At 34.9% G+C, this 132,054-nt stretch overlaps 3 protein-coding genes across 7 annotated transcripts in view; 2 read left to right on the top strand and 1 right to left on the bottom strand.

The window, feature by feature from the left end:
* Nucleotides 1-22,219: 22,219 nt before the first annotated feature.
* On the top strand, nucleotides 22,220-77,049 carry CLEC2B (C-type lectin domain family 2 member B). 5 transcript variants are annotated; one of them, XM_038576756.1, is made up of 8 exons: nucleotides 22,220-22,357; nucleotides 23,946-24,049; nucleotides 54,356-54,446; nucleotides 61,943-62,032; nucleotides 71,591-71,754; nucleotides 74,586-74,689; nucleotides 75,689-75,824; nucleotides 75,957-77,049. In XM_038576756.1, exons 2-7 carry the CDS (start codon nucleotides 24,020-24,022, stop codon nucleotides 75,795-75,797), a joined length of 588 nt encoding a protein of 195 aa, XP_038432684.1. In that variant the 5' UTR covers nucleotides 22,220-22,357; nucleotides 23,946-24,019; the 3' UTR covers nucleotides 75,798-75,824; nucleotides 75,957-77,049. The 5 variants fall into 5 exon arrangements, with proteins under 5 accessions (XP_038432684.1, XP_038432685.1, XP_038432686.1 ...); XM_038576757.1 differs by having other exon boundaries at nucleotides 75,689-75,839; XM_038576758.1 differs by lacking the exons at nucleotides 22,220-22,357; nucleotides 23,946-24,049 and adding an exon at nucleotides 53,565-53,710.
* A 6,284-nt stretch (nucleotides 77,050-83,333) lies between these two features.
* On the bottom strand, nucleotides 83,334-91,229 carry KLRF1 (killer cell lectin like receptor F1). The gene is made up of 6 exons (XM_038576123.1): nucleotides 91,017-91,229; nucleotides 89,347-89,445; nucleotides 88,326-88,481; nucleotides 85,526-85,665; nucleotides 84,452-84,564; nucleotides 83,334-83,932 (listed from the first exon to the last, which is right to left on the bottom strand). Exons 1-6 carry the CDS (start codon nucleotides 91,099-91,101, stop codon nucleotides 83,812-83,814), a joined length of 714 nt encoding a protein of 237 aa, XP_038432051.1. The 5' UTR covers nucleotides 91,102-91,229; the 3' UTR covers nucleotides 83,334-83,811.
* Nucleotides 91,230-127,303: 36,074 nt separating this feature from the next.
* CD69 (CD69 molecule) overlaps nucleotides 127,304-132,054 on the top strand; it is a 7,839-nt gene continuing 3,088 nt past the window's right edge. Inside the window, exons 1-2 of the mRNA XM_038576755.1 lie at nucleotides 127,304-127,467; nucleotides 131,390-131,512. Coding sequence (XP_038432683.1) covers nucleotides 127,401-127,467; nucleotides 131,390-131,512 — 190 coding nt within the window. The 5' untranslated portion in view covers nucleotides 127,304-127,400. The remainder of the gene's footprint in view (nucleotides 127,468-131,389; nucleotides 131,513-132,054) is intronic.

The following is a 132,054-nucleotide window of genomic DNA, read 5'->3' as shown; positions in this document are numbered from 1 at the left end:
GGTATGTAGCTCATTTAGAACTCAGAAAGAAGGCCATGGGAGAAGTAATCAGAGATTAATTAGGATTTCTTACTTTGCATCACCGTCAGAGACCAAATCCCCTGAAAATAAATTTATACAATTTTTTACGGTTTCCTAGATTTTTATTCAAGCCACTGAGCTGAAGAATTGTATTACATGGATTTGTTCTTGCTGAAACCACTGAAGGAATTGGGTTTTGGGATATGTCATGGTGAGCAAAACATGAATATTTAGAGAGTAGAATGTGAGGAAAAAGCCCTGGAGACTTGAAGAAATCATGGAGATTTCTCTGGTCTTTCACAGATCAGGAATCTAAGGGACCAAAAGTGAAGATCGACATCTAGTTTTCATTAAAAATTTGTGCACATTTTAATATTTAAATGTATATTTTCTTTTACATTTGTAAGCATAACAGGTAATTATGTTTTGAGAATATTTCATATCAATTTTTCTTAAATAATAAGCAAATGAAAGATTATTTTAGGCTTTGCTAAACTACTTGATTGCCTCTGTCAGGCTTGGGAGGAAAGAGTAATTGCAATACAAAATGTGAGGTGCTTTAATATATGTGTATGCATAATTGTAAGAGAGCATGTAAGGGGAGAAAAGTTCAAGGTCACTGGATGCTTCCCAGCCCTTTCTGTGCCCAGCATACTTTGTCATTAATAGCCTTCCAAAGAAAATGAGGAATTTATGTGTTCCTACAAGACCAATAAAGAATATCCAATGAAGAGAGTTCATGTAACTTTCCAGAAGTCCAAGAAGCAAATTCGGGACCCAAGATTAGAATCAGGTCTTTCTGATTCCAAAAGTAGCTCTTTCCAAATGTCCGCATGGATCAACTATCCTAATATGATTAAGTAAAACTTAGTGGATGTTCAGTAGTGTCTGTATATAAGCTTCTCAATTTTGCAGAAATAAACAGGGAGCTGACTCTGCACAGAACACTGAGACATGCACAGAATTTGATTGTCATAAATTTGTATAACAAATCCATAGAGAAATGCTGATTCTTACCATTAAGGTGGATCAGTAATCTAACCAATGAATGACTTAAAATGATTTAAAAATAACTGAAAATGATTTAAAAGCATAATACATCTTCATACACAGAATCTTCAAAGAATATACAGTTCTATTTTAGTTTGCATGTATGCTATAAAATCCATAAGTAGATTTTAAAGTGATAGATGTATCAGAATATGTGTGTATGTGTATGTGTGGGCATGTGTGGGTGTGAGTGGGCAGATGGATCGATAGATAATAGAAGATAGAGACTTGACATAAATGCCAGGTGTCATCATTCTAAGTATTCTCCATGTAGTACTTCATTCAATCATTGTAACATTCCTACGGGTAAGTATACTTTTGTTCTCAATTTTGTAGAAGAAAGAACTGAGCAACAGAGTTTAAGCAGCTTTCTCAAGGTCACATTAATAACGAACTGTCTTTGAACCTATATAGACTGAATAATGTGTGTGTGTAATTACTAGGAAATATTTGATTTTCTATAAAAATAAGGAATGAGATAAAGGAGTGCCATAATAAAATAAATATGATTTTCCATGTGTCTTACTAAATATGCTACATGGAATATTTTTATTTTTTGAGGACAAAAATATTTTGTCAATTTCATGATACTTTTATGTGTATACACTTAAGGATGAGTCAATTTTCCATTTTTATCTTAATGAGCCTGTTTACTTTTATCTCTCATCTGAACTGGTGTGACTGTTTACTCACACTGCTTCTCCTTGGATTAAATGAGTAAGTTGATTGCCAACTGTTTCACTATTGTTAGACATAGAAACCTTCTCGTGATAGATGTATACAAGTCACCTTCTAGTTCTCTCATGTTGATCTCGTCAATCACCACACTTGCTATGATCACTCCAGAGCGGCATGTTGCATGGCATGATAACTAGATATACAGGACAAGTAAGTTTCCTTGAGTGAGGGAGAATGAAGGGAAAAGAAAAAACCCAAGATACAGGACAGCCTAAAAATGCTGACCCCTTATAGAGGAAAACTACTAAAGTTTATGAGGCAGAGGAAGCATTTCTGTAAAGTAATGCAAAATTTGGGAGAACGTATGGAATTTTATCTCTCTGAGAGAAAGCTTGCAAATATGAAGATATCTGGGGTGAATTTTATAGTGTGTGTATTATATCACAATACAAAGGTTTTTTTAAATGTACTTTTACAACAAAGAGAAGTTACTTACCACAGTTTTGCCCAATCCTGTAAACAAGATTGCTTTCCCTGTCTCGGCCTGCACAGACCAAGGATAGACAGAAATAGCTAATGTCTTGCTACGATGAGTGAAGATGTTTCCAAAAGTTTGTACTTGGGTCAGCTTGACTTTCAGAATCATTAGGTATCCTTTGTCTTTTGCTGATATTATAGGAAATCATCATCTTAATATTATAGAAAATAGAAAATCTGGAAAGTGGCTTGAAGATATGTAATGAGGCTGAAGAGGGCATTTGAAGAAGTGTAAAGATTAACTGAGTGTAGCAGAAATTTCTATACCAGAATATTCTTAGTGATAATATCTCTGTTTTACAAAGCACTCCATTTTAATTTTGAGAAATTTTGATTAGAAAGATCTTTATTTAATAAATATATGTAATCCCACTGATTATTTACTTAAAAGTGGTTCAAATGCTAAATTATATTTTCTACCACAATAAAATAAATTCAGTCTTTCTTTTCAGCATAGCTTTTGAATACTCATCACATATACTCAGGAGGGCTGAGTGGTTTTTTGGCTCTAGAACATGTAATAATTGTCCAAAGACCAGATGCAAGAAAGCAAAAACAAAAAGCAAAAACTGTCCCCAAATGCATTTTCTTTTTTGTATCCTTGCACTGCTTTATCTCCCAAATGCAAATCTTGAGCCTTACCACTCACCGTTTATGCACACTTATGCACACACACTCACACTTGCATGCACATAGAGTAGCCTTAGAACTCCAAAGGAGTTTCTAGCAGTCCTTTGCATTAATTTCTCAAATCTATGTGCTTTTTCCTCACTTCTGTACTTTTCTCTGGGGTTTTTGTTTTTAAGGGTGGAAGCAGATATCTGTGGAATGCTGTTTTCTCATACACCTAGACACGTTCAAGTATGAATTGTTATCTAATTTTTCATATCAGATAGAATTTGTATCCTCATGCCACTGAATAGGTCTCTTTGGTATCATTGAAAAATAACAAAACAATAAATTTGTGTGTTTAAAAAGTTCAGAACTATGGTATATAAAGGAGCCCCAGAAAGTGTAAGAAGTGTAAGAGTATGTGAAGTGTAAGAGGATGGACATACTCTTAGCAGTAGCAGAAGAAAAAAATACATAACTGAAGAAAAATATGAGCCTAAAATTTGAAAAAGCATATGCAGTGCTGAGCAAAAATGATTAAAAGGATTTTTTATAATTTAATAATAGATACTAAATTTCAAAACATCAATAATAAAGGGAAAGTCTTGAAGCCCTCAAAGAGTAGGAAAACACACAAATCAAATGAACTCCAAGATAATGAAAATCTTTCTCTGGATGGTAGATCTCTCATCAGCAGCTGCATAAAGAGGATAGAGAAACTCTTTCACATTCATAAAAGAGAAAATGTTTAAATTCAGTTTTTAAATTTAGTCTATCAGTTGTTGGATAAAATTTTCAGATGTAAAACTTTAAAATAATTGCTACTCATAGACCCTCTCTAAATGTATTCACAGAAAATAGAATCAAAAATACAGAAAGAAGTAAGCCAGTCGGAGAAGGACAAACATTATATGTTCTCATTCATTTGGGGAATATAAATAATAGTGAAAGGGAATATAAGGGAAGGGGGAAGAAATGTGTGGGAAATATCAGAAAGGGAGACAGAACGTAAAGACTGCTAACTCTGGGAAACGAACTAGGGGTGGTGGAAGGGGAGGAGGGCGGGAGGTGGGAGTGAATGGGTGACGGGCACTGGGGGTTATTCTGTATGTTAGTAAATTGAACACCAATAAAAAATAAATTAAAAAAAATACAGAAAGAAGCGGTATACAAGAACACACAGAAGGCAAAAGGACAAAAAAGTACTAAGTACAAAAGTGGTTTTTATAAGATTGCAATGACCTCAGATGGAAATATTAATCTCTCTGAACATAATTTCTGCATTTATAAAATGAAGATAATCAGTCCTGTCTTATAAATGTTGTTATGAGACAGATATTTTGTGAAGAATGTTGAGTTCATTGACAGATGAGTATTAAGTGCTTAGTAAAGAGTAATTATGCATATATATACACACACTGATGCATATTTGGGTGTGCATAAAGATGGACAAAGCAGTAAGTCAAAATCCTAGGCACTCTGCCCTACTCTCTTCAGGTCCTTAATTTCTAGTTCATGATCTTTAACATTGATTTTGCACATAATAGAAGGATGCTTTCCCAAGTGGCTTGTGAGGCTAGCCAAAGGACTCTTAATATGTGATTGGATAGACTCTGGATTCAGAGAAAACATATATTAAAATCACAAAATACCAACTGAATTAACAGCTGAAGGTTTTGTTTTCCTTCATTCCTGCATGATATATCTGCAGTCTAGTGTTCGCATGGTCTTCCAGTAAGCTCATCAGAATCCTTCATATCTGGGATGCCTGGGTGGCTCAGGGGTTGAGCACCTACCTTCGGCCCAGGGCATGATCCTGAAGTCCCAGGATTGAGTCCCACATTGGGCTCCCTGCATGGAGGCTGCTTCTCCCTCTGCCTATGTCTCAGTCTCTCTTGTGTACCTCTCATGAATAAATAAAATAGTAAAAAAAAAAAAAAAAAAAAAAAAAGATTCTTTCATATCTTATCTCTTTCCATTGTGCAAGGATGGGAATTTTCTTCATCTTTATGCTCTTTGAACAGTTGGATCTGTTAATGTATGAGCCTGATTGATTTACTTGGCCAAAGGTATTTTATTCCTTTTTAAAACACTAATGACCAACTATCTAAAATTCAGAATAATTTTTTAAAATTCTGTCAGTGTTTGCTTCCTATATCTTGGATATCTTAAATTTGGTGTGAATACATTTATAATTGTTTAGAAAGGCTGAATTTTAAAATATATCCCTGCAGGCTGGCCAGGCAGCTCATTACATTAATTCCTACACTTGCTCTCTTCACGGACCGTATGGATTTTGATTGTCACCAAAAAAGATTGCCTTTCCTAGTGTTGTTTTTTCATAGGTTTTAAGGTTGAATTCTTGACCAGAGAAACTTTTCTGTGAGGCAGAAACAGAAAGGCATTGCCAATAGTAGTCTGTTCTGCTTATAACTCACAAGACATGATGTCTCCTTAAATTAAAAACTTGGCCTTCGAGAAACCTGGGTGGCTCAGTGGTTGAGCGGATGCCTTTGGCTCAGGACATGGTCTCAGTCCCAGAAGGAGTCCCACATCAGGCTCCCTGTGGGGAGCCTGCTTCTCTCTCTGCCTGTGTTTCTGCCTCTCTCTGTGTATCTCTCATGAATAAATAAATAAAATCTTAAAAAAAAAAAACTTGGCCTTGAGTCATAACACTATGTGAGAGGGCCACAATGCCTGGAGAACATGTAAAATAGCTGGGTACCTAAGTAATTACTCTAAAATACAAGAATTCCCAAATAAATAAAATATAATAATTCCCAGGATATTCCAGGAAGCCAAATCTTTCAATGAGTTATTCTGAGAATTCAAACATAACAAAAAAATGCCTAACAAAATTAGGAAAACCAAGTGGATATGTTAAGGAAATATATTTGAAATAAAGGACATTTTGTAGAGTTAATTAGTAAGACAGATGCTATTATGAATGAATTAGTCTAAAACCCAGTAGAAAAGCAAACAAGATGGAAAATAAAAAGAAAAGCTGAGAGATAGGAAAAAATGTAGGCAGAAATGCCAAATTCTGGAAATAAGAATTTGAGATAGAGATGGAGAGATAATATGACACATACATACATACATACATACATACACACACACATGTATGTTCAATAGAGTGAAATAAAAAAATGAAAAATGTAGATAATGGAAGAAGTGAATGAAAAAAAGAGAAGAGTAACGAAATCAAACTGTAGTTAGAAAAGATTAAATAACTAGATTTTTTTTAAAAAAGATTTTATTTATTTATTCATGAAAGATACAGAGAGAGAGAGAGAGAGAGAGAGGCAGAGACACAGGCAGAGGGAGAAGCAGGCCCCATGAAGGGAGCCTGATGTGGGACTCCATCCCGGGACTCCAGGATCATGCCCTGGGCCAAAGGCAGGCACTAAACCACTGAGCCACCCAGGGATCCCTAAATAACTAGATGTATTAAGGTTTGTAAAAGAGAAGCTACCAAAAAAGAAAATATCAAAGTACAAATATTTACATAAAATATAAATATTTAAATTTAATGAAATACTTTGAAAATGATTTATCAATTGTTACAGATTAAATTTGGTCTCCCCCAAATTCATGTGTTGAAGTCCAAACCTCCAGTATCTCAGAACATGACCTTATTTGGAGATAAGGTTTTTAATGAGTTAAAATGAAGTTAGTGGGCTGGGCCCCAATCCAACGTGACTGGTGTCCTTACTAAAATGGAAATTTTGGAGAAAGACTCATGTACAAGGGAATGCCTCATCAACATAATGATAACCATCTACAAGATGAAAAGAAAGACCTGGAACAGATCCTTTCCTTACAGCCCCTACAAGGAACCAACCCTGCCAACAGCTTAATTCCAGAGTTCTAACCTCCAGAAATGTGACACAGTAAATATTTGTTGTTTTAGCTATCCAGTCTGTGGTATCTTATTACAGCAGTCCTAGTAAACTAAAATACCAATGCATTTATCAACTTAGATAACAGAAAATAGAATTTCAGAAAGTAAAAAATGCCAAAATGTAATGAGAAAAAAGAAATAAAATAAATAAGGAAACTGGGAAATGATAATTAAAATATAGTAAATCTACCAATCTTTAAAGGAACAGCTAATTCTTTTACAACTTTCTCCAGAAAATAGAAAAAAAAAAAAAAAGACATCTAGCCAATTCCTTTCTAATAGGTCATTGAAAATTTGCTTTCAATACAAGCTAAGAACAAGACAAAAATAAATAGATTCTCTTATGAAATTAGAGGTAGAGATTCAAAAACAAATTAGAGAATGCCTGGGTGGCTAAGGGGTTAAGCCTCTGCCTTTGGGGGGTGTCCTGGGATTGAGTCCCACATGCGGCTCCCCATAGGGAGCCTGCTTCTCCCTCTGCCTATGTCTCTGCTTCTCTCTGTGTCTCTCATGAATAAATAAAATCTTTAAAAAAAATAATTAGCTACAACCATGTAGTCAAAAATTTATATTCACCTGGACTTACCTTTGGAATACTTAGATATCAGGAAAGCAACCAGTATAGGCTACCTCATTAACAGACTTAAAAGGTAAAATTCACATGACTATTCATAACAATTTAGTACATGTGCTGCTGAAATGAGCACTCATTATTCAGTAAAAGCATATAAAGCATTTGATAATATTCAACATCTATCTGAGATAAACTCTTAGGAAATAGGGAATAGGAGACTGCTTCCTTAAATTGCTAATGTCATGCTAAATTTATACAGCATTTTTATGATGCTTAATCAAATTTTATACATTCTTTTCAAGATGAAGAACAAGCAAAAGATGCTCACTCATGTACTGTTTAGCATAGTATAGCTCTAGTGGTTATAACCAGAGATACATGAAAAGCAAACAAAATGAAAGCTGATTCTGTTGGTATTTCTTTTTGTAGAATCAAATTGTCTGAAAATATTGCAGATATATCTCTTCTGTTAGAATCCTTTCCCTTTCTATAGTGATTGTGAAACTGAAGGAAATTAGAATTTGTGCCCCAAAGCATGCTTTTTTTAACATAAAAAATATTCTGAACTGAAGACGTCAGGATGCAGTAAACACAGAGAAAGCTGAGGTAGCAATGTTGGGGTTCAGAGCAAACAGTCAAGAAAAAATTCTCGTGAAGTCTTCAGTGCAAAAAAAAAGTCATTTTATTAAAGCACTGGGACAGGACCTGTGAGTTGCTCTGGGGTTATGAGGGGTGGTGATTTTATACTTTCAGGTTGAGAAGGAGTTAGGGATAGTGTATGTCTCCAAGGAATTTTGGAAACAAGGTTTCCAGGAGGGGGCTAACCGTTGTTAGGCAAAGTTCATTGATGACTGTCTAATAAAGCCTGAGTCATGAGACCCTTCCGATGTATATCAGTGGCCATGTGCTAACATATACCTCGGGGTCGGGGTGAGGACGTTGGGAAGGGTAGAATCAAGGAAGTTTCCAAAGCGATTTTTCATATGTTAAAGACAATTTACAGGATCCTGGAGGTCAGGATCCTGGAGGCCGGGATAATGTTAAGCTAAGATTGCCTTTTGCTTACCAAAGTATTAACAACATGGTAGTTGAGTTTCTGGAGGAAAGTCACTCTGCTTGTCTCAAGGACTTGTCATGGGCTGTAAGTTGTAAGGAAATTTAATTTTTTTCTTTTTCCCTTGTTCCACATATCAAAACCCATTTTACCCTCCCCCTTTTCTACCTAAAGACAAGAGATAAATTCTCCTTTTACTATACCAACTCTTATCAGCCCCTAGGCAGTAAACCTTACTCCATTCGTTTCCTCACTAGTATTTGCCTCCCACAGAGTGCCACCTTTGGAAGACTAACACTGCTTTTCTTTCTGTTGTTACTTCTCTCCAAAGCATCATTCTCTGTTGAAGATGCTAAGGAGGCTTGAATACCTCTTCCTTTAGGTTTCTCCCCCGTGATACGTTAATAGCTTGTTTTTATCTAATAAATCTGTCTTTTTGTTGAAAAGCCTAGCAGAAAACCTAAATGGCTGATGGTGAAGTTTTAACTCTCCTTTAAAAGTTAACAACTTTTTTTAGTTTTTATTACCCAGGTCTATACTGCAGTTCTGAACAGAGACAGAGAAGAGGGAGGAAAACTTTTTTTTCTTCAAATTCTTTTTTCTTTCCTTTTTTTTTTTTTTTTTGGTTTTAATTTAAATTCCAGTTAGCTAACATACGGTATAATATTAGTTTTAGGTGTACAATATGATGATTCAACACTTCCATAAATCACCCAGTGCTCATCACAAGTACCTTCCTTCATCCCATCACCTATTTTACACATCCCCCCACTCCCCTACCCCCTAGTAATCATCAGTTTGTTCTCCATAATTACGAATCTGTTTATTGGTTTCCCCCTCTCTCTCTTTTCCCCCTTTGCTTATTTGTTTTGTTTCTTAAATTCCACATATGAGTGGAATCATATGGCATTTGTTTTTCTCTGACTGACTTACTTTGCTTAGCATTATATTCTCTAGCTCCATCCATGTCATTGCAAATGGCAAGACTTCATTCCTTTTTTATGGCTGGGTAATATTCTATTGTATACATACCACATTTTTTTTTATCCATTCATCTGCTGATAGACACTTGGGCTGTTTGCATAATTTGACTCTTATAGATAATGCTACTATATATGTCAGAGCAAATGTAATCCATTGAATTAGTATTTTTATATTCTTTGGGCAAACACCTAGTAGTGCAATTGTTGGATCATGAGGTAGTTATACTTTTACTTTTAGAGGAAATTCCACACTGATTTTCAGAGTGGTTGCACCTGTTTTCATCCTCAGCAACACTGTAAGAGGGTTTTTTTCTCTATTTCCTTACCAACACCTGTTATTTCTGGTGTTGTTGATTTTAGCCATTCTGACACAGTGAGGCGATAACTCATTGTAGTTTCAAATTGTATTTCTCTGTTGATCAATGATGTTGAGCCTCTTTTCATGTGTCTGTTGGTCATTTACATAATGTTTAGAAACATGTCTATTCATATCTTCTTCCCGTTTTTAATTGGATTATTTGGTTTGGGGTTATATAAGATTTTTAGATATTGTGAATACTAACCCTTTATCAGATATGTCATTTGCAAATATCTTCTGCCATTTCATACATTGCCTTTTAGTTTTATTGTTTGCTTCACTGTGTAGAAGATTTTTATTTTGATGAAGCCACAAGAGTTCATTTTTGCTTTTGTTTCCCTTGCCTCAGGAGACACATCTAGAAGGAAGCTGCTAAAATTGTATCAAAGATGTTACTGCCTGTGTTCTCCTTTAGGTTTTTTTATGGTTTTTATCCCACATTTAGGTTTTTGGATTTATTTTTTGTATATGGTGTAAGAAAATTGTCCAGTTTCATTCTTTTGCATGTAGCTGACCGATTTTCCCAACACCACTTATTGAAGAGACTGCCTTTTTCCCATTGGATATTCTTTCCTGCTTTGCCAAAGATCAATAGACCATATAGCTGTGAGTCAATTTCTGGGTTTTCTATTTTGTTCTTGATCTATGTGTTTATTTCTGTGCCAGTATCATACTGTTTTGGTCATGATAGCTTTGTAATATAACTTGAAATCCACAATTGCGATACCTCCAGCTTTGCTTTTCTTTTTCTAGAATGCTTTAGCTATTTGGTGTCTTTTGTGGTTCCATATAAATTTTCGGATTGTTCTAGTTCTGTGAGAAATGCTGGTGGTATTTTGATAGGAATTGCATTAAATGTATAGATTGCTTTGGTAAGTATAGACATTTTACCGATATTTCTTCTTCTAATCCATGGGTATAGAATGTCTTTCCATTTCTCTATGTCATCTTCAATTTCTTTCGTCAGTGTTTTATACTTTTCACTGTACAGGTCTATTATCTCTTTGATTAAGGCTTATTCCTAAGGCTATGGGTTTTGGTGCAATTGTAAATTGGATTGATTCCTTAATTTCCCTTTCTACTGCTTCATTTTGGTGTATAGAAATGCAACAGATTTCTGTAAATTGATTTTGTATCCTGCAACTTTACTGAATTTGTGTATCAGTTCTAACAGCTTTTTGGTGGAGTCTTTCAGATTTTCTGTATAGAGTATCATATCATCTGCAAAGAATGAAAGTTTATCTTCTTCCTTACCAATTTGAAACCCTTTTATTTCTTCTTCTTGTCTGATTGCTTTGGCTAGGACTTCCAGTGCTATGTTAGATAACACTGGACATCCCTGTCCCGTTTCTGACATAGAGGAAAGGCTCTCAGTTTTCCCCACTAAGGATGATATTAGCTGTGGGTTTTTCATAGATGGCCTTTATTATATTGAAATCCTCTAACCCTACTTTATTGAGGATTTTTATCATGAGTGGATGTTGTACTTCATCAAATGCTTTTTCTTCATCTATTGAAATGATCATATGATTCTTATCCTTTCTTTTATTAATGTGATGTGTCACATTGATTGATTTGCAAATATTAAAACACCCTTGCAACCCAAGAATAAATCCCATTTGATTGTGCTAAATTATTTTTTTTAATGTATTGCTGGATTCGGTTTGCTAGTATTTTATTGAGAATTTTTGTATTCATGTTCATCAGGAATATTGGCCTGTGATTCTTTTTAAATCTTATTTATTTAGTTTTTTGGTGGCATCTTTATCTGATTTTAGTATCAGGGTTATGCTGGCCTCATAGAATGAATTTGAGTTTTCCTTCCTTTTCAATTTTTAGAATAGTTTGAGAACAATAGATATTAATTCTTTTTTAGATATTTGGTAGAATTCATCTGTGAAGCCAGTTGGAATTCTGTTTGTTGGGAGTTTTATGATTAATGTTTCAAGTTCTTTGCTAGTGCTTGGTCTGTTCAGATTTTCTATTTCTTCCTGTTTCACTTTTGGTAGTGCATATGTTTTTAGGAATGTATCCATTTTCTTCCAAGTTCTCCAATTTTTGGCATATAGTCTTTCATAATATTGTAGTTGTTTGTATTTCTGTGGTGTTAGTTGTTATTTCTCTTCTCTCATTTGTGAGATTTGAGTCTTTTCTTTTTGGTGAATCTAGCTAGAGATTTATCAATTTTATTAATTTTTTTTTCAAAGAACTTGCTCTTGGCTTCATTGGCTTCATTCATTAATCTTTATTATTTCCTTCCATCTGCTGGCTTTTAGCTTTGCTTATTGTTCTTTTGCTAGCTACTATAGATGTAAGGTTAGGTTGTTTATTTGAGATTTTTCTTGATTCTTAAGGTAGGCCTATATTGCTCTATACTTCCCTCTTGTGAACACTTTGGCTGCTTCAAAGGTTTTGGACCATATGTTTTCATTTTAATTTGCTTCCAAGTATTTGTTTTTAAATCTCCTGGTTTAATCACTCATTGTTTTGTAGCATGTTGTTTAACCTCCATGTATGTGTGATTTTTCCAGATTTTTTTTTTTTGTAGTTGGTTTCTTGTTCCATAGTGTTGTGCTTAGAAAAGGTGCATGGTATGATTGAACTCTTATGTGGAATTTAGGAAACAAGTCAAATGAACATGGGGAGAAAAAGAGGAAAACCAAGAAAAAGGCTGTTTTTTTATAAATTAATTTTTTACTGGTGTTCAATTTGCCAACATATAGCATAACACCCAGTGCTCATCCCAAGTGTCCCCCTCAGTGCCTGTCACCTAGTCACCCCCACCCCCCACCCACCTCCCTTTCCACCACCCCTAGGTCCTTTCCCAGAGTTAGGAGTCTCTCATGTTCTGTCTTGCTTTCTGATATTTCTCACTCATTTTTTCTCCTTTCCCCTTTATTCCCTTTCACAACTTCTTATATTCCCCAAATGAATGAGACCATATAATAAGTCTTATATATATAAGTCATATATATATGAGACCATATAATAAGTCCTTCTCCAATTGACTTATTTCACTCAGCATAATACCCTCCAATTCCATCCATGTCGAAGCAAATGGTGGGTATTTGTTGTTTCCAATGGCTGAGTAATATTCCATTGTATACATAGACCACATCTTCTTTATCCATTCATCCTTCGATGGGCACCGAGGCTCCTTCCACAGTTTGGCTATTGTGGACATTGCTGCTATAAACATCGGGGTGCAGGTATCCTGGTGTTTCACTGCATCTTTTTTAACTCTTTTATCTCTGTGTTAAGTGTCTCTCTAATGTCTTCCATGCTTTTCTCAAGCCCAGTGACTATTCTTATGATTGTTGCTTTAAGTTCCTTATCAGGCATGTTATTTATATCTGTTTCACTCAGATCTCTGGCAGTGGCCTAATCTTGTTCTTTTGTTTGGGATGAATTCCTCCATCTTGGCATATTGTCAGTCATATCTTCTGCTCCTAAGAGTAGTGACTTTATGAAGAAGAAGTCATGTAGTGTCCAGTTCCTGGTGCTTCAGGGAGGGTCTGCAGTGTGCTGCCTGCATTCTGCTGTTGTATTTTAACTGCTGTATCATTCAGGCCAGTCATCTGCAGAGGCTCTCTTTGTTTGCTTTGGGCAGTGTTTGGTCCCTGACCTCCATGCAGTGAGTTTTAATTAGATGTGCTCTGGTCTGCTTGTGAAATGAGACCTGACACCAACTCCATCGGAACTGAGGTCCTGCAGAACTCTCTGGTTAGGAGACATGATGTGATCTGGGGTTTGCACTGGTCTTCTGGGGGAGGGGCCCACTGCACTGGGACTGAGGAAAGTGTGACTGAAAAAGGCAATTCCACCAGAGTGGAGGGGTGTGGAGCTTAGTGTAAGAAAATTAGGCAACCAGTTGGCATTGCATTGCTTCTTGCAGGTGGCTCTGTGTTTATGCTAGGGTATAGGGGAGGGAAATGGCACCAGCCAACTTCTTTCTTCCCAGAGATGCATCTCCATGAATGTTGCCTCTCATGGATGAGTTCCAAAAAGTATGAATAGCCTCCCATAGGGGAATTCTTGACATGCTATCAAGTTTCCATGCTGTCTGCCCCCAGATTGTTTGCCTACCTTCTCTCCAGGAGCAGCACAATGCCCTGGGGTGTATTCTAGCCAAGTCTGCTGACCTTTAAAACTCTAGGCTTTAAACCCCACTTGTTACCAGAACTCATGAAATTAAGGCTGTCATTTTTCAAGTCAATGTCTTTGGGGAAATGTTCTACTTATGCATTCCTTTGTGTGCTCCCTTCTCTCCTGCCCTTCTCCACAACCATGGCTCTCTCCCCTTTGTAGCACCAATGATCTATTTATCCCCTAAAACACATCTCTTATCTTCTTCCTACCCTCTTCGATGTGGTATCATCTCTCCCTGTATGGGGAGTTATGGAATTTTGTCATGAGGATGCTATGAAGGTGCACACATGAGTTGTGTCTTTCTACAATGTCATCTTTGTTCAATCATAAAGCAAAGTTAATCACAATTATAATAAAGTAGGGTCAGGATTCTAGACTCAATGACATTTTACTGTGTGATTAAAGTTGTCTTCTTACACAGCATAAAGAGCAGAACATAAGACAAACCACACAACAAACAAGATAACAGAAGGGTGTAGGAAGTTAATGAATTGAACACTAAGACAGTCTACGGGCACACAGTTGAGATAAGCTTCATCTGGTCTGGGTCAGCTCAAAGCACTTACTGCTTATTATGTTCAAGCAGTGAAGGATCTCACTTCTGTTCAAAAATCAGTTGGGCAGAGCCTTCAGTGGTAGTTGCCATTTTTTACGTGATCAGACACAGAGAGGTCATGTCTGAGGAGTCAGACAGTTTGCTGCAAAAATCCTCTCCTTTTTAAAGGGACTTAATTGGTCTTAAGCCCCTAGAGACCTCCTTCCGTACTGCTTATTATCAGTTCTGAGGTGTCAGCTGATGCTGGTCCCAGCAATAACTCATAACTGCAGTCCTTTAAGTACCGTGTCATTGCTTGACACAAGCCCCTGCTTGACAGGATCCTGATTAACATGGAAGACTCCATTTTGCTCTCTACAAATTTGTTCTGTTAGTCTTCAGGTTGACTTATAGGGTATTTAAGATAATTTGATAATTCTCTAGTTGTGTTCATGGAACATGAGGATCCTAGGATCCTCCTACTCAGCCATCTTCCTGACTCCCCAAATCCTTTCTTCTGACATTTAAACACGTGTATGGAAAATATTCTTTCTACATCTGCTAATAATATGTCAGGCAAGATGATCTTAATCACCATTACAATTATTACTATTATTTTCTTAATCTCTTAAAATTTCCATGAGTGCCAAATCCCTTAATTCATTCTGTTCACCAAAATTACTGCTTTTATCTTGACATTTCCTTGCTTAAATGCGTTAAATTTTCCCCTATTGCTTAGAGAATAAAGAAAATGACTTATTTTATATTTTTCTTCTGTTATATGACCTTATGACTTTCCTATCTCTCCTATCTTTGATTTTGTTGATATATGTATCTTTTATAGCCATTTGTATGATCATAGCCCTTTTTAAATTATTTTTTAATTGGAGTTCAATTTGCCAACATATAGCATAACACCCAGTGCTCACCTCACCAAGTGTCCCCCTCAGTGCCCATCACCCAGTCACCCCAATGCCCCACCCACTTCCCCTTCCCCTACCCCTTGTTCATTTCCCAGAGTTAGGTGCCTCTCATGTTTTGTCACCCTCATTGATATTTTCATCATTTTCTCTCCTTTCTCTTTATTTCCTTTCACTAATTTTTATATTCCCCAAAAGAAAGAGACCATATAATGTTTGTCCTTTTCCTATTGACCTACTTCACTCAGCATAATACCCTCCAGGTCCATCTACCTCGAAGCAAATGGTGGGTATTTGTTGTTTCTAATGGCTGAGTAATATTCCATTGTATACATAGACCACAGCTTCTTTATCCATTCCTCTTTCTATGGCCACTAAGGCTCCTTCCACAGTTTGGCTCTTGTGGACATTGCTGCTAGAAACATCAGGGTGCAGTTGTCCTGGTGTTTCACTGCATCTGTATCTTTGGGGTAAATCCCCAGCAGGGCAATTGCTGGGTCTTAGGGCAGATCTATTTTTAACTCTTTGAGGAACCTCCACAGAGTTTCCAGAGTAGCTGTACCAGATCACATTCCCACCAACATTGCAAGAGGGATCCCCTTTCTGCACATTCTTTCCAACATTTGTTGTTTTCTGTCTTGTTAATTTTCATCATTCTCACTGGTCTGAGGTGGTATCTCATTGTGGTTTTGATTAGTATTTCCCTGATGCACGTGATGCAGAGCATTTTCACATGTGCTTGTTGGCCATGTCTATGTCTTCCTCTGTGAGATTTCTGTTCATGTCTTTTGCCCATTTCATGATTGGATTGTTTGTTTCTTTGGTGTTGAGTTTAATAAGTTCTTTATAGATCTTGGATACTAGCCCTTTATCTGAGAGGTCATTTGCAAATATCTTCTCCCATTCTGTAGGTTGTCTTTTAGTTTTGTTGACTGTGTCCTTTGCTGTGCAAAAGCTTCTTATCTTGATGAAGTCCCAATAGTTCATTTTTGCTTTTGTTTCTCTTGCCTTCATGGATGTATCTTGCAAGAAGTTGCTGTGGCCAAGTTCAAAAAGGGTGTTGCCTGTGTTCTCCTCTAGGATTTTGATGGAATCTTGTCTCACATTTAGATCTTTCATCCATTTTGAGTTTATCTTTGTGTATGGTGAAAGAGAGTGGTCTAATTTCATTCTTCTGCATGTGGATGTCCAATTTTCTCAGCACCATTTATTGAAGAGACTGTCTTTTTTCCAGTGGATAGTCTTTCCTGCTTTGTCAAATATTAGTTGACGATAAAGTTGAGGGTCCACTTCTGGATTCTCTGTTCCATTGTTCTATGTGTCTGTTTTTGTGCCAGTACCACACTGTCTTGATGACCACAGCTTTGTAGTACAACCTGAAATCTAGCATTGTGATGCCACAGCTATGATTTTCTTTCTTAATATTCCCCTGGCTATTTGGGGTCTTTTCTGATTCCACAAAAATCTTAAGATGATTTGTTCCAACTCTCTGACAAAAGTCCATGGTATTTTGATAAGGATTGCACTAAACGTGTAAATTGCCCTGGGTAACATTGACATTTTCACAATATTAATTCTTCCAATCCATGAGCATGGAATATTTTTCCATCTCTTTGTGTCTTCCTCAATTTCTTTCAGAAGTGTTCTGTAGTTTTTAGGGTATAGATCCTTTTACCTCTTTGGTTAGATTTATTCCTAGGTACCTTATGCTTTTGGGTGCAATTGTAAATGAGATTGACGCCTTCATTTCTCTTTCTTCAGTCTCATTGTTAGTGTATAGAAATGTCACTGACTTCTGGGCATTGATTTTGTATCCTGCCACACTGCCAAATTGCTGTATGAGTTCTAGCAATCTTGGGGTGGAGTCTTTTGGATCTTCTTTTTTTTCTTTTCTTTTGGATTTTCTATGTACATTATCGTGTCATCTGTGAAGAGGGAGAGTTTGACTTTTTCTTTGCCAATCTGAATGCCTTTTATTTCTTTTTGTTGCCTGATTGCTGAGGCTAGGACTTCTAGTACTATGTTGAATAGCAGTGGTGAGAGTGGACATCCCTGTCTGGTTCCTGATCTTAGGGGAAAGGCTCTCAGTTTTTCCCCATTGAGAATGATATTTGCTGAGATGCTGGGGAATGTTCCCTCTATCCCTACACTCTGAAGAGTTTTGATCAGGGATGGATGCTGTAATTTTGTCAAAAGCTTTCTCTGCATCAATTGAGAGGATCATATGGTTCTTATTTTTTCTCTAGCTGATATGATCGATCACATTGATTGCTTTATGAGTGTTGAACCAGCCTTACATCCTGGGGATAAATCCCACTTGGTCATGGTGAATAATCTTCTTAATGTATTGTTGGATCCGCTTGGCTAGTATCTTGTTGAGAATTTTTGCATCTGTGTTCATCAGGGATATTGTCTATAATTCTCCTTTTTGGTGGGGTCTTTGTCTGGTTTTGGAATTAAGGTGATGCTGGCCTCATAGAATGAGTTTGGAAGTACTCCATCTCTTTCTATCTTTTGGAACAGCTTTAGTAGAATAGGTATGGTTTCTTCTTTAAACGTGTGATAGAATTCCCCTGAGAAGCCGTCTGGCCCTGGAATTTGTGTCTTGGGAGGTTTTTGCTGACTGCTTCAATTTCCTTCCTGGTTATTGGCCTGTTCAGGTTTTCTATTTCTTCCTGTTCCAGTTTTGGTAGTTCATGGTTTTCCAGAAATGTGTCCATTTCTTCTAGATTGCCTAATTTATTGTCGTATAGCTGCTCATATGTTTTTCAAATCGTTTTTATTTCCTTGATATTGGTGGTGATGTCTCCTTTTTCATTTGTGATTTTATTAATTTGTGTCTTTTTTGTTTTTAATAAAGCTGGCTAATGGTTTATCTATCTTATTCTTTCAAAGAACCAACTCCTGTTTTTGTTGATCTGTTCCACAGTTCATCTGGTCTCTATTTCATTGAGTTCTGCTCGAATCTTTATTAACTCTCTTCTTTTGCTGGGTTAAGGTTTTATTTGCTGTTCTTTCTCCAGCTCCTTTAGGTGCAAGGTTAGCTTTTGTATTTGAGTTATTTCCAGTTTTTTGAGGGATGCTTGTATTGCGATGTATTTACCCCTTAGGACTGCTTTTGCTGTATCCCAAAGATTTAAATGGTTGTATCTTCATTCTCATTAGTTTCCATGAATCTTTTTAATTCTTCTCAATTTCCTGGTTGACCCTTTCATCTTTTAGCAGGATGGTCCTTAATCTCCACGTGTTTGAATTTCTTCCAAATTTCTTCTTGTGATTTAGTTCTAGTTTCAAAGCATTATGGTCTGAAAATATGCAAAGGACAATTCCAATCTTTCAGTATTGGTTAAGACCTGATTTATGACCCAGTATGTGGTCTATTCTGGAGAAAGTTCCATGTGCACTTGAGAAGAATGTGTATTCAGTTGCATTTGGAAGTAAAGTTCTGTAAATATCTGTGAAATCCATCTGGTCCAGTGTATCATTTAAAGCTCTTATTTAAAAAAAAAAAATTAAAGCTCTTATTTCTTTGGTGATGTTGTGCTTAGATCTGTCAATTGTAGAAAGTGCTATATTCAAGTACCAAGTATGAGTGTATTATTATCTAACTATATCTTAACTTTGGTTATCAATTGATTGGTATACTTGGCAGCTCCCACATTCAGGGCATAAATATTCATGATTCTTAGGTCCTCTTGTAGGATACATCCTTTAAGTATGATATAGTGTCCCTCTTCATCTCTTACTACAGTCTTCGGGATAAACTAGTGTCCCTCTTCATCTCTTACTACAGTCTTCAGGATAAACTTTAATTTGTCTGATATAAAGATGGCTACCCCTGCTTTCTTTTGAGGACTATTTGAATGGTACATGGTTCTCCAACCTTTTATTTTCAGGCTGTAGGTGTCTTTCTGTCTAAAATGAGTCTCTTGTAGACAGCAAATTGATGGGTCTTGCTTTTGATCCAGTCTGAAACCCTGCACCATTTGATAGGGTCATTAAGCCCATTCACATTCAGAATTACTATTGAAAGATATGAATTTTGTGTCATCATGATACCTATTCAGTCCCTGTTTTTGTGGATTGTTTCCTTGGACTTCCTCTTTCTTTTACAGAGTCCTCCTTAATATTTCTTGCAGAGCTGGTTTCATGGTCACATGTTCTTTCAGTTTCTGCCTATCTTGGAAGCTCTTTATCTCTCCTTCTATTCTGAATGAGAGCCTTGCTGGATAAAGTATTCTTGGCTGCAGGTTCTTCTCATTTAGGACCCTAAATATATCTTGCCAGCCCTTTCTGGCCTGCCAGGTCTGTGAAGAGGTCTGTTGTTATCCTAATGCTTTCTTCATAAAGGTTATGGATTTCTTGTAAGTGAATAAAGAAGATGTGGTATACAAACATAATGGAATATTAATCAACCATTAAAAGAATGAAATCTTGCCATTGTGACAACATGGTTGGATCTAGAGGGTATTATGCAAAGTGAAATAAGACAAAAACAAGTACCATATTATTTCGCTTATATATAGAATCTAAAAAATAAAATAAACAAACAAAACCAGACACAGACTGAAAAGTACAGTGAAGAACCTAGTAGTTGCCAGAAGGAAGGGTGTGGGGAGGATGAGCAAAATACATGAAGGGCATTAATATTTACAATTTCTAGTTATGAAATAAATAAATCATAGAGATTAAAAGTACAGCATAGGGAATATAGTCAGAATATCATAATAACTTTTTAAGATGACAGTAATTACATTTATCATAGCAAGCATTTTGTACTGTAGAAATTGGCAAATCACTGTGTTTCACACCTGAACCTAATATATCACTATGTTTCAACTTAAAAATTAAATGAAAAAATCTAAATACTCTAGAAACACTGGCTGGCCCAGTCAGTAGAGTATGTGACTCTTGATCTCCAGGTTATGAATTCTAACCCCACATTGGGTGTAGAGATTTCGTAACAACAACAACAACAACAACAAAAAAAAAACCCAATAACTAAATACTTTAAATCTCACAATATAGTTATCTTCTTGAATTTATTTAAGTTATTAATCTTTGAGTAAAATAATAAGTTCTCAAATAACCACCAGATAACAGCAATAACTGTGTTTTTTAATCAAGAGTACTTTGTGTGAGTTAAACAACCAATAGTAAATACACTATATATTTAATTTTCACAAGACCATGAAACAAGTATAATTATGAAATCCATTTACAGGTAAAGAAATAGAAGCCAGAGTGAATATGTTGCCTCTCACAAATAACAAATTGCAAAGCCAAATTCGAGATTCTTTTCTGTCTGACTCTAATTCCTGAAATTTTAACCACCATGTAATATTGCCTATATAACTGCAGTATTTCTTTGCTTTTATTTCTTCTGGATCAAGATTATGTTATATTACTAATAGATGTTCTATGAAATATTTACTATATTAAAAGCAAAAAAAAATGAAATAATGGCACAAGTGATTTTTTGTGAGATTTTCCCTGTTGGAATAGATTTGTAAAAATGAAAATATCTATTTTCTTCTGGACATTACTGGTTCATTTTGTGAAAATAATTAAAAGTAGTTTTTTAAGTTCCTGAACCATGACTTAATAGTCTCATAATTTGATTTTCCATATGCATACTTCGCTTAATATAGCACTGAAGTTAGCACTTTCATTAAAGTAACACTTAGCACTCTTTTTTTTTTTAACACTTAGCACTCTTGATTTTGTTTTCTTTGTCATTCAGAGTACTGATATTTTCTTGTACATACTCTTTCTGTCATCACAGTCTCCTGGGAACTCAATGTTATTGATATTTAAATATCTGGCAGTTAAATATTTATATTATTATTATTATTATTATTATTATTATTATTATTATTATTTTAGTAACCTCTACATCCAATGTGGGGCTTGAACTCATGACTCCAAAATCAAGAGTCACAAGCTCTTTCTGACCGAGTCAGCCAGTTGCACTGGCAGTTAAATATTTAGAGAAGTGTTTCTGCAAGAAGTCTTTACATTCATTCATTAATCGATTAATTTAAAAAATTGAAACACAATATATTTCATTACCTATGTATGGTAGCCTAGATCTGCTTTCAAGCATTACAAAATATACATATATATATATCATAGCAAAATGAAGAGAGAAAGCTTTGGAGTTGGCCTGATATTTGAAGGTTTACTTGGTTCTTTGCTAGTTGCATTATCTTACTTAAACATTTGGTGAGTAGGCATTTTATCTTATTCTGATTACTGAGCACTTACTAAAACACTGTACAGAGAAATAAATTCATCATTTATTAAAAATGCCAGCTTCTTGGGCACTGAATATTGGTGAAGTAGAACAAATGTTTTACTAAGTCATATATCAATGATTTGTTGTCAGGTATGTTGAGTTTTACTTCCCTATCTTGGGTGTCCTTTCTTGTATATGACCATTTCATTTCTGCAAGGTAAATGTAAGCCTACCTTTCTTACCCTAGTCTGTGAGGCCTAAATTGTATTCATGTCTCTGGCTCTCTGTCAATTGCTGAATTTTACACATTGTTTTAGGGAGGATGTCAATATAGAATAGCTAGCAGTTCCATCCTTAAAAGTAGAAGACAAGGAAATTGGATAAATTATGGACTGCTTGACCATTAAGTGGTTTTCCTTATAGATAGCAGAATTTAATTCATCCATCATCCCATAAGTGAAGTTAATTTTATAGACAGCAAACCATGAGAGTAAAAGAAACTGTTTAATCAGAATGAGTTGAAACACTCTTCAACTTATGTTTTCATTTGATTATTTTCTTCTTTTTTCAGTATTTGCAAAACTTTCAAAATGTACCCAAACTATGGAATGCTCAGGCAAATGGATTGGAGTAGGAAAGAAGTGTTTCTATTTTTCTGGTGACACCAAAAATTGGACAGCCAGTAAAAGATTTTTCAGTTCACAGGGATCAAAACTTGCTCATATTGACACACAGGAGGATATGGTAAGAAAAGGGGAAAGTTCTTAATTATTTCAGGACTTAATTTTGTAAAAAGAGAGAATGAAAATGATAAAAGTGATATTCTATTATAATATATGTCAATGTTCTAAGCGCTATAACTATAAAAACTCATGTACTCTACAGCCAGTGCCTATGAAGTAAATATATAAATACTTTCATTTTAAAGAGGAAGACAGTGAGGCACAGAAATATTATGTAACATAGCCATTGTCACACAGTCAGGACTTGTTGAACTGAGATTTGAATGTAGGCAAATTAGCTAGTGATGCTATATCGTTAATCACAGTGCATGCTATTTATATAGCTAAATGTCTTTATTTGATGTTCTAAGATTATTAAATTATTTTAATATCTTTACATTTTTATTTTGCAAGAATAGCCTGGAAAAATTAAAACTGAAAAACAGACAGGGCTCTCAGAATTTAGGATGAGGGTCTGAGGGATGAGGGTCTGAGCACAGTTTGAAGAAAATGAGATCATAAACAGCAGTGAAAAAGGGCAAAGGATGAGGGATCTGGACTATAGGAGCACCAGGTGAGGGTGAGGAAAGAGGTTTGTTTGTAAGGAAAACTAATAGGTTTGTGGTCCAAACCTATACATAACAAAGAGCTAAGAAAAGAGAAACTAAGTCCATCACTCAGTATGTTTTATTGCAATAAATCACATTATCCAGAAGTTAGTTTGATTTCTGATTATATGAGAAGACATACAATAGCAGTAACATTCTTATTTTGGTATCTAATCAAAGAACAGTTGACCCTTGAACAATACAGATTTGAACTGTACAGGTCTACACACATGCAGATTGTTTTCAGCTGCATATAATATATATAGCAGCTGTTTATATTAGCAGTAAGGCTTTCTGTCAATATTGAACTATTAGTTGTTGAATTTGGGGAGAATCAAGAGTTATGCTTGGATTTTCAACTGCATGGCAGCATTGTTAAAAGATCAATGTAGTTTATGATTTAATTTTCCCATTTTAAGAGTACTTATATTTTCTATTAAACCCTTTCCCCCTGAAATCTCTCCTCTGTGATTTTTGAAAGGTTCTGTGTAGAAAACAAAATAGAAGCATTAGTTCTCTGTTACCCTTACAGAACTTTCTGTACCAGTTCCTACAGAAAATGCTCAGCCCCCAATTTTGTCATCCAAACACTCATAACAACATATTAGTTTATAGTCTTTGTCATTCACTGTGACTAAAACATACTAATGGTCTATGCAGTTGAACTTGAAGAAAATGAATTCAAATATGTTTTCCTCATCATTTTCTCATTTGAGAAATAGGAATTACTCCTAAAAATAACTTGAGAGAGTGTAGCTCAGAGAATTGCCGTGACTTGAGGAAAGTCACTCTATGGCTTACAGACATTTAAAAAGTAAAAGAGCAAAGTAAAAATCTTTCTGATTAAACTGACCTAAATATCCCTACCTATTGCTATAAAAGCAGTTGGCCATGCAGATTGGGATGTAAATCATAAAACATGGGAAAGTTGAGGTGAGAAACATGTTCAGCAATGTATCCTAAAATATTAAGTAATGGATAATGCCCTGACTTTTGTGAAAGGAATTTTTGAGGAGGCATGCAGGAACTTTTATGCACTGGATTGGATTGAACAGAAAACAAGGAGAGTCTTGGAAATGGACAAATGGCACCACACTCAATCCTTGGTGAGTTTCAAATGTAGTAGGAAAGGTTTTATTCTAGTGTTGTAAAAACTTTTTAAATAATTTTAAGTTGTATTATTATAAATAATTATTTCCATTTTCTCTGTGCAATTACTTTTCTTAATCTTCACCCTGTGACATGTGCCCTTACACAATGAAACATACCTTAGAGCAACCTGTCTTCCTTCTACCAAGTGACACACAGTGAAATTTTTCTTTTTGTTTATTTTATTTTAGTACCAAAGTCTTTTCTAGTATACACTTCTTTTGCTAATTCAAATTCAACTTTTTTTTCAAATTCCAAGCCAAACCACATGTATTTACTTCTACGTTTTTAAAAAATTAATTATATTTACACAAGTTCCCTTTGTTTTAAAGAATAAATGACCACATAGTTGTTTTTAACTTTACATGTGTCCATTATAAACAACATTATTTATTTACGTAACTGTTACCAGGTGAATGTTTTCTCACTTAAGTACTATTGCACCTGGAAATAAGGACTGTGTGACTTTTCTTTTGTATCCGTGTACTCCTGCCTTAAATTTGATTAAGTGCTAGATAAACAGTGGGAACAAATTAAATATTAAACTATGTAAAATAAGACGAATTACACTTACTACAAAAGAAGGAGGGACACCTGGGTGGCTCAGTGGCTGAACGTCTGCCTTTGGCTCAGGGAGTGATCCCGGAGTCCTGGGATGGAGTCCCGCAGGCTCCCTGCATGGAGCCTGCTTCTCTCTCTGCCTGTGTCTCTACCTCTCTCTGTATCTCTCATGAATAAATAAAATCTTTTAAAAAAGAAGGAAAAATTTGATCATCAACAGAGAGAATTAAAAAAACAATATTGCAATTAGTCTCTTTGGTTTCTACCTCAATATGTTTCAAAAGCATCAAATGAAAATAAATCTTATGCTTTACTTTCAAAACGGAACGTTAGCTAAAAATGTGCTAGGAAACTGCTTTAAAAAAACTCCAAAGATCTTTCAATTGAGCAAAGACGGTCTCTCCTGATGGATGGAAATAGATGTAGATAGATATAGATAGATACTGATTTATATCTATATTCATGGCTTATCCATGTCCATCTATACTATAGCTGCCTTGCTACTTATTGTTTGAAATAAAGTTACAAATTATACTAATAACTAAATACCTACATTCAGCTATTCTATTCCTTTGATGTACCAAATATTTTTAGGTAGCATATAGTGATGAGTGAGTATGGAGCTCAGTGTTTTGTGTAGAATGTTTCAGATCACTCAAATCTTAATTTTATTTTTTATTATAGTTTTAAGTGGTTCCCAAACTAATTTTAGTGGTTTCTTTTTAGGTTCGGAATTAGTGTGAATTGATCTTTTGCTTTTCTGAATGCTGATGGAGTCCATAGTTCTAGGGGATTTATTGATATCAAGTGGATTTGCAGCAAACCTAAATTTTAATAGAGTAAAAAACTGAAAATAACTATCACCCTTCAGAAAGGAAGGAAAGGTCTCAATAGGCAATAGTTCTCACTTGTTATGCTACTACAGAATTTTGCAAATTTTAAACAAAGGAGCTAAAAACTATTAAATGAATTAACTTCATCAATTCAAGACATAAATTTTTTTAAAGATTTTTATTTATTTATTCATGAGAGACATAGAGAGAGAGGCAGAGAGACAGACATAGGGAGAAGCAGGCTCCATGCAGGGAGCCTGACATGGGACTCAATTCCGGGTCTCCAAGATCATGCCCTGGGCTGAAGGCAGCGCTAAACCACTGAGCCACCATGGCTTTCCTCAAGACACAAATTTAAAGATATCTATATTGATAGGCCAGCCAGCGTTTACTTAGCTTAAAAGTTAGAGAAACATAAGTGCTTTTTATGTGTAAATATTACAAAATACTAACAATAATAACTTTGACTTAAAGAAATGTTACAAGAGAATTACCTATGAAAAAGCATATACTTCAATAGTATCCTAAAAACAGGGAAAAATCCACCAATAAAGATCCTAACTCTGTCAATAATCATCACTGATCAATAATGGAATTATACATTAAATTATAAAGCTTACTCAGCAATCTACAGATTCAATGCAGTCTTCATCAAAATATCAATGGCATTTTTCACAGAATTAGGACCAAGAATCTTAAAATTTGTATGGAGCCATAAAAGATTCCGAACAGCCAAAGCAATCTTGAGAAAGAAGAACAAAGCTGGAGGGATGCCTGGGTGGCTCAGCAGTTGAGAGTCTGCCTTCAGCTCAGGGCATGATCCTGGAGTCTAGGGAGTCCCACAACAGGCTCCCAGCAATAGGCCTGCTTCTCCCTGTTCCTATATCTCTGCCTCTTCTCTCTCTCTCTCTCTCTCTGTGTGTGTGTGTGTGTGTGTCTCATGAATAAATAAATAAAATCTTAAAAAGGAAAAAGAAAAGAACAAAGCTGGAGGCATCACACTTTGTGATTTCAAACCATGCTACCAAGCTATAGTAATCAGACATGGTACTGACACAAAAACACACACATCAATCAAAGGAATAGAAGAGAGCCCAGAAATAAAACCCACATGTATATAGTCAATTAATCTGGACCACTATCTTATACCATATACAAAAATAAATTCAAAATGGATTGAATACTTAACTATAAGACTTGAAGCCATAAAACTCTTAGAAGAAAATATAGTCAGTTAGCTCTTTGACGTCAGAATATTATTTTTGGACCAGTCTCCTCAGGCAAGGGCAAAAAAAAGCTAAAATAAATAAATGATATGGAACTTTCTCCAGAACAGACCACATACTGGGTCATAAATCAGGTCTTAACCAATACTGAAAGATTGGAATTGTCCTTTGCATATTTTCAGACCATAATGCTTTGAAACTAGAACTAAATCACAAGAAGAAATTTGAATGAAATTCAAACACTTGGAGATTAAGGACCATCCTGCTAAAAGATGAAAGGGTCAACCAGGAAATTGAGAAGAATTAAAAAGATTCATGGAAACTAATGAGAATGAAGATACAACCATTCAAATCTTTGGGATACAGCAAAAGCAGTCCTTAGGGGGAAATACATCGCAATACAAGCATCCCTCAAAAAACTGGAAATAACTCAAATACAAAAGCTAACCTTGCACCTAAAGGAGCTGGAGAAAGAATAGCAAATAAAACCTTAACCCAGCAAAAGAAGAGAGTTAATAAAGATTCGAGCAGAACTCAATGAAATAGAGACCAGATGAACTGTGGAACAGATCAACAAAAACAGGAGTTGGTTCTTTGAAAGAATAAGATAGATAAACCATTAGCCAGCTTTATTAAAAACAAAAAAGACTCAAATTAATAAAATCACAAATGAAAAAGGAGACATCACCACCAATACCAAGGAAATAAAAACGATTTGAAAAACATATGAGCAGCTATACGACAATAAATTAGGCAATCTAGAAGAAATGGACACATTTCTGGAAAACCACGAACTACCAAAACTGGAACAGGAAGAAATAGAAAACCTGAACAGGCCAATAACCAGAAAGGAAATTGAAGCAGTCAGCAAAAACCTCCCAAGACACAAAAGTCCAGGGCCAGACGGCTTCTCAGGGGAATTCTATCACACGTTTAAAGAAGAAACCATACCTATTCTACTAAAGCTGTTCCAAAAGATAGAAAGAGATGGAGTACTTCCAAACTCATTCTATGAGGCCAGCATCACCTTAATTCCAAAACCAGACAAAGACCCCACCAAAAAGGAGAATTTTTATAGACAATATCCCTGATGAACACAGATGCAAAAATTCTCAACAAGATACTAGCCAATAGGATCCAACAGTACATTAAGAAGATTATTCACCATGACCAAGTGGGATTTATCCCCAGGATGTAAGGCTGGTTCAACACTCATAAAGCAATCAATGTGATCGATCATATCAGCTAGAGAAAAAATAAGAACCATATGATCCTCTCAATAGATGCAGAGAAAGCATTTGAGATTACTCAAACTAAAGGGTTTGTAGCACAGTGAAGAAAAATCCATCAACAGAATGAAAAGATAACTTGAAATTTTTAAAAATAAGTGATTAAAAATGGCAGAGGACTTAGTAGACATTAAAAAATGGGCAGAGGACTTGAATGGACATTTTTCCAAGGATAGATGGCCAAGTGGTATATGAAAAGATGCTCAATATCATTAGGGAATTGCAAATTGAAACCACAATGAGATCATTTCATCTCTGCCAGATTGATTATTATCAAAGATAAAAAATAAAGCAAGAATAATGTTGGTTAAGATGCAGAGAAAAAATAATCCTTGTATACTGTTGATGAGAAGATAACTTGGTATAGCCACTATGGGACACAGTATGAGGTCTCCCCCAAAATTAAAAATAGAGTACCACAAGACTCAGCAATTCTACTTTGGGGTACTTACCTGAAAAAAATAAACATAATTCAAAGATATATCCATACCCCTATATTCATTGCAGTATTTATGGTAGCCAAGATATGGAAAGAACCTGTGTCCATCAATGGATGAATAAAGATGTGATATATATATATACATGCACAAGGGAGTATTACTCATCCATATAAAGGAATGAAATTTTGCCATTTGTGATGATATAGATGAACCAGAAGGGTATTATGCTAAGTGGAAAAAAATCAGAGAAAGACAACACATGATTTCACTTATATATGGAACCAAAAAAAATAGAAAAAAAATGAGTAAACAAAACAAAACAGAAACACCCTTATAGATACAGGAAATAAAGTATTGGCTGACAAACGAGGGAAATATCAGGGGGCAGGTGAGATAGGTGAAGGAGTTTAAGAGGTATAAACTTCCAGTGATAAAATAATAAGTTATGGGAATGTAGTGTACAGAATAGGGAATACAGAAAATAATATTGTAATAACCTTGGGTTTTTTTGTTTTTTTGTTTAATTTTATTTAAATTCAATTTGCCAATATATAGTATAACACCCAGCGCTCATCTCATTGTGTGCTCTCCTTAATGCCCATCACCTAGTTACCCTATCCCCCTGACCACCTCTCCTTCTGCAACCCTTTGTGTTTTTCCCAGAGTTAGGAGTCTCTCGTGGTTTGTCTTCCTCTCTAATTTTTCTCCAGTCAGTTTTATAATAACTTTGTATGGTGAGAGATGGTAACTAGACTCATGGGGATTGTTTTGTAATGTACAAAAATATGAAATCACTATGATTTCACCTGAAACTAATGGGATATTGTATGTCTATTATATTTTAATTAAAAAAATTACAAAGCTTAGATAATAGAATATAAACTAGAATAATAATATCAAAAGTGGCCAAACAATAGATTATTGAAAAAAATCAATGTCCTAGGTAAGGAAAAGAAAATAGGATGGGCTTATGACATATCCCTGGGTGCAGTCATAAAGCGAAAATTCTGCAGGACATTCCAAAAACTATATCAAAACCACCTATGTTACATTAGCTTGAGTTTAAATTCTTGCCTAGGTAATTATGAATTTTTATGGGTAACTAGATAACTATAAATTACTCATAATCTATGAATGCAGGAAAGAATGTGAGTATAGGCAAAAGAGGAAGAGTAGGGTAGAGAAGCTGGGAGAAAAAGAGAATGTCTACATTACAAACACATAGGAACATACAAATAAGCCCTTTCTGCATGTCTTTAACGGAGATTTACTTCCTTAATTAGATACAGTTGAAACTTTCTGATAAAAGGAGATTCTTGCCTGCCTACTAGTCAATGTTTACCCTGGCACTGTATGGGAATGCAAATGATTTGGCCAGTGTCAACATGTAATCAAGTATGAGCATTTATATCTGTGTATGATATTATCACCCAGAAAACTTGAAAAAATTAATTTTTTGGATTCCATTGTGTATTACAGTTGGATTAATAAATTCTGGCTTAGTCTAAGTTCAAGTTTTATTTGATTCATAATATAGATTTTATTTGTAAAGTTGGTTCATGGTTACAAATTAATTTTGTAAACTTTAGTAATTTAGAGTAATACATCCTCTTTTTTTCTTTGATTTGCAGTTACTAGGGTATAAATTCCTGATGGCTTACAATTTACTATTGTCAACTTGGAGAAATTAAGTAATGACCTTACTTATATAATAATAGACAGGAACTACTGCATCTATTTTGAAACACAAATGTGTTTTAAATACATGAGAGGAAAATAAGAAACTTCACTTTGTGTAGAATTTTAGTTAGAAAACTAAGGGAATGGGGTCATTCTTAATATAACAATTTTAAATATAAATCATATATAAATTTGATTAAAGGGAAATAAGCTGTGGAATCACACTAAAAACAAGATTGTATATTACCTTAAATAGACATCTCATGCTTACAACATCTGAGTATTTAATACCAGTTGAAAGTCTGATTTCTTTTTGATAAAAATTGAAGACAATTACCTTGGGGGAAAAGCCTACCTTGAAGAAAAAAATGTTATATCTATGTGCTTAGTCTATTGCTTCACCAAATGCTCAGGAGTTAGAACCTAAGAAATAGGACACAAATAGGGTATCAGACAAGATTAGAAGATCAAATTTAATTATTTTTTAAACATTGAAATAATAGGAAACCATGTTTTCTTGTTTAAAAATAAGTTATATTTCATCATTTTGAAGTATTATTTCTATATGGACTATTTGAAAATGTTATATTTGTAATATCAAAAAAGAGACAACAGGCCCAAAATAGTAAGCCCAAGTTACCAAACCAAAACTTAATATCTAATCTGCAGTTTTCATCTCCCCAGGAATATAATCTTAACTAGTCGGTTGAGAATTTTCTGGTTAACACTAGTGAGGTAATTCCACCTGATAGCCCCCTGTAGTGCCCCAAAGAAAGGTGACCTTGCCCCAAATAATCTCTTATTGTTGTTTATTACTACCTTTTTTTCACCCTTCTCTGCCTTTAAAACCTTCCTTTTTCTGTAGCTCATTAGAGCTCCTTTTTACTTGTTAGATGGGATGCTTCCCAGTTCATGAATCATTGAATAAAGCCAATTAGATCTTTAAATTTACTCAGTTGAATTTTGTTTTAATAACATAGAAAAGAAATAAACTTGCATTCCACAAAAAAAAAAAAGGATAGGCACCATTAACTTCCACATGCATTTATTCCAAATCTTTATTTAAACGCAGATTTGCTTTTGATGTTCAGAAAGCATCTCTTTGGCAAATGCCATTAAATTTGGAGTTACAGTCTTCAGAATATACCTGATTTCCTGTTATGAGAGCACAGCGCTTGTGATCTGTTGGTCCAATTATGAGAAAACTAGGAGATAAAGCATAGACATTTGAGCACTTATTTTAAAATAATGGTTATGTTTCTTAAACTCTTATTCAGCCAAACATGTATAGGTAATTCTTCAGCAGCCAAAATGTGGCAGAGGTTTTAGAATAGATTCTTCTTTTATTTTCAGTGATTGTATTCATGCACTCTTGATTTGCTTTCCCTTCACACTCTTTCTCCTGGGATGTCTCTCTTATCTGAAGAATATTACTGTAGAAGTTCTAGCCTGAAGAGTAAAAAGCATCCCTGTCACTTCCTTCCCTCTCAACCCTTGAATTGCATGTAATCATCAAGTTTTACCTCCAGACCAGTCCCTATATCCATTCACTCCTGGGCCAGGCTGCTACTGTCTTTCCCTTATCTCTGATCATAGTCTTTTGACTGAACTTCAATTTCAGTTTCACTTTCCATCTATTCATTCCCCACACAGCAAAATAATTTTCTATAAAATGTAATTAGATATTAAAAGTTTTTCTCTCTTTTTAAAAATTTTTTGGAGAGGGAGAGTAGAGGGACAGGGAAGAGGTAGAAAGGCAATCTTAAGCAGGCTCCATATCCAGCGCAGAGGGCCACACTAGATCATTACCTGAGCTGAAACCAAGAGTTGGACACTCAATTGACTGAGCCACCCAGGCACCCCTAAAATGTAAGTTTTTGGTAAAGACTGTGTGGTAATAGGTATCACGGGAGCTGCAAAGCAGTAACTTCATGGGGACTTTTTTTTTTAAGTTAAAGAATGAAGTTTAAGTTAAAGAATGAAGTTATATTCTTCATTGACTTTAATTCTATGATAAGGAAAATACGTGAAGGTGCTCTAGTGATGTGTAAAGAAAACAAGGCCATAGAGGAGAATATATAAATTGTATGTGACACTAAAGAATTTTAAAGCACTCTTACATACATTATCTCATGTTGTTCACCCAAGAACATTGTGAGGGAAGCTTCATCATTCTTTTCATACAGATAAAGAAATTTATATCAATAAGTTTAGGAAAATATTCTTCTTTTTAAAAGATTTATTTATTTATTTTAAAGAGAGAGAGCAGTGAGAGGAGCAGAGAGTGAAGAGAGACTCTCAGACTCCCTGCTGAGCAGGGAGCCCAACACAGAGCTCCAGCTCATGACTCCAAGCTCATGACTTGAGGCAAAATCAAGAGTCTGATGCTTAGAGCAGCCCAGGTGGCTCAGCGGTTTAGTGCCACATTCAGCTCAGGGTGTGATCCTAGAGTCCTGGGATCAAGTCCCACGTCAGGCTCCCTGCATGGAGCCTGCTTCTCCCACTGCCTGTGTCTCTGCCTCTCTCTCTCTCTCTCTCTCTCTCTGTCTCTCATGAGTAAATAAATTAAAAAATCTTTAAAAAAAAGAGTGTGAAAAAAAAAAGGTGTGATGCTTAACTGACAGAGCCACCCTGGTACTCCAAGTTTAGAATATTCTAGGGGCAAAATTTCAAACTCCTGCTTTCTGATTCCTGCTTGGGAGATGTTTTTATACATTCCAAATGCTTTTATTTATAGGGGAATTTTACCTTGCATTTATTATACAGTAGATAGTTGCTGAAATTATTTTAAATGAGGTCTAATGGGCTTAAAAATTATAGTCATTATCATTTCTTAGCTATTAAAATTTCCAGGTATCATAGTGAGCACTCTCTATCCTACTTCTCATTATTAGTACATGTTAAAAAAAGAGAGAGGAAGCAAAGAAAGGGATAAAGTTATAAAAAAGAAAAGAAGGGAAAAGGAGGGAGAGAAGGAAGAGAAGAAGGAGGAGGAAAGATTTAAAAAATAGCCTGGACATCATGGAAGCTTATTAAAAATACTTTTCTATCAATAAAACAATATCACTGCTGCCATTCTTCCCTCTCAAATAATTACTTACTCATTTTTTTTCCACAAAAGGGTATTGATTTATCCACATCCATTTTCCTGGGGATGTAACATATAGTCCAATCCAACCAGGACTTCCAGGTTTTAAAGTCCTCTGTATGAACTCCTTAAAAGGAAATAGTATATTCATTTATTAATTTATTGAAAAAAATTTCAGTGCTCTCTATAGAATATGGCACTATGCCAGACATCGATGGAATGGTATATAATCATTTTTTTAAGATTTATTTATTTATTTATGAGAGAGAGAGAGAGAGAGAGAGGCAGAGACACAGGAGGAGGGAGAAGCAGTCTCCATGCCAGGAGCCTGACTAGGGACTCGATCGCAGGACTCCAGGATCGTGCCCTGGGCCAAAGGCAGGCGTCAAACCACTGAGCCACCCAGGGATACCCTATAATCATTTCTTTAATAAAGAATAGTTTTTTTAAAAAAAAAAATAAACAATAGTAATTATATAATGACTAATGAATGTTCAAAACAATGACTAAATCACCCATGCTTCTTAGAATTGCACCTAGCAATTCTTCCTTGGGTACTTAGATTCTGTTTTTGATCCCTTACCAGCTCTTTAAAAGTTTAGATCACTGGTAAATGTGCTTGTAGATTTGCACAATCATGTTGACTCTCGGAGGAGGGGGCAAGATGGCAGAAGGGTAGGGTCCCCAAGTCACCTGTCCCCAACAAGTTACCTAGATAACTTTCAAATCATCCTGAAAACCTACGAATTCGGTCTGAGATTTAAAGAGAAAACAGCTGGAATGCTACAGTGAGAAGAGTTCACGCTTCTATCAAGTACAACTTGTTTTTGGCCACTCTGCACTGAGCAAAATGACTAGAAGGAAAAACTCACCTCAAAAGAAAGAATCAGAAACAATCCTCTCTCCCACAGAGTTACAAATTTGGATTGCAATTCAATGTCAGAAAGCCAATTCAGAAGCACAATTATAAAGCTACTGGTGGTTCTAAGAAAAATAATGTTGACTCTCATTCCAAGTTTTAGAAGAAATTGAAAACATGTAGCATTTCTCTTGGTTCAGCAGCCAGTCTTTTGAGCACAAATAATTATTTCCTAAAGGAAAACATAGAAAGAAAATTAGACTTTACAGTCAAAAAAGTGTGAATAGTACCATATGTGATTAAAGGGCAGCTCTATTAGCAGAAGAAGAATGAGATTAATTCATTAATCTGTATATTTCTGGAATAGAAGCAGGATTTGGGGTCAGGGGTTGGGGAGAAAGAAGAATGTGACTTCTGACCCCCATAATTAGAAGTAACAAATATTTAATATTTTTGATTATTTATAACTAACATAAGTGAGAATTTATTGCTTAATCTCTACTATTTCATCTAATTCCTTTTCTTGAGGTTGTCCTTACAACCTGAACTTCATTTTCACGAGATTGCTTACCATCAGCATTACTTACATTATTGCCCTGGATATTTTGATCCACTTTCCTGTGCTTTTCATTCACAGTGTCTCCTTGAACTTGAATAGACCCTCCTTAGACTTCCCTTCCTTCTTCATCTAAATTAAACTTAAATTGTGCGGTTTAATTGTACTTCCATGTCAAAAACAAAGTCCTTGACCTAGTTGTTTGTGAACATCTCCTTGTCTTCTACCTGACTGGAGAGTTGTCAAGATGACTGTCATATTCATCTTTGAATTTCCTATCATATAGCCCTTTTATTATAGTATTTAATTGTTGAATGATTGAATTAAAGAGCATGTCATATTTTTCATTGCTAATATTTTAGTTTGTCATATATGAGCTTAAATTTTTATAAAAATTTATTTTAGGAAATTGAATTAATATGTGTAACTAAGATGGGAAATAAAAGTAACATCAGTACAGATGAGGAAGACTATCAAGGAATAATTTTGAATATATAAAACGTCATATATATTCTTAACCATTGATATATTTTGTACCAGGGCAAGCACTGCCAATCTTGAATAATTATAACTTTATAAAATATTTGTAGACTCAGGATAATTCAAATCTATTGTCAATTATACCAGTACATAGGCTGTGCATTAAAAAGTGTAAGATGACTTCAACTATTCCTCTCAGTTTATGACTTGAAAGAGACTATTTACTATTATTATCAAGAAGAGGTCATTTGGACTAAGTAATTGCATTATGTGACTATTGATAGAGTGGTCAATAAAGTATAGTTGTAGAGCTGCAAAACACACTAAAATGTTCTAAATGTTTAGTGTAATATATTAAAATGTAAAAAAAAAAAAAAGGATACAAAATGTGGATACCAATTGTCCAAAAGAATTATTACAGTGAACTCAGGTTCAAGTGTTATCTTTTAAAATAAGAAGAAATATCCTGGGGATGAGGATGGAATAAAATATTTATTGAGCAACACTCTGTACCAATTCCTGTCTCAGATGCTTTACATAATAATAACAACAAACACATAGAGCCACTATAGCGGGCCAGGTGGGTTTCCTAACATATTTAGTTTTTAAAACTATATGATAGAGGAACATGTTAAATGACACCATGGACATATGAGCAGAAAAATCCAGAATATGAAAAATTATACATAACCATGATCCATTCTTCTTTTTCTGACAAATAAATGGCAAAGAGAAAATAGAAGTAGGTAAAGAGGATCTACAGATTAAGAGACACAAGAGACATTTTAACCACATGCCAGTTGTGGTCTTTGTTCTGATTCTGATCCTAACAAATCAAATGAAAGAAACAAAAAAGACATTTTAACGCTGACTGGATAGTAAACGATCTTAAGCATTATTGATGATTTTGTTTTAGGAATTGTGGTGGATAGGATTAAAAAATTCTTAGGGAAGTTTTAAAATCTCTCAAGACTCCTGCCCTCTAGTGTATCCTCTGTATGAAATTCCCTTTCTTTTGGAGTCAGAACTGTGAATATGATAGAATATCATTCCCATGATTAAGTTATATAGTTTGGCAAGATGAGAAGATTTTAAAGACTACAGAAAGGTTCCCAGTCCGTTGATTTTGAGTAAATGAAGAGATTATCCCAGGTGGGCCTGACTTAATCAGATGTGAGATCTTAAGAACAGGACTGAGTCTTTTCTAAAGAGAAAGGTAATTTCTATTTTAGGAATTGGGTTTTCATGTTTTGAGAGACCAGAGTGACACATGGCAAAGAAATGAAGGGATTATATATGAGATTACAGTTGCCCTGGATGACAGCCAGCAAGAAAGAAGTGAATTCAGTCTTACAAATAGGAGTAACTGAATTGTACTAAAAGCCACATGAGCTTGCAAGAGGAACCTCAGCTAGAGAAAGATGTGTGATCTTGTTAACACCTAAACTATATCTTATGAGACCCTGAATAGAAGATTGAGCTACATTGTGCCCAGACTCCCAACCCATGGAAAATGTGAGGTAATAAATAATTATTGTCTTAAACTGCTAAGTATGTGGTAATTTGTTACATATCCAGAGAAAAGTAACACAGGATGTATAATGGTATTGTGTTTGTGTAAAGCAACAGGAGCCCTTAACTGTAAGAATTACATACTGATATATTTAAATATTAAATTCTAACAGGTATCAAGCTGATCATTGCTTTAATGTAATCTGGTTTGGGGAGTGATGATGGGGAAGACATAATTAATACTGATTAGATACTGACATGTTGATCCTGTTTGAAAGGTACATGGAGATTTATTATACAAGTCTTTACTTTTATTTTTCATAATCCAAATCTCAAAATATAATATCTTATGAAGTAGACTTTATTATTTTATGTGCATTATGGGCTGGCAAGCTGGAGACCCAGGGAAGAGGTGATATTGAAGCTCCTATACAAAAGCAGTCTGGAGGGCCAATTCCCTTTTCCATTGGGGAGCCTTAGTATTTTTTTTCTCTCTCTTAAGGCTTTTGATTGGTTGAATGAGACCCAGGCATAGTATAGAAGGTAATCTGCTTTACTCAAAATCTACTAATTTAAATGCCAATCTTATTAAAAAGTAATTTCACCGCAACATCTAGACCAGTTTTGGTCAAATATCTGAGTACTGTGTGTGGCCCAGCCAAGTCAACACTAAAATTAACCATCAACTTTGGTTTAATATTTAATATTAATACACTAAATATTCTATGATGTAGGTATTATATCCCACTTGAAAGTTTAGAAAATTCCTGTATAATCTGCCTAAATTCATGTGACCAGTTGGAATCTCTTCATTCAGACATAGAGCAGACAAAAAGGAACATTACCTGCTAGAAGGCTGATAATTACTTTCTGGGAGAAATCCATTCTTTTGTCTGTACTCAGTGCAAAGAAAAAAATATAGTGAGAAACATTTGAAAATGAATAGCAACCTACGTATGTGAGAATAAAAAGAACAAAACAAGGACAGTCAATTAAAATTCAAAGTCCCTTTCTTCTACTATTTTTACTCTTCTCTTTCCTGAGAAGTAGCCTTTTTTTTTTTTTTACCATATCTACTCCTACTCTTTAGGTGCTGATAACAATTCTAAATATTATGTGCATTCTTAAACTCCATATCTATTACTTTTTGTATATTATTTTCTTTTTCCTGCTGAACTTTTAAATTAATGTTATTTCTTCTTGGTCTAGACCAAAAAAACAAACAAACAAACTCCTTTTACCATATCAATTTCCTTTAGCATCTTGTAGCATTTTTGTAGATTGTTTTCATACAGCCTGAATTCATTGTTTTCCAGGAACACAGAACAGCTGATACGTGAAATGTCTTTTCATTACATTTTTTTAAAGATTTCATTTATTTATTCATGAAAGACACACAGAGAGAGAGAGAGAGAGAGAGAGAGAGAGGCAGAGACACAGGCAGAGGGAGAAGCAGGCTCCATGCTGGGAGCCCAACATGGGACTCGATCCCGGGACCCCAGGATCATGCCCTGGGCCGAAAGCAGGCGTTTAAACCGCTGAGCCACCCAGGCTGCCCTTTTCATTACATTCATGCACTAGTTTTACTTTAAAATCAGCACACACACACACACACACACACACACCTCTCCCTTCTTTATTTGTTCCAAATGTATGCATGAAAAAATTATTTTGCTTGATTATTCTTGTTTTAAACTTAAGTTAAAATCAAATTTATTCATAATTTGAAGGCATTACTACAATGGTGCCCTTTTATGTACATTTAAAAATCTGATGCCAGTTTCTCTTTGGGAGAAACTAATTCTTTATGTAAACTTTTAGGATCATGTCTTTATCCATGATGTCCTGAAATATGAAGTGGATAGATCAATTATCTATCTATCTATCTATCTATCTATTATCTATCTATCCACCTGTATCTATCTACCTATATCTATCTATCCATCCATTTATCATCTATCTATATCTATTTGCATATCCTATTCTGAATTTGGTAGGCTCCTATAAGCTGGAAACTCATGGTTTGGGGCTTTGTTTTTTTTCTCCTGAAAAAAAATTATAATATATAAATATGTAAATATACAAATATATAAATATACATATTTATTTTATTATTTCATGTCTATTTTTCCCCCTATTCTTTTAGAGAGACATCTTGTCTGGATGGACAATATTTTGTGTCTTTGTCTCAGATTTTTTTATACTTCTTGATATTTATTGATTTTTTTCTGGACACTTTTCTCTATACTCTGGGATATTTCATTAGCTACCACGAATTTTTAGATAGAAAGAACACAGGAAACAGTCAAGCTATGCAGTAAACCACTACACTACTCTCTTTTTCCACTCCAGAACCATAATAAGGGGACACATGCCTTTTGTACCAGCCACCACTCCACAAGTAAGGAGACCTCGTTTGTTCTAGTTATGTATCTCATTTGTTTTTGTTTTTTGATTTTGGTATGATATAGTGGCAAATGCTACTATGTGAGTGCAGTAAAAGGTTGTCAAGACAACAATCTAAAAGAGCATTCCTTAGAAAGTGTTCCAGCTAATTACTTTTCTTTAGACTTCTCTTTACATTTTGTACTCTCCTTTCTGAAAAAGAGCCCTGCCAGGGTTTTGCCATAAGAAATAGTTTCATCTGCATAGGGTTGTTTGCTGTACTTTCTTTACACTGTGATTCTCTCCATTGATTAATCCAATAGCACTATCCCCACTGCCTCTCATTTCCTTTCCAATGTTCTACCCTTTTCATACCCCGTGCTCTTATTAATTTATTCTAGTTTGATACATTTTGCTGGTCTAATCCAGAAACTTGGGAGAGAGTAGATGTAAATATTTATAGTCAATACTTTGTTTTGAACCTGGAAAATATTTTTAAACTGGTCAAATGTAAGCACAAATTTAATAGAAACAAATATTGAAATTGCTATTAATTTGTTAGAATAATATCACTAGGAAAAAATATTGTCCCTACTAATATTTTATCAGTGTGTCAAATTTCATTGATTTCTTCTCAATAACATCTTTCTCTAAAGCAATGATTATTGCACCAGTTATATATTTTATCACTTACATATTACAGAAAAGAGAAGTGAGTCTCAGCAGGTCAATGGTAGCCTGTAAATACCATATTTAGTGCCTAAAAGAGACCATATGTCCTGAATTTTGAAGGCTTAAAAAAAATCTAATAATTATTAAATGTACAACTAGAATTGCTGGTTAGCAGATACTAATGCTTACTTAGATGGACTCATGAAAACTAATATCAGTCATCTAATGTTGACTGTTATCTAGGTAGAGAATTTCATATTCTTAGAATTTGATTTCAAGTAAAAGTTGAACATATTTGAGGAATATTATTGGTTGACAACTTCCCAGTAAAAATGCTGTATAAAGTACAGAAAAAATACATTAAATAGAATATTTAGTTGGTCTTTAAAATATCTGATATTTTCCCTGTTGTATTAGGAAAAATACAAAAACAAATCTAATCACTCAAAACAAAAACAGATCCTTTACTTCTTTGTCTTCTTCAGTGAAGTTGCCTTGAGACTCACTCATATTCAAACATCTCATCTCAAAGGCCACTAGAGTTTATGTTTCCATGTCAATATTACATATAAAATAGAACCCATGTTAGCCCTACATTTTTAGGAATGACTGTTTCAAGAGAAAAAGAGAAAATTATAGAAATTCATGAATTGGAATTGGTCTAGTTGTTTCAAAAAGAACAACTATAGATTATGCTCATTAAATATCACTTTAGGGTAAAAAAGTCACAGAAGTACATTTAAAATGATTTTTAAATGGATCATTTGTCTTTTTAAACCATCACATTGGTACATTTAAATCATAATCTCTGAAAATAGTACCAATGAACACATACTCTTTTTGTCAAGATACATCACCAATGTTTGATAAAATGAGTCAACTTTTTAGTGGAGGCTCTTCATAAGAAAAGATGTTGAATAAATGTTAATTTTGTATTTGACTTTCTTAGTTTTTCTTACATTTAAAGTAATTTTGAATATTACCAATTTATTGCTACAATGTGGAGTTGATCTTGATATTAAGAGAATTAAAAATTGGGGTACCTGGGTGACTCACTTGGTTAAGTGTCCAACTTGATTTTTGGCTCAGGTTGTGATATCAGAATTATGAGATCAAGCCTCCCTATCAGGATCCCTCCCTGCCCCCAGTGGGCAGTCTGCTTGAGATTCTCTTTCTCCCTCTTCCTCTGACCCTCCCCCCCACTTGTGCACACATGTTCTCTTTCTTTCTTCTCTGAAATAATTTTTTTTTAAAATTAAAATATAAGTTCCCAAAGTGCAAAAGTAAATAAAAACTCCATACTCACCCCAAAAGTTCAGGCAAATCAGTGTGATCATAAAAATAAGGATCCCAATGCAGCTGCAAACTAGCATAAAACAATAATATTGTAGATACAGGGAGAAACCTAAAATATTGAGTTTTTTTGGTGAAGATTAGAGCTTATTTGATTATTCACTTTATAAAAATGTTCCTGTTTATTTTTATTACAAGATAATCCATGCTTATTATAGAAGTGACACTAAAATTTATGATTAATTGAAAATGAAAAATATTTATAGTCCAAATCCAAAGAGATGTTACTGTTATTTAACATGTTGGGTTGTATTGTCATTGTCTTGTTTTGTTAATTATTTGGTGATGGTCTTGATGACTTAAAATGATTTATTAAATTCTATTAACAAATTCACTTATTTGTTAATGAATTTATGTAAATAATATACATAATTTATAGTTAATGTAGTGTTATATATGTATTTATGTTAATATATAAAATATAAAAGAAAATGTATATTTTATATTGTCTACATAGAATACAATATATTAAATAATATAAATGTATTATATCTAGAATAATTCTAGATATAATATATATAAAGTTATTATAAATGGAATTATTTTTCTTAATTTTATTTTGGATTATTCCTTGCCATGTGCATATGTACTACATGTATTATTTATTTTGACAACTCATTGTTAGAAATAAAAGAAAGAAAGCATTTATTGAACTTCTATTATATACCAATCACAATACTAGTAATATTCATGCTATTTCACCTTTATACATGATATATTGTATTCTCCTGGATGATTTTTTGGACAGAAATCGGTGTCAGTCTAAGCATCATAGATCTCTGATTAATGGCACTTATATAGAATTCATGCCACAGTACTCCCTTGGGTCACAGTTGGCAGGAATGATCCCTTCACAAAGGAGGAAACAGGGAGCATCTAAAAACATTGAGTAGTAATATATATACATATATATATACATATACACATATATATACACACACAAGATATATATAAATATATATATTTTTTAGATTTAAAAGCTTTTAATGACATAGCATATATTTAACAGGGCAAAAGTTGAGAGGTATAGGTCAGACGATTGAACACTAGGCCAAGCGACCACCTCTCTGCTCAGGCCCGGCCTCTGGAGTTCATTCCTATCAATACCATTTTGATTGTGCAGTAAGATGAAAATTTTGTCATTACAATCGTTACAGTGACAAAGAAATGCAAGGTAATGAAGCTAATTATGACGCAGTGTGGCAACACACGAGCGAGTAACCATTAGAGTAACATGACTTTGTCCAGTAAATGCTTCAGTTCCACTTGTACACTTACCAATGATTTAAAGGGTTTATTATACATCTAGTATTCAATATATATAGTTATTCTCTTTCAGTTTTATGTATTTTCTATCACATCTGAGCACTTTTGAACAAGTTGGATATATATACTCTCCACAAACAAGGTGAACACAGATATCCTTTTGCATGCAGATATCGTAGAAAATTGTCTCAATCTAGCCATGCTAGTCAATTTGTCATCCTGGCCAAAGAGCAAGTCAAATAATCTGATATTCAGATGATTATTCCTCAGTTTTTGTTAGTTTATAAAAAAGCAAGGACTTAATACCAAACCTTGGTTGTACATTTCACAATTTAACTTTTGAGTTATAATAAAAAGTGCTGTTTCTCAAATCTGAGTACTATGTGTATGTTTTACTTTCATTTTTAAGGACTTAATGCATCTGATTATGTATAGTACACACTTCTAGAATGTCCTGTATGGAGTAAAACTTTTGAAATTTACTGATCAATTGTCTGTATTACAGAATAAATCCAAAAAAGTTTTTTTTTTCTTGCTTTTACTTCTGCTTTAGCAAAAGTAAAAAGGCCTCTACTTGGCTGAAAATCCTCAAAATACATTTCTGTGGTTTTATGATACCAATCCTGGCATAGAGATCTGCAGTTAACTGGTTCCAAATTTTGCTAGAAAGAGAAATTTTAAGCTCGTTCCCAATAAGATTATAGCTATAAATTAAAAATTATTTTTATACATATAAGCCAAAATATACATACTACATAAATCCAGATAAAGAGAGAGTTAAGTACCTAAAGTGCATTACCATAGCCCATTCTGGAATTCTTAACTGGCCATTGGCCAATATCTGGAGTAATATTAAGAAATCATTCTGCGAAATCTGTTATCACTCCTGCAAGAGCACTATTGTGTTATCTATATCTGCTTTATAATCAGAAATTTTTCTTTCTGGATTTAGTACCAGGATTAATCACATTTGTCTTAAGCATAGGTGTGACTATGATGCAAGCTGAATAATTAATAATGCTTCACTTACTCATCAAAACAAAGAAGTTTAGAAACAAATTTATAATGAGCACAAACATGCTGACATTACACACATTTTGCTAATTGCAGTCCTAATTTATTTTTCTTGCCTTATCCTTCTTTCGCTCACAATGTAAATAGATGTTTATTTCATATTTTATGTACCTATACTCAGATTTTATACATTTTTATTCACTTTATTATAAGGTGGCTTAGAAATTAAAGAAAAAGTAGTCAATAATTTAGTTTAACATCCACATAAACTACCATAAGAGAGGTTGGCTTTATTTTAAGTAAGAATTATGAGATTTAAAAAGAAAAAGATCTCCCACAAGGCCACACATTTACTCTGTGGGGCTTAGGATCCAATTTAGTCGATTTGATTCCAATGGTCCTATTTTTTTACTACATCAGAGTAGGTCACTAGTGAAAAAGGACGTGTTTGCTTCCTGATATTTAGAAACAAATAGCACATGAAGATGTTCAACAAGAGTCCAGAGGGTAGAGCTGTGGTTGTCAACAACAATTTCAGATTCCTGGCCCTTGTCCCAGCCTACATCATGGCTATTTCAACAGGATTGCTTTACAAATTCATTATAGACAGACTTAATTTAGATATCAATACATTGTTTATTAAACATATCTATAGAATCTGGGACAGATCTAAAAGCAAGCAAACACAGAAACAAACTTTGACCCAAATATAACAGCCCTAAGTACCGAAAGTTCGTTTTATTTTGCCCTTCTCTCATTTCCAATGGATTATTCTGCCAATCTTATGGATCTTTTGTGAAGATTAAAAAATACAATATGTATACATAAAAATGCTTTTTATGCTATAAAACACTATAGAATCCCTGCTACTCCCATCATTAGTACTAGATTTTTACTTTCCCAGGATGGTAGGTATCTTCATATATATATCCTACCCATATAATTGCATCCAAGAATCTTATATTTTGTAAGATGAATAATTTCTGTAAAAATGCTATTTTTGACCTTTTACTTGAAAATTATACTTTTTACTTATGCTATAACATTGAGGGGATTATACATCATTGTATTAGTATCTGTCTTTGTGGCTTGCAAAAATACTGCATTTTTCATGTTTGCACAAATCTAAACAATGTATCATAGACAATTTATGATCTTTTTTAAGTCCCAGAATATAATTAATTTTAATTCTTTAAAATATTCAAAGATATTAATCTTTTTAAGAGAGTAATGCAATTTTAAGCCGGAATTGGAATGAGGGAAGACAATATTCCTACCTTTATATTTCTGCCTGAATTTGAAACGATTCTTGTAATTCAATACCATATAGCCATCTGCATTCTCCATATTTTAATGTTATATTACCCAGAAAATAGTATAAAAGAAATGGAAAATACTTTTAGCCTTAGATATTTCTCCTAGGCACAATATACAAAAACTGAAAGGAAGCCCAAAAATACTCAAAATTTACTCAGGCATGGCTGTTTAAAACCACACAGGATGTGTTGATAAAATACAAATGAATAGCCAAGTTAATTTCTGGTTAAACTTCTGTATCTTCAAGGTAAAAGTGGCTATACTGTTCCATTTTTCAACAGATATTTATTGTGCATTTACCATGTACCAGCCAGTTGTCTGCAGTGTATTAGGAACATAATAGTGAACAGGATAAAAATGCCTGCTATCCTCATGCCTTTTATATTCTAGTAAAAGGAAAAAAATGAAACACACGAAATAAATATCAAACAAATGAGAGAACAGTGTCTAGCTAGTTCAGAATAAAATTTTAAATTATAAGAAAAATTATTAAAATTTTTTAAATTAAAAATAAAATAAATAAATAAAAGAAAAGAAAAATTAAACTATCCATCTTGCTAGTTGGGGGCACATCTGACCAATAGTCTAGAGAAAAATGCTTGTATGAGGCAAAACAAAAAATAATAGATCAGTAAGTCTCAAATTGCTGGGAACAAGAGTCATTATGAATAGAGTAACTTTTAAAAAATGTTTTTTTCAGAAAAATTCCTGGCAGAGAGATTTTTTTCCCTTAAGTGTGGACATTACTTTTATATCTCAACTTGCCTGGGCTACAGGGTGCCCAAATATTTGGTCAAACTTTCTGAGTGTTTTTGTCGAGATGGTTTTGGATGAGGTTCATATTTAAAGCAGTAGACTTTGAGGAAAGTACATTGCTCTCCATGATGTAGGTGGAACTCCTCCAATCAGTTGAAGGCCTGACTAGAACAGAAAGACTGGCCTCTTAAGAGGCTCTTAACTCTAGGAAACAAGCTGAGAGTTTCTGGAGAGGAAGTGGGTGGGAGATGTGGTAACTGGGTGACAGGTATTAAGGAGACATGATGTAATGAGCACTGGATGTTACATACAACGGATGAATCACTGAACTCATGCAAGACCCAGAATATGCAAATTTTCATCCAAGCTGCCTTAGAAACACTCCAGATTACATATCATTCATTCAATTTTTAGCCAGTGATCTGGATCTTTCATTTTCTTTTTCTAAGTTTTCTATTAGCCAGCCCTCACCACAAGGCCTATGATTACCTCCATACCAACCAAGGACCACACCATCATATACCCAAACCCTTCTACATTCCATTGTACTCATAGAAATTGATCCCAAATGAATATCTTAATATTTTGACAACCCATGTACCAAGGATCATCACCGCTCTATCTGCTTCTAGTCATTGAGTCCCCATTGTCCTCAGCCTAACTGACAAAATCCCATTCAAAAAATCTACTTCTTGAAGCCACTCAGTTACCAGTTTTTCTAGGAAGTGTGGTCCCTAGAAAACAAAGCCTGAGTGAAATACATCTAACTTTTTTTGCAGAAGTGCAACACAGGGAAACAGGAATGAGTGGTAGGGGGATGAGATAGGAAAAAAGAAAAAATAAAAAGTATAAGTTGAGCACTACTCAATATCAAGGATAATTTTTTTACCTCATAGGATCATCTTTAGAAAAGTCAGTTAAACTACTTTGTCTCAGGAGCAGAAGCAGAACAAGGGAGGAAAACTTATCCATTGCTCTAGTCCTTACTTTGGTAAAAAGTTTGCTCTACATGGCACTACCTTTATCACACTTGTGCATTATACACGTGTTCAAACAGAGGAAAATATCTTTCAGTGGCAACTGGTAGGTCATAGGTTGGGTGTTTCAGGATCACATAATGACAGCATCAGAAAAGATAATATTGGGCTTGCTTTGAATCAGTTGTCATAACAATTAGTCTAAATGGTTGTCCAAAATCCCTGAAAGAGTTATGACTACAACTGTCTGAGGTGGTTCTCAGGAGATGATCGATACAGAAACAATAGTAAAGTGAATATAAGGGAAATGGATACAGCATACCATAATTCTTTGTGTTTGCAGATGATGGCACTGCAAAAGATTTGTGGATACCAAGGTAAATTCATTTTGGAGTATGAGTCTACATTACAAGACATAGTGTTGCCCCATTCAATATGATAAAGTGTCAATGTAATCAATCTCCCACCAGGCTACCCAGCTGTCCTTCCCTGAATTGGTATCTTATATGAGACTTAGATTTAGCCTCTGTATTTGGCATGTTAGAAATTCATTAATTCCAAGTCATTGTTGGGTAGTAGAAAACCACATTGTTGATTCCATGAATGGTCTCCAGTTTGGCTGCCACGCTACTTTATAGTTGTCCATTGACCCAACATAGGTGTTTCTGGAGAGACTTCCAGATGTCCCCAACACATATCATTTTATCTACCTGATTACTGAGAGTCTCCTCTTCAGTTGTGGATATTACTTATTGGTATTTACACAAGGATGAATATCTTTACAGTTTGTGTCCATTCTGAATAATCCTTACATATACTTTTCCCCTAGATTTCTCTGTCATTGATTTTCCAATTTTGTTTTTTTGGAGTTCTTGACCAGCCATCTAACCCAACAATCTCTGACCATGAGCCAGTTTAGATTTATTTTTAAAAATATTTTATTAAAAATATTTTATTTATTTATTTATTTGAAAGAGAGAGAGCACAAGTGGGGTGGAGAGGTAGGAGAGGAAGAGAAGCAGACTTCCCACTGAACAAGGAACACAATGCAGGGTTCTATCCCAGGACCGCAAGATCATAACCTGAGCTGAAGGCAGATGCTTAACCAACTGAGCCACCCAGGTGCCCTTCCAGTTTAGATTTATATCTCTGGGTATTCATCTTTCCTGCCAGATGGACAACCAGATACATCACCCAAATTTCTATTTAATGTGAAGACTCACTTCTGTCTCTCAAAGTCACTCCCCCACCCAAAATTGGATTGTAGTGTGGCATCTATTTCTAGCTGGAATATATCTTATTTCCACTGATAAAACTTTTCGTTTTACATCTCCCCTATATGACCATATGGAATCTTTTCCAAAACCACCTCCCCACCCTACTCCAAGGCCCTATACATGGTTGAGGTGAAGAGAGAGAATTAATAAAAGATGCACCATGGAAATATGAGCCATCTGTTCATGTAGTTTATTGTGCTTTTTTGGAACTCTTCAGGCCTGGCCTCCAATATACTTATTTTGGATTTATGATAGAAAACTGTTGTGCATTTCTAAATTTAGGGTCCATGGGGTCAAACTAGTCAAATTAGATCAGATTCTTGCTGGTGAACATATACTGTAGTAGAGTCATAGGATGTTTACTGCTTATTTTGTTCACCAATTACAATTAGCATAATGTCATCAAAGTAATAAATTTATTTTAGCAATAAATTCTGAGCTATGTCCTGTTCTGAAATATAGCAAGATAATCTAGTATCCTCTGGGATATAGTATGGCAGAAATCAGTACAGCTAATAAATACCTGGGCTAGACACTTAAAGAAATGCTTATGGTATTTATGCTTGTAAATAAAAGCTAGTATTCCATTTTTGCAGAATGCAGTCATCCAAGAAAACAACTGGAAGCTTTCTGGGTTAGGTTTGTGAGAAGAAATGCCATAATGATATCTGTGGCCATGTTTCAATGTCCTTCAACAAGGGGGTCCAATCTTTCCTTTCCCCAAATGAGGGATTCCTGATCTGGGAAGAGCTTCAGCTAGTAACTATACTTAAGTTGAGGACTGGATAAGGGACAGTGAGCCACCTCCCTGAAAATTTGAGTTAAGATTCTTGTCAGGGGCCTCTGTGTGGGTCAGTGGTTGAGCCTCTGCCTTTGGCTCAGGTCATGATTCTGGAGTCCTGGGATCAAGTCCCACATCGGGCTCCCTGCAGGGAGCCTGCCTCACCCTCTGCCTGTGTCTCTGCCTCTTTCTCTGTGTCTCTCATGAATAAATAAATAAAATCTTAAAAAAGAAGATTCTGCTCAACATTCTTAGAATCTTCTGAGTGTATCAAGTAGCTCTTGAGTTCCCTTCACCCCCTCTCTAGGAAGCAAGTTCAAAATCAACTACCCCTTGTCACAGATCTCTGTGAATCAAAACTCTGATTACCAGTAAGTCTTTCTGGCTTATTGCAGAAATTGAATCCACTTAACCTTCAAATCAAATAATTACTAGTGGTATCAGAAATCTGATTCCACTGTAGCAATTTCCACCACATTTCTTTTCTTTTTTTTTTTAAGATTTTATTTATTTATTCATGAGAGACAATGAGAGAGAGACAGAGACACAGGCAGAGGGAGAAGCAGGCTCCATGCAAGGAGCCTGATGTGGGACTCAATCCCGAATCCCGGGATCACGCCCTGAGCCGAAGGCAGACGCTCAACCGCTGAGCTACCCAGGTACCCTCCACTACGTTTCTACAGATAACAATCACAATAGACCCTCGCCAATTGACTTTGACAATGCATTCTTAAGGTTTTGCTGCAAAACATGCCCTCTAGGTCCTCTGGGGGAATATAATTAAAATGGGGTTGTGTAGGTTGCACAGATTAGATTCATTTCAGCATAATCATTTTTCTGAGCCCTAAGATTCTATACTGTAGTTTGTGCTATGGAATTTCCAATATTTAAACATTGTTAACTATATCCAGGTTTTGGTAGCCAACCTAGCTAATCATTGATTTACCTCCTAGTGAAGCAAACATTAAATCCTAATTCAGTATCAAAAAATTCACCTTTGTCAATTCACCTATTTTATCCCATTGCAACAACATTCTTAGAATTCACTCCAATGTATGGTCTCAGGTTCTTATTAATACACATTAACTAGACATGTGATCCTACCTCTTAAAAAAAAGAAATTCCTCTATCCATTCTGTCCAAGATATTTGAATCTAGTTCTCTAACTATGAGTCTGATTGTAATAAGTGTTCATGGGATTGAATACTGAGATAGCTCAAAGATATCCAATTGAGAAATATCTCGATTTGAACATGTCTAAAGTTTATACCATAATTTTACATAATTTTCCCCACGTCCTCGCCAAATTTCAATTTGATTTTATGGCACATTTTTAGTCTGATAAGCTGTTTTATTATGCTATTTTACATTTCTTGGATTTCCCTTGACACCTTTGTTCTTGAGAAAACACCAGAAGTATGACTGGACAGTCACTCCATAAAGAGTGACTTATGGAGTCACTCATGCTCATCAGCCATATCATCAGAAGCCAGAAATAGAGAGAGGAATGCAGCAGCAGAGACACTGTAAATCTGAACTAAAGATGAACGAGGCAGGCTGAAATTAAATGTTTTCAGACTGTTGGGGTTCTATAAACTTTATCCTTCAAAAAGAAAGAGGGATAACCTAAAGATTATTTTTACAGTGGGGCTGTCACTCCCACCACAAGCCCAGAACATACGCCAAGAGGAGAAAGTGGGGAATGGAGAGGGACAAGGCTGTTTCCTCCTCAATTTCAGAGTGTGGAGCAACTTCCTCAGTTTCAGATAGTCCCTACTCAGGGCCTCAGGGACAAGGCTGCCACTCAACTGAGAAACACAGGGCCCTGGGGATTACATTGCTCATCAGTGGGCCCACAGAGGAGGGTGTTCAGCCAGAGGATTGATTACTCTTGAGCCCTACTCAAGTGGGAAATTTCCTATGTTTTGGACTTGCTTGGAGCCTGTCACTCCTCTATTCTTTCCAAGTTCTCCCTTTTGGAATAAGAATAAGCCAACCCCACTATTGTATCTTATAAGTACATGTCTTGCCTGTTTTCAGTTTCACAACTAAAGAGGAATTTTGCCTCAAGATGAATCACACTTGGAAGTTCACCAAACATAATTTAGATAAGACGTTGTACTTGGAATTGATGCTGGATAGGTTAAGACTGAGGCTACTGGGATGGAGTGAATGTATTTAACATGAAGAAGGATATGTTATTTGAAAGGCCAGAGGATGGAATATGATAAACTTTTGTCTCTCCAGATTCATCTTATTGAAGCTCTAACCTTCATTGTACTGTATTTGGAGATAGGGCCTTTCAGGAGATAATTAAGGGTAAATGAGGACATACGGTTGAGGCTTAATCTGAAATGACTGATGTCCTTATAAGAATGGATGAGATACCAGTAAGCACTCTGTCAGTCCATGCCTGCAGAAAATGAGTAATATGAGGAAATGGTGAAAAGATAGCCATCTGCAAGCGTGGTTTCACCAGACATCAATTCTCTGGTACTTTGATCCTGGGCTTCCAGACTCCAAAACTGTGAGAAAATTAATTTCTGTTATTTAAGTCACCCAGCCAGTTATAGTTTGAAATGGCAGTCTGAGAAGACTAATATAAGTCCCTTTAGGATTGGATTGAGTGAATCATTATGATTTATGCTAGCCATGGTATTGAACGGGATCTTCTTTCTGAGGATCTGTCTTTTCCTTTAATAATTGGGCCCTGAGTCAGAAAACCAGCTCAGGAGGAGTAGAATTCTAGGAGTAGAATGAAGTAATAGTTTATAACTTTGAGGTTATGGTTTCCCTTAGCCTAGTGATCATCCATTTTTGGTTTATTTATTTCTATTGCAGGGGTTGAGCAAAACCCAGTGGTATGCTTGCAAGGTCTGACTATTAAATTTTCAGGACTTTGTGAGACAATCATTAAATATAGTTATAATTAAAAGTTACATTATCTAAAGCTAAAATTAAATAAACTGTATTAAAAACAAAGATAAATACTTAGCATCACTCATTTCTGGTTATTGAGCTGTGCCATTTGCCTTCTCTACTCCAAGATCCTATCAGTTTCAATGCTATCCATAAATCCAATTCTGTGAAAACATCTCCTATTGCAATCCTTGGTCTAGAGAATAAAGCTGCAGAATGTTTCTCAGTGATGTGTATGTTCTTCTGCCAGTGTATATCTTATTGCTTTGTTAATAGGCTGCCCAACATACCATCCCATACTACGCTTGGTGGATTTTCTGTCCAGAGTATGTCCATTACGGAATGCCAACTGGTGTAAGGATTTTTGTATGTTTATCTTCTCTTTTACTATCTCCCATAGCTATTCTGGCATTTTACTCTGCTTAGGATGGGCTATTACTTTCTTCAATCTTCTTGGAGATAACAGTTTATCAGCACCATCACATTTTGCCAATTTATTAAATCTTATTTCTTAAGAGTACTCCATTGTTGATAAAATCTCTCTCATCCAGCTTTGTGTTTCTCTCTTTATCTATAACCCTTGGAATCCAATCACATTGTGGGTGCTCTAGATTGTCATTGCATATTGGTGAGGTCTTAAATTTCTCCTGAGTATCAAGGCTAACAGTTAATCTTAGTTATTGTCCTTATGATCAGGAGGGGAAGGAAGAGATGATTGTAAGGAGGATGTGCACTTTCTTTGATGGCAGAAGACTCAGTATCATCTTTAAGCAAGGATAAACTTTAGACTTTAACAATGGAGATTATGCCACTTTCAGGTTTATTAGATTTAGAGAGTTCTAGATTTTTAAGACAAATATAAGATATATATCTTACAACTCATTAAAAAGACAAATCATCCTATAAAAATTGGCAAAATATCTGAGTAGAGAGCTCACAAAAAAGATATATTAATTGCCATAAGCACATGAGAAAATGTTCAGCAGATTATCAGAGATAAGCAGCTTAAAACTTAAAACTACATTTGGATACCATCACATACCTACTGGAATGGTGAAAATTAAAAAGATATATCAGATGTTGCTGTTGATCTGGAAGAAAGAACTGCAACTGTTCTACATTAATGGAGGGAATGGTACAAACCCTTTAGAAGATATTTTGTGTTTATAAAATTAAACACATATTTTTGTTTTTAAAAACAGCTTTACTGAAGTATAATTAATATGCAAAAATGCACATATTTAATGAGTACAATTGGTGAGTTTGGACATATGCAAACACCCATGGTACCATTATCACAATCAAGATAATAGACATATCCATCACCTCTCAGATCACATGTTGAGTATTCTTGTCACAAAAAATACAAACATATTTTTTATATGACCTAGCAAATGCACTACTAGGTATTTCCTCAAAAGATTAGAAAAGAAATGTTCACAGAAAGACTAACAGAAATACTGATGCTGGTTTTATTTATGAGAGTCAAAAAGTGCAAACAACCAAATAGAGTCATGGATAAGCAAATTATTATACATTCACACAATTAGATTCTACTCCGTAATGAAAAGGAACTGCTGGTCTATGCCACAATCTGGATGAAACTCAAAAACATTTTACTGTGCAAAAGATAACAGACTCACAAGGGTGCATGCATACCATTCTATTTATATAAAATTCTAAAACCAGCAAAATTCATCTCTGTTAATAGCTTAGTGGCTGCCTGGTTTGTGGGATGAACTGTAAAGGTACATTAGGAAACACTTTGAGGTGATGGAAATGTTTTATATTTTGAGTGAAATTTCATACCTTAATTGCTTTTCCTTAGGAACAAAACTAAATTTCACTCAGCCATGATAGTGCAATCCCTATATTCTCCTATATGTGAATTTCTAATAGTCCTCTGGATAGAATATTTTGGTGATGACATACGTAGAAATGTTCATTCCTCCCCAATTTTGTAGTCTTTTTTTCTGTCTCAAAATGGAAGGAACGATCTTGTTATCTGCATTTTTATCATGAATAATTTTGAGTGATGATAGAAGTGACCAGAGCTGTATATTTAAGGCCATCTGGAAGAGTTTAATCCTGTATAAAATGGGATTATTCTTTTCACATTTTTTTCTTTTCATTTACTTTTTGTCTACTCTCCTCTCCATTCTCATTTCCTTTTCCCTTCAGTGTCCCTGTCAGAACAAATGTGGTGTTAATCCTGAAGCAGCTTGTATGACATCACCTGCCTCTGTAGATTTTTTTAATGTATTTATTGAAAGGATATGAAACATTTGAAAATTCTTATGAGGACAGATTTGAAAAGGAACCTATTTCCTGACAACCTAACACTAGCCTGATAGCACTACTGTCTTGAATATTGATGGTAATGTTCTGAGTATCTTTTATTTTCCTTTTTGTCTTTTTTTTTCCTGTTTGTGTAGAGGTGTGTGGGTGTGCATGCAGCCATGATTGTGTCTGAGAAAGAGAGAAAATTGTTTTTGTTCTTGCTTCAGTAGCCAGCTTGAAGCATAGCTTTCTTCTCTTTGATTTCGTCACCTTTAAGATTGTCTTTCTAAACATATGATTATTGTGTCTGAGCAAATGTCTAAACACAAGTCTTAAATCATGCCTTTTAATTAATTAGTATCCTTATCTCCTACGGCCCTGGAAGTGCCCCGGTTATGTTCTTGAAACAATTGAAAAAATAGCCTCTTGAATATATTTTTGTTCAATAAGGATCTTCTGCTGAAAAAAATAGGAAAATATGAGCCTGTTAGTTCTTTACTTTTAAGTAACTTCTTCCGTCTTTAGTAAATGGTGTTTGTTTTGTGTGTGTGGTTTCCTTTTTTTTTTTTTTTTTCATTTTACAGAAGAAATTGTGGTTAGGTAATAGCGAGACTCAATCAGACACATTTTTACTTTCATTTTAAGAAATATTGCTTAAAATTGTTTTGCTTTTCTAAAATAGAGTAACGAGTTTGGAGCTGCTATAAAAAAGACTAATAACATTTTTGCATTATATTTAAAGCTTTGCAGAGAGGTTTTGGAAAGGATGACAGGAAGCCTGGTAGTTTCCCTCATTGATAACAGCAATCAAGGAACCGATGCAAAGAAGCAAGGTAAGACATTTAAAGTTGTTCAGAATGAATGTTATTGATGGAAATTATCACACGTAATGCACATGTCAAAAGCTTTCCAAGGTATGGAACAGATTTTGTTATTTTTTTTTTCCATTGAGGACGAAAAATCCTTTTTTGAGTTAATATCTCCATAAAATGAAATTTGTAACAATAAAATTCAGATTTGTAATTGGCTATTTTGTCTTTTTTTTTTTTTTTGCTATTTTGTCTTATAAATGGAGATTCACTGTATCTTATTTTAACTGGTAGTGGAGAGGGATTAACTACAGCTCAAAACTGTTCAAGATTTAATTTCATTTTTACTAAGTATTTAATAAAACCAATACTGGAGAAAATGTTAAATTTGATACACATACTCATTCAAGGCCCAGAATGCAGACACAATATGAAAACTTTGGCCAAGATTTCTAATGTTGTAAAAGATTGTTTATGGATAGTGAGTTGAGTCAAGCTAAACCAGGCTTTAGGGTTTCTTAATAGCAGAAAGATGATCTCCCTATCGGGCTCTTATATATAATCACTAGTATTCTGATATCCTTGAAGTTGTCTCTGGCAATCTTAAGAAAGATAAGCAAAGAAAATGCACTTTACAACTAGAAAGGAGAAAACAATTTGGTAGCTTTGGACATACTAACTAGCAAGTTCAGAATATGTACGATCTAAACTCTAAATCTAGCAGAAACAATCTTTCAAAGTTATTTTAACAGCAGTATTTCTAGTCAAAATATGGTGAAGAAGAGAGGTAATAAAGCTAAAATGCATTAAATCAATTTAGAGGCTCTGATGGGTTCTAAATATTTGCTGTTTAATTTATTTTCAAATACCAGGACATGCAACCAGCAAGAGTTACTGTTACTGCAGTTCATATAGGATGTATAAATACTTATTCTTCATTTTTTTGACAATTTAATAATTTTGTTTAAGATTAGATCAAAGAGGGCTGGGGACAATGGGATTAAATATTAGACGATAACATGAAAATATTGGAATCAAAAGTTTTGAGAATGCTCTTTAGTCACTCATAAAATCTGTTAGTCTCTATCTCAGAGATCAATCAACAATATGAATTTATATATTTCAGGTATAAGTAAATGATATATAGTATATAAATATAGTCTGTAGTTTACTAAATAATATTATGTATATGTATAATATTATACATAGCATTTATAGATATATAATTTGAACTTAAACACCATTGTAATAGTTAATGATTTTTATAGTAACTTATAATTTATTTTTTAATATTTTATTTTCTTAATATTTTCTTTTATATTCGGTTATATTTCTTTTATATTCTTAATATTTTCTTTTATAATGTTCTTTCTGCTTCTTGGTAACTTATGATTTTTTTTTCCATAGCTGTCAGCTAGGAAAAAGTGTATTTTTTTAGTTTTAAATTCATTGGTCACCCTGGAATTTACCTCTTAACCTCTCCTTGGAAACGATCATTGTCAATTTTAGTACATATGCTGCCAAAGCCGGAGCACAGGAGATCAGAGTCAGAAATGAAAAGAAATGACTTGAGTCTGATGCTTTTCCATGGGGAAAGTAACTGGAATCCTTAGTTGTTTAGATTATGTTTAGATTATGATAGGGATGAGTTTAGAACTATTTTAGTTACATTGTTAATTAAATAGGCTTTTATTGTTATCTATTTTTTACATCCCTTGTTAACACATTGTGAGGGTGAGCAACTTGTTTGAAATTCATCTCTCACTACTAAATTCATAGTGGGAAACCAGTACTTTCTGTTCTTCTTGGTTTTTGGATAATTTGTGCAGTGTACAGGTATTGATCACTGAGCCTAAGGGTATAGAGAAGGAGCTTATAAAATAAAAGCTATTTATGCTGAATGTAGAAAAGTAGATTTCAGGGCTCCGGAAGTGGACAGATTAAATAGAGAACAAACATGTAGCGTGTTTGTTTAAATATGTACCTGCATATTAGGAAGTGCAATAAATGTTCAGTTCATCAGTGTCCTAAATCAAACTAAAGGTCACTCCAAATTGGCACCCTCCTGAGAGTGTTATATGATATTTTTTAGCTTTTATGTGGCATCAAAGTACCGAGAGAGTCTTCAGTCATCTCTTTTCTCTTATTATTTATGAGAAGATATATGCCAACATCAATTAGCCTTTTGGTTCTAGTCCCACTGTTTCTGTGCTACACTTATAACAAAGGCCACACTGTTTCTTTGCTACGTTCATGGCATGTGCATCTTATTGAGCCTGGTGTCATCTACATGCAGGATCTAGCATTCTCACCGCACCACAAAATTATATGATCTGATATCTTGCCAACTTCGCCATGGAAAGGACTCTTACTGTTTTTGTAATGCAAATTAGCATTTCTCATACTAATAGAAAGTGTGTACTCATCTTTCTTCTTTCTTTTTTTTTATAAATTTATTTTTTATTGGTGTTCAATTTGCCAACATATAGAATAACACCCAGTGCTCATCCCGTCAAGTGCCCACCTCAGTGCCCGTCACCCAGTCACCCCCACCCCCCCACCCACCTCCCCTTCCACCACCCCTAGTTCGTTTCCCAGAGTTAGGAGTCTTTCATGTTCTGTTTCCCTTTCTGATATTTCCCACTCATTTTTTCTTCTTTCCCCTTTATCCCCTTTCACTATTTTTATATTCCCCAAATGAAAGAGACCATATAATGTTTGTCCTTCTCTGGTTGACTTATTTCACTCAGTATAATACCCTCCAGTTCCATACACGTGGAAGCAAATGGTGGGTATTTGTCATTTCTAATGGCTGAGTAATATACAATGGAATATTACCCTTCTTTCTTCTTGTTGACTTCAGAGGCATTTCTTCTTTTAAAATCCCTCCTTAGTTTTTAGAATCATCCTTTTAATAAGATATATATGAATGTGTGTGTGTGTATACATTTTAAATGAAGGATCGTTGATTGGAGCAGTTTTGGGTTTTCTTTCAGCAATAATTCTGGAGGAAAGTATTCCAAAGAGCCTGACTACCTACTTAAAATAATAAATAAATAAATATATAAATACATTCAAAAAATTCCACCTGATATTACAGTAATCTTCACTTCCCCCCCCCACAGACACACACATACACAATAATTAAAATATGGAAAATTGGAGAGCTATAACAGAAGAAAAAATATGGAAAGATTAAATTAAAATATGGAAAGATGGAAGAGCTATAACAGAAGAAAAAATAATACAGCTTCCTTTTATTTAATTACTATTATAAGCCAGACCTTCTGAAAACATAGCATATATGTATTCTCTAATTTAAAAAAAGAGAGAGAGAAGGGAAGGGCACCTGGGTGGCCAGTAAAGTGTCTAACTCTACCTCAGGTCATGATCTTGGGGTCTGGGATGAGCTCTGAGTCAGACTTCACACTCAGCGAGGAGTCAGCTTGAGATTCTCTCCCTCTTGTCCCTCCCCTTGCTTGCATACTCCCTCTTTCTCTCTCTCTCTCTCAAAAAAAAATAAAATACAAAAAATTAAAAATAGATAGTATTATTTAATGGATGAAGAGATAATAGGATTATAAGAGGTAAGAAAATAAAGCTATACACTCTAAAATTTTAATCAAGATTTTGAACCTGTAATATTTATAACAATAATACTCCTTCATCCACTCTGCCAATTCATGGGCAAATAAAATGTCATAAGGACAAACTGACTTGACTCATAACATAGAAAAAGGAGAAAGGTACTTGTTTTCTTGATACTTGATACTTATAGAAAGCTAATAGGAATTAGAGAGATTAATAAGGTGACACTTGAAAGGTGATTAAAATCCCATTAGAGGGATCCCTGGGTGGCGCAGTGGTTTAGCGCCTGCCTTTGGCCCAGGGCGCGATCCTGGAGACCCGGGATCGAATCCCACGTCGGGCTCCCGGTGCATGGAGCCTGCTTCTCCGTCTGCCTATGTCTCTGCCTCTCTCTCTCTCTCTCTGTGTGTGACTATCATAAATAAATAAAAATTAAAAAAAAAAAATCCCATTAGAAAGAGCCTGGACTAAAGTTTGGAACCGAGGCATACAGAGAACCACAAAGGCTGAAAAGACAGGTTGTATGTTTTGTTTCTCCTCTTTTTGACTTTTATGACTTTGGAGGGAGGCTCTTTTCTCTTACCTAGGAATACTCCTTCCATTTGTACTTCAGACTGCAACCCCTGTAGCCTGTGCAGGGATTCTTCTTCTTAATCTAGTTATTCCTTCCCTCTCTCTCTCTTGCCTACACCAACAATCTATCCCTTCCATATTAAATCATCCCTAAATACACAGAAAAAACATTATGTGTTATATCCTTTTTTAAAAACCCCTATAATAACCATTCATCTCATTCTAACTACCTCTTTGCTTGTTCTCCTTCACATGGCACAGGCTCTCTGAGTTTACTTTCTATTTTCACTTCCTTACTTGCAGCAATCTGTTATTCTGTATGACTCTGAAACCATTTTATCAAGGATACCAGTGGCCTCCAAGTGCTCCATTTGATTTGTTTTTTTTTTTTTTTTTTTTTGGGTCTCCACTGCTACCACCCTGGTTTAGCTCCCTAAATAGTCTCTCCACTCACTAGGCAGAGAGAACTTTTTTTAAAAAAGATTTTACTTATTTATGAGAGACAGAGAGAGAGAGAGAGAGAGGCAGAGACACAGGCAGAGGGAGAAGCAGGCTCCATGCAGGGAGCCCTATGGGGAATCAATCCCAGGTCTCCAGGATCACGCCCTGAGCTGAAGGCGGCACTAAACTGCTGAGCCACCTAGGCTGCCCCAGAGAGCACTTTGAAAAGCACAAATTTGGCAATGCCAAACACCCACCTAAAACAATTCAGTGGCTCCTCATTATACTTTGAAGAAAGCCAAGTCACTTTCCCAGGGCCTTCGAAGTTGAGCATCATTTTGCTCCTAACTAGTCACTATTCTGGGCTATTCTGACCCTATCAAAGGTGTTCTGCTTTGCCACATTCTTTTCAATTCTTTCCTGATTCAAGACACTTGCACTTGCTGTTCTTGTCTTGATTTTAATGTCACTTCCACAGAATGTCCACCACTCTTTTCTGCTCATTTTCCCTTTATCAATCAGAGCACCCTCATAGTGCTTTCCAGAACCTGTTGCAATCTGTAATTTTAAAGTTGTTTTTTTTTTTTTCAGTTGACTGTGTCTTTTCCACCAATCTGATTGAGAATAGATTATGTCTTTTTTTGTTTAGGGTTAAATTTGTAGAAACTAGCACTGAGTAGGTGATTAGTAAATATTTGTAAAGAATGAACAAACAGGGCAGCCCGGGGGGCTCAGCGGTTTGGTGCTGCCTTCAGCCCAGGGTGTAATCCTGGAGACCTGAGATCGAGTCCCATGATGGGCTCCCTGCATGGGGCCTGCTTCTCCCTATGCCTGTGTCTCTGACTCTCTCTCTCTCAAGAATAAATAAATAAAATCTTTTTTAAAAAAAGAATGAACAAACAAACACAATGCTGGTTCACAAGTGAAGCATTGCAGTTCATGTTCATTGTGTAGCTTTGAAATTCCAGATGGTCAGAAGAAATGCTCAACTAATGACAGGACTTTTCACAAATTTGATAGAAAAACATAGGTCAAACATAGTTCTTAATTCTGTTTCTCACATAGTTGAAATAACAGTTTGGTGGCTAAGAAACAATGCTAGTTTTCACTTTGTGGCATTCCCTCTCCCTTCTTTTGGTACTTCTAAAAATTACTTTATTATGAATTTTTATTTTCATACATTATGCTTGATAGTATAGATTGCCACCATACTTTTAGAAGAACATCCAATCAATATATGCCAATTTGTTTCTTTTTGAAATTTTTTTCTTAAGAGTATAATTAGGGAACCATGCAAGATATTTAAACTATACTCATTCTAATTTTAGTTCAAAGTAAAATGGCTAGAACAGCCTATAAATAAATAATAAATAATATAATATAATAAATACCCATCAGAAGAGGACTTTTTAAAAATCAGTATGGCTACCTAAAAGTATTATCATTCATTAAAATTATGTCAAATTATTCTTTTACATGATGCATAAGTTCAGCAGTTGCTCTGAATGAACAACCATTCCTAAATTTTAGTGACTTAAAATACCAATGGTTGTATTTTGCTTTTGCTTTGCATTGCTTGTGGTTTTACAGTATAAGGATAAGGTGAGATTCAGTAGGAATGGCTCATGTCTCCTGACAGTGTAAGTAGGAATTACAAGGTGTCTTAAGGCTTGGCTATAAAGTTTCAGGGTCACTTCTACCACAGTCTGTTGGTTAAAGCAAGGCACAAGGTGATGCGTATTCAAGTGTTGGGGAATTCAACAATTCATCATATTGTTGGAGAAATAGCAGGATCATGTGTCAAAGGGTTGGTGGACACAGAGGGGTATGATTCATTGGAGGCCATTCTTAAGAACCACACATGAGAAGAAAAATTGCTAACTGATATCATCAGAATATAAAAGAGTGGGTATCTGATGACTGTACTCATTTAAAATCATGCGTCTTTGTGAGAGAAGGTTAGATGTGTGAAAATAGGATTAGGGAGATATATGGATGAAAGGATGTTGACCCAAATGGTAAGGCTGGTTATGTCCATGTAGTATAAATTTAGATGTGTTTTAAATTTAATATCTTCTCATACATCCACAAAGGAAAAAATTTCATCCAACAAAAGAATAGCTCTTCACTAGGGAAAAGATAGGAGTGATAAATGCCCTCAATCAGTGTACCATCCATCTTAAAGTAACTGCTGCAACTTTTAAAATTTCATAATATATTACAATAAAGGTGAATACTTTAGAATCATATAAATAATAAGTGTTTTATTTCGAAAATCTTATGAACCATTTTCCCCAAAATAGACACCAATAAAAAAAATTCCTCATCAAAAACTTATTCTATTCTGCCTCAGACATGCTCTTTTCTCATCTTTTCTACTGACTTTGCAGATGAGAAAATACCAGCCCCACCCCCAAATCTCATTCAAGTTCCCTTTGTTTGTTTGTAGCATAAAGCTCAATTCCAAATCTTTGGATTGATTATTCATGAACTTCTAAAAATGCTATACTATCTTTCCTTTAAAGTAAACTTTTCATTAGTTAGAAAGTAGATTTTCTTAGAAATATTCAAGGAGTGTTAGGATGTGCTGATATGGTACCAGAGGAGAAGGATATTGAAGGCCTGGGGGTGGCTCCAGGTGTTAAGAAATTCTATCCTAAAGAATTATACATATTCGATTCCTTGCGCTATGGCAATAAAATCCATGGTAACACTTAGATTGAATGTAAGGATGTCCTGAGAAATTTCAAAAAAGCAGGTTTGTTGTTGTTGTTGCTTTTTTCCATATAACAAACAGAAACAGTATGTTTGTATCATCTTGTGAAATATGAATAAATTTCCTGAATTTTGTTGGTTATGGTTATAAATGTAAACTTAGTCTCTCTTTCACTTGTTTATAAATGTAAATTTTTTTTCAGATGTTAAGGACAAGAGTAAGATGACAATTTTAGTGCGTGTTTTATGTGTAATATTCTTCATTTTAAATATTCTTCTAATTATTGTCCTAGGTGAGTAAATTACATTTATATTTTTTACTTATTGTTTTCTGGGACTTCTTATCAAATGATCATTTTCTTTTCTGCCTCAAACATGATCTTTTTTCATTATTCACACTCTCTTCTCATTATTTGCACTCTTTTCTCATTATTCATGGGTATCCATGGGTATTCATTTCTCATTTAATGGGTATCAATGAATGAATAGTTATGAATTTCTTGACCTGTATAAAGCATGAGGAGATGCAAAAATGAGTAAGACAAAATCGTTCACCCTGATAATCTCACATTCTACCAACATTCCCATCACTATTTTGATATCTGTTGCATAGGTTAGTTTTGCCCATTTAAAAAATTTTTCAGGGCAGCCCGGGTGGCTCAGCAGTTTAGCACCGCCTTGGGCCCAGGGTATGGTCCTGGAGACCAGGATCCAGTCCCACGTCAGGCTCCCTGCAGCCTGTGCTCCCCCTGCCTGTGTCTCTGCCTCTCTCTGTGTCTCTCATGAATAAATAAATAAAATCTTAAAAAATAAAAATATTTCCATAAATAAGATCATACAATTTTTTGTATTCTTTGCATCTTATTTTCTTTTCACATCATGTTTGTATGATTCTTCCATACATAACATGTAGCAAAAGTTCATTGATTCATTGTTGAAGGGGGTTGGAATAATTTTTATGCAAAGAGAAAGATAGTAAATAAATTTGGCTTTGTTAGCCATACAATCTGTGTTACAATGTTCCATTCTGTATTGTAGTGCAAAACAGCCACATATGATATGTAAACAGTTGAGCTTGTCTGCATTTCACTAAAATTAAACATGGAAATTTGAATATTGTATACTTTCCATGGTCACAAAATATTATTCTTCTTATAACTATTTTGTTTTTCTATTTATTATTGTGTTGATTATTTTTAAAATGTGAAAACACTTTTAGCTCTGATTTTGGCCTCAGGTTGTAGTTTTCAGATCTTCACTATAGAGTATTTCACACTATTTATTAATTTATTAATCATTCTAGTTTTGATGGACATTCAGGTAGTGCCACATTTTGACTACTGCAAATTACGGTGCTTTTAACATCCTTATACTTTTAGACTTTTAGTGAGTAGCGGATATTGTTTGGGATATACTTATGAGAAAAAATTTTAAACCATGGAGTATGTATAGGTCAGCATTAGCAAATGAGTCCATAGATTGTAGATAATCCAACCAAAAGTGCATGACATACTGGTTGTTTAGCATACTGGTCAACACTTTGTTGTCAGTTTTACCCATTTTTGTCATTCTGATGAGTGTTAATACTTCATTGTGATTTTAACTGACATTTTCCTGATGACCAATACTGTTAAGTTCCTTGTCATATTTATTGCTCAGTTAGTCATAGTATTTTGTGCTGGGTGTATTTTAATACTTGATCTATATTTTTATTGAGTTAGCTCCTTGTTTTTTGGTTGATTCACAGATGTTCTTTAACATAATAGATAAAAGTATTTTGTATTTCTATTGTAAATATCTACCTTGTAAATTTGTAAGTATTGTAAAAATCTTCTTTATGATGCTTAAATTTCTTTTCTGTATGATGTCTTTCAGTGAAGAGAAGTTCTTAATTTTTAGGTATTTTTAATTTTTTAAAATTTTCTCTACCATTACTTTTACATCCTCTTTCTGAAATTTACTGTACTCCAAATGCATGAGAATATTACTCTAGAATTTCCATTGTAACATTTATTATATTTTTTTAATTAATTTCAGATCCAAAACTATAATGCTTTTAAAATTGATTGTTATTAGTGTTTGGGTATCATGTCAAAATGTATTTTCCTTCATTCACTTAGTCTTCTGATCTGGAGCAATTTATTAAAATCGATAGTTTACAATTCAGTCCTGATATTGTGAATCCTGAATTAGGAAAATTGTATAATGGCATGTATCCTTCATTATGGTATTCTACAGAGCATCTTCAGTGCCCCCAAATCTTCTTTGCCCCATGTATTCCTCTCTCCTCAAACCACAACCACTGACAATCACTAACCTTTTTACTGTCTCCATTGTTTGGCCATTTCCAGAATGTCGTACAATTGGAATACAGTATGTAGTCTTTTCAGACTGGCTTTTTTTCACTCAGTAATATGTACCTAAGGATCCCCTGTGTCTTTTCATGGTTTGAGAGGTTTTGTTTTATTTTTTTGTTTGTTTCAACTGAATAATATTCCTTTGTCTGGTGCATCACAGTTTATTGATCTGTTCACTTACCAAAGAGCATCTCGGTTGCTTCCAAGTTTTGGCAATCCTGAATGAAGCTGCGTTACCAAAGAAATGTATGGTTTTCATGTGAACATAAGTTTTCAACTCTTTAGGGTAAATACCAAAAAGTGCAATTGCTGAATTGTATGATAAGAGTTTTTAATTTCATGAAAAATCTCCAAACTGTATTTTAAAATGCCTATACCATTCATTGTGCATTCTCACTGACAATGAATGGAAGTTCCTGTTGCTCCATATCCTCACCAGCACTTGGTGTGGTCAGTGTCCTGGATTTCAGCTGTTCTAAGTATGTAGTATCTCATTGAGGTTTACATTTGCCTTTTCCTCATGGCACATGATGTGGAGCATATTTTCTTCTTTTTATTTGCCATCTATCTATCTTCTTTGCTGAGGTGCCTGTTTAGGCTTTTTGACCATGTATTAATTAGGTTGTTTCTTTTCTCATGGTTGAGATTGAAGTGTTCTTTATATATTTGGATAATAGTCCTTCATCAGACAGGTCTTTTGTAAATATTTTCTCCCAGCCTGTGGTTCTTCTTCTCATTCTCTTGACATTGTTTTTCACAGAGAAAAAGTGGTTAATTTTAATGAAGTCCAAGTCCAGCTTATCCATTATTGATTTCATACGCTGTGCCTTTGGTGTTTATCTAAAAAACCATCACCATGTCCATGGTCATTAAGGCTTGCCCCTATGAAATCTTCTAGAAGCTTTTCAGTTTTGTATTTACATTTAGGTCTTTGATATGTTCTGAGTTCAGTTTTGTGAAGGATGTAAGGTCTATGTTTAGATTCATTTTTTTGCATGTGAATGTCCAGTTGTTCCTGCAACTTAGTTGAAAAGACTATCTTAGCTCAATTATATTGCTTTTGCTCCTTAGTCCAAGTTCAGGTGACTACATTTATGTGAGTCTATTTCTGGTCTTTCTACTCTGTTCCATTGCTTTGTCTATTCTTTCATCGATACTACACTGTCTTAGGGATTACTGTAGCTTTATAGCAAGTCTCGATGTTGGTAGTATCAGTCCTCTCCAATTTTTATCTTCTCCCAAATTGAGTTGGATATTCTGTACGTTTTGCTTTTCAATAAAAACCTTAAAATTAGTTTGTTGGTATTCATAAAATAACCTGCCTAGCTTTTAATTGGGATTTCATCAAATCTATAGGTCAAGTGGGTAAAGAACTAACATGTTGACAAGATTGCATCTTCCTAATTATTAGCATAGAATGTCTCTCTTAAAACTGTTTAGTTCTTCTTTGATTTTGTTCATCAAAGTTTTGTAGTTTTCCTCATATAGATAATATAGTACATATTTTATTAGACATACTTAAATATTTAATTTTGGAGGGTTCTCGTGTAAATAATATTTTGTTTTTAATTTCAAGTTACACTTCTTTATTGCTGGTATGTGGGAAAACAATTGACTTTTGCATGTCAACTTGTATACTCCAACCTTTCCATGATTACTTATTAGTTTTCAGTTTTTAGTTCTTTCAGATTTTCTATAGAATGATCATGTCATCTCTGAACAAAGACAGTTTATTTTTTCCTTTTCAATGTGTAGACCTATGATTTTCTTTTCTTGCGTTATCATATTACACAGAACTTTTAGTATGATTATTGAAAAGTAATGGTGAGAAGGGAAAGCTTATTCCAGTGGGAAAGCCACCAGTTTCTCACCATTAAGTATTACATTAACCGTAGGTTTTTTTTCTTTTTTTCTTTTTAATAAATAGTCTTTATTGAGTTGAGGAAGTTCCCTTCTATTCCTAGATTACTGAGAGTTTGTGTCATAAGCGTTATATTTTTGTCATATATTTTATTCATATGTGATAGATTTTATTCATTTGATCATGAATCATGTGATTTTTCCTTCTGAGCTGTTGATATGATGGATTACACTAATTGTTTTTCAAATGCTCAACCAGCCTTGCAGATCTGAGATAAATCCCATTTTGTATAAAATTATTTTTAAATATTTTTGGATTCTAAATAAATAAATAAGTAAATAAATGAATAAATAAATATTGTTGGATTCAATTTGCTAATATTCTGTGAGGATTTTTGCATCTACGTTCATGAGTGATATTGGTCTGTAGTTTCCTTTTCTTGTAATATCTTTGGTTTTGATATTAGGGCAATGCTTGCCTCATAGATTGAGTTGAGAAGTATCTCATCTGCTTCTATCCTCTGAAAGAGATTGTACAGAATTTGTATAATTTCTTCTTTAATTTTTTGGTAGCATTCACCAGTGAAATCATCTGGGCCTAGTCCTTTCTGTTTGAGGACATTACTAATTAGTCATTCAATTTCTTTAATAGATACAGGACTATTCAGATTGCCTGTTTTTTCTCATTTGAGTTTTGGAAGATTGTGTTATTCGAGAAATTGGTCCATTTTGTCTAGGTTATCAAATTTTGGGTCATTGAGTTATTCATAGTATTCTTTTATTATCCTTCAAATTTCCATAAGACCTGTAGTGATGTCCCCTCTTTCATTTTTCATAGTTAGCCTGGGTAGAAGCTGGCAGGTCCTATTGTTCTTTGCAAAAAACAAGCTTGTGATTTTGTTGATTTTTCTCTGTTAATTTCCTTTCAATTTCATAGATTTTTACTATAATTATTATTTCTTTCCCTGTTTACTTATGTTTACTTTTCTCTTCTTTTATTAATTTTTTAAGATGAAAAGTTAGATGATTGATTTTAGATACTTCTTTTTTAAAGTATGCTTTCAATACTATGTATTTTCCTTTAAGCATTGCCTTCGCTGCTTCCCAGAAGTTTTGATAAGTTGTGTTTTTATTTTTCTTTAGTTCAAAACATTTTGAAATTTCTCTTGAGATTTCTTCTTTGGTCCATGTGCCATTTAGAGTAGTGTTGTTTCATCTATATGTTTTGGGGAATTTTTCAGCTTTCTGTTATTGACTTCTAGTCTAATTCCATTGTGATCTGAAGGCAGATATCATGATTTCCTTCCTTCTAAATTTGTTAATGTGTGTTTTATGTTTAATCATTAATTTAAGCAACTTATCTTAATCTTCATTTGGAAGTTTATGTAAGCATTCAGATTATTTGCAAATAGAAATGCTTTTATTTAATATGTTGAAATCTTTATACCTTTTAGTATATTGCCTTGGTTTATTGGCTTGAAATTCCAGTACAAGGTTAACGAGAAGTAGTTAGGGTTGCATCCTTATCTCATTCTTAATTCCATGAGAAAGTTTTTAAAATATTTCTCCATTAAGAATGGTTACTTGTAGAGGCACTTGGGTGGCTCAGTCAATTGAACAGCCAAATCTTCGTTTCAACTCAGGCTGTAATCTCAGGTCATGAGTATGGAGTCTGCTTCTTTTTCTTCCTCCCCTCCCACCCCTCCCTCAGCTGAGGAACACACACATTCTCTCTCTCAAATAAATAAATAAATAAATAAATAAATAAATAAATAAATAAAATCTTTTTAAAAAAAAAAGATTACTTGTAGATATTTTTATTCAAATTAAAGGAGTTCTCAGGTCATGAGCATGGAGTCTGCTTCTTTTTCTTCCTCCCCCCCACCCCTCCCTCAGCTGAGGAACACACACATTCTCTCTCATAAATAAATAAATAAATAAATAAATAAATAAATAAATAAATAAATAAAATCTTTTTTTAAAAAAAAAGGTTACTTGTAGATATTTTTATTCAAATTTAAAAATTTTTTTTAAATTTATTTATGATAGGCACGCAGTGAGAGAGAGAGAGGCAGAGATACAGGCAGAGGGAGAAGCAGGCTCCATGCACCGGGAGCCCAACGTGGGATTCGATCCCGGGTCTCCAGGATCGCACCCTGGGCCAAAGGCAGGCACCAAACTGCTGCGCCACCCAGGGATCCCCTATTTTTATTCAAATTAAAGGAGTTCCCTTTAACTCTTAGCTATCAAAGAGGTTTTACTCTGAAAGAGTATGAAGTGTTATCAAATATTTTATTTCCATCTTCTATGGTACATAGTTTGTCTTTTTTCTGTTACTGTGTTGCATTATATAGAATTTTTTAAGTGTTAAACTTACTACATTTTAGGAATAAATTCAATTTGATCATACGATAATAACCTTTTAACACTCTTGAATTAAACTGGCTAATATTTTGGGATGCCTGGATGGCTCAGTGCTTGAGCATCTGCCTTCAGCTCAGGGTATGATCCTGGGTCTGGGGATTGAGTCCCACATCTGGCTCCCAGCAAGGAGCCTGCTTCTCCTTCTGCCTATCTCTCTGCCTCTCTGTGTGTCTCTCATGAATAAATAAAAATCTTTTTAAAAATTGGCTAATATTTTTGTTTATATATGTACATGTGTTCATGAAAGACTGAATTGTAATTTCCCTTTCCTATAATACTGTTGTTAGATGTTCAAATTAAAATAATGCTGGCTTCTAAAAATTGAGTTGAATAGTATTTCTTCCTATTACATCTTCTGAAGGAGGTTGTGCAATATTGTTGTTATATCTTCCCAAATGATCAGACGTGTTCATAATTGAAGCCATCTGGACTGGGATATTTCTTTCTGTAGAATTTTTTGTATAATTTTTAAACTTAAATATTTAATTTTTACTAGAGAGTTTTCATATTTGTTACTTTTCCTTGGTCAGTTGTGCTAAGTTGTATTTTTTTAAAAATTATCTAATTCCTGGTTTTACTAACATGTTTCTTTATGTCTCTCTTTTAATTTTTTTTACCAGTTTATCTTGTGTTCCATCCTCTTTCAGATTATTTAAGAAGCCAAATTATGAGTTTGTTGACTTTTTAAATTTTACATTAATTGTCTATCCAATTGATTTATGCTCTAATTTTTTAATATGTGTCTTTCTTTCTGCGTTGTTTTTAATTCACCACTCCCTTTGATTCATGCACTATTTAGCATGATAGTATAGTATCCAATAGGTAGTATCCAATCAATAGGTAGTATCCAAAATATATAAAGAACTTATAAATCTCAATACCTAATAAAGCAAATGATTCAATTAAAAATGAGCAGAAGACATGAACAGATATTTCTTCAAAAAAGATATACAGATGGCCAACACACATATGAAAAGATGCTCATTATCACTTATTAAGGAAATACAAATCAAAACATCAAAACTACAATGAGTTATTCCTTCACACCTTTCAGAATGGCTAAAATCCACAACACAAGAAACAATAGGTGTTGGTGAGGATGTGGAGAAAAATGAATATTCATGCACTTTGGGTTTGGAAAACAATAGGGAGTTTCCTCAAAAAGTTAAAAATAGAGCTACCTTGTGCTCCAGCAATCACAATCCTGGGTATTTACCCAAAGAATACAAGAACATTAATTCAAAAGAATAGACGTACCCGCATGTTTATAGAAGCATTATTTGCAGTAGCCAAGGTAAAGAAGCAGCCCATGTGTCCATCAATAGCTGAATGGATAAAGGAGATGTGATATATGCACAGAATGGAATATAATTCTGCCATGAAAAAGAATGAAGTCTTGCTATTTGCAATGACATGGATGGAGCTAGAGAGTATAATGCTAAGTGAAATAAATTAGAGAAGAAAGATACCATATGATTTCACTTATATGTGGAATTTAAGAAACAAAACAAAGAAGCAAAGGGGGGAAAAATAAGAGAGAGAGACAACCAAGAAACAAATTATTGGGGCTCCTGGGTAGCTCAGTTGGTTAAGTGTCTGCCTTCAGCTTAGGCTCAGGTCATGATCCTGGGGTACTGGGCTTGGGCCTCATGGTGGGCTCTCTGCTTGATGGGGAGCTTTCTTCTCCCTCTCCCTCTGCAGCTCCCCCTGCTTGTGCTCTCTCACTTGCTCTTATAATCCCTTGCTCAAATAAATAAATAATTTTTTTTTTAAAAAAAGAAACAACCTCTTAATTATACAGAACAAGCTGATAATTATCAGAAGGGAGGCAGGTAGGGGATGGTTGAAATAGGGATGAGGATTAAGGTGTACACTTGTGATGAACACAGGGAGATGTATGGAAGTGTTGAATCACTATATTGTACATTTGAAACTAATGTAACACTGAATGTTAACTAACTGGAATTTAAAAAAGAAAAAGGTGTAAAAGTTTTACATTCTATAGGTACTTGGCATCATGTGACTATAGGTGATAATTTAACTGTTTTACCTTCACATACTATAGATCACCAGCATCTCATTTATGGTTGGTGTTTGAATCAATGCCTTCAAAGTGAATCACGTGGACAACCAATACCATAGCTCATCATTAAGGTTTTGTGCCTTTATTTTTTTTAAAGATTTTATTTCTTTATTCATGAGAGACACAGAGAGAGAGACAGAGAGATAGAGAAAGAGAGAGAGAGGCAGAGACACAGGCAGAGGGAGAAGCAGGCTCCATGCGGGGAGCCCAACGTGGGATTTGATCCTGTGTCTCCAGGATCACACCGTGGGCTGAAGGTGGCGCCAAACCTCTGAGCCACTGGGCTGCCGGTTTTGTGCCCTTAGATTCACTTTTGGTACCCAAAAGAAAAAAGACACTGAAAAAGTTACAAAAATAGGACTTTAGCATGGGAATTAGGAATAGCATGACTGTGGAAGGAGTTGAGGAGCAACGGTCTGGAAAGCTGGAGGAGAAATAGTCACTAGTGATTTTGGCTGAAAGCACTAGTGAGTTTGGAGAACCTAGAGATTAGAGGAAGATCTAAGAATACATCTGGATGCTGAGACCACTAAAGGCAAATTCCTTAAAAGGCCTGCGAAGTTCATTTTACCTAATTCTCCAAGGATAAAGGTTCTGTTTTACCTCCACCTTCAAAATCTCATCTGGGTTCTTTTCAGTGGTTAACTCAGAGCCATACAGTGATGGTCGTTCTAGTGGACAATAAGCAATCAAACACACATACTCTTAATTACATATTCTATTTTATTATTTTCATTGCTTTCTTATACATTAAAACATATGCCCTAGAGTATGACAGTCTAACATAAATTAGTATTTTTATTACCCCCAGATAATGCTAGGATTTCATTATATTTCACTTACCCAAAAGTGGTAAAGGTGATTTAACACAAGTAAAATATCATGAAACGGATGTTGTATCACTGGGGTTGGAGTTGAAAGGAACATCAGTGTCCTGTCAAATCCTGAACTGTTGTCATTTAATCTAACATGAAATTTGTCTTTCAGCTTGTTATGTGATATGCAATTCTGGTCATAATCATAATTTTTTACAACATAATCTTGTCTTTCCCCATTGATCTCAAAATACTGTAGCACATTATTTCATCTGGCCCTTAATATATGTGTTTGTCTCATCTCATTTCTAGTTTTAGAACATAGGAGTACTCAGTATTCCTGCCCAGATGATTGGATTGGTTTCCAGAACAATTGCTATTATTTTTCTAAAGAAGAAGGGGATTGGACTTCAAGTAGACACAACTGTACAAGTCAACAGGCTGACCTAACTATGATTGATACCATGGAAGAAATGGTAATTAATACACAATTCTTACATTTCTTAAATAGGGACTTTGGAAATATTCAAATGGTATTACGATTTCTAAAATTTTTCACATATGCCTGTCTATGCAGAAGATTTTTAGAACATGCCACGTGAGATACAACTGAAAAACCTGGTGATGTTTGGTTTGAATAGTGTAAGACTTGTATCAAGTAGTACACTGGATAGCTATCTTTGTATTTTAAGGAGTATAAAAAGAAGAACTTGAAAATATTTGGAATCCTTTTTAAAGGACTTTTAAAAGTCAGTACACCAGTCCAGGGACTTTTAAAAGTTAGTACACCACGAAGACAGAATTGTTTCAGGAAGGATGGGATTCTTAAGTCTACATCCTTTGAGAAAAGTACCTCTGACTTCTCAGTCTTCCTTTGCTTTCTCCAAGGTCCCATATCAACTTCCATCAGAGCACTAACTACCAGTAATAGAATAGATATGTAACTGAAAGTCTTTTTAGACTGAAGTATGAGCTAAAAGGCCTGTAAACACACACTATGTTTTATTTGAAATTGCCGCATTTCTATACCATAAAGGCAGGTACAAATTAAAAGCTTAATGGACATTTTTTAAATAAATGTTGATTACATACAAAAATTCTATGAGTAAAGGAAATCTAGAAATTTAACAAAGGTTTGTGAAGCTAAATACTTCTGGACTTGGACTAAAAATACTAATAAATACTTCCTTGAGTCATTTATGTGCTAAGCATATATATTTACTCTTGGTTAGTCTTTTTAAAAGTTAAAGTCAAAATATAATTTCACTCATGTGTGAGATATAATAAAAAACAAATGAATAAATAAACAAATTCTTGAATTGTCCTTTACAGTTCCTCTTGGGAGAAAATCCCTAAACTAGCAGCAAGATGGAAAAATGATGAGTACTAATAACATTTTGAGAGATAAAGAAATAACAAGGCAAAATATTTTTAAAATCTTCATTTATAGGAATCTTGTCAGCAAAGGCTAACAAAAATAGTGCATATCATGGAACACAAAGATATAAGCACACCAAAATAATTAGTTTTGAACTTGAGACATCATTAAATATATCAGTTAATAATGACTATACCCTTGGGATCAAGAAAAGAGACTTTGATCCTACAATTTCCTAATATAGCTTGAAGGTCATCTACCTATATGTACTACTACATAACTTGGGCCAAATTTAAGTGAGTGACAAAATAATGTAAAGCTATCTGTAAAGGAGTGATAAAAATAATATATAGAAAAATTTTAAAGGACTGTTTATTTAAAACAACTTAATTAAATGTTACATATGTTTACTTAGATTACAAAATCTTTTCCTTAGTTAAAATGAGATATAGCTTCTGTCATGAAATATTTTTCATATATATTTCCCCTTACATAAAGTTATCTTATATCTTTAACAAGAAGCCACGAGTGTTTTTTTAGTGAGCAAATAATAGTTAATATTTTTTGAAGAACAGGCTTTAGGAAGCTCACCTCCTGGTTCCCTGATACTAAGACCACAACTACTTAAACTAATCCAATTTTCTTAGTTATCCAATAACATATAGAGTGTTGATGGCCAATACATTTATCCTTTCTCATATTTTTTTTCTGTCTTCAAGCAAGCTCTTTCTAAAGTCTAAAATTTGAATTGCCCTCTTCTTCCTTCTTCTTTGTCCTCTTTATTTACCATGGAATATTCTACTCCTCCTTTCCAGATATACCTCTTGGAGCACATCCAATAAGCAAGTGCCCTATAAAGATTCAGATATTTCTTTCTTGTAAACTAAAATTTCACTTTGTATTTATTTAATTCATAATCTTCTATTCGTCCAGAAGGATATTTTCTAACTCTATGTTTACATAAATTTCTTCACTATAAATGAAGCCCTGTAAATCCAGGGAAAGTGTTTGATTAATGTGTTCTTTTATAAACTCAAAACTTAGTTCAATAAGTTAAATATTTTTTTCAAATACATTTATGAAATGATGGAGAAAATAGTATATTAAAATGCCAAAGGTTATTAGTGTCACTGTTAATAAAAATGGACCGTAGTGTTGTGAACTGTATCCCTTATATCTATCATAAAATTGAAACATGGAGTGGTACAATGTCAAACTTGTGGTTTACCAGGTATTTAGTGGCATAATAGACTCAATGACTTTCTGTGTCTAATTCTATGGCTAAAAAGGCTCCAAGGCAACAAGAAATTTCCACGTTGAATGAAAAGGGTGAACTATGAGGATAAAATCGTATTTTTCTCCTGAATGATCTCTTTAGAAATAGAAATTTGGGGCAGAAAAACAAAATTTGAGAATTAAATTCTAAAGGAATTGGATAGATGAAGGGTGTCTGTGTGCATGTGGGCGCATCAATGCACCTCCATGTGGATAAGCAATCTTATTGGGAGAGTATCTGAAGTATAAAACATAATATTAAAAATCAATATACTAGTATTTACTGGGAAGTGAGAAAGCATTATAGTACATATCTGATGATTAGAAAGGCTGTGCAAGAAGTCAATTGCAAACTCTGGCTTTCCAGGAGTTTACAGTGTTAAGATCCTGGAGGAATAGATTTCCATATTGAAATTTTATCAATTTGGAATCAAAAAGTATCTTAAGGAAAACTTATCTCACATATTTGCTTACAAGTAGGAAAACTAAGGGTCAGAGGATAAAATATTTTTTTCAAAATCCTATAGCTATTTTCTGGTGAAGCAGCAGTTGAACATTTGTTGCCTTGCTTTTCACAACCTCCAAAGCAAGGGAGACACAATAGGTTGTAGTAAAAGCTAAAAAAATAAAACAAAATTTATGTTGTCTCTAAAGAATTTTCTTAGGCGATACAAATGCACTTCTGATCACTGGATTGGACTGGAAATGACAGAAAATAAATCAGGACGATGGGTAAATGGAACCATATTTAAGAAATGGTGAGTTTCTTTCTTTTGGAGATTATTAAAAATTTGGATAACATAACCTTCTCCAGAACCTTTGGGTGTATGTTGGAAAAAGTGAGGGAGGGAAAACTGTATTATGTATTGAGATTAGTTCCAAGAAATCAACCAGGGACTTTGGAAATCAGGAGATAAGAGGGAGATCTTAGTTCAGTATTTTGAAAACAAAGATCTGAGATTTATAAACACAAACCAAAAAAAAAGAAAATCCAAAAAACATTTGCCTGATTTTTAACCTGTCTTCTCAAATTTATATCTATTCTTCAAAGTTCATGCTGCCTTTTTGCTGACATCTTTTACAGTTCAAGTTAAACTTAACTGTTGATTTTAACCTGATTTTATTTGAGCTTCATATCTTCCATTTTATACTTCCATTATATCTTCCACATATGATCTTAGCATAACTACCCCAATGGTGACTGCCAGCCACTTACTATTTAGTTTATATTAGAATTCCTCAACAGCAACACAACTGACATTTTGGACTGAATAATTCTTTGTTGTGGAGAAGGGGTGCTGTTTCATGCATTTTTGGATGTTAGCAATATCTCTGGCTTTTTCTATTAGGCAATCCCTCTACCTGCTTTGTGACGACCCAAAATGTCTCCAGATGTTGCCAATTGTGACTTGTGTATGTGTGTGTTGGGAAGCGAAGTGGAGAGCAGAAAGCAAAATCGCCTTGTGCTAAGAATTATTGGTTTATATAAATTGGTAGTTCCACTGATTACACATCACTATCTTTTTTTTTTTTTTTTTTTTACACATCACTATCTTAACATCAGTTTAACAGTTATAAAAATTCTTGGACGAGAGACTCTTTCAGTCTAATTTGGTACAGATATCTTCCTCTGTATCAGAGAAGACTGCCACAGCACACTTTTTCAGAACTCTGTACAGATACTTTAAAAAATTGGGTCATTGGGCAAGTGAGAAATCAGAGCATTTTTTTAGTAAGTGATGTTTAATCCCTTGTAGGTTTCTTGTGAGAGGAAATGAAAAATGTGCTTACCTCGATGATGATGGTGCAGCAACAGCTAGATGCTATGCAGAAAGAAAATGGATCTGCAGGAGGAAAATGCACTAATGTTTCTATAGTGGAATTACAACATGGGTACCCATGATTTTTGTAATATTTTTTCTTTCTCTATATATAAGTTAATTTTTCACTGCTTTAATGATCTAACCTGGTAATACATCTTAATAATTATTCACATAATTTCCTTCAACTTACTTTATTTTTCAGATGACCTGGATCTTTACATTTTTACATCAATTTTAGAAGACTCCTGTACTTACATGGGCTCTATAGATCAATTTAAGAAGTGTTGTATTGGGACATCTGGGTGGCTCAGTGGTTGAGCATCTGCCTTCAACTCAGAGCATGATCCCAAGTCCGGGAATCAAATCTCTCATTGGTCTCCCTGTGAGGAGCCTGCTTCTCCCTGTGCCTGTGTCTCTGTCTCTCTCTATGTCTCTCATGAATAAATAAATAAAATACTTTAAGAAAAAGTGTTATATTTATATTATTTCTTTACTCATTTGTAATATGTAACTGACATTGGTGTTTTTCTTCTTATATGATTTATAGTTTTTCTAGCCAGTCATTGCATGTTATTTATTATGTGTGTCCTCATCAAATGTATCTGGCTTTTACAATTATGCAATTTTATTATTTTTTAAAATAGTTACTTTTTTGTGGAAATGTAACTGCATTATTCTTCTCCTGCTCAACATACTTTCTGAAAACTCATAATTTCTAATAATTTGTGGATTTTTTTAAAATGATAAAAATAGCATCTAATAATAAGTTTTATTTTTTTCTTATAACTACTACTTAATTCTTGTCTAATTAAAATTTGTAGAACTGCCAAGACAATTTGGGCTGTGAATATCTGAATTGTCTCACATTTTAAAGAAAATGTTTCTAACATTTCAACATTATCAGCATTTTATTTAATTTTTTATGCACCTTTTTTAGGTTAAGGCAGTTCTTTTCTATTCCTGTTCCTTAAAAAGGTTTTTTTAATAGAAAGGGACTTTGAATTTTTTTAAAATTTTCTTGTATGTTTTTGTTTTCTTTATCTGTTTTGATGTTCTTTCTTAATCTTTCAATGTTAATGACACATGTTTTCTAATGTTAAATAACTACTTTGAATTCCTAGATAAAATTCAACTTGGTCATTATGTCATATCATATTTATTCTCAATTGATTTATTCTGTTATTTATTTTTTAATATTCCTGTGCCTAAATTCATGAATGTACTTGCCCTGAAATTTTCTCTGGAGGGATTATTGGGATTATTGTTGCAATAATTCAATGAAGATATGATGAGAAGATGTGTTGTTTCACATTGATGAAATTGTGAATGGTAAATTTAAAGTCTAAAAAATTTAATTATTGTTCATATTTTGTGCATATTTTAGATGAGATTTACATTTGTGATTATCAATGCATTCCAGCCCCAACCTTTGAGTCACAGGAAAAGAATATTTATGAAAATATGATATAAATGTAATCAGAATGAAGTAAATGATACTAAGCAAGTGCAGACTCAAGGAGATCCATGTTGTTTCAATAAAAACAAATTTCTAAGAGCCGTGATAGTGTGAGTAATAATAGCATTGCTACCTTTTTCTTTTTAATTTATATTTTTTGTTTTGTTTGTTTGTTTGTTTTTTTATGGAAGCTTAGAATGCAATATTATAACAGTTTAAATGTACAACATAGTTATGTAACGTGTATATACATTGACAAAGTGATCCCATGATAAATCAAGCTACCTTCTGTCACCCTACAGTTGTTACTTATTAATAAGTATATTCCTCATTGTATCCTCATCTCTTATTTATTTTATACATGGAAATTTTCCCCTTTATAACTAGAAGACTACCCGTTATGCTTTTTTTTTTTTAGATGTTATTTATTTATCCATAAGAATACACAGAGAGGAGAGAGAGAGAGGCAGAGACACAGGCAGAGGGAAAGGCAGGCTCCATCCAGGGAGCCCGACGTGGGACTCGATCCTGGGTCTCCAGGATCACACCCTGGGCCAAAGGCGGCGCTAAACCGCTGAGCCTCCAGGGCTGCACCCCCACCACTGTTTTTAAGATACTTTTTTCCATTGTTACCTTTTACTCAGGAGAAATGAAACTAGTCAGGAAAGACACTCTTACCAGGAAAGAAGCAGGAGATGGTCCTTGGACCTGAGCAGGAAGAAGCAATGTGTGGACGTTATGAAAAACCTGCTTGCACACTCACTGGACAATAAGCAAATGCATAATCGATCTCCTCTATCCACTATTCTGAATATTTATAGATAAATCATAACACCTCTCATGAGCTCATGAATTTTGTAATACATTTTAATTAAATTGTTTCTTTAAACAGAAGTTCTGCCAAAAAAAAAAAAAAAGAAAAACAAAAACAAAAACAGATTTCCAGGATCTGTCAGACCTAGTAGTGTCTTTACAAGACCGAAAATTTATCAGTCAGTAATTACACAGGTTCATTTCGGTTGAAGATAACAATTGTGTTCATTTATTTAATAGCTATTTATGCATATTTAATATGAAAAACAATAAATGCTACTCTGTATGGTAGTAGTAATATTTATAAGTTTTAGTCATGTGTAGATTTAATAAATTCCTCTTCTCTTTTATGAGTTTCATTATGTCCCCAGGTTGAAGTCCTAACCCTCAGCCTTCAGAATGTGACCTCATTTAGAAATAGACTCATAGAAAAGGTAATAGATAAAATGAAATCATTAGGATGAGTTGAAATCTCACTAATCTATAAGACTGGTGTCCTTATAAATAAGGAAAATTTGAATTTAATGACAAATACAAAGAGAAGACTATGTGAAGACACAGGGAAAAGGTGGCCATGTGACTAAAGTGATGTATCTAGAAGCCAAGGAATGCCAAGGATTCACCAGCTATCATGAGAGACCAGAGGGGCAAGAGAGGATTCTCCCCTGGAGCAGTCTGAGAGAGCACGACACAACAGACACTTTGATCTTGGATTTCTAGTCTTCAGAACTGTGAGAAAATAAAATAAAATTCTGTTGTTTTAAGCCACTCAGTTTTTGGTACTTTGCTATGGTGGCCCTAACAATCTGATACGTTGTTTAGCAAGATCAGCTTGCTTCCATTTTTCTATTCCATCTTTCTCTGATACAAGCCTGAGCTGGAATGTCCCTTCCTTGTTTCATTCTTTCTTTAAATGAAGGAAAATGTGTCCTCCGAGCATCTCCGTCTAGTCACATCTTGTTTTATCTACCACTCCGCAAAATGCACACAAGCAGCTCTCACCAAGTAATGCCAATCTGTGTTTGCATACCCAGTGAACGAGCTTCAGTTAACGTTTCACATGTTGTCTCAAGCAGAATTTAAAATCATGTTTCTATTTCTTCTTCTTTAAATACTATCTTCTAAGTATTCTGTGATACCCTATTCCCCTGGGATTCCTCCTTGCTCCTGACCTCTCCTCATTTCAATTTCTTTTTTTTTTTTTAAGATTTTATTTATTCATTCATGAGAGGCACCTAGAGAGAGGCAGAGACATAGCCAGAGGGAGAAACAGGCTCCCTCTGGGGAGCTTGATGTGGGACTTGATCCCAGGACCCCAGGATCGCAGCCTATGCCGAAGACAGATGCTCAACTCCTGAGCCACACAAGCATCCCTCCTCTTTTCAATTTCAGTACACACTCTGTTCCTGTCATATTATTCTGTCTTCCTGAAGCTTTAGGCCTTTCTCTACTCTCTTCTCACTCCTTCTTAGGGAATTGCCTTCATACATTTAGGATCAACATCTACTCTAAGAGATCCTATACTGACATATTCAACACCAATACCTTCTCTAAATTCCAGATTATCTAACTACCTATTCCATGTCAACATCTCAATTATATCCTTTCTTTCTTCCAAATTTTTACTTAAACTCTAGTTAGTCAACCTATAGTGTAATATGGGTTTCAGGAGTAGGATTTGGTGATTCATCACTTACATACAACACCTAGTGCTCATGACAAGTGCTCTCCTTAATCCCATCCCCCATTGAGCAAAGATTATAATATATAATCTTTCCCTCAAAATATGGCCCTTCTCAGCACACCATCCAACTGAGTGCATAAAAACAGAAACCTGAGGGTGCTTGGGTGGCTCAGTCAGTTAAGCGGCTGCATTAAACTCAGGTAGTGATTTTGGGGTCCTAAGATTAAGTCCCCCATTCGGCTCCCTCTTCAACGGGGAGCCTGTTTCTTGCTCTCCCTCTGCCTGCTGCTCCTCCATGCTTGTGCACTCTCTCTCTCTTTCTGTGTCAAATAAATAAATAAAATCTTTAAAAATAAAAAAACAACCCAGAAACCTGGTTTGGCCTTAAGATTGGTTTTGTTCCTCATCTACCATTTTTAGTCCATTTAGTAGGAATAAACAGAAAAACTCAGCAGGTAACTGGCCAGCAGAACTCTATGCTGGGTGTATATTGCAGTCAATGTATTGTGCTTAGGGATCTAGAGAGCAAGGAAAAGTGTGAACCTAAGAGGTGAAAAATCTTGGAATAAAGAGATAGTTGAAGAAGTAAAAGGAAGAAGTACATTCTCAAAACCGAAGCACTATTTAAAATAGTACACCCTTATTTTAAGAAAGTCTGATTGTTACTATTCATGATAAACCCCATTCACGTGTTTATTTCAATACACTTCCTTCCTGAAGCTTGAGCACTAGTCTATCATCTGTTGCCTTGCCCGTCCCTAAATTAGCTCACAACTCAAATACTTCCTTTTCCTTTTCCTCTTCCCATACTGTAGCTAAGGGTAATGGCTCCAAAACTCAAAATTTACCAGGTTACTCTGGGAACTCTAGCATTTTATTGGCTTTCAACTGCTGTTGAAATTTAAAGTGGAAATGCTTCCATGACGTTTAAGACATCTTATTTTTCAGCCTATTTTATACCCAGTTTATCCTTCCTTGGCCTCCAGTAACACTGTCTTCACATGTTTTAAAAACATAGCATGCTCACAAATCCAAAAGGTTTTCCCCCTTATCTATTAGCATTTTATCTAGGACTTCCTGGAAGGTTCCTCTTTCTCAAGAATTCCACTTACTTTACATCTCAATTCGTGTGCCTTATGTTTAAAGATGCATTAGCTGGGATCCCTGGGTGGCGCAGCGGTTTGGCGCCTGCCTTTGGCCCAGGGCGCGATCCTGGAGACCCGGGATCGAATCCCACGTCGGGCTCCCGGTGCATGGAGCCTGCTTCTCCCTCTGCCTGTTGTGTCTCTGCCTCTCTCTCTCTCTGTGTGACTATCATGAATAAATAAATAAAAAAAAATCTTTAAAAAAAAAAAAAATGCTGACTTTAAAAAAAAAAAAATAAATAAAGATGCATTAGCTAAATTAAGGAACAACATCGGATCCCCTCTACTTTATTGTGTTATAAGTAACATACAACTCTCCACAGCCGTTTGTCCAATTTTGTTCAGTCGATATTTATTGAGCATCTATTATGTATCAGACATTGCTTTAAATAATAGGAATACAATAAGAATCCAAACAAGGAAAAACCCTTGTGCATGGAGCTTCAATTAAAGATGAGGAGACAGAAAACAAAATATAACATTTTAAAAGATACAAAGAAAAGCAAATCATTTGGACCAAGGAAAAATGTTTTTTATATTTGTTGGTTAATTATTTTATTAGTATTTATGAATCTCACTAGAACATAAAGACCAGTTCAAATACTGGCAAAAAATGGTTACTGGCATTCAGCTGAGGTATTACCATAAAACAAACAAACAACACTACAAAGTAGCAAAAAGTAGCAAAAGATCTTGGAGATCAAGGATACAAATGTCACCTCAAAGGCAACTTTTACTACTAGGTCTAGAACAATTTAACCATCAAAATAGAGTATACAAATCGAACAAAATGTGAAAATGAGAGTCTACAAAGATACAAATGCAAAAATGAATAAGTTGAAATTCTGATGTAGATGGGTTATTATTTAAAATCTAAAAATACCTTCTGTCAAACAAAAATCACAGCAAAAAACTATTACACAGGTAAAGGCTTTATTCAAAGTTATGGCAGTGAGGGACATAAGCCAGAACTCACTCTGAACCAAAATCTTCTGAAACAGGGCAGTAGGGTTTTTGCAAAGCTGGAGTGAGAGGGAGATCATACACCATCTGTGTCTATTCAACAACTGTACCCAGAGGGAAATTAAACTTTTTCAGGTCTTCATGCTAGGAGAATTTTACAACTTGGAGCTAGGTGCCCACTGAAGTTAGCCTCCTACCTTATCATAGAAACTGAAAAACAGAGGTGCTACCTTTCTTGATGATTGCATTTCAAAGGAATGCCTCTCTGGTCCTTAGGAGAAACACTTCTGGGTTGTAAAGACTAGGAGTTTGAATCTCAAAGGAGCAGAGACAGAATTTCCAATTACAAGTTTCCTGAAGGAAATGTCTAAAAATGAGGAGGTCAGGGGCTCATCAATAGGAAGAACAAAACTTATCTAAAATTTGGACAGGCAGAAGGGAATGTTAAAGCCATCCTGGTCCCTGTTCACAAAATACTAATTTACAGTGAAGTCTGATAGATGTCACATTAAGTAGTGAACAAAGTCAATAGCATCAACAATGGAATAAAAAAATAAATGTATGTGCTGTCTGAAAGGAGGCAGTGAAAAGAACTTCTCACTCTTTCTGCCAAGGAGCAGTTGAATATAATCATGAGAAATAATCAGACAGATTTCCACGAGATTGGGCGCATTCAGGGTGGTATGGCCGTAGTCGATCAGACAGATTCAAATTGAAGAGCATTTTGCAGAATAACTCACTTGTAGCATTCAGAAGTGTCAAGGCTGTGAATAACAAGGAAGGCTAAAGAACTCTTCTAGATGGAGGGACCTTAAAGAGACATAATAACGAAATGTAGAAGATGATTCTGAGCTAGATCTTTTACTCTAGAGAATTTATATATATATATATATATAATAAATTATATTTATTTATATATAAATATATATTTATAAATAATAAATTTTATATATATATATATATATATATATATATATATATATATAAAATTGGCAAATCCTAAAAGGAGTCTGAGAATTAAATGGTAGCACTGTGTCAATGCTAAGCTTGTTAATTTTGATTATTTAATTGTGACTCAGCAGGGGATTTTTAAAAAAATATATTTTATTTATTTATTCATGAGATACACAGAGAAAGGCAGAGACATAGACAGAAGGAGAAGTAAGCTCCTCCCAGGGAGCCCCATGCAGGACTCGATCCCAGGACTGTGATCACACCCTGAGCCAAAGGCAAATGCTCAACCACTGAGCTACCCACGCATCCCAGTAGGGGATTTTTTTTGTAGAAAATATACACAAAAGTATCCACTAATACTTGAAATTTTATAATAAAATGTATCAATCTGGCAAGTAATTCTCAGAAGGTTCAGGAGAAAGGAAAGTGCTTTTCCTCTATACCTGTAATCTTCTTAGAAGTTTGTGATAATTTCTAAATTTAGATTAAAATTGTAACAAATCTAAAGCAAACCACATATTTAATGCTTTTTAGTCATAATCTCCAGTTTTAAAGTTTATACCAAAGAAATAAAAGGTGCTACTTTTTAAAAAGATATTCAGAATGTTTATTGCAGCATAGTTTATAGTAGGAAAACCTGAGAACAAAGTTAATGCTCATCAACAAAGCAGTAAAAAGATGTATAAATCCACACTATAATGCAATTCAGAATTATACAAAATTTGCATAGAATATTGTTACAAATTAAATAAGCACAGTACAGAAAAGTAGATATATTTGATCACATTTGTTGTAAAATAAAAATGAATAAAAATCCTGAGTGCAAATGTATGGACTCACACTGAATTATATTACCTCATAAAACTTTGGAAGGAAGTATTTTAGATTGTTTGGATGGGTTACTCTAAGGTTAGGACCAATGTAGATAATGGAGGGAAAATGGAGAAGATATTTGCTGTTTAATTGCAGTTCTATTTTTTTGGTAGTTTTAACTTCTTACTCATTAAGATTAATATTAAAACCTAATAGGCAAAAACTTTGATCATTGCTTATTGATTGATTGACAAATCCATTTGAAAACACTGCTGCAGGTTTCAGAATAAATTTTGTTTTCCTTGGTGGCAGCACAGCTATCTTCTTTAGCTGGCCCCTTTATGACGAATCTGTAGAAGAAAGGGTAAATATATTGTTAATCATTGTTGCTGAAGACATCCATTTGTATTTTTAGCTAATACTCTCCATTAAAAGGCCATTCGGATTTTAGGGCATTTTCAAATCCCTTGATTCATTAAACATTACAATATCTCTGTAACTTAGTATTACTTAGTATTACTGCTTGTCATTGGCACAGAATTCCAAAAGATCCTATTTAGAAATGAAAGAGCTAAGAGTAAATCTGTGTCCATACCCCATTCTAGTCTTCTTTCCATTGTTCTATATGGTATAGTTTTTAAACAACAAATGCACAATTATTATTGTTTTCAAGTCTTTTCTGCTTTGAAAACAAGACCAAAATATTCATCATTACTCCAGTAAACATTAAAATTAATTTTCATCCTTTCACATTCTTTAGTTTCAAGAACTATTTCAGAGTTGATTTTGGTGAACTTAGAGGGAGGTGCTTTATGAAGATAAGTTCTACAATAGACAGTAAATCAGACAATGTTTTTGGAAAGACTCACATATTTGAATCTAATGAAGAACCATCCACCCAGGTCCATGTCCTCACCAGGGATGTAAAGTTAAGTCCAATCCACACATAGTTTGATTGTTTTAGGTTTTTCTGTATAAAAGCCTAAAAAGTGAGTAATAAGCAACTAAGTGAAGATAATATTTTAATCATTCAGACATAATAAGTAAGATCTAGAATTTTTTGACAACTAGCATCCTACATGAACATTTTTAACTAATCAATTCATAACTTATTTATGTACACTATATATTTATTATATACATACACATACATATATACCACTTGTAAATTGAATACAAGTATTCAGCCAAGGACTAACTAGCATGAGACAAGCAAGGCACTGACATTGAGCATAAAATGCAGGAGGGTGCCAAAAACTCAGTAATCAAGATAAATGATAATTTAATTGAAATGTGGGAAGAAATTTGAGGAAAGCCATTTTTTTAAAAGAATTTATTTATTTATTTATTTGCTAGAGAGAGAGAGAGAGAGAGAGAGCGGCAGAAGGAGAAGGAAAGAGGGAACCCCAGGCAGACTCTGTGCTAAGTGCAAACTTGATGAGGGGGCTTGATGTCAGGACCCTGAGATCATGACCTGAGCTGAAATCAAGAATCGGATGATTAACTGACTGAGCCACCTAGGTGCCCCTTGAGGAACGCCAGTTTTTAAAAATTCATTTAGCATAATGTTTTTTTTTTAAATTCAATTAATTAACATATAGTGTATTATTAGTTTCAAAGGTATAGTTTTTTCATTCATCAATCGTATATAATCCCCAGTGCTCATTACATCAAGTGCCCTCCTTAATGCTCATCACCCAGTTACCCCATCCCTCCACCCACCGGCCCTCCAGCAACCCTCAGTTTGTTTCCAATAGTTACAAGTCTCATAGTTTGTCTCCCTCTCTGATTTCATCTTATTTTATTTTTCCCTCCCATCTATGATCTTCTGTTTTGTTTCTTAAATTCCACATATGAGTGAAGTCATATGATAATCGTCTTCAGGAAAACTATTTTCAACTGCACAAAGACTAATGTCATAACCCTGACACTAAACCACATACCATTTCAAGTTGGTCCTGAATGATTGGTAAATGAGATTTTCTTTCCAAACAATAACCATAACTGTCACTCCAACTTTTCATCTCATTAGAGAACCAATAACACTTTTCTTGATATTTGAGCCATTCCGATGGGCACAACCCTGGGAAATGGAGGAAACAAAGAAAATTAAGTTACATATGTATTTCTGAAAGTTGAATACTTCTGTGTTGTATAAATAAAGGTAGTATAATAAAAATCACTCACAACAAAGTGTTTTTGCTGTGATTTACAAGATGCCCAAATTACAAATGATAATTCATGAGAACTAAGAAATTAATTTAGTAAGATGAAGCAAAATTTAGACAAAAGAAGATTTGTTTTCCATGCCCAGATTTAATATAATTACTAAAATAACATGAACCATTTAAGCTGTATATTACATTAAGGTTACCTGTGAGATTAAATATTATTTATACCATTCTCTTAGAATTTAACCTATAAAGGTTTTGAATTTCTCTCTATTTTATGTGCATAAATCTTTCCTTTATAACTCCCTTTTGATGTTAAATAATATTGAGAATAATAGTTTTTCAGTGTCTATATAATTTCAAGTTATTTGATTTTCTTAAATTAAACTGGACTCTTCAATTAAAAATATCTGAGACTTTGGGATAATAGTGAGTGAAAATTAATTGTATGTATAAATATGAATTCAGGTCAGTATAATTATTCAAACTTACAGCCATTAAAATCTCCTTTTTTTATTGAAGTAAAATTCATGTAACATAAATTCACCATTTTAACTACTTTAAAGTGCAAATGTCATGAATTTTTAGTACATCCACAGTGTGCAAGCACAACTACTATCTAATCCCAAAATACTTTCATCACTCCAAAATTATTCATTCTCTCCATCCCATTAAGTTTTGACAAAAATGTGAGTCTTCCAAATTTTTTCTTATTTGTCAAAATTGTTTTTGCTATTCAGGATTTCTTTCAATTTCACATGAATTTTAGGATTGCCTAGTCCATTTCTGCAAAAAAAAAAAAGGCCATTGGAATTTTGATAGGAATTGCTTTGAATCTACAGATCACTTTGATTAGTATTGCCACCTTAAATCATGGTTATATACAAACAGGAATGCTATTCAGTCATAAAAAGGGAATAAAATGCTGATATATAATACAACATGGATGAACCTTGAAAATATTATGCTAAGTGAAAGAAACAAGACACAGAAAGTGAAATATTGGGAATCCCTGGGTGGCTCAGCAGTTTAGCACCTAGCCTTTGGCCCAAGGCGTGATCCTGAAGTCCCGGGATGAAGTCCCGCATCAGGTTCCCCACATGGAGCCTGCTTCTCCCTCTGCCCCTGTCACTGCCTCTCTCTCTGTGTCTCCCATGAATAAATAAATAAAATCTTAAAAAAAAAAAAGTGAAATATTGTATGAGTCCGTCATATGAAAATCCAAAATAGGTAAATCCACACAGACGGAAAGATTAGTTGCTGCTAAAAACTGGAGGAGAGGGAATGAGGAATTGCTTATTGAGAATAAGATTTCTTTTTGGATAATGAAAATGTTTTGGAACTAGAGAGATATAGTGGTTGCATATTCAAATGTCGTGATGCCATTGAATTGTTTTAAGTGTTAACTTCATGCTCAATATATCCTCAACTTAAAAAGAAGGAAAAAAGCAATAGGAAATTAATATCTTACAATTTGGCATACAGTATTTAGATTCACTTTCATAAACGTTTAATGGTGTCTATATGATTCCATGTTTACATATCAAAGCTTTCTTGCCTCTGAAAAAGTTCTATTGTAATATCCAACATACTGATGAATTTGCCAGTCTAAAATATGCATTAAAATTACAGTATTTCAATTAGCTTGGGACCTGCACATGTAAAGCACATACATAATCCAAAAGAAAAGAGTATCAGTAAGTAAACCATAATACATACGATATTTTCATACGTGATAAAAAGGACAACACAAATTAGTGGATGGGAGAAAATCCTTTTTTCAAAGAATTTATTTATTTATTTATTTATCTATTTATTATTTTTTAATTTTTTAATTTTTAATTTTTAATTTTTTATAGCAGGGGGGTGGGGAGGAACAAAGAGAGAGGGAGAGAGAATCTCCAGCAGAATCCCTCCTGAATGTGGAGCCCTACTCAGGGCTTGATCCCAGGACACCAAAATCATGACCTAAGCTGAAATCCAGAGTCCTAGACCTAACTAACTGAGCCACCCAGGAGCCACCCAGGAGAAAATTCTTTGATATATAATTATATAATACTCTGCACATTTCTCACATATACTATAAAACAAATGTTGAAAGCTCAATAAGTTAGGTGCTTTAAAGTTAAAGTAAAACAAAATTAGAAGTAGACGGGATCGTTTCTGAAAATTTTGTATAATTGGAAGTTCTGAGCTTAAAATCACCATGGATAGGTTGTTATGTATAATTACCTTTATTCATTTGGTATTTCAAAACAATAAATAAGGGACAAAAAATAGTCGTTACACATTGCCTTATAATCACAACTAACTTCCCATATTTATGTGTTTCAATCTGATGTTAAATTCCTGAAGGGAAGAGCCTATTTGTTATGTTCTTTTTCATACCTCTCTTCCCACTGCAAAAAATAATAATAATAAATTATATATATATGAAATGTTGAATGAAAAGTAGATTTACATCAAATCTTTGTTTGATGATGTAATCTACTGCATACCTGTTAAGCAAGATTTTTCAAACTTAGAAAGCCAAAACTATTAAAACTAGTATAGGGCCAAAGTCTTGAGATACCTATATGGTCTGTAGCTTTTGAACCACAAAGGCTTGTGTCCTTATTATTTATATTTCCTCTTGTGCCACTATTCGTTTCCAGGTTTCCAATATCATCATGTTGGGTGATATTTGAATTCTTTCCTTCTTGGCATTTTAGCAATACTCCCTGAGAAACTTAAAAAAAACAGAATTATTTTAGCATTGAGTAAATATCTTCTCTCTGTGCAGGGCTCTAGACACAAATTCTTCACAATGATTCTGATGATTGGAACAAGAAACAACGGAAGGGATAACTAGAAAGTTTCTTTCTTATTTTCATGTTTAATGAAAAATAATTTCGAATATTACATAATTAATTCATTTATAGAATATGTATTTTTTGAGGATCTGTTCTATGTCAGGCATTGGGCTAAGAACTGGTGACACAGTAGTAAATAAAGCAAAATTCCCCCTCTAAGGAAAGTATACATGCTCTTTCCATGCTTTCTTAATGTCGTGTTTTGCTGAAACCTATGACACTGTGCTTAGCCTGTTCTACCATAATTATTTATTTAATATCTATTTTTTTCATTAGAGATTTCTCACCATGATTATTCTTTTTTTATTGTTTTTTTTTTATTTTATGAGGTTTTTTTCTTGGTTGGGAAATTTATAGTAATGTTGGGGTATAGTAGTATATATATATAGTATAAACTAAATATAAACTTAAAGCATAAAAATTTTTAAAAAAATAATGGAATTCTATCTATTCACAGGTTTCTAAGAAATCCAAAAATAGGGTTTCCCAATACACATCGCACAGACATACACATAGGCACACACATTTTCTTCCTGTTAGACTGCATGCCATTTGAGAACAAGATACTTACCTGATTTGACTACATATTAAATACATTAATACAGAATATAATATACAGCTTTATATTAGTAGCTTCCTATTAAGCCTTTGTTAACAAAACAAATAATAAATAAATATGAAAAGACTCATAAGAAAATAGTAAATATTTTCTAAATTTTTTTTTAAGATCTTTTAACTTACCCAGTAAGGACAGGGAGATCAAAGTCAAGAGCAGAATGCCATTTACTGTTCCAGATATTCCCAATAAGACTTTATACCAGTGCAACATCACAGAACAATCTGCGAGATTAATCACATGACTTCTCTTAGAAAAGTACATTTTCAAGAAGTGAAAGCAACTGTGATAATAGGATTGCATATATTATTAGTTTTGAATTTCAAAGGCTATTAGGCAATCAAAAGCTTAAAATCTAAATCAATAGAAAAATGCTTATCTATTTTATTTAGTAATGGTAACTGCGTGATTAGAGCTATGATGCATGTTATATTGAATCTTAAGAAATTGCTAACATTTGACATAATTGACTAGTCAGATAAAGAATTTTAATGTATACACCTAATAACTCCCCAAGCATGCATACACACACACACACACAGGCTCATGTGTCCATGTGCACTTACAGATACACACATATATATTCACACAAATATATATTTTCTAATTAATAATTCGCTTTAATGTAATATTCACAAGACATTCAACCCATTTCATTTACTAAGGGTGTAATACAAATCAGAACTAAATATGACTCCTGATACCTGCTATTTTAACCTAAAAAAAATCCTAAAATTTTTTCTAACCCATGTAATAGTTATGCTGCAGTTTTTTGTTTTTTGTTTTTTAATTTATGATAGTCACACAGAGAGAGATGAGAGAGAGGCAGAGACACAGGAGGAGGGAGAAGCAGGCTCCATGCACCGGGAGCCCGACGTGGGACTCGATCCCAGGTCTCCAGAATCGCGCCCTGGGCCAAAGGCAGGCGCTAAACCACTGCGCCCCCCAGAGATCCCCTGCAGCTTCTCTTTATATGGTAAACTCTTTAAGAGTGACTACTGTTTTATTTTTCATATGCCTACACTGCTCCATTTGAGTAAAAGCTCTGTATATAATGACAGGGTTTAAACTGTCAATTAGATTCAAATGTATGTCATACCTGAAGCTTTACCAAATATTAGCAAAAACATTACTATTAGTGAAGGAAACTATTGGTAAAGGATGAATATTAGTATATGCCACTTAAATAGCTAGGAGTTGCACATTTATGATTTGTAGCTTCCTGAGCTCCTTTCCTGAACCAAAACACATTTTGGTATCAGAGTGCCATCTACAATCTGAGTGTGAAAAAAAGTTTACACGGAAAAGCCATTACATTTTGTGGTCTTTCGGGTTAATAGCTCTACTTCCCAAAACAAAATTTTCCACCTGGTAAAAAACATATTTTAAAGTTTTTGACACGGTGAATTAAAAACTAGTACTAAAGATGCTATTTTTATGAATGATACAGAGGGGGACAACTGGCACCAAGTATTCATTTCAATTTTGTTAATTGTAACTGTGTATTTTTCCTGAGAATGGCCTTAGGAAATTATGTGATACAAAATGTTACTTAAAAGCAAATAATTGTTAGCCTTCGCCTTGATAAATGAGAGACAGACAAACAGCGAGCCTGAGAGACAGAAAGACAGGACAGAGGCAGAGAAAGAAAAAAGCACTAAAAAATAAAATAGTCCAAGAACAGTAAAGAGGAGAATGTTGGTAATTACTGTCCACATTCATATTAATATTAACCCATATTAAATCCATACTCATATTAATCCACATTAATTGAAAAAGACCCTGAATTCCATACCTTTATGTTTAAGTTGGAATATTTGGCTAGAACTCCTTTTCTTCAATTGTAAATTCAATGTCATGTATCTTTCTTCGTCTTGCATCTTCAATGAATATATATGTGTATATGTGTATGTTCCTTTTTTTAAGTATAATATGCTATAAGAAAAATAATAAATCTGCTGCTTATCAGATCTAGTCCTCAAATTGTCCACTCAGGGTACAAACAAGTGTGTAGTTTCATCTACTGTGAAAACCTCAGAGGAAATGTTTTCTTTCTCTTTTTTAAAGTTTATTTCTCATGACCTAGATAGCACAGAATTTCTCAACTGTCCACCACATATTGAATTTAATATCAGATGTAGTTCTTTAAAAAAAAAAATACTGATTACCCCATAAAGTCAGGGTAATGGAAATTGTGCCTGTTTTAGACTTGAGTTACATGATACATACATCCCTTTTGGTTTAGCCAAACTATGTGAGTTTTCAATTACACTTCCTAATACAGTGATATTTGATTTAATATAATAGCTTACAATTGCCTAACAGTTAAATTTCTTGATCTTAAAACAACATTGATTACAAATCATGCTAATAATGTAATAATACAATTTGAAGAAAAAAAAAACACTGGCAATTTTTGGCATTCTAAAGACACTTTAAATACAAAAAAAAAAAATTGGTTTGGGGGATGAGAATTTAGGAAAGAAACCATAGGGATGCCTGGGTGACTCAGTTGGTTAAGGGTCTGCCTTCAGCTCAGGTCATGATCTCAGGGTCTTGGGATGGAGCCTGACATCAGGCTCCCTGCCCAGTGGGAAGCCTGTTTCTCTCTCTCCCTCTGTCCCTCCCCACCACTCATGTGCTCTTTCTCTTTCTCAAATGAATAAATAAAATCTTTAAAAAAAAGGAAAGAAATTCTTTTTTTCAATGACCTTTCCTGGTATTTGAAGAAAATGCCCAATATTTACAAAACAGGACAGAAATTTCAGATCTTTTTTTTTTTTTTTTTTCTCAGCTTTGGTGAGGTCTACTTTACACACCGTAAAATTCACTCATTAAAAGTAAATGATTGGAAGATTTTTAGCAAATATACAGATGTGGATGATTTTTAGCAAATATACAGATGTGTACAAACATCACCCAAATCCAGTTTGGGAACTTTCTTATCACTCTAAAAAGTTCCCTTATGCCCACTCTAAAAAGAGTAATACAATTCTGGAAATATCAATTTCAAAAGTTGAGATAAAGTTGAAAATTTTGACACATAAATCCCACATCTTTGGTAATGGTAGCAAATTGAGAACAGAAACCAAAGCTTTCTACTGGGAGACTTCCCTAGTGAGGCAGAAGATTGAGGAAAGAGCTGAGTAGAGTATGTACCTCTGACTGGAGCATGGCCAGTCCTGCTCTCATATAGGGGCCCGGGACCATTAGCTCTGGCTCCTGTCTCATTCCTCTGCTTTCCTGCCCCAAATCAGTAAAGGAAGCCATCCATTAGGGCAAGGTTGTCTCCACAGGTCAATCTTCCAAGGCAAAGAATGAGATGTAAAAGGTGGACAGCAGAGCTGGAAGGGCAAAATCAGCCTTTTGAGTTTAGTAGTGACTTAATGTTAATTATATTTGATATTTTCAGTTACACTAGCACTTTTTTGGCTAAAAATTCCTGTTATGCTACTGCTATACATTTTTCACCAAGAGTCTTTGACCTTTGGTGTATTTATCAATACAAAGTGACCTATCCTGTGAATGTCAGTCCGTTTCTTTCATCAGACACCCTGGAACTTATTACTTATTAAATGGGCACCTGTAAAATGATCCAGGACAACAAGGATGGAAGCTATACATACTCAAATAAGGCCCTCCCCCATCGTGGCTGATTTTCCTAAAACCTCTGTGGAATGCCCAACCTGTCAAAGGCAGAGACCAAAGCAGAGCACAGTTTCTGAGGGAAACCAGCCAACCACTTGATGGCAGATCTATTGCTTAAGCTTCTTCCATCATGTCCTGATAGTGTTTTGTGTTCATAAGAATAATCATGTATTTTAGGAGCAAATTTGACTTCTTTACCTGCAGTGCTTCTGCTAGCATCACCATTCACAAAATTATGAAATGTCTTCTTTGTTATCATGATTTTCCACACAACCTTGTGTTTGACATTTTGCAGAAAAGAAAGTTTAGTAATCAGCTCATGCCTAAATAATTTACTTATCCAAAAGTAACTTGCTGGGCAGAAAGCTGAAATGACCTTGTGAAGGCACACTAGTGACAACTGCTGGAGCCATAGACAGAATGTACAGGTCTGTGAAAGCATGGAGCTAGGACTCAAATTCAAAGTGTCCCCTCCCATTGTTATACCTAATAATCCACATGAAGAAATTGCTTCCTTTCCCCAAGATTAGGGGAGAGGGGCTTACATTTTTTCAAGTTTTTATTTCAATTCCTGCTAGTGAACATACAGTGTAATAGTTTTAGGAGTACAATACAGTGATTCCACACTTCCATATAATATCCAGTGCTCATCACAAGTACATTCCTTAATCCCCATCACCTATTTCACCCAAGATCTTGTTTTTGTTGGGTTTAAGAGCTTCTGATACCTAAAAGAAGACTGTTCTAATAAGCAACATGATCAAGTTCCTGATGAACTGGAAGCTAAGACTTCCTTTTGTGCATTTTTGGATTCTCAATCATTGGAACAAGAGGCAGAGAACAGAATCACTGCAGTTGGGTTACTGGTACACAAGGTGGTTTAGGAGAACTATGCCTCAAACTCAGGAGACTTACAGAAGGAAGTTTTATTACCATTTCCCCTGACAGTTCTGGTAAATACAATGCTGGGCTAACACAATAAAAACATCACCAAGAACTTAGATCCTACAATAATAATAATCTGGGTCATTATATGAGCCAAATATGTTGTACAATTAAGATGAGAGATCAAAGGAAAAGAAACATGAAATGGATATCAATATATACCTTGTCTCCAGCACCTGGAATGGTGCATGTCTGTTGATTGAGAAAAAGACCTCAAAAACATAAAAGGGCCAGAAAATCCATTGTGGCTTAAATAAAACATCCTGAGTGTCCAAAGTTCTGTTGTCAAATCTTCTCTCAGAATTAGTGGAGTGACAATAAAATAAGTCAAATCTATAGCATGTTGAGAACTTTCTGTTACTTCCACAAATGCTTTTTGTATTTATTTTAATAACTGGGTTTCTAAATTTAAATTAGAATCTAGTATAGTAGAAAATTTGTAGGATTTGCCTTGCCAAGCTCACTTGAATGTACAATTTCTGTAATTCCTGTTCTTTATAGTCAAAGTTTATAATGAAAATGTGTTTTTTCAGTATTTTAGAAATATGTAAAAGCATCTGAATTGCCACATTCTAAGTTTATATTTATTAAAAATGTTGCAAAGATCTTAGAAATCATTGGTAAACTAGAATTCATTAAAAGTAAAAATGGCTCTACTAAAGACACTGTCAAGAGAACAGAAGGCAAGCAACAGAGTAGAACGTATTTGCAAGTCACATCTGAGAAAGCACTATTATCCAAAATATACAAAGAACTCTTAAAACTCAACAATGAAAAACAAAAACCTTGATTAAGAGATGAGCTAAAGACCTTAACAGACACTTCACTAAAGATAATACACAAATGGTTAGGAAGCATATGTAAAGCTCCACATCATATGTCATCAGAACAATGCAAATTTAAACAATGAGATGCCACTACAAACCTATTTGAATGGCCAAAATCCAGAACACTGAAAACACCAAATGCTGGCCACATTAGAAACTTTCCTAGTGGCTAATAGGATTGCAAAATGGTACTTTGGGAAGCAGTATGAAAATTCCTTGCAAAACAAAATATATTCTTACCATTTAATCTAGCAATTTGGTCCCCTGATATTTACTCAAAGGAACTGAAAAATGTGTATCTACACAAAAGCCTGCATGCAGATGGTTATAGCAGCTCTATTTTTAATTGTCAAAACTTGGAAGCAACCAAGATGCCTTTTAGTAGATGAATGGATAAATAAAGTGTGGTACATGAAGACTATGGAATATTTCAGTACGAAAAATAAATGAGTATCAAACCATGAAAGACAGAGAAACTCTAAACTCAAATTACTATAAAACAGAAGCCAATCTGAAAAGACTACATACTGTATTTCACAGCTAAAATATGCAGCTAAAAAAAAGCTACTTCCCGATTTCCTGTAGCTTTTATTTATTTACTTTTGAAACCTTAGTGGAGGTTTCACTTACGGAACTGATTCATGCAAAGAACCACATTATGTCTTGAAGTTTTCCTACTGATCTTTTCAGATACAGGAATTGAATCAGGGATTTTGTTATGATTGAACTCAAATACATTCGTTAACCATACTCTGCATAGACTGTTTTCCCTGAAACAGCTTCTACTCTGCATGCATTCATTCGTTCAGTGTTAATTTAATAGCTAGAATGTTCCAGATCTTAACAGTACAATAACTTAAGAATAATGACTAATAATTAAAGAAATACTAAAGATCAGTGATAGAGTTTCTACTTAGCTAATCTCTACTTTTTTTTTTTTTTTGCAGACCATAATAATTTATAAAACACATGAATTCAGAAAGAGTCCATGACTTTTACATCCACAAGTCACTGTCCTACTAGCTTGTGTCTAATAAGTGTCTGGCTACTGACTGGATGGGAAGGTAGGATTTGGGGATGGTACTCAGTTTGGGGATGGAAGCTGTTTGTAAGAAGAGCTGCACAAGAGGCCTGCACTTATTCTCCACAGAGATTTTCTTCTGATCAGATGTAGCAGGTCTTATTTAAAGCCTCACACAGCCACTAGAGAGCACCAGTTGCCTAGCAGAACTGAAGGTTGGCCAGTGAGAATCCTTGATAGAATACTGAAAAAGATAAGCAGTCTGCAGATCTCAAACCTAGACAGTCATTTGGAACACAAACTCATTACGTGGTGTGGTCTCACTCACTGACTCATGCTTTCTTTTAATAAATCTATTTTTTTAAAGCATACAAAAACAATCAAGTTACATTTGCTTAATATTTAATAATTATCTATATTGCTCTGGTTGGTCATAGCACTCTGTACTGCCACATGCTATTTATTAAGATCTGCTTTCATTCACCTTGGCTGTTAGACTGGCATAATGAATTATTCTTTTAAAATTTAGTTATTAGGATTAACTTTCCACCAAAAAATTAAAATTCTGGAAATTAAAGAAATTTAGATTTAGGATTTTTCTGTATTAAAATTGAATACTTCATGAGATATCTGAATACACATTTCAAGTTTATGAAAATAGTAACATCTAAAAATAGTAAACATCTATGCTATTGATTCATAATTCCATTAAAGTCAATTACTCTAAAACCAGTAATGAAATTATAGGTTTTTTTAAATTTTATTATATGAGAAATATGTATACCACAAATAAACAAATTTTATTGGTTTATAAACATATTTACTTTCACAAATGCTAAGTAATAATAACTTACAAAATTTTAAGTTGAAATACTCTCGGTGCCAACCTGCTTTGGACACCTTATACCAAATACCCTCCAACAGGCCTTACGACTCAAACGGTCCTATAAAATTAATTTTCTTTCTTTCTTTAAGGATTAAAAATTGGAATTAAGGAATTATATGTGAAGAATTTTGCCAAAGTAAGTCACACTAAAATCTGTGTAAACCTTGGTTAAGATGTCACATTTCAAGGGCGCCAAAGTGGCTCAGGTGGTTAAGCGGCTGACTTTTGGTTTCAACTCAGGTCATGATCTCAGAGTCCGGAGATCAAGCTTCTCATCTAGTTCCATGCTCAGTGCAGAGTTGGCTAGACAGATTCCCTCTCTATCTCTCTCTCCTCCTCTACTCCTCCCCCTTTGCAACTCCCCCACTCATGCTCACATGCTCTCTCTCTCTCTCTAAAAAATAAATAAAATCTTTTTTGAAAAGTTCCATTTCAAAAATTCAAACAAATAAAAACATGTAATTTTTTTTAATTTTCTGAGAAGTCACTGTCCTAAATGATGTTGACTTCCTGTTTTATCGTCTACTGAGAAAACAAAGTGGAACGTGCACTTTTAACATAGCTCAAGTTAACTAATGAAATTAATCATATGGCTCATCTCATTACACCCAATTCTTTTTGTTCATGGCATAATAGTCAAAAGACTGATGATCTGCCACCCACCTCCTCCATTCCCTGCCTTTGGAAACAGTGGCCTAATTGTAAACAGAAGCATTTAGGTCCACTAACCCAAACGGTGTGGTGGGAAATATTGCCAAAGAAGAAAGAAAGAGAAGTTATTAGCAGAGGTCTGAAACCAGCCAACTCAGATAATATTTTGAACTGAGATCAAAGGAGTAGTGAAAAAATAAACCTATGTTTAGTTCTAATTTATTCAGTATCCTGGAATTAGTCTACATTTTGTTTATTTATTGAAAAGGAAAAAGAAATTAGGACTATCCCAGGGAATGGAGACACATTTTGGCAATGGACTAATCACATATATGGAAGTACTTATTGGGGGAAATTAACAAAAGAAATATCACCAGCAAGTGAAATTTCAGTGCAGGCTTGTGAAAATAAGTCTACATAAATCCTTAATTGCCAAATCAGATCACTTAGGAAACTACTTATTATAGCTACAAATATGACTAAAAGAAAACCACCCAAGAAAGTCAATGTGAAACAAAGAACTTTTACACAAATTTCACATGGGAAGATTAACAGTGGTAGAATCAGGGGAAGTGCTATATGTAGTGAAGGTAGTGATTTTGATATTAATGATATTACTAATATTAGTTCTCTAGCAGACAAAGGAAAAAAATGAGTATTGAATATAGAATATAGCAATAGATTAATAATGACTTTGACAGAAGTTCCTGTGTGGTCCAGTCAGTTAAGCACCTGCCTTGGGCTCAAGTCTTGATCTCAAGGTCCTGGAATCAAGCCCTGCATTGGGATTCTTACTCAGGGAGGAATCTGCTTCTCTCTCTCCCTCTGCTCCTTCCCCATGCTTCTCTCTCTCTCTCTCTCTCTCTCTCTCTCTCTCTCTCTCTCCCTTCCTCCCTCTCGCAAATAAGAAATCATTGAAAAAAATAACAACCTTGGGAACATCAGAAAAATGATTTTAGATTTATCGAGAAGAATACAGCAGAAGAGCCAAGGTATCTTTCCCCCAAAGAAGCAATACTGTGGTGTGTTCAATTATTGGAATTAAATAATAAAAACAATAGCAACAATGATAAAAAAAAAAAAAACACCATCTGGGTTTCAGCTGAATTTTAAATTTTGGAATAATCTGACTGGGTGTGAAGACAACATTGTCAGGTGGATCTACCTAAAACCCATATAAAAGGCAGTGTATTCATCCTCACAGTATCTCAGCAGTCTACATACCACTGCCGCTTGAATTTTGCAAACTTAAATCATGATCAATGTTTGACAGTTAACTGACACAAGACGAATCAATTTAATACAAACTGTATGAAAAATTTTGATTGCTGAGACTAGACTCCCTCTCAAGCTACTATCAATTTCATCTGCCCAGGAAAAGGGAGGGAAGGGGAGAGCAGAATATTTTTCAGCAAGTTCAAGCTGGGTATATAATGAATCACTGAAAATGAGGTTTTTGAGAGCCACCAAGTCATGGTACCTTTCAAAGCAGAGTACAACTCAAAAGAATACATGGTGCCCAGGAGTTATAAGGCATCTGCATTTTATTTCTTGGAGCTGGTATCTGCACTCCAGCTCTGCAGTACCCGATTCTTTCCCGGGCACTTCTTTAGGTACAAATGCAAAGCCTAGAAGAAATCTGAACTATTCAGGGAAGTCCTTTCTGAATACTTTTTCTAGTATGACCATCTTCAATCTACTCACTTGTTCACTCACTATCATACACATACACCAATTTGTTCATTAATTCAACAAATAATGATTGAACGCCAATTATCTGCCTGTCAATGTTCTAGGCACTGGAAATACAGCAGTAAGCACAAGAAAACTGATACTGTCATGCCTCTTATATTCAAATAGATGGATGGTAATAAACACAATGAAACAAAACAAGTATATAACAATTTAGCAAGGTGTGTAAGAGTCCTGAAGAAAAATAGAGCAAGATCCAGGGCACCTGGGTGGTGCAGTCAGTTAAGTAAAACTCTTGGTTTCAGCTCAGGTCATAATCTCAGAGTCATGAAATTGAGCCCTGTGTCAGGCTCGATGCTCAGAAGGGACTCTGCTTGAGATTCTCTCTATCCCTCTCTCTTAGCCCTTCCTCCCACTCATTCTCTCTCTCTCTCTCTCTCTCTCTCTCTCAAATAAATAAATAAATAAATTGTTAAAAGAAAAATAGAGCAAGATCCAATTATAAAAATAAAGGATTGCTTTTCAATTTCTGCAAGGGCAGAAGCAGAAAGACCCCAATTAAAACCTTATTATAATAGCAGACAAGAGTTTGTGTGAGCTTGAAACACAGTGATAGCAGTGAAAGTGGATTCTGTATGTATGATGGAAGAACCCAAGGACTTATAGATAGGTTCAATGTAGAGCTCAAGAAAAAGAAAAGAGACAGAGATAACTCAGTAGTTTTAAGCTCAGTTACTGGGATGAAAATACCACTAAATGAGATATGAAAAAACTGGAGAATAATTTGGTATGAAGATTAGTTTTGAACATTTTAAGTTCATGGTACCTATTTGACATTGAAGTAGAGAGGATGAATAAACAGTTGATAGACAAGGATGGAATGTGGCAAAGAGATCATGGTTAAAAAACATAGGTTATAAGACTATGGAAAGCATTAATGCCAACGGGTTAGATGGGGTCACCTAAGAAGTTGATGTAGATAGAGTATGTGAGAAAACAAAAGGGGATAAAAAAGGTTCTGCAGAAGAGACAGAAGGGATGTTCAGTGACCTGGAGGAGAGTTTCATGCAAGCCAAAAGAGAAAATGAGGGAGAGGAAGAGAGAGCATAGGGTGTGGGGAGGGAAGGGAGTCTACGGAGGGAGGGGAGAGGGAGGAAGGGAGAGGAAAAGAAATCTACAAGGTCATAACCTGTTGATAGGTTAAGTGGATGAGAACAGAGAGAATCAGTCATTGGTTTTACAAAATAAGGGTCAGTAGTGATCATAACAGAGACAGTTTAAGGCGAAATACTATCAAAGCCTATTTAAAGTTGTATATACCTTTACAATGAGACCTTTCAAAATGGCTTTATGTTATTCCCTAGCTACATAGATCTATTCAGGTGCTATACAGCTATAATACAAACAGAAAAGTCTATTTAATTGCATAGGAATAGCCAAATGGGGCACCTTGGTGGCTCAGTGGTTGAACATCTGCCTTTGGCTCAGGTCATGGTCCTGGGGTCCTGTGATCAAGTCCAGCATCGGGCTCCCCGTGGAGAGCCTGCTTCTCACTCTGCCTATGTCTCTGCCTCTCTCTCTGTGTGTGTCTCTCATGAATAAATAAATAAAATATTTTAAAAAAATGAATGACCAAATGATATTAGTCAAGTCACAGAGCTGTGGCAGGGGACATCAATTTCACTAAGTTATGATGCACAGGAGATACTGCTGTCACTAAAAGAATTTTACAATCCCAGTTCACTTGATGTTCTTATAGACACAAACATTTCAAGAAAAATAATTTTTTTGCTTCACTGGAATTCTTAAGGTACATTGGGTTTTATATTTATACTCTGTTAATATTCTCATTTTATCTTCTTTAAAATTAATTCTTTGACATATATTTTGTGTTAGGGTTTTCTTATACTAATAAGAGTCGCAAATGATAACCTCAGTTGAGCAGTTATTTTCCTTGAACCTTAAATAAAATTATGAACTTCCAGTACCCCTAAAAAATACCCCTGAAATTTGTAACTTCTTGTTTCTAAGTAAGGAAGCTAAATTGACTTCCTATAAATTACGTAGCTTTTGTGGTGAAATAAAAGAAACATGTAAAGGAAACAGATGTGTAGGCGTTACATCCTTACTTAGTTGCAAATCAATTATGAGACTTTAATGAAAGTGAAAGGTGACTTTTCCTAAAACCTGGCCATTTGAAAAATTGTTTCAACATTGAAAGGAAGATTCTTAAACATATTATCTACAACTAGTTTCTCATTCAGCCCCTTTGCAAGGTTTATAATTAAATCTCTCCTTTTTACCATCTTATGTAATCATATCATTTTACAGTTGTATTTTTACAGGTAAAATGATTTACGTATGAGGCTTATATTTAAAATTAGAATGTAGACATCCAGGGCAGGAATCATGGCAGTCACCTTTTTCACTTATGGTTCTTACTTTTCTGTTCTTTATTGAGAAGCATGGAACACTAGAGCTTCACAGTTGAAAGTCTGGATAAAGATATCTCCTATTTTATTCATTAATTTAATATTGGATATGCTCTGTTGTACTTCTGGACACTAGGTACTCATTGATTTTGCCATTCAATCATTCAATTCAGTATACCTACCATTTAAGCCAATCAGTCATTTGGTCAAAGAAAAAAAATCATACATTTAATTTGCCTTCACAACTTCTCCCTCCCTATTCCTTGGGAAAAATCATTTGCTTACATAATATGGTCTTGGGAGATTGTCAGCCAGAGTATACCATTCCCGTGGTTAAAATGATTACTTAAAAATAGACAAATGAAGCTGCAGTGAGATAAAATATGAATCTACACACTATGATCTCAGTAAATAGAATCATTTTTGCTTTTCTTTGGTATGAGTTATTTTTATGTTTCTACAAATATGATAGGTTTCCTGCAAAATATTCATGTCCATGTGTTTATTGAAGAGTCAAAGTATTCATTATAATCATCCCTCAAAAATGTCTGATTCAAGGAGGAGTTGGAAAAGCAGCTATTGTCAAGATATAGGTTGCAGAGAAATTCTGCATTTGCTCATTCCTTTGTAGTACTGCTCCTAGGGAGTAAAGGTTGTGTGTATCATTCAAAAAATAAATAGATCAAGGATGGAACTCTACTTTTTTGCTAAGATATATTCCTGATATTTCTTCATATTGTATTGAAGGTCCAGTTCCTCGAGAAACAGACCCTCAGATGGAGGTTTGCATACAAGATGTTAATTTGGGAGGTATTTCAAAATCAAAATCTGAGAAAGAGATACTTATGCCTGGGCAAAGGAAAACTTTGAACTGTGACTCAGTCCCAACAAAAGCTTTAGCAGATCCCATAGGGAACCCTGGAGCTGAGTGATTCCTTTAAATTTGCCCCGGTAAGGGAGGAAGTCCAGGTTCTGTAGTCTCACATGAACCAGTCATTTGACTCAGTCAATTCCAACAGAGAGTGTGAACTTGAGAAGGTGGTACTCTTTGGCTGAAAGCTATACCATAGAGAATCAGCTAAAGCCTTCAGATGCTAACTCTTGGGCAGCTGAAGGAATGGATGCTTCAGTCCAGAGTAGGGATACACCGCTGCATCGCTGCAAATGGAAAGTCACTTTCTAAATCAAAAGGTAGGGAAGACGGGCCTTTTTCTTGGCCAGACTCCTGTGTGGTATCTGGCTAGAACCATATAACCAAATGTCTATTAAAATACCTAGTTGAATATTTATTCTCCACCCTATTTAAGGCATACTGCCCAATGTTGTCTGAATCAAAACATGAGGACTACCCCTGACTCTGTCTCCCTCTCTTACCTCCTCTCCTTAAATTCTCTCATCCAATCAGATGATTTTTACTAATCGTGTCTTTAATTCCATGACTTTCCTTTATCTCTACTACCACCATACTATTCTTGATCACAATCACCTCTCTCTGGCAGTGGTTACTACAGCCACCCTCTACTAGTCAGGCTGAGTGATCCTTCTAAAAGTGAATATCTAATCTCAGGTAGTCCTCAGTTCATAATACTTTAGAGACTTCCCACTATGGTTAGAATAACTCTAGATTATTTAACTGCATTTATCTGGTTCTTTGTTTTTTCCTTCACTCTCAAGTCCCACTTTACTCCAGACTCCTGAATTTCTGTTAGTTCCTCTACTGGACTATCCTTACTCTTATTTCTGAGACTTGCACTATTTGCTTATATTTAAAAGCTTTTCTCCTGCCCTATTCACCTGGAAAATTTCTGCTCATTTCAACTCTTCATATTAATGTTACTTTTTACATAAAACTACCTTGGCACTAAAGCACATTCCTCAATATCTTCCTCTTTAGCTCTTTTATGTTTTCTATCAAAATACAAAGCATATGTCATCATAATTACATGTTTAATGGTCTGGCCAGACATCAGCAGGTGGAATTAAGACCTACAGAAAGCTACTCTTCAGGCAGCCCCAGTGGCTCCCTGGTTTAGCGCCGCCTTCAGCTCAGGGCATGATCCTGGAGACCTGGATGGAGCCCCATGTAGGGCTCCCTCCATGGAGCCTGCTTCTCTCTCTGCCTGTGTCTCTGTCTTTCTCTCCGTGTGTCTCTCATGAATGAATAAATAAAAATATTTTAAAAATAAAAAAAGAAAGCTACCTGTCCAAAATCAACATGAACATTAAGAAAAATTGTCAATAGCAACTTTCACAAGGTGCTGGAAATTAACCAAAGAGTTGCAAAAATCTAAACTAATTTATTCAAGAAATCGATGAATCTGAAAAAGAAGAGTGATGTTTGCAGCATTTTGATTTGCTCTTTTCCCATCCCCTTCTTCTCAGTTTCACACTAATCTTGAAAACCAAGAGTCTCACAACCACAGTAGCTGTGGAAAACAGTAGCTTAACAGTAACAGAAGGGGCAGAAAGAATTTGGAAGTTCTCAAACAAAAACTCTCAAAGTAGTCATTTGTTGAACTATCTGGCATCTTTCAGGAAATTCTTGCTTATAGGGTATGTCTTTATTTGACCTGAAATCATCAAACAGAGCTTGCTCAGTGCAAATAGATATTCTCCAAGGCAGAATTTATCAAAATTTGTCAAAAACCATTGACCCCCGTTGCTGAACATTGTTGCTGCCCAAAGTGGCAGTAACAGTGGGGAAAGGAAAGATTGACAAAAATTATGAGGAAAATTTGGGGGATGAAGGACTTTGAAAAGATCTAACATATTGCTAGGAATACAGAATGCTCTACACTTGTGCAGGGTAGTGTACATACCCAAGAAAGACCTAAGTAAGCCCTAAATTCTCATCTGACTGAACCTAAGTCTTTGCAAAAGCAGAGACTAAAGGCAAACATTTTAGACTAGCTGTTTCAACTATTTTCAAAGGACTAAAGCAAACATACTTAAAGATCTAAAAGGTATAGGAGAATGATGATTAGCTGGTTTCTTATTAGAAAACATGATGGCAAGAGGACAATGGGTGACATATTCATAATCCAAAGTACTAAAAGAAATGTCACTCAAGAATTCTATATTCATCAAAGGTATCTTTCTAAAATAAAAGAGAAAGACATTCCCAGATAAATAGAAATTAGGAGAATTTATTGCAATCAGACCTTCCCTACAAGAATGCTGAAGAGAGTCTTTCAGGTTGGAATGAAAAACACTAGAAAGTAATTTGGATTCACATGAAAAAAATAAGACAATTGGTAAAGATAACTATATGAGTAAATATAAAAGGCAGCATAAATATATTTTTGGATCATAGACTAATTTTCTCCTGTCTTATTTTAAAGACAATTGCCTAAGACAATAATAAAAGTTTGTGCTGTTGTATAATTTGTGCAGATGTTTAATGTACACAGATGTAACTTATATGATAACAATAGCACAAAGGGAAGGAGAGGGGACAGAGCTATAGAAAGGCAAAGTTTTTGGATACTACTGAAAGTAAATTTGTATTAACTGGAACTGGATTGTTATAAATTAGAATGTTAATCATAATCTTCAGGGCAACCATTAAGAAAATAACTGAAGGGCAGCCCAGGTGGCTCAGGGGCTTGGTGCTGCCTTCGGCCCAGGGTGTGATCCTGGAGACCCAGGATCAAGTCCCAAGTTGGGCTTCCTGCATGGAGCCTGTTTCTCCCTCTGCCTGTGTCTCTGCCTCTGTGTGTGTGTGTGTGTGTGTGTGTGTCTCATGAATAAATAAATAAAATTTAAAAAAGAAAATAACTGAAAAAATATATAGCAAAGTGAAACAAAATTAAATTGCACACTAGAAAATATTTATGTAAAACAAAAGACAAGAATGGAACAATAAAGGCACAATAAGACATATAAAAAACAAATAGCAAAATGGCAGACTGAAACCCTAATATACCAGTTATTACATTAAATGTAACTAAATTAGGGATACCTGGGTGGCTCAGTGGTTGGGTGTCTGCCTTTGCCTCAGGGCGTGATCCCAGAGTCTCGGGATGGAGTCCCACATCAGACTCCCTACATGGAGCCTGCTTCTCCCTCTGCCTCTGTCTCTACCTCTCTCTCTCTGTGTCTCTCATGAATAAATACATAAAATAATAAAATATAATAAATAAATAAATGTAACTAAATTAATTAATAACACTATATTGTATATTTTAAAGTTGCTAAGAAAGCGGACCTTAAAAGTTCTCATCATAAGGAAAAATTGTAACTGTGTGGTGATAGAAGTTAACTCTATTTACAAGTGATGATCATTTTGCAATATATAAGTATATTAAGTATGGAATGATGTTATACATTGGAAATTAATATAACATCATATTTAAATTATATTTCAATAAAAATATCTATCCAGTAATAATAACTGGAGATTTCAGTACTTCAATTTCTGTAATAAATAAAACTAAACAGAAGAGCAATGAGACAATGGAAGATCTAAACAAAACTATAAGTCAACTAGACTTAACATCCATAGAATACTTCACTTAACAACAAGAATTCTTTTCAAGTGGACATAATATCTGTATTGGCCATATGTTCAGACAAAAAGACATTAAAACCAGTCTTAATCAATTTAAAATGACTAGAATAATATATGGTATGTCCTGTGACCACAATGGGATGAAATTAGCAATTAATAACAAGAAATTTGGAAAATTCATAAATATGTACAAACTAAACACACCCATAAATAACAATGGGTCAAAGATGAAATCATATGAAGAATTAGAAAATACTGTGATATGTACAAAAATAAACATAAAATGTACCATAAAAAAACCTTATGGAATGCAATGAGAACAGTTCGTAGAGGAAAATGTATTGCCATAAATGCCTATATTTTAAAAAGGAGCTCAAAATCAATAATGTAGCCTTCTACTTTAACAAACTAGAAATAGGAAAGCAAACTAAACCAAAAGCAAGAAGATGCAAGGGAATAATAAAATTTGAGAGAAAATAAAGAATAGAAAGCAATATAGAAGAAGTGATGGGATCCCTGGGTGGCACAGTGGTTTAGCGCCGGCCTTTGGCCCAGGGCGCGATCCTGGAGACTTGGGACCAAATCCCACGTCGGGCTCCCGGTGCATGGAGCCTGCTTCTCCCTCTGCCTATGTCTCTGCCTCTCTCTCTCTCTCTCTCTGTGACTATCATAAATAAATTTTTTAAAAAAAATTTAAAAAAAGAAGAGTGATACCACAATATTTGAGTGTTTTTTTTTTAATCAACAAAATGTTAAAACTTTAGCTAGAATGACCAAGAGAAAAGAAAGAAGACTGAATTACTAATTGTCTGCCCTATTTGCTAGAATACACTCTCCTTAAAAGCACAAATATCATGATTGTTTCATCAGTTCTGTGTCTCCAGTACCTAGTTCAGTGTTTGGCATAAAGTAGCTGTCTGTTAAATATTTGTTAAATAAGCAAATGAATAAATGCATGAGTGCAACTCAGTGGAACAGAGCAACCTTGCTAAGCTTACACATTACTAGCAGTCAATCTTCAAATTGCATCCAATTATGATTTCCAACCCAGGATTCTATCACTTGCATCACAAGATGTGTTAAACCTCTCTATTTCAAGCTTTTACTAAGACAGATCTATTTTGTTTCCTTTTTATCTGATCTTGCTACTTCCTATCCTCTTCTTTAAATTCTATATAATATAAAACCTTTATGGTGTTGGACAATAGCAGTTTAATTTTTTTCAAGTTACCTGATGTGGTTTTGAATTTCCTGTTAGGAGACTAAGATAAATGTAAGCCAGGAACATAAAGTTCCAGAGCTTGAATACAAAGATCAGTAACAAAGATTTCTTTTTAGCAAATCTTTTCAGTAATCATTGCAGGTTGTTATGATTTTCTACCCAGTAGCTAATTTCCCTCTGCTTCTCTTCTAATACAAATCAAGAATCTATTCAGGCATTCACTCTTCCATGTGATCATGGTGTTTCAAGGGGCAATAAATACAGTCATTTAATTCAGGAGATGAGTTCCAATCGGTTCAATAATCATTATGATATGAATTCTTTGCCAGTACTTGGCCTATGAAAGACTAGTGAGGTGTAAAAGCCAACATTTCTTGAACACCAACTTCCAGCCATGCACTATTTTGTGTTTTACAATAAACTTTGCAACTTGCCTCATATGAGAGTTACACTTATTTTCAGTTTAAATTTCATATTATTCGGAGACAACTAGAATAACTTGAACTTAATTATTCTAGATTTGAAAACCTCTAATAAAGAGAAATTGGGCAGACTATCTAAAATAAACTGTCTCAGAAATATGTTGTATCTAGTCTAGAACTTTGAAATTACTAAAGGTTCTGGTACCTGTGTAAAAGCCCATGAGGAAATTATGCTGATAACTAGAATGTGATTTATCTCCAGGCAGGAAGAAGAGTAGGAAGCAGGAAGACTTGGAAAAGAAGGTTATTTCAAAGAATAGGATAATAGCAATAACCTGAATGCAGAAAGAATTTGAGCAGATGAAAGAAAACAGGAATGCTCATAAATTCTAGTAAACTCTCACTGACATATCACTTTCCCTGTATCCTAGAAGCATAAGCAAGATATTAGAGAATATATACATTCCTCTTCTTCCTGGTTACTCTTGTGTCTGTATGTGATTCTTGAAACAGATACAGCCATTTTGTGACCATTGGTGAAAATAATCCCAACTAATAAAAAAAATAGCAAAATAGATAGATGGCTCTTGATCCTGGAACTACTGAAATTACCATCTCGGAACCCACCAGGTAATGTTTAAGCCATCTTGGGTCAAGTGATAATTACAGAACAGTGCACATAACAACTTCAGAACACACATTGTTTTTTTTTTGATATTCTCACAGAGAGAGAGAGAGAGGCAGAGACACAGGCAGAGGGAGAAGCAGGCTCCATGCACCGGGAGCCCGACATGGGATTCAATTCCGGGTCTCCAGGATCGCGCCCTGGGCCAAAGGCAGGCGCCAAACCGCTGCACCACCCAGGGATCCCCACACATTGTTTTTTAAATGCACATGGCATATTCACCAAGATACACTATGCTGGACAATAAATAAATCTCAGTATCTTCTCTGATCAAGGTGAAAAAAAACCTATATTTGCAAATTTAACAACTTTCTTCTAGCTATAGGTCAAGTCATAAAGCAATTAGGAAATATTTTTAATTAAATAATAAAATAAATAATAATTGAGGAATAGATTTAAAGCAGTTTTTAGAGGTAACTTTCTAACTTTAAATCAATCATTCATAATTTTTTTTGTATAAAATGCCAGATAATATATATTGTGGGTTTTGCTGGACATACAATTGCTGTCACAAAAATTCCTATTTGCCTTTGTAGCTCAAAAGCAGCCATAGACAATATGTAAAAAAAAAGGGGGGGGGGGGACATGGCTGTATTTCCATAAAACCTCATTTACTAAACCAGGTATCAGATGGAATTTGGGCCAAAGGCTGCAGCTTGCCAACCTCTGCTTTGCGTATGCTTATAGAGGAAGAAAATAATTCTATAATCAATGACCTAAAGTTCTACTTTAATGACTAGAAAAATAAAAGCAAATTTAATTCTCAGTGTGTAGAAATAAGAAAATTATAAAAAGTAAAAATAAGCAAAATAGAAAACAGAGTCAATAATTAACAGAATAAAGCGTCATTTCTTTAAAAAAAGATGGACAGTTCTCTAGTTAGACTAATTTAAAAAAACAGGTAGAGAAAAAGAAATGAAGAGAGAACAGAAATCATCAATATCTGGAGTGAAAGAATTGTTACTACCTATTGTGACGACATTAAAAGGGTAATAAAAGCATACAATTATATAATATGCCAACAGATTCAACAACTTAAATGAAGTGGCCCAAAACTTGTTTGTTCTTCCTTCTAAAAAGATTGCTTTGGCTATTCAATGTCTTTTGTGGTTCCACAGAAATTTTAGAATTGTTTTTTCTATTTCTCTAAAATACATCAGGAACTTTGAAAGAATTTGCATTGAAACTATAGATTGGGGGATCCCTGGGTTGCGCAGCGGTTTGGCGCCTGCCTTTGGCCGGGGGCGGGATCCTGGAGACCCGGGATGGAGTCCCACGTCGGGCTCCTGGTGCATGGAGCCTGCTTCTCCCTCTGCCTATGTCTCTGCCTCTCTCTCTCTCTCTCTCTCTGTGTGTGACTATCATAAATAAATAAAAAATTTTTAAAAAAAGAAACTATAGATTGTTTTAGGCAGTAAAGACGTTCTAATAATAGTAAATCCATGGGTACAAAATATCTATTTATTCAAGACTTCTTCAATTTTGGTGCCCTGGGTGGCTCAGTCAGTTAAGTGTTTGCCTTCAGCTCAGGTCATGATCCTGGGTGTCCTAGGATAGAGCCCCTGCTTGGCAGGAGGCCTGCTTCTCCCTCTGCTGCTCCCCCTTCTTGTGCTCTCTCACCCTTTCTCTACAAATAAATAAATCTTTTTTTAAGAGAGCAGGAGTGGCTATTTAATATTTAATAACAGATAAACTAGACTTATAAATTAAAAAAAATAATTACAAGAAATGAAGATAAAAGTTCACCAACCAAGAAGACACAACAATCTTAAATATGAATGCAGCAAAAACAGAGTTGTGAAATATGTGAAGCAAAAACTTATGGAAATGAAAAGAGATGAAATCATATCTGCAATCAGTAGAAGATGTTAACACTTCTCTATCAACAACCAATAGAATAAACATAAAGTAAATAATACTATAGAAAGACCCAATACCACCATCAGCCAACAAGATCTAATAGATACTTATATAACACTCAACCTAACAAGGGGGGGAACATTCTTTTCAAAAGCCTGATAAACTTATATCAAGGTAGATTGTATTCTGGACAATTAAATAAACTTCAGTAAATTGAAAAGTATGGAAACAATACAGAGAATTTGCTCTGATGTCAATGATATCAAACTAGAAATTGATAACAGAAAGACAATAAAAAAAAATCTCCAGATACTTGTGAATGAAACAATACGTTTCCAAATTGTCTATGGATCAAATAGAAAGACTCAAGGAAAAGTGAGAAAAGATATTGGACTGAATAAAGAAATAAAGACATCAGTATTTGTGAGATATAGTAAAGGCAGTATAAGAGAAGAATTTATGGCACTAAATGTTTTTATTATAAGAGAGAGAAAGTCTGAAATCAATTATCTAAGCTTCCACCTCAAGAAATTGAAAAAGAACAAAAGAAACCCATAGTAAGCAGAAGGAAGCACATAATAAATGTAAGATTAAAAATTAATGAAAATGAAATCAGTAAAACAACATACATTCAATAAAAACAAAAGCTAAAACTTTTACCTCTGTAAAAGTCTCCATGAATATATGAAATGGCAAGCTGCAGACTGGAAGTAAATATTTGTAAACATATAACAAAAATGATCTAGGTTTGGGCAAAAGACACAGATATTTCATTGCAGAAGTCATGTAGGTGGCAGCTAAGCACATGAAAAGATGTCCAACATTATTAGCTCTTAGGAAAATATGAATTAAAATCACAATGAGATGCCACCATATACCTATAAGTATGGCCAATGGGAATCTACAATGCAATGCTAATGGGAATGTAAAATGGTACAGCCATGCTGAGAGTTGGACAGTTTCTTCTTTTTCTTTATTTAAATTCAATTTTCCAACATATAGTATAACCCCCAGGGCTCATCACATCATGTGCCCTCCTTAATGCCCATCATCCAGTTACCCATCTACCCCCTGCCCTCCCCTCCAGCAACCCTCAGTTGTTTCCCAAAGTTAAGAGTCTCTCATGGTTTGTCTTCCTCACTAATATTTCTTGATTCAGTTTCCCGTCCTTCCTTAGGGTCCCTTGCACTATTTCTTATATTTCACGTATGAGTGACACCATATAATAATTGTCTATCTCTGATTGACTTATTTCACTCAGCATAATACTCTCCAGTTTCATCTGCATATATGTCAATTACTCAGACTTTCTGACGTCTGAGTAATATTCCATTGTATATATATACCACTTCTTTATCCGCTCATCTGCAGAGGGACATCTCTGCTCCTCCCACAGTTTGGCTATTATGGACATTGCTGCTATGAACATTGGGGTGCAGGTGTCCAGTCATTTCACTACATCTGTATTTTTGGGGTAAATACTCAGTAGTGCAATTGCTAGGTCATAGGGTAGCTCTATTTTAAAATTCTTTAAAGATTTTATGTATTTATTCATGAGAGACACAGAGAGAGAGGCAGAGAAACTAGAGGGAGAAGCAGGCTCCTCACAGGGAACCTGATGTGGGACTTGATCCTGTATCCCAGGATCACGCCCTGAGCCGAACAAAGGCAGACATGCAACCGCTGAGCCACCCAGGCGTTCCTATTTTTAACTTCTTCAGAAACTTCTGTACTCTTTTTCAAAGTGGCTGCAACATCTTGCATAACCATCAACAGTGTCAGAGGGTTCCCTTTTCTCCACATCCTCGCCTGTTTTGTTAATTTTAGCCATTCTTACTGGTGTAAAGTATCTCATTGTGGTTTTGACTTCTATTTCCCTGATGGCAAGTGATGTGGAGCATTTTTTCATGTGCCTGTTGGCCACATGTAGATCTTTTTGGACAAACGTCTGTCTGTTCGCGTCCTCTGCCCATTTCTTGACTGGATTCTTTATTTTTTGGGTGTTGAGTTTGAAAAGTTCTTTATAGATCTTGATACTAGCCCTTTACCTGATACGTCATTTGCAAATATCTTCTCCCATACTGTGGGTCACCTTTTAGTTTTGTTGACTGTTTCCTTAGCTGTGCAGAAGCTTTTTATCTTGATGAAGTGTCAATAGTTCATTTTTGCTTTTGCATCCCTTGCCTTTAGAGATGTGTTTTGCAAGAAGTTGCTGCAGCTGAGTCAAAAGCGTTGCTGTCTCTGTTCTCCTCTAGGATTTTGCTGGATTCCTGTCTCACATTTAGGTCTTTCATCCATTTTGAGTCTATTTCTGTATGTGGTATAAGACAATGGTCCAGTCTCAACTTCTGCATGTTGGGCTGTCCAATTTTCCCAACATCATTTACTGAAGATACTGTCTTTTTTCCATTGGATATTCTTTCCTGGCTTTGTCAATGAGGAGTTGACCATAAAGTTGAGGGTCCATTTCTGGCTTCTCTATTCTGTTCCATTGATCTATGTGTCTGTTTTTATGCCAGTATTATGCTATCTTGATGATTGCAGCTTTGTAGTATAGCTTGAAGTCAGGCATTGTGATGCCAGCAGCTTTGGTTTTCTTTTTCAACATTCCTCTAGTTTTTTGGGGTCTTTTATAATTCCATACAAATCTTAAGATTATTTGTTCCAACTCTATGAAGAAAATCCATGGTATTTTGATACAGATTGCATTGCTTCCCTGGGTAGCATAGCCATTTTCACAATATTTATTCTTCCAATCCATGAGCATGAAATGTTTTTCCATATTTTTGTGTCTTCTTCAATTTGTTTCATAAGTGTTCTGTAGTTTTTAGAATATAGATCCTTTACCTCTTTGGTTAGGTTTATTCCTAGATATCTTATGGTTTTTGATGCAATTGAAAATGGGATCAATTCCTTAATTTCTCTTTCTTCCATCTCATTGTTAGTGTATAGAAATGCAACTGATTTCTGTGGATTTATTTTGTGTTCAGCCACTTTATTGAATTGCTATATGAGTTCTAGCAATTTTGGGGTGGAGTCTTTTGGGTTTTCCATATACAGTATCATGTCATCTGCAAAGAGGGAGAGTTTGACTTCTTCTTTGCCAATTTGAATGCCTTTTATTTCTTTTTGTTGCCTGATTGCTGAGGCTTGGACTTCTAGTACTATGTTGAATAGCAGTGGTGAGAGTGGGCATCCCTGTTCTGTTCCTGATCTTAGGAGAAAAGGTCTCAGTTTTTCCCTATTGAGAATGAGATTGGCTCTGAGCTTTTTGTAGATGGCATTTATAATATTGAGGTATCTTTCCTCTATCCCTACACTGTGGAGAGTTTTCAAGAAAAGTATACTGTATTTTGTCAAATACTTCCCCTGTATCAGTTGAGAGGATCTTTCTTTTATTAAAATGATGTATCATATTGATTGATTTGTGAATGTTGAGCCACCATTGTATCCCAGGAATTAATCCCTCTTGGTTGTGGTGAAAAATCTTTTTAATTTACTGTTGTTTCCTATTGGCTAGTATCTTGGTGAGAATTTTTGCATCCACATTCATCAGGGATATTGGTCTGTAGCTCTCCTTTTTGATGGGGTCTTTGTCTGATTTGGGGATCAAGGTTGCTGTCCTCATAGAACAAGCCTGGAAGTTTTCTTTCAATTTCTATCTTCTGAAACAGCTTTAGTAGAATAGGTATTATTTTCTCTTTAAAGGTTTGGTACAATTCCTCTGGGAAGCCATCAGCCCTGGACTCTTGTATCTTGGGAGGTTTTTAAAAGATTTTTTTTTATTTATTTGAGACAGAGAGAGACAGCACAAGCAGGAGGGAGGAGCAGAGGCAGAGGGAGAAGAAGACTCCCCACAGAGCAGGGAGCCCAATGTGGGACTCCATTTCAGGGTCCTGAGATCATGACCTGAGCCAAAGATGTAACCCCAACCAACTGAACCACCCAGGCACCCCTCTTGGGAGGTTTTTATGACCTCTCTTTCCTTGCTGGTTATGAGCCTGTTAAGATTTTCTGTTTCTTCCTATTTCAGTTTTGGTAATTTATAGGTTTCCAGGAATGCATCCAGATAGCATAATTTGTTGGCATTTAGTTGCTTATAATACATTCTTAAAATCATTTGTATTTCCTTGATCTTGATTGTGATCTCTCCTCTTTCATCCATGATTTTATTAATTTGGGTCTTTTCTCCTTTCTTTTTAATAAGTCTGGCTAGGGGTTATCTATCTTATTAATTCTTTCAAAGAACCAGCTCCTAGTTTCATTGATCTGTTCTACTGTTCTTCTGGTCTCTATTTCATCGAGTTGTGCTCTAATCTTTATTATTTCTCTTCTACTTGGTTTGGGCTTTATTTGATGTTCCTTCTCCAGATCCTTTAGGTGTAAAGTTAGCTTGTGTTTTTGAAGGTTTTCTAATTGTTTGATAGAAGCTTGTATTGAAATGTATTTCCCTCTTAAGACTGCCACTGCTGTGTCCCAAAGGTTTTGAACAGTTGTGCTTTTATTTTCATTAGTTTGCATGAATCTTTTAATTCTTCTCTAATTTCCTGGGTGATCTTTTTATCTTTTAATATGATGCTCTTTAACCTCCATGTGTTTCAGTTCCTTTCAAATTTCCTCTTGTGGTCGAATTCAAGTTTCAAAGCTTTGTGGTCTGAAAATATGCAGGGAATAACTTCAATCTTTTGGTACCAGTTGAGATCTGATTTGTGATCTAGTATGTGGTCTATTCTGGAGAAAGTTACATGTGCAGTTGAGAGGGATGTGTATTCCATTGAATTAGGATGGAATGTTCTGTATATGTCCATGAAGTCCATCTGGTCCAGTGTCTCATTCAAAGAACTTGTTTCCTTTGTTTTTATGTTCTGCTTAGACGATCTGTCTGTTGCTGTGAGTGGGGTATTAAAGTCACCTACCATTAAAGTATTATTATTTATGTGTTTATTTACTTTGGATATTAATTGGTTGATATAATTGGCTGCTCCTACATTAGGGGTATATATATTTATAATTGTTAAATCTTGTTGGATAGATCCTTCAAGTATGATATAGTGTCCCTCTTCAACTCTTACTACAGTTTTTGGTTTAAAATATAATTTATCTGATATGAGCATTGCTACCCCAGCTTTCTTTCGAAGTCCATTTGCATGGTCAATTGTTCTTACCCCCTCATGTTTAGTCTTTAGGTCTACAATGAGTCTCTTGTAGATAGCATATGGATGGGTCTTACTTTTTTTTCCAGTCTGATATTCTGTGTCTTTTGACTGGAGCATTTAGCCCAATTATGTTCAGAGTAACTATGGAAAGATATGAATTTAGTGCTACTGTACTACCTGTCCTTGTTTCTACAGATTGTCTCTGTTTCTGTGTGCTCACTCTTCACTTACAGGATCTCCTTTTAATATTTCTTGCAAGGCTGGTTTGGCGGTTACGTATTCTTTCAGTTTCTGCCTATCCTGGAAGCTCTTTATCTCTCTTTCTATTCTGAATGGCAGCCTTCCTGGATAGAGTTTGCTTGGCTGCATGTTCTTCTCATTTACTACCCTGAATATATCCTGCCAGCCCTTTCTGGCCTGCCAGGTCTCTGTGGAGATGTCTTCTGTTAATCTAATATTTCTCCCTCTGTATGTTAGGAATCGCTTGTCTCAAGCTGCCATCAGGATTTTCTAGTTAACTGTGAAATTCACAAGTTTCACTATTATGTGTTGTGGTATGGATCTATTTTTATCGATTTTGGGAGGGATCCTCTCTACTTCTTAGATATGAATGCTGTTTCCTTCCCCAGATTAGGGAAGTTCTCAGCAATGATTTGCTCAAATATACCTTCTGCCTCTCTCTCTCTCTCTCTCTCTCTCAATCTCTCTCTCTCTCTCTCTCCCCTCAGAAATTCCAACAATATGGATGTTATTTTTTTTCCAAACTATTGCTTATCTCTCAGAGCCTTTCCTCACGGGCTCTTAGTTGTTTTTCTCTTTTCCTCAGATTCCTTCCTTTTCATCAACTTGTCTTCTAGGTCACCCACTCTCTCTTCTATTACATTTACCCTCACTGTTAGAACATCCAGTTTGGACTGCATTTGAGGTAGAATATTTTTTAGTTTGGCCTGATTAGATCTCATTACTGCAGTAAGAGATTCTCTAGAGTTTTTTATGCTTTTTTTCAAGCCCAACTATTAACTTTATAATTGTTATCCTGAACTCCATCTCCGACATCTTACTTAAATCCATAGCCATTAGATCTGTGGCAGAGAGTATTCTGGTTCTTTCTTTTGTGGTGAATTCCTCCATCTAGTCATTTTGTCCAGTGCAGAATCACTGTAGGAGTGAGCAGCCTGAAAAATATCAACCATGACCAAAGCAAAGTACACACTAGACACTTCTGAAAAGATTTGGAATGAGAAAAAAAGACAAAGACAAAGAAAAGGAAAAATAGAGGGAAAAAATGGGGACGGGGGAAGAGGAATAAGGGGGAAGAGGAAGAATATAACTTCACAAAGTGACTAAAACAGGGTGATCCACTTGGTCCTGAGTGTATTTTGGTCTGTTTGTTGAAAGATATTAAATTCCAAAATTATAAAATAAGCAAAACATATATACAAAAATAAATTTGAATAAATTGAAAGGTAGCCAAAAATGAAGAATATATCTATAACATGTAATTGTAAAATATGAAAGTTAAAAAAGGACTTAAAAATAGAGTTAATAAAATAAGAAACTAGGTGAAACAGGAAAATATTTAAAAACTGGCAAATTTTGAACTGAAAGATAAACAAATTATGAGAAAATAAAACATCCAGTTCTATATATTATTTTCCCTCAGTCCTGGAGTTTTCCTGTCCTGCTTGGTCAGTAAACTTGCTGTTCCCCTGTTCTTCTAGCTGGTTTTCTGGGGGAGGGGCTTCCTGCACTGATTGATTCTCAGGTGTCTGTGTCTGGGTGGAGTTGCTCCGCCCCTTGCCAGGGTCCAGGGCTCAGTAACCTGTTTGCTTGGTGAGGCTTCCCTGGAGGCCTTCAGCACCTCTTTAGAGAATGAAAGGAAAAATGGCCACACCCAGATTTCTATCCCTGGAGCTGAGAGATCCTGGCCTGTGCCAAACTATGCAGACTCCTATGGTGTCCACCACCCAGATCCCCAGATCCTCCCTTGGGAGCAGGCAGGGGTACACTGATTTGTGTAATTTGTAGGGCCTTAGTGGAGAGAGATTTCCTCTGTGCCTACACCCGCTCCACCCCTCCCAGTGAAAGTGGAAGATCACCCCGTTTCTGTTTCTGTCTCTCCCTAGCATGGAGAACATTCACCTGATGGAGTATGCCCCTGCTCTGCCTCTCCCAGAGGAAGGCAAAAGTTTGCTTGCTCCAGTCCTTTGTAGGGACCCAACATCAATAGTGGTCACCAGATCTGGCTGCAGCTCCAGGGTTATGGCAAAACAAGCTGACCCTGCTCCCGGGCTCACTGACCTAAACCAATTTCCGCGTTCCAATGCTTGAAAACTCTGCTGGCTCAGGCACCCCTGTTTTTTCTGTGCCTCTGGGAATATGGAGACCCCACTGTCCCACCTGCAATTCTGCTTTTCTTCAACCTTCAGTGTCTTTCAGGCAGGGAAGTCTTACAGAAGCAGATTTCTAAAGGTTCTGATTTTGAGCTCCAGGGCTGTATCACTTTCCTGCAGCTGGCTTTACAAAGGCTTCCCCCCATTCTCACCATTTATCTTCCAATATACCCCCCATTTCTCTTCTCTGCCTTCTTATCTTGCCAAAAGTGTTCACTTTTCTATTTGTAGAGTTTCAGCCATTCTTTCCTTACATCTCAGTTTGAATTAATAGGTGTTCACGATGGTTTGAGAGTTATCTAGCCGAATTAAAGTGACCAGATGAAAAAAGGATCCCTACTCTTCTGCCATCTTGTCTCCTCCCGAGTTGGACAGTTTCTTAATAAACCAACATCCAACTACCAAACTCCCCATTAATTGCATTTCTGGACATTTATTCCAGAGAAATGAAAACTTAATTTCTTACAAGGATATACACACAAATATTCTTAACAATTTTATTCATAGCAGCCCCCAATCTGGTAATAAACTAAATGTCTTTTGAAGAGTGAATGGTTAATCTGTGGTACATCCATACCCTTCAATGCTATTTAGCAATAAAGAAGAAACTATTGATCCTTGCAACTACTTGAATCAATACACAGAGAATTATGCTGAGTGAAAGAAAAAAAAAGCCAATCTCCAAATGTTACATACTGTATGATTCCATTCACATAACATTCTTAAAAAGACAAAATCCTAGAAATGAAGAATAGGCTAATGGTTACCAGGGGCTTATGGACCAGGGCAAGGGCAGATAGAGATGAGGGAAAGACAGGAGGGAAATGCATTTGCCTCTAAAACAACAATCAAAAAGATTCATATTGTAATAGATTTGCTCTGTATCTTAACTGCATAGATGTCAATATCCTGGTTGTGATATTGTATTATAATTTTTCAAAATGTTGCCATTGGGATGAATTGATTAAAGCATTTGAATCTAAAATTATCTCAAAATTTAAGAAACTAATAAAAAATTTTTGACTCTTCAATTTTTATGTTTATATTTTACACGTATTTATTTTTTCTCACTGCATTACTACATCATATATCATTTCTGATTTCACAGGAAAGCTTTCTCAATTATTTATCCTTAAGTATGATATATTTATAAACACCCTTCTTCTATAGTCTATTAAATTAAGGAAGTTTATATAATTATTAGTATGGTACAAACATCAATCATGAATTTATGGTTGAATTTATCAAATACTTTACATTTTTGAGTTAGTTTTTTTTCCTTTTAAATTGTTAATGTCATAAATTTGGTTGATTATTTTTTGAATGAAAAAATGGCATTTTTTCTGAAGTAAAACCAATATTGTGTGGTCTATTATTTAACATATTGTTGAGTTCAATTTTCTAAACTTATTTTTTAAAAATTATTCATTTATCTTGAAGAGTAAAATTGGCTAGTCAGGTTTTGATTACAATGTTTTATTGACCTGATCTTTTTATCTTCTTTGAAAGAATTTGTAATTTCTTATTTCTTCCTTATCTGTTTGGTACATTGGAAAATTAAATTATCTGGACATGGAGTTTTTGTTGGTTTGTTCTCTTATTTCATTTCTTTCTCAAAAGGATATATTTAGTTATGGAATCAATTTTAAACATTTTAAAAATTTCTCCTTGTTTTAAACATTTCTTCTTGTTTCAATTTTAGAAGAGGTGCTTGTCTGGGATGTGTTCATTTTACTTACATTGTCAAGTATACTAGCCTAAAATTATTCATAATATGGTATTACAATTTCTTATGTCTGCCTTGACCTCTCCTACTTTTGGCAAATTTCCTTTTAGGGGCTCCATTTTTCTTTCCTAATATCTTGCCTTAGCAAAGACCAATCAAATCCATCAGAAATATTCTAATGCATTAGGTGTGTCTGGGTGGCTCAGTCAGTTAAGCTACCAACTCTTGGTTTTGGCTCAGGTCATGATCTCGTTGGTCATGAGATTGAGCCCTGAATAGAACTCCGCACTCACCAGAGAGTCTGCCTGAAGATCCCCTTCTTCTGCCCCAACCCCCACTCATGTATTCTCTCTCTCTCTCTCTCTCTTAAATAAATAAATAAATCCTTTAAAAAATATTTTTTAACGCATCTAAACTTCAGGGGTGTCTGAGTGGCTCAATCAGTTAAGCATCTGCCTTTGGCCCAGGTCATGATCTCAGGACCCTAGTATCAAGCCCCACATGGGGCTCCCTGCTCAGCAGGGAGTCTGCTTCCCCCTCTCCCTTTACCCCTCTTCCTCCCTCTTCCCACTTGTATTCTCTGCTCCCTCTCTCTATAATGAAAAAAAAGTCTTAAACTTCAAATTGATTGGACAGAAGAATGGTAATAATTCCTGAATGTCTTCTACCTGCAGGTTTTTCTCAGTGTGTAAGTAGGTGCAAAAAGATCAACAGGAGGTACGATAAGCAGTTCTGTTTAGATTCATTGTGTATTTATCAAGATTCAAATACAATGGATACATTTTATTGTTTATTGTTTTTAATGTGGTTTCTTCTTTTTAAATATTTATTTATTTATTTGAGATTGAGAGTGAGAAAAGTAGGGGTAGGGGCAGAGGAAGAGCATCCCCGGCAGATTTCCCACTCAGCAGGGACTTGAGTCTTGATCTCAGGACCCCAAGATCACAACCTGAGCCAAAATCAAGAGTCAGTCACTCAAATGACTGAGCCATCCAGGCACTCCCAATAGACACACTTTAAATCACTTAGTGCCTTGGGTACTTGTCTGCCTAAAATTTCTATATATGTTACATTTGCCATTTCCACACTTCTGCATTTGAGAATGTTCTCCCCAAATGTTTCCTACATGTAAGAAGCCTGGGATTAATTTCTGTAAAGTACCAAGGTATGTCTCATCTTGTTATAGTCTTTTACATCTTTTGCTTTCAAAAATAGTCAAATTTTTCAGAGTCCAAGTTGATGTATACATGAACATTGTATTTAATCTTCATTGTCTCAAGTCAGGAAGAAGAAATATAACAGCTCATACTTTCCAAACCAACTCATTTCTGGTTTTTAGGAGATATTCCACTGAAGAGGAAAGTTAGAAAGTTCAAAGAGTGAATTCAAAGAGGAGAGAAGATTGGAAAGTGTTTAGAACTGGAAATTCCCCCACTTACTCATGCTTACCTGTATTGACCCTTTACAGTAAGCAATTAGAAAGCACAGGTGCACCTGTGATTTAAAAATAAATTTTACTAATTTGCATAATTTATACTAATTTGAGACAAAACATTAAAAGCTGAAGTTTTGATTCCCAAGATTAAAAGCCATTCAGAAACCTAATTCACCCATTGAAAGAAAAAAGAAGTTTCAGAAAAAAAGTGATGAACATTTTGTCTCCGGAAATTGTCTTAGGTCGGAAGTTTGTGGTCCCTGTGAACATGTGCTACTAAAAGCATCCTGCTGAGCTGCTGTCTGACAAGGACTGTATATCCTGTCTTCTCTGTATCACTTTGCATCTAGCTCGTATTACTTCATTTCCTTTCTGAGACCTTGCCCCGGATTCTTCATATAAGGTCAAACATGACCAAGACATGAACTGACTTCTGGTGTCCTGTGTGTCTTCTTCCAAATTTGTCCAGAGACTAATCTCTAAGTCTCAGTTTTCTCAAATGAACTATGAACCATTAATAATCTCTGCCCTGTGGATAGATATTCTTTAATTTTTTGATATGTTACATATGAAATAAGATGTAAAACATCTCTGAAAAGAATTAAAAGCTATATGTACATTGTTATGTGTATTTTACAAGGAAGTTGAAAAAAGTTTAGTTGCACTAGTTTTGTTTTTTTAGTTTTCTTCATGTTTAGCCTTCTTTTGCTTTGCTTTAGAGAATTGAATCCATCCACACAGAAAGCTTGCTTCCATATTTATTTATTCTTTTTTAAAGATTTTTAAAATTTATTTATTCATAGAGACACAGAGAGAGAGAACGGCAGAGACACGGGCAGAGGGAGAAGCAGGCTCCACACAGGGAGCCCGATGTGGGACTTGATCCCGGGTCTCCAGGACCACGCCCTGGACTGAAGGTGGCGCTAAACCGCTGAGCCACCCGGGCTGCCCTGCTTCCATATTTAGATGAATGAGGGGCAACTGAAAAACCTGACCCCAAAATCTCTCCCAGGCTGCATTTTGACTCTACACTTTACTTTGTCCTATTTACTGTAATTCCACCTGTAGAGACACCTTTCTCTAATTTAACAAGAAATAATTAGTAATCTAAGCATATAATTTATTGTATATAGTAAGACAGTCTTGCAAGTGAAACAGCATGCTTTTAGTAATTACATCAGGACCACAAGTGTCAACCAGAACTGTGCTGGGTTTTAGCGCCGCCTTGGGCTTACGGTGTGGTCCTGGAGACCCAGGATCGAGTCCCACATCGGGCTCCCTGCGTGGAGTCTGCTTCTCCCTCTGCTTGTGTCTCTGTCTCCCTCTCTTTCTCTGTGCGTCTCTCATGAATAAATAAATAAATCTTAAAAAAAAAAAAAAAAGAACGGTGCTGGGCAAATCCTATTCGCGGTTTTTTCACTGCTTTACATGAATCTCACTAGATTGCATTTTCAAATTTACAGATTTCTTAGACTTAAAAAAAATAATTGCGGAAGCAGAGGAGGATTAGTGGGAAAATATTCATTTTTCAGTGAAGTTCAGGTTATTGTAAAGGACTTGAATAGCAGGAGATCCAGTGGATGCCTAGAAGGCCTGCTGATGACATGTTCATGGTAATTTCACCGGTTCTTATGTTTGTGGAAGCTGCCAACTCCAACCAATACAAATGTTGATTTCAACAGAATACTTTCGCTGCTCTCATAAAAACAGAGAAAAATGATTTCAGAAAAAGGCAACAGATTTTGATTAATGTCATAATGTTTACAGATATTTCTTTTCTTGTTTAAACCAAGATTTGTGTATTTATTTATTTGAGAGAGAGAGAGAGAACATGAGTAGGAGGGGCAGAGGAAGAGAGAGAATCTCAAGCAGAATCCGTGCTGAGCATGGAGTGCCACACAGGGCTGGATTTCAAGACCCCTGAGATCATGGCTGGAGCCTAAATCAAGAGTTGGACACTTAACTGACTGTGCCATCAAGGCACTACCAGATATTTATTTTCTTGAAATAAGATCTTGTTACCATTTTCTGTACCCAATGGCCTGTGTATATAATAAATATTACATACATAGCATATATAATAGATGTCACATATATATGCATGTGTTTATAAATATAAACATAAATAAATGTATACACATAATATTCACTCTCTTGATTATGGCTGAAGAAGCAAGAAAACTTGAGTGCATAGGGAAATGTCTTAGTGTCATGAGTGCTGTCAGAGGGGGACCTAAGAGATGGCAGTCTCCTCTGTCTGCATCCAAGAGTTGCATAACACCATATCAGCAAGAATGCTGTAACTTCTCAGTTTTACCTCTGACATCAAATGAAAAACTTTCCCTTTTTATGACTTATGTCAAACTGATTCTTTTATATCTCATTAAATGCCCAATATATACCAAACACCGTAGTAGCTAATTTTCTAGTTTATAATATTTTCTTCACAAAACGTTATAAGTTGGATGCTAATATTTTTAATTTACAGATAACAAAGCCAAAGCTCAGTGGAGGTGTGTATGTTTCCCAAAGTGGCACAGTTAACAAACGCTTGAGCTGATATCCAAAGACATTCTGTCATGTATCTAACCTATAAATATTTATTGAACTCCTATGTTTTAGGCACTATTATATACTAGAGACTCATTGTTGAATAAGTTGGCCATGCCCCTGCTCTTAAAGATGTTACTTTCTAGTAAGGGAAATAAATAATAATAATGATGATTTCTTGAGAGAGAGAATGTGAGCAGAAAGGGGCAGAGGGAGAAGGAGAGAATCTTAAACAGGCTTCCCACTGGGCATGGAGCCCAATGGGGGCTCCATCTCCCGACCCTGAGACTATGATCTGAACCAAAATCAATAGTCAGACATTTAACCTTAACCAATTAAGCCATCCAAAGGCCCCAATAATGATTATTTTTTAAACTACTTACATATACATTTACATACATCTAATGAGCTACAAAATTTCAGATGAGAATATGTTTAAGAAAAGAAGAGAGTGAGGTAATAAATTGTGGCAAATGGGAGATAATTTACATAGAGGATTGAGGAAGGTCTAATTGATAAGGTGACATGTGAGGTAATATGAATAAGAAGAAAGTGTCAGGGCACCTGGGTGGCTCAGTGGTTGAGCATCTGCCTTTGGCTCAGGTCATGATCCCAGGGTCCTGGGATCGAGTCCCACATCAGCTCCTGCACAGAGCCTGTTTCTCCCTCTGCCTATGTATCTGCCTCTTTCTCTCTGTGTCTCTCATGAATAAATAAATAAAATCTTAAAAAAAAAAAAAGAAAAGAAAGTGTCAAACATGAAAAATCTGAGAGCATAGAGAACAAGAGCAAGGACACAATCCATAAAATTAAGATAAGCTTAAATTTTTCAGGGAACAGAAAAAGGTCAGTGTAGCTGACTTACAGGGAGTAAGAGGGAGAATTGTGAGAGATGACTATTTATCTGTAAAATCTATACTTTTTTTATAATGCTAACCAGGCAAACTGTTCTGGAATATTCGAATTTCAAAAATGGTTGGTGTCCAACTAAGCAAGTTAGATTTTCACAGTAATACAAGAGTCATCAAAAGGGAAAAGTCACATTAGTAAGTTGTAAAACTGGACCATGATTTCTATGGTAGTCCAATGAGCTGTTGAAAACTGCTGTGAATGGGGAAAACACACATGGCAAGGATTATCAGTGTGTGTAAAGATATTTTCTTTCTCTTTCTACCCCACAGACTTGGAAAAGTTCAAATACTGTTGAAGATTTATAGCTATTTTATTATCCTGTTACCATACCCCCAGGACCAGGTTCTTGAGTCTCAAGGTCATAGAAATGAGCACCGAACTCCAGACAAAGAAAGCATGTAGAGTCTATTAGAGATAGCGTATATACAAGGGAGCAACAAGAAGGAGGAATGTCACTTCCAAAAGGGGTAGTGTGTGAGGCTTATAAAGGCTCTCTGCCAAAGGTTGAGGGGCTGGGAGTGGGGAAGCATCCGTTTAGTCCAATGGTCGTTATCTTGTGGTCATTACTTTTCAGTGAACATGAGACAATCACAGTATGGCATGGTCAACATTCTTCTAGGGTTTTCCTGGAAGGTAGAAATACTTGTGCAAGTAGACTTTAAATTGTTACTTCTAATTTTGCCCAACCATTAATCCCTAACAGCTATTATCTCTCATTTATTTGTTTTCCCAGAAGGAGGTATTTGTTGCTAAGAGTACGGAAGCTTTTAATCTCAGACTTTTGCTTCAGACCAGTGGCTTTATAGGAATTAAGTCCCTTTTGCTTTTCCTACACTGTCTCAATCCCATGCATTTTTCACAATAGAATCTGTGTAATTAGTATCAGAGTGTGGACATTAATCCAGATCTCCCAAGTTTAAAAGAATAAACAGAGATCTGATCTCAGTTACTTTCTTCCAAAGAAACTAGCAAAAGTATCAGCTATTTAAGTACTCAACTTGACCCTTCCATCACTCATCTGCAATATTCAAATATGCACTTGCTATCCAGGGGCAGACTACAATCCCACACACATCCTTGAATAGTACTCTATATCTTAGAACTTTTCTGTTTTTCATACATATTCTTTCACTAGTTCATATATATTTATTCATGCATTTATCAAGTATGTACTGTCTGTATTGAGTACATACTAGATTCCAATTACTACATCAGGTGTTCAAAACACAGAAGAGACAAGCCAGAAGAAGTTCTTTCCCCCACACAGCTTAAAGTCTAGTAAGGAAAGTAGATGATGAACAATGGTATGATATTAGATATCACCAAGTAATATAAAGAAAGACAAAGGCATATGGTGGCATAGAGCATGAGGTTCTGTTTACACATAGAAGGTTAGTGAAGACCTTTCTGGGTAGATCACAGTTGAATACTGAATAAAATGAGTTGAAGTGAATAAAATGAGAACAAGACTTGCAAGTAGATGGAAGAAGAGCATTTTAGAGAAAATGCAAAGATTCTGTAATGGGAGTAAGCTTGTCATTTTTGTGATATAGCAGAGGTTATCACTGGAGAGGATAGTGACTAATAGGGAAAATGGCAGAAGAGGCAGCTAGGGGCCAGATCATGGACCTTCTCAACTATCAGAAGGTCTCTGGATTTTATGGTAATTTTGATAAGAAATTTTTAAGGGGGAGGAGATGAACATCTCACCAAAGTGATATGATGTAATTATAAAACACCCCTTTTTGCTGTTATGTGGAAAACATAGGAAAAATGACTGAAAAAAATGGAGCAGAAGTGAAGAGAGCCCTTAAAACCAACATGTCCCTCTTCATGTCTGAACTTAATAAGTAAATATGATGGCCCAACTAAGCTACAGCAGATTATAGTTCCCAACCCACCTAGAGATAACACTTCCACAAAGGCTTTACTCTGAAAGCACGTTGTCTCTATAAAAGTGATATTAATGATAAAAATTCTGGCAGCAAGATGGGTAACTAGAGTGGTGTTTCACTTCCCTCCTTAAATCACCACACACAGAAATTCTGCCTTCATAGCTCAGCGGGATAGTATTGATACCATGGTGATATATTTTTTATAATAACCATACTCCAAATGTCTGACACCTCAGAGACACAGGAAAATCAATATCTAATATAGGGGAAATTTAGAGTAAATAAAACATTAGAGGAAATAAGGGAAATCTAAATGACAGTAAAATATGACCAAAAAATTGACAGGAGATAAATGAAACAGATAATTTAAGATAAACAATTTTAGAACATAGAAAGGAAGTTCCAGACCACAAGGTTTCTATTTCCTTGAAGCAAGTATGTGCTAAATGATACCTTAAAAGAACTACTCCCCAGGGAAATGTTGAATGATACCCTTCTGGCAGCCAATTTTTAGATTCCTAAATAAAATTCTTCCAGAGTGGAGAAAGATTCATGAGGACAGAGATCTTAAAATTCCTGTTTAACAATAAATCTTCAAGCCCCTTGGGGCACCCAGTTGGCTTAGTTAGTTAAGTGTCTTACTTCTGCTCAGTTCATGATCTCAGAGTCCTGGGACTGAGCCCCAGATGGGGGGGGGGGGGTCCCTGCTCAGCAGGGATCCTGCTTCTCCCTCTCCTCCTCTTCACTCTCTCTCTCTCTCTCAAATATACAAATAAAAATCTTTTTAAAAAAGTCCTCTAGCACCAAGCAGTGTCATGTCCACAGTGCATGCTCAATAAATATTAGTTGATAATTTTAAAAATGAGTGAGATTTCAAGGGAAATATTATTCTCCAATTACTTACACCTCAAAGGATAGGAATCCTTAACTTTTAATTCTTTATGTAATTATGCTGCCTTCTAAACTATTTGTGTTTTTCACAAATTTAGATATAGATGCCTCAGATTCTGGGAAAATCCAGCTTGTCTCTTCATTCTACATGTACAGTTGTGAGAAAGCACATTTCAGACAACAGGGAAAACCCGCAGCTTACCACAATAACACATTGTAAATTGGGCCGATGGAGCATACATTAAAGAGAACTGATGTAGTTGAGTGGTTAGGAGGCAAGAGGAAGGGGGTGGAGACAATATAACTGAATATAAATGCTGAGCTATCTCACAGAGTCAGAGACTGAACAAGAGCTCCAGCAGAGACTTTTGCTGTAGATTGGCTTGACCTGGGATTAACCAGGGAATCTTGACTAGAACAATGATGAATTCTGAAGATGGTTGCATAACAGAGAATAGCTCCTTGCATCCGGAGAAAGGACAACAAAGTAAGTCAGACCCTATTTGTTGTATACTGGTAACAAAGCGCTCTCCCCCCGCACCCCCGCCGCCCTGCTCCACTCTCTCTCTCTTTCTCTTTCAACTATCTATCTGTCTTCCATCTATCTATCATCTGATATATAACAGTAGTTTAAAAAATAAGTCTTTGTCTTTAGAAACACTTGATTACATTTTACCTTAGTGCAGGTAAAGGAGAATATGGGGATAAGTAAATACCTATCTATGAAAAGATAGGATACCTGAGACATGAGAGGAAGCCACAAATATGGATTTCTGAAGATCTTTAGAGATCTCTTTCTTTGTTTCAGTTTATATCACATCAATTCTTCAGATTTAATTAGAAAACTCCCTGCACTGGCCCAGTGCATTCGCCGCCATTTTCCGTATCCATCCGTACATGCTCCAGAAAGCATTTGCCTCTTTTTAGAACAATTCTGTTTTCCCCATAACCAATTACATTCTTTACTGCCTTCACCTTGTGTCTCTGAATGCTTTCTGTTTGCTTCATCTTGTGTTCTCATGACAGCATCCTCCAGTTGCAGAGAATGAAAATTGCTTCCAATTTTTAAGAGAATAGCCATACGCATATCTGAACATTTACCAGTTCAGAGGTAATTTCTGAGGAGAATGTCATGAAAAATTATTGAAAGTACAAACTTCTGCTTCTGTACTCTCCACGGAACTTTTCATTTCATCATTCCATTTCACCCTTTAAATCACTGGCTTCAAATTCTACGAGAATCATACATGGTTCTTCCTTTCTTTTGTTTTCATCAAAATTCATCAAAATATGATCATCTTAGCTATTTACCTTTTCTCTCTTCTATTCGTCTGTTCTGTCCACAGACTTATTTCCTATTACTTGAATGCTCCCATTGTTTTTCCTATAAGGTGCTTCTGTGAGGTTTTCTTGATTTGTTCCATTTATTAATCTTCTGCTCTAATTGAGGTATTCCAAAACACTAGTATATAGGAGAGACAGTTTACTTATAAGCAAAGTTATCCAGTGATAAAGGGATATGTTATGAACAGCAGAGCTGAACAATCTGGAGGAAGGAATTGTTTTCTGAGTGTCTTTCCATTAGACTGGTTTATGCTAAAAAGACATCAATCTTTTCTGATAAAGCCATCTTTCACCTAAGAACACAAAATCTAGTGTGGATAACAAGTGCAAGCCGCACAGATTTCTGGTAGCTAGGTAACCATACTTCTATGGCCCAGTTGAGCTGCTGAAAAGAAGAAATGTATATAATAATAAAACTACTCAATAAGTAAAAAGCATAGTTAAAAGAAGAAGGACCTAATTCAGTAATCCTCAACTTTTTCTGAGCTCATCCAATATTCTGTTGAATGTTTAGTTTATGCTGCCCTTGTGGTTGCTTTATTAGTATAAACAATCCTTGGGCATCACCTTTGGATGACTCAATATATAATTGTGGATTTATTTTCAGTTTCTTCAGTAATGAACAAGGCCCATAATCAGAGCGGAAGTATGCTGTTGGGGGAGTGTTTTGTCACCTAGGTGATATTTCAAACTGTGAGTAACAATAGCCCTCACTAATGGAAAACAAATGTACAGTCTGAGAATCATCTCCAGTTTGCCCACTGGGTAAACCAATAGACTGAGGTGGCTCTGAGTCCATGAACTATCTGGATGAGTTAGTGTTTGCTGAGGAAATAAAACTGGTACTGCACTGAGTCTAAGCAGCATGATTGACCCTCACATGGAGAGAAGTGAAACTAGACAGACAGCTCTGAACTTGCTACACTATCTACAAAGGGCTGCTTCCGGTGATAGTTGTATACTGGTGAGAAAAGGAAGGTTTGCTTTGAGAAGCTGCAAGAAAAAGAACTGTCCAGAAGCAAAGTAAAGTCTTCTCTTGCAAAACCAGAATGCAGACCTAGGCTGGGAAAAACAATTCCTAGAAGCAAAAACTGATTTGATAACCAGTAAACAGTGCAATTTTTTGCGCTCTCTTTGTTCAGTTTAACTTTAGAGAAATATTTCAAGGAACAGAAATATAAGAATATGTTTGCATTTGAGGCCATTTTGCATGGTAAATCCTAATATCATTCATGGCCTTTTACATTTCAATTTTTGAGAACATAATAAGGAACTATATATGTCTTGTGAGGACAAATTTTTAAAAATCTTGAGAGCTCATCCTAACAAAAATCAAATTCAGACTGGTCACAAAATCCCCTTCTCTCCTTCACCATTATTTATTTGTATTCTAAAACAGGTATTCTTCTAGTTTTTTATAAACTAAGAATCATCATTCACATCATATTCATATTCCACAAAAAATATTTCTTATTGGTGAAATCAAATTTTTACTTTGTTTCAGCATTATATGGAAGGTAAATGAAATAACTTTCTCCTAACATTTGTTGTTTAATATTGTTATATTTCTTCTATCATTTTAACTTCTCTTGAAAAATTCAAATATTTAACTTTTCATTCATATATCATTTTTAATTGAGGTATAATTACATATAATGGATGCATAAATCATAAGTATGCAGTTTAATGAATTATAAGAACTCCAATCAACATTTGAAATTTTGAAAGTTCCCTGTGTTTCTTTCTGGTCAAATTACTTTTCCTACACACTTAAAAGCAATTACTTTTCTGATTTCTGTCACCATAGTTTAGTTCAAATATTCTTTCTTTTTTTTTTGAGTATTGTTAACACATATAGTTACAATATTTTCAGGTGTATAACATAGAACTGCTACATCCCTTTATGTTATGCTATGCTCACCACAAGTGTCACTACTGTCATCTTACAACACTACTATAGTATCACTGACTATAATCCCTATGCAATGCCTTTCATCCCTGTGATTTATTCATTCCGTAACGGGAAGCCTGTGTCTTCCATCCCCCTTCACCCATACTCCCATCCTCCTCCCCTGTGACAACAATCATTTTGTTCTCTGTATTTGTAGGTCTGATTCTGTTTGTTGTTTGTTCCTTCATTGTTTTTGTTTTTAGATTCCACATGTGAATGAAATCATATGGTATTTATTTGCCTTTCTCAGTCTGACGAATTTCACTTGTTTTTCGGCTATTCTTGAATGTCATATAAATGGAAATATATAGCATATGGTGTAGCTGCATTTTCTTTACTCAACTTTTTTTTTTGAGATTCATGCATTTTGTTGCATTTATTAGTTTTTTTAATTGCTAAACAGTGTTCAGATTACCATAATTTGTCCTTATTCTTGTTGGTGGATATGTGGGTTATGTCTAAGATTTGTGTCTTAAGAATAAAGCTGCTATGAACATTCTTGTTTTATACAAGTCAAATCGCTGGAACATGGGATAGGTATATATTTAATTGTATAAAAAAGGCTTTTCAAAATTATTTTTCTATTTTACTCTCCCATGAGTAGTATATGAAAATTTCAATTGCTTCATATCTGTAACAACTTTACCAAAAAAATCAATCTTTTTAAAAATTTTCTGTCATGCTAGTTGTAGCTATTTATAAATCAATTCAGTATTTTTTAATTCATTATTCACATCTATTGCCTATATGTCATATCTCTTAAACAGTACCTACAGAGTGCTTAAAGGATTGTGCTTAGGTTGTCCCATTTTATATGTCTTCTAGGATAATCAGATATTTAATAAATGTTCTTGTGATTCAAACAATAAAATTATGATATACTTAGAATTTTTGTAGCTGCTAAGTGCATGGATTGAGGAGATATTTTATGATCTCATTATTATTTCTGGATTGTTTCACTATCTTAATTCACTCAATACTTGGGGGCAATTAACATAAATTTAATATAAGAACATAAGGAGGCATTAAAGTGTAAATGCCTCAGAAGAATATCGAATGTCTCTTTCTCACTTCTACAGTCGGCTTGAATTCATCATCAACTTTCTCTCTTCAGAACAGGCTGCCAGCCCTCATTTTGCAACACAGCATGAAGGATCCCTTCAAGTTCCTATCCCATGTGCTGTTGTGAATGTGGTCCTCATCACTGTTTTAATCATAGCTCTCATTGCTTTATCAGGTGAGTCTGTACTTCATGAGTTCATTTAGTCTCTACTGTTAGCATTCACGTCCAGCTGAAATCAACAGGGATTACTTGGTCTAATTAATGAGAAATTCTGATTAATTTTGAATAATCCCAATTTATATACATGGTTGAAAATACTAAATATAATTCCATATTCCTTAAATGATCAATGCAGTACTTTTCTGAGTTCTCCAGCACTTCTTTACAAGTATTGAAAATGTCTGTGTTTTATAAATTATTGTAGAAGAAAATTACATTTGAGCAGATTTTATACTCTGAAATGAAAGGGGCTGATTTGGATTCTAAATAAATAATCATTTAGTTAGGGGAAAAATGTGGGCTTCACATTCATTGTTAACAGAAAAAAAAATATTACCTAAGCTATAGATTAATCAGGATTTGATTAGTCTTTTGTCTTTTATCTCCAAGGCCACAAATGGTGGTTATGAATAATTTAAAATATATCTAGAATCTCCCAAAGAGTTGATTATGATATGTTTTTCAAAACATACAGCAATACCAAGATACATTTGTGT

The sequence above is a fragment of the Canis lupus genome, chromosome 27 (genome assembly GCF_011100685.1).
Source record: "Canis lupus familiaris isolate Mischka breed German Shepherd chromosome 27, alternate assembly UU_Cfam_GSD_1.0, whole genome shotgun sequence".
NCBI classification, from domain to species: Eukaryota; Metazoa; Chordata; class Mammalia; order Carnivora; family Canidae; genus Canis; species Canis lupus.
This window is presented reverse-complemented; position numbering and strand designations above follow the sequence as displayed.

Coding starts and splice junctions, on each gene's coding strand:
- KLRF1 (XM_038576123.1), bottom strand. CDS start 91,101: ATGCAAGACGAAGAAAGATACATGACATTGAATTTACAATTGAAGAAA. Junction 88,482..89,346: donor GATCTCCCTGTCCTTACTGG/GTAAGTTAAAAG, acceptor GTTTTTTTTAAG/TTTCTCAGGGAGTATTGCTA. Junction 85,666..88,325: donor AAAAGCTACAGACCATATAG/GTATCTCAAGAC, acceptor TCCATTTCCCAG/GGTTGTGCCCATCGGAATGG.
- CLEC2B (XM_038576756.1), top strand. CDS start 24,020: ATGGACAAATGGCACCACACTCAATCCTTG. Junction 62,033..71,590: donor TCTTCTAATTATTGTCCTAG/GTGAGTAAATTA, acceptor TCTCATTTCTAG/TTTTAGAACATAGGAGTACT. Junction 74,690..75,688: donor GGAACCATATTTAAGAAATG/GTGAGTTTCTTT, acceptor AATCCCTTGTAG/GTTTCTTGTGAGAGGAAATG.